The following is a 125,783-nucleotide window of genomic DNA, read 5'->3' as shown; positions in this document are numbered from 1 at the left end:
ATCGGGGCGGACGGAACACACCTGGACTTGGCATGACCCTGCCCCACCCAGCCTTTGGGAAGGTAGTTTCTGGAAGTGAGGACAGGTAGTAGGATCTTCCCGCTAAGTTCGCATTAAGACCTTCTGGGGAAGGAAGAATCGCCCACTTCAGTCTGTTTCACTTTTGCGGGCCAGTGGGGCGTGTACAGGGGAATACAGTAGAATTGCCTCACTTGTGTGGATTCCCCTGGAGCCAGTGTTCTAAAGGCATTGACTTCAATGCAGCGTAGTGTTGGATGTTAGAGAGAAGCTGGAGGGAAGAGGACATGACAGGATACCAAAGGAGAAAAGTGTGAGCAGATGTAGGCAAGCTACAAATATTGGGCTGACAAGAACCCTTTCCCGCAGGCAAGTACCCCACTGTTCTCTACTTTATCCCTTTCCTTTTGTATCTTCCTTCAAATACCCGTGCTTTCTCCCATTAGCTCTCTGCTCTTTCCCCTTAAAGCACACAGTTGGGAAGCCAGGCTCCGGAGTCAGATTACTGAAATTCAAACCCCAAATTCCTGGCTCCATCAATCTTACTAGCTTGTGAACTTGGCCATCTAAACTTTTCTATGCCTCAGTTTCCTCAGTGGGAACAATTTATAAACCTGTGTCATGGGTTGTTGTGAGATGCAGGTCTCACACTTATAAAGCACCCATATAAATAACCCACACTTAAATCACCCACATAAATCCCTTAAAGGTCTGAAGCAGTTTGAGTCCCCCCCCCCCAAATTAGCGTATTAGCACCATTCTGGTGACTCAGATCTCCGTTGATCCAGCGAAAGAAATTCTGCTCAGGCCTGTGGAAGCTATCTGCTTGTGCTGCTGGAAACTAGCACAAGGCCCTGGGCAGGTGACGACCACCAAAAGACCACATAGCTACAAGTCCAGTAGCTCCTCAGGGTATGGAGTCACTTGGGAGAGGTCACCAAGCGAGAGAAAGGAGGACTTATCCCTTTATTGTGATCTGGGCTCTGGGCTCCTGATCCAGGGGCCACTATCAACCTACCTGGGAAACTTAGATAATTTTGAGGAAGACATTCCAGTGGGGTGTGGTGGGGGGGGAGGCTGAGATGTGCCTGGAAAGAAATAATGGCTGAAAATGTTTAAATTTGATGAAAACTATGAACGACAATTTTTTAAGACGTTTAATTGGAATGGAAGAAATAAAACTATTTGCAAATGACAACATTATATAATTAGAAAAGCCTAAGGAATCCATTAAAAAGCTACTGGAACTAGTTGCAGGCTACAAAGTCAGCGTAACAAAAATTGTTTTCTACAGAAAAGAAAACTGGAAATTGAAATTTAAAATAAAACCATATAATGCTCATCAGCATCCAAAACCGTGAAATATATAAGGATAAATTTGTGAAGTGTAAGACCTGTACACTGAAAGCTATAAATCACTGCCAAGAGAAATTAAGGACTTAAATAAATGGCTATCCATTGGAAGCCATTGGAATTGGAAGATGAATTAGATGATATGGTTAAAATGTCAGTTCTCCCCAAATGCCAGCAGAATATATATTGTTTTAATTTGACATGGTAGCTCTAAAATTTATACAGAAATGCTTAAGAACAAAGTTGAGGCACATACATACTTGTTTTCAAGACAGTATAAAACTACAGTTTACAAGACAGTGTGGTAAGCATAAGGATAGACAAATCAATGACACAGAATAGAGTCCAGGCCCATATATATGGTCAGCTGATTTTCAACAAAGATGCCTAGGTATGTCTTTTCAACAAATAGTGCTGAAATAACTGGATATCCACATGAAAAAATAAACCTTGACCCTTACCTCACACCATACACCATAGACCTAAACATAAAAGCTAAAACTATAAAACTTACAGAAGAAAACAGAATCATTGTGACCTTGGGGAAGGCAAAGATTTATTAGATCCAATAACAAAAAAGCATTAGTCATAAAGGAAAAGACAGAACTTCATTGAAACATAAAACTTCTGTAGTTCCAAAGACAACATTTAAAAGGTGATTTTCTCTATACATGTATCTGGCAAGGAACATGTATCCAGAATATATAAAGAATCTTTACAACTCAATGATACAACAACCTGATTTTTTTTTTAAATGAGCAAAAGATTTGAATAGACTCATTGCAAAGAAGATATATAAATAACAATGGCACATGCAAAGACACCCAATCTTATTAGTCTTTAGGGAAATGCAAATCAAACCCACTGAGATATCACTACATCTAATACTTTAAATGTTGGCAAGGATGTGGGGCAATTGGCATTCTCATATATGGCTAAAGAGAATAACACTTTGGAAAACAGTTTGGCAATTTCTTTAAAAGATCAACATTCGCTTGCTTACCATATGACCCAACAATTTCATTGCTAGTTATTTAACCAAGAGAACAAAAAACAGGTCCACACAGATTTGGACACAAACGTTCATGGCAGCTTTATTCATAGTAACTTCTGACTGAAAATAATCCATGTGTCCATCAACATGCGGAGTAAAATAAATTTGAAAAGTGGATCACAAAGTGCTATGGGAGTTAAAGAGCTGTCAAAAATGTAACTTGTTTGGGAGATCAGAAAAGGCTTTGTGCAAGAAATCACCATTGAATACTTGATTCGAACAGACAGATTGCAAGAGGCAGGCTGAGGGCTCACCATGAACATGGAGGCAGGACAAACCAACAAGCTTGAGGAAAAGTGAATTGTGCAGTTTGACTAAATCTTAAAATGATCAGGAGAAGGATAGAATAGAAACGTCGAGAACCACTCTATTTTAAAAGGCAGCAGTGAACTTCTGAAGACTTGGTGGAGGAAAGTCAGGTTAAAGAAACCTCTTTTCAGAGATGAATTAGGCAGCCGAAAACAACATCAATTGTCTTCTAGGAGAGAAGTAAGAAAGGCCAGAATTAGGTTGATGGTCAGCATGAACAAGGGAATGAATGATATCTCTCAAGACACAACAGAATCAAAGAAAGTGTTCTGTTTATTTGCTGAAGTGCAGGTGCCATAAAATAGGGAGAGATTGATTGTCCATATGAAATAGGTTATTTACGAAGCAAAATCCCTCTGACTGTGGGAAGGTAAGAGATTAAGAAGACAGATGGAGGAATTAGTTTTCAACAAGAGAAAAGACACTTCTTTCTCAGATAAGGATGAAGGAAATGGAGGTAGAGATATTTTGAGATAGGGAACTTAATTCAAAGTGAGGTGTCCTGACAGCAAAGGAAGTTTGGAATAGCATTTTACATATAACCTTGTTTGATTTCTTGAAACATCTTTTATTTTATCAGTCCATGGAGAGTAGTCCTTGCATTTAGGATAAAAACTGATTACTTAGCCTGCATTCAGAATTTTCTACTATAACTTGAGCCCAAGGGAGCTGATCAAACATCATCTCTTAGCGGTATCTGTCACCAAAATACTGTGATCCAACCAGGCAGGTCTATTCATTGTCCATAAACTGATCTGGATAACCTTTAATCCAAATCCAGCATTCTTTTCATCCTACCAAACTGCTATTTTCCCTTCTTTCTTGTTTGTATAAATCTCATTCACTCTCCAAGGTTGCATTTAATACCAGCTCTTTCAAGTGGCTTTCCCTGCCACTTCAACTTATAGTGGACCCTTATTGTTCCCCAGATAAAATAGTTTGTACTAATAATGTGTCATTCATTTTAGTGGTTAATTATACATTGTCTTTTTTTTTTTAAAGATTTTATTTATTTGACAGAGAAAGACACAGCGAGGGAGGGAACACAAGCAGGGGGAGTGGGAGAGGGAGAAGCAGGCTTCCCCCCGTGCAGCAGGGAGTCCGATGCAGGGCTCAATCTCAGGACCATGGGATCATGACCTGAGCCAAAGGCAGACACCCAACGACTGAGCCACCCAGGTGCCCCTATACATTGTCTTCTTTTTTCACTTATGCTTGTATATGTTTTGTCTTGGGGAAGAACTACATATCAAAGATCATTAACTATATTTTATTTTAATTATTTTTTTAAGATTTTATGTATTAAAATATTTGACAGAGAGATTGCGAGAGCAGGAACACAAGCAGGGGGAGTGGGAGAGGAAGAAGCAGACTCCCCGCTGAGCAGGGAGCCCGATGTGGGACTCAATCCCAGGACCCCCGGATCATGACTTGAGCCGAAGGCAGATGCTTAACGACTGAGCCACCCAGGCACCCCTCATTAACTATATTTTAAAAAATCCTTCTCAAAGGCCAATTAATGTTTTGCAATTTTTAGTAGCTTTATTGAGGTATAACTGACATACAATATAGTGCATGTATTTAAAGTGTACAACTTAATAGGCTTTGACATATGTATCATCTGTGAAACCATCACAATCAAGACAGTGAACATATCCATCATCTCAAAGAGTTTCCCTGTGCTCCTTTTTCAATGCCCTCCTTCTCCACCTCACATTGTTACCAGGTAACCATTGAGCAGCTTTCCTTCACTACAGATTACTTTGCAATTTCACTGATTTTCTGTAAATGAAATCATACATTATATGCTCTTTTCTGTCTGGCTTATTTCACTCAGGATAATTATTTTGAGCAGGTCCAGCTTCATGTCTATGTAGCTTCTAGGGTCCCACAGGATCCTGGGCTCAAAAGGGCCTGCCACTTGATTTAATGCTCTGTTTTAATTTGATGCTCTTCTTTATGTTTTGAAATTTTTAATCATTTATGAATAAGGGGGTCTATATTTCCCTTTGCACTGTGTCCCACAAATTATGTAGCTGGGCCCGGATTTGAGATTCAGGTGGTAGGTATCAGTAATTCATGCTCTTTTATGTCTGGGCAGTATTCCGTATGGATATATCACAATTTGTTTATCCATTTACCATGTAATTTGTCTATCCATTCCTGTTTAGACATTTGGGTTTTTTCCCAGTTACAAATAAAGATTTATGAACATTTGTTGACAAGACTTTTATGGAGATATGCTTTCATCTTTCTTATGTAAATACTTAGTAGTGGAGTGACTAGGTCATACATAGTTCTAACTTTTTAAGAAACTGCTAAATGTTTTCAAAAAGTGGTTGTACCATTTTACATTCCTAACAGCTATATATGAGAGTTTCAGTTGCTCCATATCCTGGCCAATATTTGGTATGGTCCATCTTAGATTTTACATATATTAATAGATGCATTGTGCTATCTTATTATGGTTTTAATTTTTCATTTCCTTAATGACTAATGATGCTAAGCTGCTTTTCATGTGCTTTTTTGTCAATTGTATATTTTCTTTGCATTAGCGACTTTTCAGATCTATTCCTCATTTTCTTCGTGGTGCAACTGTGTTTTCAGTTAAGTTTTGAGAGTACTTTATGGATTCTGGATCTAAGTCTTTTATCAAATATGTGATTGTCAAATATTTCTTCCCAGTTTGTGGGTTGCTTTTCATTCTCTTAACAGTGTCAAACAGCAGGTCTTAATTTTGATAAAGTTCTATTTATCAATTTTGTCTTTGATAGACTGTGTTTTTGGTGTCACATCTAAGAATCTTTGCCTAAGCCAAGCTCACAAAAGATTCTGTGCAGTTTTCTTGTGGAAGATGAGTAGTTTGAAGTTCTACAGTCAAGCTTATAATCCACTTTGAGTTAATTTTTTTATATAGTGTGAGATATAGATTGAAGTTCATATTTTTGCTTATAAGTATCCAAGTGTTCAGCACCATTTGTTGAGAACCTATCCTTTCTCTGTTGAGTTGCCTTTGTACCTTTGTCAAAAATCAGTTATCTGGGGGCGCCTGTGTGGCTGAGTCGGTTAAGCGCCTGCCTTCAGCTCCGGCCATGATCCATGACCCTGGGATGGAGCCCCATGTCAGGCTTCCTGCTCTACAGGGAGTTTGCTTCTCCCTCTCCCTCCCCTGGTTCGTGTTCTCGCTCTCACTCACTCTCTCTTTCAAATAAATAAATAAGATCTTTTTAAAAAATCAGTTATCTATGTATGTATAGGTGTATTTCTGAAATGTCTATTCTGTTCCATTGATCTTTCTATCTTTACACAAGTACCATACTATCTTGATTATTATAGCTTTAATAACAAATCTTGAAAGCAGGGTTAATGAGAGTGTTAGTGATCTGTCATGCATGTTTTTAGCATATTGTGATAAAATTTGACTGGGCTTGGTGTGGTTATTTCAACAGGATAAGAGCAATGATATCATTAATGGGATGAATGGGAATTTTAACAATTTATTTATAAGTATCACAGTAGGAATGACTATGAGAGGAAAGAAAGTGGGTAGACTCAGGAGGAGAGTATTTGTGAAGTGCAACACAAGTGAGTAATGGAAGTACAGTTAAAAGCAAATACAAAGAAAAAGAATGAGAACTGAAATGTGAAGAATGAGAAACCTCTTAAATACAGAGGTATTAATGTAGAAAATGATAAATTGACACTGTAGTTTGGAAGGACTATTGGAGTTAACTTGGTTTTTTATTGATGTGAAAACTGAGGCACAGTGATGTCTTTATCTAGAGCTTATCTGGAATCTCCTCTAAAACAGAACCAATCATACAAATTTGGTTCTAGGCCATCAGCTGAAAGTCAAATCTTAAAATCCTTTAGTTCTATAGGTGTATTATTATAAATGAGAACTTCATTCCTGAAGAACTAGTTCATACCTTACAAAAGTGATCATGAAAATGAAACTAAATACATATGCTATCATAAACATTAATTATGTTAGATTAAACATAATATAAAAAATAGTATTTTAATTGCTCCTTTTGGGAACATTTTCTATATGGACACAGATATAGTACAGGGAACTTAGAATGAAGATGCCTTTTTTTCTTCCTATCAATGTCTCTACAACAAGCATATACAGTTTTCATTTTTCCAAGAAATGAACTGCTTTCAAAACTGGAGTCACCTGTTTTAAAAATCTGTGGCTTATTTTAATACGCATGAAAGCCTCTGAAAAGTCTTTGAATGTGTAAATACTGGGGTGGAGCAGATTCCTTGGTGAGGATGTTTTCGAAGATCCTTTGGTATATACCACCTGCAAACTGAGTCAGCGGAATCGTTATAAACCCAGACCAGCTGGTGAGTGTTGCTAATCTAGTTACCCAGTGTTTGGCAGTTATTAAGTTAAAGAAAATATATGATCTTTATGATAGGAAAGGGGACAAAAGTGGAATTGACAAGCTGAGGTATAATAAATAAAGGGAGTTTATATTTATTATAGAACTATGGTTGTTGTGAAAAGGCTATTTATAAATACACGGCATTAGATTGGTCCAATCTGCTCAAAAAAGATGTTAAACCATGAAGCAGCTGTTCCAGAATTATCTATCAGGAGAGGCTGGGGCAATCTGGTTGTTGGGGAATGGGCTGAGGCCTTGGTTTTCAAACATTTTTACCTTCACTTGTATTTGAAATGATCATCTAAAATTTTTCATCAAAACTATAAAGTGTTGTGAAGGATAAATTTCTGGCAATTTTAATTTCTTTATTGAGGTCTAATTAACATACAATAATCTGTTCATATTTAAAATGCACAATTTGGGGGGGCCTGGGTGCCTCAGTTGTTAAGCATCTGCCCTCTGCTCAGGTCGTGATCCCAGGGTCCTGGGATTGAGCCCCACATTGGGCTCCCTGCTCAGCGGGAAGCCTGCTTCTCCCTCTCGCACTCCCCACTGCTTGTGTTCCCTCTTTTGCTGTGTCTCTGTCAAAATTAAAAAATAAATAAATAAAATCTTAAAAAAAATAAAATGTACAATTTGATAAGTATTGACATATATGTACATCAATGTAACTATCACTACTCTCAAAATAATGAAAATAGCCTATCAATCCCCATCTCCCAACTTTCTCATTCTCCTTTGTGATCCCCAGTGAATTCATCTAGGCCTGGAATTAATTTTGTTGAAGGTTTTTTTTTTTTTTTTTTACAGATTTTATTTATTTATTTGAGAGAGAGAATGAGAGAGAGAGAGCATGAGATGGGGGGAGGGTCAAAGGGAGAAGCAGACTCCCTGCTGTGCAGGGAGCCCAATGTGGGACTCAATTCTGGGACTCCAGGATCATGACCTGAGCCGAAGGTAGTTGCTTGACTGAGCCACCCAGGCACCCTTGTTGAAGGTTCTTAATAAGCAATTACATTTTTTTAGTAGAAATAGGTCTATTGAAGTTAACTATTTCTTTTTGAGCTTTATTAATTTGTGCCTTCAAAAGAATTTGCCATTTCCTCTAAGTTATTCAATTCATAAGTATTAAGTTGGTCATAATATTCCCTTATTATGCTTTTAATATCTGTAGCATCTGTAATGGTCACTTCCCTTATTCCTGAAATTGGTAATTTGTAGCTTTTCTATTTTCCTCATCAATATGACTATAGTTTTATCAATTTTACTTATCTCCTCAAAAACCTTTTAGCTTTATTTTCCCTATTGTTTTCCTGGTTTCATTGCTTTTTCTCTTTGATGTTTATCATTTCTTCTGCTTACTTTAGGTTCATTTACTATTTTTTTCTAGATTCTTAAAATGAAAGCTGAGATAACTGATGAGACCTTTCTTCTTTTCTAGTATATATGCTATATTATAAATATATTAAAGCTTTGTATTATAAATACTGCTTTAACTGCTTTCCACAAATTTTGATATGTTTTCATTTTCATTACATTCAAAATACTTTCTAATTTCCATTTTTATTTCTTCTTTGACCAATGGTTATTTAGAAGCGTGTTATTTAGTTTTCAAATATTTGGTGACTTTTAAGTATTCTTCTATTATTTATTTTTAATTTAATTCCATTGTAGTCAGAGAACATATTTTGTATGACTTGAATCCTTTTAAATTGACTGATACTTGTTTTTTATATGTTATGAGCACTTGAAAAGAATACGTATTCAGGTCTCATTTGTTGTGTTCTATCAATTTCAATTAAGTCAAGTTGGTTGATAGTACTGTTCAAGTCTACAGCCTTACTGATTTTCTGTCTGCTTGTTCTATCACTATTGAAACAAGGGAGTTGAAATTTTGAACTATAATTGTGGAATTGTCTATTTTTCCTTGAAGTTCCATCAGTATTAATTAATTAATTAATTAATTAATTATTATTCTTATGTTAATCCCCATACATTACATCATTAGTTTTAGATGAAGTGATCCATGATTCATTGTTTGTGCATAACACCCAGTGCTCCATGCAGAATGTGCCCCCCTCAATACCCACCACCAGGCTAACCCATCCTCCCACCCCCCTCCCCTCTAGAACCCTGTTTGTTTTTCAGAGTCCATCGTCTCTCATGGTTCGTCTACCCCTCCGATTTCCCCATCAGTATTTATTTTATGTTCTCTGAAATTCTGTTATTATATGCAAAACCATATAGGTCATGATCTCTTAATTAACCCCTTTTTCATTATAAAGTGACATTCTGTGTCTCTGGTAATATTCCCTGAACTGAAACCTACTTTGTCTGATATTAATGTGGTATTTTAGCTTTCTTTTGATTAGTGTTAGCATGGCATATCTTTATATACCATGATACAGTCTTATGTTTACAGTAGGTTTCTTAGAGATAGCTTGCTAATTTTTTTATTGGATGTCAGACATTGTATATTTTATCTTCTCAAATGATTAATATTTTTGTGTTCCAGCATGTCTTCGGTATTCTTTCTTGCAAACTTTTTCAGCCTTGGCCCCTCTGGACTCCCAGCCTTTTCCTCATCTCAAGGAGACTGATACCATATGTGATGGCCTGAAAAATCTACCCAGGCAGTAAGCTAGGGCAATCATAAGACTAATGTCATTTGTGTCCCATCTCTCAGCAATCATTGTTCTTTGTTGTAAGATGTCCAGTATCATGAGAACTGTTGTTGATATTATTTTGTCCAGTTGTTCAGTTGTTTCAGGCAGGAGGATAAATCTAGCCTGTGTTACTCCATCTAGACCAAAAGTGAAGTCTGAAACCAATATTCTTTTTATGTTTTTCTTGTCTGTAATACTATATATTAATGTTTAACTGTAGTGTGAAATGGGCATTCTTGTATTGCTGTTTATCATAGAGAGAAACACCATTTTCCTTCACTGTTGGGTAAGATGTTAGCTCCAAGTTTTTTGAAGATGCCCTTTGTCAGGTTGAGAAAAGTTTCTTCTATTCTTAGTTTGCTCAGGTTTTCTCACAAAGGCTTTTAAATTTTCTGAAATATTTTTCTCCATCTTCTGAGATTATCATATGGTTTTTCTCTTACATTCTGTTAAAATGGTGAACTGTGCTGATTTTCAAATGCTAAAGTAACGTTGTATTCCTAGGATACACTCTACTTGGTCATGATGCATTTTTGTTTTTATATATTGCTGTAAATCTCTATTTTTAAAGGATTATATTTATGTTAATGAAGGATATTGTTTGAAGTTTTCTTATGTTGTTTGATTTTGCTATCAGGGTAACGTTGGTCTCATAAAATATAAGTAGGAAATTGTTCCTTCATGGTGTATTTTCTAAAAGATTTTGTATAGGTTTGATATTATTTCTTCCTTACAAGATTGATGAATTAGAAATAACTTGAATTCATGGGCCTGGAGACTTCTGTGGAGTGTTTTCAAGGAAGAATTTAATTTCTGTTATTGACATGTATCTTTTCAGGTTTTGTGTTTCTTATTGACCCAGTTGTGGCCATTTTTATCTTTTCTACTTATTTTGAATTCTTTTTTTTTTTTTTAAAGATTTTATTTATTTGAGAGAGAGTGTGAGAGAGCACAAGCAGGGGGAGCTGCAGAGGGAGATGGAGGGAGACGCTGAGCTCCCTGATGAAGGGCTTGATCCCAGGACCCTGAGATCATGACCTAAGCTGAAGGCAAACGTTTAACCAACTGAGTCACCCAGGTGCCCTTGAATTCTTTTTTTATCTTAAGGGATTTACGTTAGATTTTTTTTCCCCTAGTATCTAATGCTTGAAGTATTCCTCTAAGCAACATAACTGCATCCCACAAATTTTGATAGGTTATGTTTTCACTTTCATCCAGTTCAAAATATGTTCTGATTTTTCTTTGACACATAAGTTATTTATAACTGCATGGGTCAATCCTTACATAAGCTGCAATTTTCCAGATAACCTTCTCTTATATTCCTAAGTTAATTTTGTCTTAGTCAAGGAACAAAATCTGTATGATTTTATCCTCTAAATTATATGGATTTAAGGCCCAGCATATTGTCTATTTTTGTTAATGTTCTGTGTCCACTTGACAAAAATGGTGATTTTATAAATGTCAGTTAAGTTAACCGATAGAGTTGACTCTTCTAAGTAATTACTGATTTTCTATTTGTTCTATCTTTACCTGAGAAAAGAATGTTGAAATAGCCAACATAGGGACCCCTGGGTGGTACACTGTGTTAAGCATCTGACTCTTGGTTTTGGCTCATGTTATAATCTCAGGGTCATGAGATCAAGCCCGAGTTAGCTCAGAGCTCAGTGAGGAGTCTGCTAAAGTTTCTCTTTCCCTCTCTTTCTCCCCTCTCTGCACTCACGCTCTCTCTAAAATAAATCAATAAATCTTTAAAAAATATAGCCAACACAAACTAGGGATGAATCAAGTTTTCCTTTAAATTTTGTTTCTTTTTTTAAAGTTCTGTTTTTAGGTTGATACATATTTAATGTGTCTTCTTGGTTAGTTGATCCCTTCATCACTATGAAATGTCATTCATTATCCTTGGAGAGTTTCCTTTTTTCAATTTATTTGGTTTGATATTAATATAACCAGTCTTCTTTAGTATTTTCAAAATATATCTTTTCCCATCCATTTACTTTTAACCTACTTTTGTCTTTATTTTTAAAACAAGTTTCTTATATAATACATCATCCAGTTGGATCTTGCTTTTTTAAAATCCAGTCTGACAATCTCTACCTTTTAATTGGAATGTGTAGATCTTTTGTATTTAACGTGGTTATTAACATGGTTGGATTTAAATCTACTCTTTGTCCCATTTGTTCTTTTTTTTGTCTTCTTTTACTGCTTTTTAAAAAATTGAATTTTTTAAAAAATTTATTTCCACCACTGTTCTATCTATACCCCTTTGCTTGATTTTCTTTGGGGGTGCTATGGCTCTAGGGCTTATGGTATGCATTTTGAACTTATCAATATCTCTTTTCAAATCATATTTGTAATACTTTATATAAAGACTCCTCCAGCCCTACATTTCTATTTTGCTTCTGCCATCCTTTGTGCTATTTTCCTTTTATTTCTACCTATGTTATCAACTCTAATATATACAGTTGATTTTTAAATTTAAAAATAATTAGAAATGTCTTTTATATTTATTCTCACATGACCATTCTGATGTTCTTCATGCCTATGTGAATATTTATATCATAGATACCATAATCCTTTGCCTAAAATTATTTTCATTTGTATGTTTTAACATTTTTCATTGTATAGATCTGCTGGTGATGAGGTTTTTAAATGTAAGTATTTATTTCACCTTCACTTTTGAAAAATATTTTTGCTGATAGAGAATTCCAGGTTGGCATTTTTAAAATTCAGGACTTTAAAGGTACTGTCCCACTGTTTTTTTGTTTGTTTTTGTTTATCTTGCATAGTTTGATTAGAAGTCTATTTTAATTCTTTATTCCTGTTTGTCTTTTTGTTTTCAAAATGCCTTTAAGATTTTGTCTTTATCACTGATTTTCAGCAGTTTGGTCATGCTGTGCCTTGGTATCATGTTTTATTGTTGTTAGTTATGATTGGGATTCACTTATATTCTCAGATCTGTGGAAATATAGTTTTCATTAAATTTAGGGAAAATTTGTTATTTAAAATTTTTTTCTTTTTTTTTTTTTTTTAAAGATTTTATGTATTCACTTGAGAGAGAGAAACAGGGAGAGCACAAGCAGGGAGAGAGGCAGAGGGAGAGGGAGAAGCAGACTCCCTGCTGAGCTGGGAGCCTGACATGGGGCTGGATCCCAGGACCTGGAGATCATGACCCAAGCCGAAGGTAGACGCCCAGCCATCTGAACCACCCAGGCACTCCTTAAATTCTTTTTTCTTTCCCCTTTTTCTTGCTACGAAACTCTACACATTATATTGTTTCATATTTTCTTATAGGTCATTGAGGTTCTGTTAACTTTTTTGTTTTCTTTCTGGGTTTCAGTTTGTATACTGTCTGTTGCTGTTATCTTCCAGTTGCGATATTTTTTCTTCTGCAGTGTCCAATCTGTTAATCCTATTTAGTGAGTTTCATTTTAGGTATTCGATTACCTGCAGAATTTCCATTTTATTCTTTTTTGATTTTATTTTCTCTCCTCATTATGTTCAACTGTAAATCCTTAACTTTATTGACCATAGTTATAATAGTTCTTTAAACATTTCTCTGTTAGTTCAATCATCTACTTAATTTCTGGATGTTTCTATGGACTGCTTGCCCTAATAGTTACTGGTCATATTTTCCTGGGCCTTCATGTGTCCAGTAACTTTTTATTGGTGTCTAGCCATTTTATATTTTTGAGTGTTGTTTTGGGGGGTCAAGTATTCCTTTTAAGTTTCATACTTTGTTTTACCATTCATTTAAGCTATGTCTTGACTTTTTTCAAGAGGCACTTTTTAAGCTTTTTTGGAGCAGATCTAGAGTAGCCTTCTCTTTCAGGCTACTCCTGACTACTAAGACATTACCTTTGGGGGTTATTTATTAAACCCCCAATATGTTCAATTAGGTCTCTTCCCTCTGACTTTGAGAACTCAAATGATTCCTGGACTTGTATGAACTCTTGGGATTTTTCAGATTTTGATTCCCTGGAGATAGCTCTTTCCCTGAAAGTTCTTTACATAGACTTGTAGAGCTCTACTTGACCCATGACTAAATTGGCATTCAGCCATAGTCTCAAGGGAACTCCAACACAGATTTCTGGAGCTCTTTCTCTACATAGCACCCTCCTAGTATTCTGTCTTCCAAATTCTAGCCCTTTAGCCTATCCAAACTCTGATTTTTCTCTCTTTAATACAATAAGACCATTTGGTTCCTTTTGAGTTTCCCCTCTCTATAGCGTAGTCCAGAAACTGACTCTAGGCAGAAAGCTGTGGTAATCACAGAGCTCATGCATGTTTCCTTTCTCCTTGGGATTACAGTCTGTTGTCCCATGTTTGAAATCAATTGTTTCATATATTTTGTTCAGTGTTCTATTTGGTTATGGTATAAAGATAAGTCCAGATCCTGTTACTGCCTCATAGCTGATAAGTATGTCACTGGAAATATACTACTTTAATAATGACATCTTTTGGGGCGCCTGGGTGGCTCAGTTGGTTAAGCGACTGCCTTCGGCTCAGGTCATGATCCTGGAGTCCCGGGATCGAGTCCCGCATCGGGCTCCCTGCTCGGCGGGAAGTCTGCTTCTCCCTCTCATGCTCTCTGTCTCAAATAAATAAATAAAATCTTTAAAAAAAAATAATAATGACATCTTTTATTTCTTTACTACATTTAATAAATATTTATGGGACACCTACTGTGGAAATCTAGAGGTAAGTGAGTCATAAACTTATAATGCTATACAAACAAGTAAAAAGTTACAGTATTGTGGTTGCTTTCAAATATAGTCCCCAAATTCTTTAATACTCCTTTAATCAAGAATTGGGTTTTATTTCCTCTCCCCTTGAGTGTAGGCACTGTGACTGCTTGTCCAATAGAATATGACTCAAATGATGCTGTGCCCATTTCCTATCACATAGGAAACTAGCAGTTTCCTTTTCCTGTTTTAGGAAAACTAGCAGTTTCCTTTTCCTGTCTCTTGGAATGCTCAGTCCAATATGCTGAGAAACCAAGCAGACACACAGGAGGTCCCATACAGTTGTTCTAGCTGACAGCTCCAGTGACCTAGCCAACTGCCAGCATCAATTCCTAGACAGTGCGAGAGTGCGAAAGCTTTCAAACAATTGCCAACCCCTAGGTGTAGAGTCATTCCAGCCTTTGAGGCACCCCTGCTGAGACCGTGTGAAGAAAAGCAATCTGTGCCTGCAAAGCTCTGACTAAATTTCTGATTTGCAATCAAAAGGAATGATTATTGTTGTCTTAAGACAAGTTTGGAGGGGTTTCTATATAGTAAAAGACACCTGGAACAAATATAATACCATAAAGTGCTGTAACAGAGGTGGCCAATAATCAACTAATTAACACATATTTATTATATATCTATTACTGGTCAGGTACTGAGTCAGGAAAGCTTTTGGGAAGTGAAATCTGAGCAGAGGTTTAGAGAAGGTATAGAACCAGAGAAGGAAAAGCAGAAAAAGTTGCTTGTTTGAAGATATGGAAACCATGGAGCATCAGAAATGTTAGAGACTATGTTAAAATAAGACTGAAGAGATGAGGTGCTAGGGGCCAGTTCAGTAAGGATATAATTATTAAGAATCAGGATTTAATCCTGAAGACAGGAGATTACTCTGCACACTTGTAATCATGCAATTACTTTAATTATTTACTTAATGACTGTATTCCCCATAGGATATACTCCAAAAAAGGTTATCTCATATAAAGCATTTATCCTTATGTTATTCCAGCATACAGAATGGTACCTGGCACACATAAGGAATTAATAAATATGTACTGAATGACTGAGTTATTGAAGAACCATGTGAGAATTTTATAGGAATGATACAGTCAGATCTGTGTGTTAGAAAAATCATTCCAGCAGGGGTTTGGAGAATGGTTTGGAGATAGGTAGGTGTATTAGTCAACTCTGCTGTTCTAAGAAATGATCATAGATTGGGAAGCTTAAAAAAACAGAAATTTATTTTTGGAAGCTTGAAGTCTGAGATCAGGGTGTTAGCAAGATCTGGTGAGGACTCTATTCCTGGCTTCCCTTCTGGGTCCTCACAAGGCAAAGAGAGGAAGTTCCCTGGTGTCTATTCTTAAGAGGGCACTAATCCCATCATGAGGGCTCCACTCTCATGACCTCATCTAAATGTAATTATTGAATTATTTACCAAAGTCTCCATCTCCAAATACCATCAGATCTCGGGGTAGGGCTTTAATGTGAATTTGGGTGGGATGCAAATCAGTCCATAGCAGTAAGAAAGGAGAAAAACAGTAGGAGGTGGATGTAATAATTCATCTAAGAGATGATGAGGGTGTGAACTAGTGTGAATAATCTTCCTGGGGTATTTCTTTTCCTAAACTTTAAAATTATAGACTTTTCCTGGAATAACTCCATTGCACATTTTTAAACGTAGAATTTTCAAAATCAAACAAAAAAAGGGATTTAACATTTTAAAATCAACTATAGAATTTAGTAAACACATATTATAGAAATGTTTTACTGTGAATTTGACATATAGTCTCTATATTTTAAAAACTTAGGTAATCTTAGGGGTGTCTTGGTGGCTTAATCTAAGCGTCTGCCTTTGGTTCAGGTCATGATCCTGGAGTCCCAGGATCTAGCCCACATTGGGCTCCCTGCTCAGTGGGGAGTGTGCTTCTCCCTCTGTCCCTCACCTGGCTATCATGCTCTCTCTTACTCTCTCTCTCTCAAATAAACAAATAAAGTCTTAAAAAAAAACAAACAACTTTGGTAATCTTAAAAGTGAAACTCCTGCAGTTTGTGTTTTAAGGGATTAAAACAGAAAGCTAACCTCAAAATACAAACCCATTTCACTTTTTGTATTTGGCTTTTATGTTAAACATAACAATAATATTAAAGTTCTGCATTTAAAAATATTTATTATTTATAGTATATTAATCATAAAGGCCCCAAATAGCTAAAGTAATTCTTTTAGGTTAGAAGACATGTATAATGCTATCAAGACTAATTCCTTCACTATTCCCATTGCTTTTACATATTGATGATCAAGGCTTGAACAATTTGATCACTAGCTTACTGCCGGCAACAGAATAATTCAGTTTCCTTACTGAAGCACAAGGCACATCCAAATGCACTTTCATAAATATTTGGCTTTGATCCAGGGTGATTATGATAATGTGCCCCAGACACTGCTCAAGAACTTAAGATGGACAAGTTGTCACTTGATTCTGTCAGCCCAGTCATCAAGAATCAGTTTTTGAGAATGTTCTGCTTCTCATGTCAATAGTGATGTTTTAGAAGAATTTTTACTTGCCATAATGAAACACAAACAAGCTTCTGGCATTGGCTCCTTAAAATGTTAAGAACGGGTGTTACTAAATACATGTTTTACACTGTTGTGTTTTAACTGTGCTTCCGAAAGAAGTATAGGCCCATTATTAAAATATCTGGAAGATATAAAATGCGTAAAGAACAAAAAATCATCCCAAATTTTACCACTCAGAGATAAACATGTCATAATATTCTCATGTATTTCCTTTCAGACTTTCAAAATTGGGGTATTTTGTAATTTTACATGTTTTTGTAACCTGCTTTTAAAAACTTATATATTTAGACATCTTTCTATGAAAATATAGATCTATATAATCACCTATAACAGCTGTGGAGTTTTTACATTGTGTGTACTATAATTTACTTGACCAATATTAATTATAATGATTTCTTACACTTATTTGGTGCTTACTATATGCTAGGCACTTAAGGGCTTGGTTTGTATTCATCCATTTGATCCTCACAACCCTATTATTATTCGTTTCTCACAGATGAAAAATTGAGGTACCAAGAGGTGAAGTAATTTATACAACCTCTTAATATTGGACATTTTAGTGGCTAACAGTGCTTTGATATTATAAACAACGTTGCCATCAATATCATTGTTCATGTTCTTAAACAATGTCTTTATGATAAATTCCAAAAAGTAGAACTGCTGGGTCCAAAACTGTTCACATATCTAAAAGCTTCTGTAACAGACTTTCAGATATTTTCTTTAGGAAGACTACATAATTTAAACTTCGTTCAACAACGTGAGTGTACAATTCTCCACATCCCGTTTTAATCCCTGACAAAAAGGTATCTGAATGTTACTTTAATTTGCATTTTCCACTTTTAGAAATGAGCTTTCATTTTACAAAATGGATTTTTGTAAACACTCTTTGTATAGTAATCCTGTCGTTGACAAGTTGTAAATATTTGTTTACATGTTGTATTTGTAAGTGCTCTAATTTAGGTATAATTTACATAATTCCAACTGATGTGCAAGATGCTTTTACTTTGCTCCAAGTGGGACACAAAACCTCTAGGTGCTCCTTAAAATTTCTACATGACGTAGGCATAACTTGTTACTTATAAATAAAATCACTAAATAAACATTTTAAGTTGTTAGGAATCCCTCATCCGTTTCTAGCTCCATTTGCAGTTTTGTTTGATTTTTTTTTGCTCGGTCTTGGGGTGGGGAGGGGCTCTCGTAGACATTCTTGGGGTATGAAACTTATTTTCCAATCATCACAACTGCTTAGTGACTGCAGTCAGTAGTGCCAACGCCCAGCCACAAGTGCTTTCGACAGAGATTCAGAAGCCAGGCGTCAGGAACTCTCGGGAAGGTGCCAGCGTTACCTCAGCCTCTCCGAGGGAGCCGCGCGCCCTGACACTCCCCTCTTGAAGGATTCGGGCCAATCCGTTCAGCTCACATGACTTCATCCAAACAAGTTTCTTGTCACCTCAGGCAGCAACTGAACCCACAGCTTTTTAACTTAGGTGGCCCCCAACGAAGGAGTTTCCATCCCCCTCAAAAGGGACTATAAAATTATGACAACCGAAGGAGTGAGAGGCGAGCACAGGGTCGCACTCAACCCTCACGCGACCCTTTTTCTTGCTCAGTCTCTGATTCACTCCTGGGCTCGGTAGTCGGCTTCGGCGCGCCTGGAGGACCCCTTCCTCCGGAGACTCCTGGCCAAAGCAAAAGCAGAAAACGCAGGCATTACTCCCACCCTCCGGTATGACCGATCACAAGGGGAGTCAGGCAGAGGGGGCGCTATGTTGGGGTCTGTTCTGGTGGGGCAGGTGCCGGGCAGGTTCTGAGCAGGCAGCGCCGAGGTCGCCCAGGTTCCCGACAGGCTCCACGCGGGGGGCCTTGTCTGCGCCTTCGCTGTTGCCGCCGCCGCCGCCGCCGCTGCCGCGGTAGCTGGGGGTCGGTGAGAGGTGGAGCTGTCGCGCACCCTGTGGAGTCCGTCTGTGTTGCTGTTTTTGCCTGACGAGTCTTCTTTTCTGCGTCGCTCCCTGACTCCCGTGGTGTCGAGGGGGAGCCCCTGCGGACACCTGGGCGCGCAGCGGAGATGCCTCTCTTTGCCACCAATCCCTTCGATCAGGATGTTGGTAAGTGCTTTTGCCGCTCCCTGTCCGCCGCGCGCCGGAGTGCAAGCCCACCCTGCCCGCTCTCTGCGTGCGTTCCTGAGCCCCTGGCCGGGGCTGAGTGCTTCCCCTTTCCTGAGGCTCCTTTCTGAAGAGTTTGGAGGAGGTTGGGGGCTTGGCTCATCCTTTTTGAAAGAAATGGGACTCAGAGAGCCTGCGAAGTGGGCCTTGGGCGAGGGCTGTGGGTTTCGAAAGAACTGCTTTGGAGGGTTGATGTGGAGGGCCTCGGAGGAACAGCTCGTGTAGCATCTGGTGCTGGGACAGTGCTTCTGGAAGAAGGGAGTTGAGAGCTGAGCAGTACGTTACCTAGGGTAGGATTATACGCCCTCCAATAAAGTGTTTCCCTGGATAAACGTTAAACGTTTGGAACTAGGAGAATGTTTTAGATGAGCTTCCTTAGGGCATTTTAAAATCCTTTTTTTTTTTTTTTTTTGTAATTGTAACGGGAGGCGAGAGCTTCTGGCTAAGGGTAGACTCTCAAAAACGTTGGGAGAGATGAAAATGGAATACTTGGCAGCAACTGAAACCGAATTCAGGACCCGAGCCATTGTGCTGCATTCTTTAGGCTGTCTCTCAGTACTTTAAGAAGTGTGGAAGAGGACCTTAAATCTGAAAATGCTCATTTGTTTTGATTTTGAAATGCCTTTTTTGTTTGGTTTTTCTGTTTTCTGAGTCATTGGTTTTGGGTACTGAGCATACCAATTCAACAGGTTAGCTTCCACCCTCCTACCCCCCACCCCCCCACCCCTCCGGTCTGAGGGTAATAATTACAAGACTTTGAGCTTCCTGGAGTAGAATTTTGGGGTGATTTGAATGCACTTAGGAACTACTTTGACACACAAGTATGGAATGAAAGCAAGCCAAATACCATGACTAATTACTGTGGTAAAGAAATATAAGGACACCCTTATGAAATTGCTTTTTGTTACTTTGTATAATTTAATTATGAGTGGCAGGTGTTGATTTTTGCTTTTTAACTCTTCCTTAGAGCATGTCACTGAGACTTGGAGGTTTGGGTTAAGATTAGAAAAGGGTTCATTCCCATCTTGGCCATTGCCAAGCTCATAGTGAAATCATGGGCAAGTAATGGAAGCTCTTTTGAGTCCCAGAGTGCTCATCTTTAAAGAGTGGAAAAATACATTGTTTGTGATTCAGTGAAATAATATGTGTAAAGGGCCTACTATAGTGCCCTTATATAGTAGTCACCTACTAAATGATTGCTATTTTTGGTTCCAGTGTAAATGCATGGCCTGAATCAGCAGTGGAGGGAACTTTAGAGATAGCCAATAATATTTAATAAACAATTGGAAAATTGCGTTTAATTCAATAAGCTCTTGGCACACAGTACAGATGGTCCCCGACTCACAGTAGTTCGACTTAACGATTTTTCAACTTTAGTATGGTGCGAAAGGGATATACATTCAGTAGAAACTGTACTTTGCATTTTGAATTGGATCTTTTCCCGGGAAAGCCATATGCGGTTGGTATGATCCTCTCGTGATGCTAGGCAGAGAACGACACCCCCCTGCAGCTCGCAGTCAGCCACGCAACTGTGAAGGTATATTACCAATATATTTAGACCATTCTGCACCCATACTACCATTCTGTTTTTCTTTTTCAGTACAGTATGCAATAAATTATATGAGATTTTCAACATTTTGTTATAAAATAGGCTTTATGTTAGATGATTTAGAGGCTAAAGTAAGTTTTCTGAGCACTCTGCTGGCTAAGCTGCGATGTTTGGTAGGTTAGGTGAATTAAATGCATTTTTGGCTTAGGATAATTTCAACTTACTATGGGTTTATTGAGACTTGACCTCATCATAAGTCTAGAAAGATCTTTTACAGGACACTGTCTCAGTGACATAAGAGATTGATGAATAAGGCGTGGTTGCTGCTCTCAAGCAGTTTCATAACATTACAATAATTTCTAGGGCAAATGCTCAAAATAAAACAATTTCTTAATACCTCCTTCTGTTTCCAGAACTTTTATCTAGTTTTCATGGCCGTATATAATCTAGTTTCCAACTACGTTCACTTTTATATCCTACTGACTTTTAAACACACATTTCCACTGGGTTTAAATAAATTTCTTAATGTCAAACTCTTTCCCAGTACCTACACCAGTCAGTTCAAACATAGGCTCCTTCAGCTTTTATACTTTCACTTCTAATTTATTTCTTCTACATTTCTACATGTGACTACATGTGCTCATGATTAAACACCAACTCAATCTAGCTTGTTATTGAATCATTTCCTGATTACTCTAGCCTAGGATTTCTCAGTAGTGACACTATTGACAGTTTGGACAAGATAAATATCTTTGTTGTGGAGATCTATCCTTTGCAATGTAGGGTGTTTAGCAGCCTGCCTGACCTCACCAGTGCTGCCCCCCATGATTTTAAAAGTTTTCACACATTACTAAATGTCCCCTGGGGGCACAAAATAGCTCCCAGCTGAGAACTACTCTTTTAGCCCACTGTAATCTTTGCCCTTTTCCAAACTCCTGCAACACTTTGTCTTTACCAAATTATTTAGTATTAAAGATAGTTATATCCTGTATTATGCTCCTTATGTTATTAGTTGCCACATAGTAGGTGCCTAATAAATGTTTGTTTAATTGAGACTGTCTCACTTGAGCCTGCTAGACAGGAAGCTTCTTGAATGTAAGGACATTCTTTTGCTCTAGGAAAGCTTACCTATTAAAGTTAGTCAGGTTCTCGTATTTGGATCAATTCTCTCCTTATGATCCATATATGAAAATATGAGAGGTCATCCTGAGGAGACCTGTCAGAGACTCCCAGTAAATGATACTTGGAAAAAGTCCAATAGACTCCCATATTAATTTTTTTTACTAGTAAAGTATATAGAATATGGTGTGTAGAATAAATTTAACAACACTCCTTGTCACTTTGTCCAATGAGTGTGTGACCTTAAGGTAGTCATACTAAGTCACTTGATTTAATTATCTCTTAACATTGTATACATTTGTATTTCTTCAAAATTAACTGTCTTTAGCTTTATTCATAAACTGAATTGGTGAATCAGAAATTCACTGATTTGTATAATGTAACATTTTATACAAAGAGGCAAAATACTGTCCATAGCTTTTCCCTGTAAGAAATGCTGAAATATGTTGTTAGAATGTGAGCTCCGTGAGGACAGGGATTTGGTTTGCTCAATACTATATCCCAAGCACGTAGACCACTAATAAAACATTCAGCAAACATTTTTTGAATACATGAATCTCATTTTGGATGTTGTATTTCTTACTCAGTTCAACTTGAATTATAACTAATGCCATGAAGTTTTTATTTCAAAGTCCCTAGTGACTTCAGTCTTGCCAAATCTAATGGTCAATCCCTAGTCTATTTCTTTGTTGATCTCTTAGCTTTCCTCTTTGATCTACTTTATTCACTTGTTTTCCAGGACACCAAACTTTTTCTGATTTTCTGCTTAGCTTCTTTTTAGTCTTTTTGGCCTCTCCTTTTTGTGACTTCCAAATGTCGAACCAAGACTCAGGCTCAGTTCTAGAAATTCTTTGACATTTTTCCCCTTGCAGTCTTACTAGGCAATTTAGCTTAGTGTTAAAAATTCAGACTCTGGAGCTATACTACTTCAATTCATTTCCCAACTTTGCTGCTTATCAGCAAAGACACCGTGCCTCAGTTTCCTTATCTTTAATATGGGATATAGTGATAAATGGTTCTTAGTTTTCTTACCTAAACGTCCTCCTTTCTTCATCCTTGCCTGTTTCTTTTAGATGGCACCATCGCTATTTCTTGTCACTCATCTCTAATGTCTAGGAGTCATCATGGTTTTTTTCTTTTTTCACATTGCACATCCATTCTATCAGTAAGATCTTTTGGCTCTACTTTAAAAAAATATGTCCAGAATTTCATCACTTCTTTACCACTATTATCTTGCTCCAGTCATTGATATCTCTTTCTTAGAGTGTGGCAAGAGGTTTTATAGTTGGGCTACACAATTGCCCCCTATAGTCAGTTCTTATATACAAAGGTCAGTGATCTTCTAAAAATCTTAGATTATGTCACTTACCTGCTCAGAAACCTCCAGGAGCTTCCCATCCCACTTACAGGGAAATACAGATTCCTTATAATGGCTTAGTTAGGCCCCTTCCTGTGTCTCTGATACAGTTTTGACCTCCAAACTCTCTCATTCTAAGCTTCTTGGGTCTGAACACTCCAAGGTCATTCCTGCCTTTATCTCTATATTGTGCTGTCTTCTTTGCTTGCAATGTATTTCCCCTGGGTATTTGAAGATCTTGATGTCCATTACATCATTCAAGACTGTTCAAATGAGTTTCTAAGAGAGGCTTTCCCTAATTACCTACTGTTAAAAAAAAAAATCCATTTTTACTTCCTCACTCTTTTTCCTTGTTCTATTTCATTTTTCTTTATGGTACTCAATTACCTGACATTAATTGATGGATTGTCTCCTATGTGGAGTATAAACTCCACACGATGAGAGCTTTTCATTTCTATCCCTAATACCTAGGGACAGTATCTGATACACAGTAAGTACTCAGTAAGTATTTATCAAATAATAAAGTACTGATTTTTTTTTTTTTTTTTTTTTTTTTTTGCATCTCCAGTCTTGTATTTCTATTTGGTGTTATCACCTAGAAATCAATCTATCAGAAAACTGAACTTATTTTCCAGTCCGGTTCTATTTTCATTATATGGTAATTTTACAGTGTTCTAGTTATCCTGATTTGAAACCCTAGAGGCATCTTTGAATCATTACTCTGCCTCTGCTAAATCATCATGTCTTTGTTTTTGTAATAGTACTTTTTTGCATTCCTAATCAGAGTACTTTGGACCAGTTCGTCTCTTACAGACTTGGCCATGTCTTTAGTCTATTTTTCTGGTCTCTTCAGTATTATAAGCCACAGCCAGTTTAATTTTCATAAATGTTAATGGTACATTTATTCTCCTGCAGTATGGTGTGATGGAAAGACTTTGGGCTTTGGGTTTAAGTTGCAGGTGTGGCATTTGCTGTTAGTAAATGGGCACAATATGGGCAAGTACATAAGCCCTCTAAGTTCACTTTCCACTTTTGTAAATAGGGATTAAAATATCTACCCCATGGAGTTGCTATGAGGAATAGTTATAAAAACACATGACATTCTAATTCTTTACTAGAGATGAATATGCTTCAACAGCATGTTCAAAATCATACTCAAACTTTTCTTCTCAAGTATGCTTTTCCTCTGTTCTGATTACTGGTACTTCAGTTTAGTCACACATGTCAAGAATCTGGGAGTCATTCTTGACTTCTGTAGTTGTAATTTTCTACATTCCAGACAACAAACACATACTGTCATCTGTGTGCCAAGTACACTGAACGTGCCCTCAAGGATGCGGTGTTGCTATAGTCTCTGTTCTTTATCTTCCTCATAAGCTCTTGAATCCACATTTATTTTCCCTCAATTCATTGCCTCCCATTCTTTCTATTCTCACTGCTGCTGCTAGATCACTGAACTCTCTGATTAGTACAGTAGCCTCTGTTATCCCTGCCTCCAGTCTGTCCCCAGTCATTTTCTAGGTGGCTGATAATATTTCTGAAATGTAGAATAATCATATATCTCCTCTGATTAAAGCATTTCAGTGAATCTACAACTTTCACAGGAATTTGAACTTTTCGGCATGGCATGTAGGGCATTTAGCTCCTTTTTTACCTCTTCAGCCTCACCTTCCACTATGTTTCTCAAGGCATATTTCCTTGTTGGTTTTATACTACTTTTTTAGGTGTGGCTCCTCTGGCCTGACATAGCCTTCTCTTCATTAGTCTTGATTAGGGTTGTTTTAAGGATATGATGCATATAAAGGACTTAACACAGTACTTGCCGTGCAGTAAGCAATGGATACATTTTAGCTTCTCTTATAATAAAGTTAGAAATAGCTGTGGAGCCTCTAGAGGCTACTCAGATTCTAAGGGGTGGAATCAGTTACTGTGAAAACATGCTCAGGGGAGAAATATGAAAATTTTAGAACACAGGTCTGTTAAAAGTCTGATAACCATTGGTTAAGAAATTGTACTCATTGTTTCTTCTGTTTTGATTTTACTTCTCCTGTAAGGTATTCCTTGTATAGCTTTTTAGGTTTTCATTTCTATTTTGTGCTTTTTTCTGAGATGCTTCCATGCTGTTCCTTTGACGCCTACTTCCTATCTGGTTAGTAGAGCTTCAGATTGCTTTTCTTTGTAAACAGTTTCTGGTGGTCAGGGGATAGGAACATTAGATGAAACATTTTGGAAAAATTGATAACCATAATTTCAAAAAAGACAATAATTTCTTTAAGACTTGCTTTCTCTGTTAGCCATTTTTGATGAACTGTTAGAGCTCTAAGCTGACTGACCTTTTTTTTTTCCCTATAGCCAGAACATGATGGGCAGTCATCCTGTCAGCATTTCTCACCTCCCCAAATCTTTGATAGTTATAAATTTTGAGAAAATCAAAAGTAGCTGCTTATCAGAAAAAGTTCTCCAATCCATTGAGAAGACTGTTGAAATCCAAATGAGGCTCTGCATAGTTTTTCTGGGCATTGCTAGGCAGATTTCTCAATCTCCTCTTTTTGAGTATAGGCATACCTGGGAGATCTTGCTGGTTCTGTTTCAGATCACCGCAGTAAAGCAAATATTGCAGTAAAGAGAGTCAAATGAACTTTGTTTTCCAGTGCATATAAAAGTTATGTTTACATTATAGAGTAGTTTATTAAGTATGCAATAGCATTTTGTCTAGAAAAAGTATATACCTTAATTAAAAAATACTTCATTGCTGGGGCGCCTGGGTGGCTCAGTCATTAATCATCTGCCTTCAGCTCGGGTCATGATCCCAGGGTCCTGCGATTGAGCCCCATATCGGGCTCCCTGCTCAGCGGGAAGCCTGCTTCTCCCTCTCCCATTCCCCCTGCTTGTGTTGCCTGTCTCGCTGGGTCTCTGTCAAATAAATAAATAAAATCTTAAAAAATAAATAAATAAAAAATACTTTATTGCTAAAAAAAAATGCTAACCATCATCTGAGCTTTCATTAAGTGATAATCTTTTTGCTGGTGGAGGGTCTTACCTTGATGTTGATGGCTACTGACTGATAAGCGTGATGGTTGCTGAAGATTGGGGTGGCTGTGGTAGTTTCTTAAAACAGCAGCGAAGTTTGCCACATTGATTGGCTCTTCCTTTCATTGAAGTATTTATTTCTTTGTAGCATGCAGTGCTGTTTGACAGCATTTTACCCATAGTAGAACTTATTTCAAAATTGGAATCAATCCTCTCAAACCCTGCTGCTGCTTTATCAATTAAGTTTATATAATAGTCTAAACCCTTTGTCACATTTCAACAGTTTTCACAGCATTTTCTAGTAGATTCCACCTCAAGAAACCACTTTCTTTGCTTATCCATAAGAAGCAACTTCTCATCTGTTCGTATTTTATCATAAGATTGCAACAATTCAGTCACATCTTCAGGCTCCACTTCTAATTCTAGTTCTCTTGCTCTTTCCACCTCATCTGCAGTTACTTCCTCCACTGAAGTTTTGATCCCCTCAAAGTCATCCACGACGGCTGGAATCACTATCTTCCAAATTCCTGTTCATCTTGATCTTTTGACCTTCCCATGAATTGTGAATGTTCTTACTGGCATTTAGAATGGTGAATCCTTTCCAGGTTTTCAATTTACTTTGCCAAGATCCATCAGAGGAGTTCGTATCTATGGCAGCTGTAGCCTTAGGAAATATATATATATGTATATATAAATATATATATATATTTCTTAGATTTTATTTATTTATTTGAGAGATAGAGAGAGCATGAGAGTGGGGAGGGGCAGAGGGAGAGAGACAAGCAGATTCCCTGCTGAGCACGGAGCCCGACTCAGGGCTCAATCCCAGGACCCTGAAATCAGCTGAAGTCAGACACACAACCCGACTGAACCACCCAGCGCCCCAGGAAATGTATTTCTTAAATAATAAGATTTGAAAGTCAAAATGACTCCTTGATCCACATGCTGCAGAATGGATGTGGTATTAACAGACATGAAAACAATATTAATCTCATTGTACATGTCTGTCAGAGCTTTTGGGTGGTCAGGTGCGTTGTCAATGAGCAATCATATTTTGAAGGAATATATTTTTTTTTCTGAGCAGTAGGTCTCAACAGTGGGCTAAAATATTTAGTAAACCATGTTGTAAACAGATGTGCTGTCTTCCAGGCTTTATTCCATATATAGAGCACAGGCAGAGTATATTTAGCATAATTCAGAGTAGATTTAGCATAATTCTAGGATTTTTGTAATGGTAAATGAGCATTGGCTTCAACTTAAATTCACCAGCTGCATTAGCCCTGAACAAGAGGGTAATCCCTATCTTTCAAAGCTTTGAAGTCAAGCATTGACTTCCCTCTAGCTATGAAAGTCCTAGTTGGCATCTTTTGCCACTATAAGCATCCTTTGCCACTGTTTTGTCGACGTTGAAATCTGTTGTTTGATGTAGCCACCCTCAGTAATGATCTTAGCTAGATCTGGAGAACTTGCTGTCGCTTCTACGTTAGCACTTGCTGCTTCACCTTGCACTTTTGTCTTATGGACATGGCTTCTTTTCTTAAACCTCTTGAATTAACCTCTGCTAGCTTCAAACTTTTCTTCTGTAGTTTCCTTACCTTTTTCAGCCTTCATAGAATTGAAGAGAGTTAGGACCTTGCTCTGGGTGAGGCTTTGGTTTAAGGGAATGTCGTGGCTGATTTGATCTTCTCTCCAGACCACTCAGACTTTTTTCCATATTGGCAATAAAGCTGCTTCATTTTCTTATCATTTGTGTGTTCACTGGAGTATTCCCTTTTAATTTCCTTCAAAAACTTTTCCTTTGCATTCACAACTTGGTTAACTGGTACAACAGACCTAGCTTTTGGCCTATCTCAGCTTTTGACATACCTTCCTCACTAAGCTTCATCATTTCTAGCTTTTGATTTAAAGACACATGTGGCCTTCTTTTCACTCGAACACTTAGAGGCCATTGTAGAGTTGCTCGTTGGCCTAATTTCAATATTGTTTTATCCCAGAGAATGTAGGGAGGCCAAAGGAGAGGGAGAGAGATGGGGGAATGGCCAGTGGACAGTCAGAACACACACACTTTAGGGGCACCTGGGTGGCTCAGTCGTTAAGCGTCTGCCTTCGGCTCAGGTCATGTTCCCGGGGTCCTGGGATCGAGCCCCACATCGGGCTCCCTGCTCAGCGGGAAGCCTGTTTCTCCCTCTCTCACTCCCCCTGCTTGTGTTCCTTCTCTCGCTGTGTCTCTGTCAGATAAATAAATAGACTCTTAAAAAAAAAAAGAACATACACTTTATCTATTAAGTTCATTGTCTTAATATGGGTGCAATTTTTGATGCTCCAAAACAGTTACAATTGCAACATCAAAGATCTTTGTATACACGCATACCTTGAAGATATTGTGGCCTGGGTTACAGACCACTGTAATAAAGTGAACATCTCAATAAAGTGAGTCAAATGAATTTTGTTGTTTCCTGGTGTATTATAAAAGTTAAGTTTATATCATACTGTAGTCTGTTAAGTGTGCAATAGCATCATGTCTAACAAACAATGCACACATCTTAATTAAAAATTACTTCATTGCTAAAAAATGCTCACCATCATCTGAGCTTTTAGCAAATCATAATCACTGATTACAGATCACCATAACAAATATAATAGTAATGAAAAATTTGAAATATTAAGAATTATCAAAATGGGACACATGGGAAAATGGTGCCAATAGAGTTGCTCAAAGCAAGGTTGCCACAAACCTTCAATTTGTAAAAAAACAAAAAAACAAAAAAACACAGTATCTGCAAAGTGCAATAAAGTGAAGTGCAATAAAATGAGCTTTGTATTAAAGTAAGGATAATCTGAGGATAAAATGAGATCATTATGAAGCTTTGAATTCTTTAGAAGCAAGTCTCTTTCCTTGTTTCACTTTTACTTTCCCTCCAACCCCTGTTTTTGTCTTAGAAAACAGTTTTGACTTTGCTACTCAAAAAACCATGTTGAATTGTTACTAACAGTTTTTATTCTTTCAGTTTAAAAGATACCTGTTTTGTAACTGAGAAGAACCTTGCTGCTGCTCTTAATGATCTTGAGGCAGCATCAGTAAATAATCTGAATAGTTTTAGAGTTTGGATCTACATAAGTTTGAGTCAGGTACTGATCCTGTTTATGTATCAGAGAGTAAAGAAGGTAGTTCATGAGTGTTCAGTGTACCTGCTGATGACTGAACCATACACTCCTGGGTACACCTTAATTCAGAACTGTGTGATCATACTTAGCTACCTTCATAGGCAGTTTATATTTGATCAGACGTAAGCATATCATTTCTAGTAAACTATTGATTTTTAGTTTTAATAAGCTTAGCTATTATATTTTTTAAGAAGGTGACAGATTCCAAGATCTAAGTGTTTTCTTTTACAAAAATGCACTATGTTTTTAAAAGGCCTGCTTGTCTACCAGTCAGTGAGGATGATGAATTAATTATTTAAGTACACTATCAGATCAAAGTAATGACTTGCTTTCCTTTTCTAAGATGAAGTAAATGTTAGACCAGAGGATATTGATCAGGATGATTCACTCAATTTTCTTTGGCTTCCTAAGGGTTGGGGGTCTATGAGGTAGAGCTCTGAGATTCCTCAGTTAGAGCAGTTCCACTTGGATTTGGTTTACATGTTGAGTTTCTTTGAAGGTAAAATTTTCTTATAAAAGAGAGTATTGAAAAATAAAGTGTGTGACTGGTCTTTGTCCCTGTTTCCTGAGAGGGAGCCTCTAAATCTTTGGAATTTCTTGAGTGGTAGGAGCATCTTATTCAAGAAGGGCTCCTTGGACAATATTTTAGTTTATGCTAATGAGATGACTCAGCATGGAAGCCGATCACTCCAGAAAGACTTAGATGGTTGGGACTCTGAGTCATATGATATTAGCCAGACCTTCAGGGAGGGGTAGGAGGCCTGGAGATTGAGTTCCAGGAGATAGCCGATCATACTTTCATAATGAAATGCCAATAAAAACTCGAGACGCCAAACCTTGGTTGAGCTTCCTGGTTGGTGATACACATTGATGTGCCAGGGGGATGATCCATCCGGAGGGCACAGAAGCTTTGGGTTTGGGATTGTCACAGACCTTAGTCCTATGCATCTCTTCATTTGCTGGTTCAGATTTGTATATTTGTAATAAAAATGTAATCATAATGCTTTTCTGAGTTCTGTGAGTTGTTATAGTGAATTAATGAACCTGAAGGGATAATGGGAACCCCTGATTTTGAGCCAGCTGGGCAGAAGTGCATAGGACTTGGGAACCCCAGAGCTTGTTGCTTGTGTCTGAAGTGGGGAAACTTGTGGAGTTCTGTGCCCTCAACCTGTGAACAGCACCAACTCCAGATAGGTAGCATCACAGTTGCATTGTAGAGGGTTTCCCACACTGAAAAGTAAAATTTGAAAATCATTGAAGTAGATGCTATTAAAGGTATATGTGTTTCTTTGAGTTTTATGGATTCATACTGTAATTACATGAGTGGGTTTAGTATTTATTGAGTCCTTAGGCTGAGAACATGAATATTGAAAGATTACCCAAAGTAGAAATTGTTATTATTTTCAAGGGATTTATAGTCTATTATGGAAGCTTGAACAGTGACAGGTAAATTTGACTCACTTATCCTTTTGGTATACCCTGCAGCCTGAATGAAATTAAACAGTGTTTCAACATTTGCTTTCTAAGTAATCTGTTTAGTTTCAAGAGTAGTGTTAGTTTCTCATTATGTTTTCTTCTTTTCCCTCATGCAAACCATCTTCACATATGGGGAATAGATTCTTTTTTTTTTCCCCCTGAAAGTCCAGTTCTGATTAGATTATTTCCTTGCTAGAAATTCTCTTGGCTTTGTTTCTTGATTTAATACAAACACCTCATCTTGTATTTTAGGCTTTTGAGTGGTTCCAAGCTTTCACAAAGTAGTCTCTATGGTAGCCAGCCTAGATTCTTTGTTATACTTCTGTTTTCATAACTTTATTCTTTATTATACTCCACTGTATATTTACTACTTAAATAGAAACAAAAGAGTTTATTATTAATCCTGTTCTCTTAGTTTTTAGGTATATCAAGAAGCCTTTCCTGATTCTCCTTTTCTCTCCCTCCAGGTCTCTACCTTTTTTTTCCAGCTTGCTTCAGGGTTTCCATTTTTTTCTGTAACACTTTTTCTGTCATCTATTTAGGTCTCTCTCTGCTGGTTTCATCTCTTTTTTTTATAGTCTAAGCTACTTCAGTTGGGGCCTGGCATAGATTAGAAACTTATTCCATTTTGTTGAATATCTGTCCAAATTTTATTATTTCCTGCAAATAAGTCACCTTTCCAAGATCTCAGCTGTCGTGGATATTTGTATTCGTATACCAGGAATTTGTGTGAATAACCTGCTTTTGTTATCTCCCCTACTAGAAGATGGTAGGGTGACTAGGCATAGGTACCCACTACTCATTGGTTATCACCCACTGCCACCTTATTGGATACGTAATCGAATTCTCTAGTGGCAATGACTAATTGGTAGGTGTTGCTCTATCCCTTGGGGCTGTGCTATGGATCAGGAATTATTAGCCTGCATAGAGTTTGGATGGAATTGGCTGCTTGCTATTTTCTGCTTTAAATCTCCAGCTCTTAGTGGTAGATCAAAATGGGGAAATGAGTAGTATTGTCTGTTGAACCAGGCAACAGGGCTTTGAAGGGAAGTAGGAGTAGGAATTTCACTGTCTTCACCAAGACCAACCCTTACAGGTAAGAATCTTGGTATGGATTAGGCCTCCTACCCCCAACCCACCTCAGGTTAAAAAAAACGAAAATGTTAGTGGGGGTCATAGTGATGCTGTCTTTCAACCTATCTATTCTTGGAGTTACAGTGTTCCAGTCAAGATAGGTTAACTTCTACTTCTGTATAGCTTTTGTTTCAGAAGATAATGATTTCTTCTGAAGTTTTTCCCTCCTACATAGGCTCTTATTTTTTCTAACTTGCCTTATTCTGTTTTCTTTTGTCTGTTTTGTCTTTTCCTTTATCTTCCATGTTAGAAGATTTTCTCAGATAGCTGATAATCCTTGGTTGTCTGCCCATGGTTAATACTAGAGAAATAGAAAGCACTTTGGAACCTGTGATCATGTGGTTAGGCCTTAATTGACTGAACTTCGTAAGTTGATGTGGTATGCATTTTGCTGTGGAACTTCTCTCTATCCCTCCATGTCATTCTCTGATCTTTAGGTGTTTCCTTTTGGACTGACCTGGAATCCCCAGAGAAGAGTCCTGTAATCTCTCTGAGGGTGAAGGTATGAATGAAGGTGAGGGGTGAAATAGAATAATTTCTGAGAGGGCAGGTATTTGATGGAGGTGTGTGGGACCTCAAGACCACCCTCCCACCTTCCCAGTTCTAGGATTCAGCAAGGACTCACAGGACTCAGTTTTAGTTACAGCTATGATTTATTTCAGTGAAAGGACCCAAAGTGCAATCAGCAAAGTGAAAGGGCACATGGGTGGAGTCTGGGAATACCAGGCATAAGCTTCCTTGGCTCCTCTTCCAATGAAGACATGCTTAATTCCCCCAGCAGTGAGTTGTGGCAACTTGTGTGGAGTGTTGCATCCAGGGACCTTCATTAGACTCAGTGCTTGGGGTTTTTCTTGGGAGCTGATCTTGTAGGCGTATTCTGCTTGGTACATACCCTAACTCCAGACTCCCAGAAGGAAAGCAGGTATTCAGTATAAACTATATTGTCTGTACAACCAGTTTAGACATTGGGAGCCAGTCTTCTCAGTTCTGAAAATGGTGAGAACTTTCCCTAAATCCAAGTTCCTATACACCAGGCAATGCGTAAACAGGCCTTTTAAAGGATACCACTCCATGTTAACTCTTTTCACACGGCAGGTATCAGCATTTACACAGTTGCTTAATTCCTTTATTAATTTTTTAAAAATGGGCTTTACTTTTTAGAGTAGTTTTAGATTCACAGAAAAATTAAGCAGAAGGTACAGAGATTTCCTATATCCCTCCTGTCCCCACGTATGCACAGCCTCCCCAACTATCAGCATCCTGCACCAGAGTGGTATATTTGTTGCAATCTATTAACCCACAAGTACCCATCATCATCACCTAAAGTCCATAGCTTACATTAGCATTCACTCTTGGTGTTGTATCTTCTAGGGGTTTGACATATACATAATAACATGTGCCTACCATTGTATACAGAGTAGTTTCACTGCCTGGCAAATCCTCTGTGCTCCACCTGTTCATCTTGTCCTCCCTCCAACCCCGGGCAACCACTAATTTTTTTTTTTTTTTTTGACTGTCTCCATAATTTTGCCTTTTCTAGAATGTTACATGGTTAGAAACATGCATTATCTAGCTTTTCAGATCGGCTTCTTTCACTTAGTAGTGTGTCTTTTCCATGTCTTCTTGTGGCTTGTTCATTTTTTGTTTTTAGCACTCGATAATATTTCATTGTTCTGATGTACCTCAGTTTATCCCTTCACCTACTGAAGTACCTCATGTTTGCTTCCAAGTTTTGGTGATTCTGAATAAAGCTGCTGTAGACATCCATGACATGGAATATCTTTCCATTTATTTAATTCTTTGATTTCTTTCATCAGAGTTTTGTAGTTTTAGTCATATAGATTTTATATGTATTTTGTAGATTTATACTTGAGTATTTTATTTGAGTGCTAATATAAATGGTATTATGTTTTTAATTTAAAATTACAGTTGTTGCTAATATATAGGAAAGTTGCTGACTTTTGTACAGTCAACCTTGTACAATTTTGCCAAAATCATTTTTTTAAAAGATTATTTACTTGAGAGAGAGAGTGCAGGAGCCTGGGAGGGGAGGAGCAGAGGGAGAGAGAGAGAGACAGGAAACAGACTCCCTGCTGAGCAGGGAACCTAGTGGGGTGGGGGGGTGGGGGGCTGATCTCCAGCCCCTGAGATCATGACCTGAGCCGAAACCAAGAGTCCAAGGCTTAACTGACTGAGCCACCCAGGCGCCCGTCATTTTTTAGTTCCAGTTTTTTGTTGCTGTTGATATTTTTGGATTTTCTACATAGATGAACGAACATGTTGTCTGTAAGGAAAAACAAGTTTATTTCTTCCTTCCTAATCATTGTACCTTTTATATCTTATCTTGTCCAGTATGCTGGTGAAAAGGTATGATGAGAGAAGACATCCTTGCCTTGTTTCTGATCTTGGTAAAGCTTCTACTAGTCTCTCACCATTAAGTGTATTAGCTATAGATATTTTGTAGATGTTCTTTATCAAGTTGAGGAAGTTCCCTGTTATCCCTAGTTTGCTGAGAATTTTTATCATGAGTTGTTGGACTTTGTCAGCTGCTTTTTCTGAGTTTATTGATAAGATCATGTGATTTTTCTTCTTTAGCTGTTGATGAGATGGATTACATTTATTGATTTTTGAATACTGAGGCAGCATTGCTTACCTGGAATAAATCCCATTTGGTTATGATGTAGAATTCTTTTTTTATATTGTTGGATTTGATTTGCCTAATATTTTGTTAAGGATTTTTGCATCTATGCTCATCTGTAGTTTTTTTTTCCTAATAATATCTTTGGTTTTGGTACTAGGGTAATACTGCTCTCCCGGAATGAAGTATTTTCTGCTTCTGTCTTCTAGATGAGATTGGAGAGAATTGGTATAATTTCTTCCTTAAATGTTTGGTAGAAATTACCATTAGCCTCTCTGTGCCTGATGCTGTCTGTTTTGGAGGGTTATTAATTATTGGTTCAATTTCTTTTATAGATATAGGCCTCTTTAGATTGTCTATTTTTGTGTGTATTTTGACAGATGTGTCTTTCAAGGAATTGATCCCTTTTATCTAGGTTATCAGATTTGTAGGCATAGAGTTCATAATTCTAATGTGTGTTTTTCCAACACCACTGAGCAGTTCTCTAATTCTCAGCGGACACTGACTAGTGTCCCACAAATTTAACTCAATTCTGACACTATCTATCTAACTAGAAATAGTGTCAGATCCCACAGGTGTAGGGTTCAGTCCCACAAGACTGCCCTCACTCTCCACTTCCAATGCCAGTCAAAGTCCGGGATATGTCCTGTGCTTCTTACTGATTGGCTGTAAATTGGAGGTTCCCATGATCCTCTCAATAGTATTGAGCCATTGTAAAAGCCAATTTTGTCCATGAGATCTGTAGTGATATCCCCGCTTTCATTTCTGATATTAGTAGTTTGTTATCTTTTTCTTTCTTTTTTCCTTCTCAACTGTCAATTTTATTGATATTTTCAAAGAACCAACTTTTGGTTGTATTGATTTTTCTTTTAATTGATGTTGGCATGGTTATCTTTCTCCATCTCTTTACTTTTAATGTATATGTGTCTTTATATTTAAAGTGGGCTTCCTGTAGACAACATATAATTGCATTTTGTGTTTTTTTTTCATTGTGGCAATATTTGTATTTAGACCACTAAAATTTAAAGTGATTATTGATATTGTTGGATTAATAGCTACCATATCTGTTACAGTTTTCTTCCTATTTTTTCTTCCACTTTTTTTTTCCTTTCGTGATTTTAATTGAGCGTGGTTTTTTTTTTTTTTAATTTTATTCATTTATTTGTCAGGGGTTACAAGCAGGGGGAGCAGCAGGCTCTCTGCTGAGCAGGGAGCCCGATGCAGACTCGATCCCAGGACACTGGGATCATAACCTGAGCTGAAGGCAGATGCTTAACCGACTGAGCCACTCAGGCATCCCATGGAGCATTTCATATGATTCAGTCTTTTTTCTTTTGTAGCTTATCAATTATACTTCTGTTTTTGTTATTTTTAGTGGTTCCCCTTGAGTTCGCAATGAACATTTAAAAGTAGTCCAAATCCACTCTCAAATAACATTATACCACTTCACTGGTAGTGCGGGCAAGTGAAATGAATAACAAAATATTCCCAGTTCTTTTCTCCCGTTCCTGATACCCTTGCTGTCATTTGTTTCACTTATATGGAAATACACACACCCCTCCTATATCATATTTTTCTTCTCTCTGAAGAGCTTTTTAACATTTTTTTGCAAGGTCAGTTTTTTGGCATTTATTTGGCAACAAATTTCCTTAATGGTTTTTTGTTGAGAAAGGCTTTATTTCTTCTTTCCTTTTGAAGAATAATTTCACAGGGTACATAATAGGTCCGTGCTTATTTTCTCTCAACACTATTTTACTCCATTTCTTCTTTTGTTGCATGCTTTCTGAAATGTCAGATGTAATTCTTATGTTTAGTCCTGTATAGGTAAGGTATTTTTCTTCTGCTGGCTTTTTTTCTTTCTTTTTTTTCTTTATCATTGATTTTTTGCAGTTTGAAAATGGTATACCTAGGTGTAGTTTTTTTTGATACTTATGCTTGGTGTTCTTGGAGTTTCCCGGACCTGTGGTTTGATGTCTTACATCAAGTTAGGGAAATGTTGAGTTGTTTTTGCTTTAAGTATTGTGTTTCTTCTGTGCTATTTCAATTATGTCTATGTTTTACTTTTTGTAGTTTCCCACAGTTCTTGGATAATCTGTTGCAGGATTTTTTTTTTTTTCCCCTTTGCTTTTCAGTTTTGGAAGTTCCTATTGACATATGCTCAAGGCCAGAGATTCTTTAGCCACGTTCTGTCTGCTGATGAGTGCACCACAGGCATTCATTTTTGTTATACTGTTTTTGATTTCTAGTATTTCTTTTTGATTCTTTTTCAGAGTTTCCATTTCTGTGCTTATTTTCTTTATCTGTTCTTGCATGTTGTCTCCTATTTCCATTAAAGCTCTTAGCATATTAATTATAGCTTTTAAAATTCCTGGTATGATAACTCCAACATTCCTGTCATGTGTGAATCTGTTTCTCATGCTTATTCTTCAAACTGTGTTTTTTTGCCTTATAGTGTGGCTTGCTGAAAGCTAGACATGATATAGTAGATAAAAGAAACACCATCCTTAAAAAAAAAAAAAAGGAACACCGTCCTTTAATGAATGACATAATAGTAAGGCCGTTAGGTAAGAAGTGTTCTATAGTCTGGTGATTAGGTCTCAGTCTTTTAAAGTGAGCCTCTGCCCCTAGGGTGTGAATTTCTCACCTGCTTCTCAGTTTTTCCCCCTCTTAGGTGGGAAAAGATGGCTAGATGGGCTGAATTTGGGTATTCCCCTTCTTCCACATGGGAGGCTGGAGCAGGCTGGAGTTGGGAGTTTCCCTTACGCGAGGTGGGTTAATCTCTGGTAACACCCTAGGTGGTTAAAAGAATTAACAAGTGGCCTTGTTAAGAAGAGAATGCGGGCGCCTGGGTGGCTCAGTCGTTGGGCGTCTGCCTTCGGCTCAGGTCATGATCCCAGGGTCTTGGGATCGAGTCCCACATCGGGCTCCTTGCTCAGCGGGAAGCCTGCTTCTCCCTCTCCCACTCCCCCTGCTTGTGTTCCTGCTCTCGCTATCGCTCTCTCTTTCAAATAAATAAATAAAAATCTTTAAAAAAAAAAAAAAAGAAGAGAATGCTCTGATGTATCTCACAATAGTTATTGTCCTCTTCCCCTTGCTGAAAAATAGAAAATTTTCTCGGATATTTACCTTGATATCCTGGGAAAGCTCATGAAAATAAAATTTACAAAAATGTGGGAAATCCCCTATGTCTGGGCCCTTTTGGATTTTAGCTCTCAGAATTGTGTACACTTAGCCTCCAGCAGTTTGTCTGTTACAGGTTAGATCTGTGGTACTGGTTCTTGGTGATATTTTTGCTTATGGGTTTCTGCTCTGTTAAATTGTATTCTGTGTATCCATCTGTCTGTGTCTCTAAATTTGGGGACAGCATTTGGCCTGTGACCTCACTTTTGAGAAAGGATCTCAGAAGAGTTGTTTATTTTTCACTTTACTCAGCTTTTTACTTGTTGGATGGGGTGGTAACTTCCAAGTTCCTTAAATGCTGTACTGGAAACTGGAAGTAATTCCTTATTTTTGGTGCTTCTGTCTCAACTATGCTTTGTGTCTTTCCTCGTCTAGAAAAACTTTGCTTTATCTCCAGAAAGCAAATCTTCACACATTTGCTCAGGTGGGTTGGGGAGAGGTGGTTGCTCTTTGAGTAAGATAGGCAAAGTAGGTACCTACCTACACACTTCGAGCTGCATTAATCCATTCTAAGTCCTCTTTCTTCTCTGCTGTCAGCTGCAGGCATTTCCTTCTGCTACCAGTACTTGACTTTTCTGAGAATTCAGTGGTGTAAAACAGGCTGGTTCTTAAGCCTTTTTGTTACTGCCGGTATATGATGCATCTTTTTTGGGTCTTCTAAGTAGGTACCATATATCTATATTGTTACATAGTTTTTGAGATATTGTTGCTGTTACTGCTTCTCATGTTTTCCTTATCCTGTGTTTGCCTTAAAAAATCTTTTAATTAAGGGAGGGAGCTTAATGAGATGATTGGGCTCCATCTGTGATACCTCTGTTGATGTTCTTAATTTGTTAAGTTTTCATTTAAAGGAAAGTACTCAGAGCTTGGTTTCTTTTGTTCATTTTCTTTCTTCCCCATGTCAGACATGAAAATCAACAAAATCATATAATTAGTTTAATTGCCTGAAACTTCCTGTTAGAGATTTGTGCCTTGTCATGTTTCTTCATTGGCAAGTAAACCTAAGAATTATTTGATAATGAAAGTATTTCTTTATTTTAGTCTTTCCTCATGGGGAAGGGAATAGACCTGTATGTAGGGTTTTGTTTTTTTTTTTTTTTTTAAATAAGTAAGTATCAATGGCCTACTTCTCTTTTTTAAGATTTTATTTATTTATTTATTTGAGAGAGAATGCACGCGGGGGCAGGGGGAGGAGCAGAGGGAGAGGGACAAGCAGACTCTGCACTGAGTGCAGAGTCAGACATGGGGCTCAATCTTAGGACCCTGAGATCAAGACCTGAGCTGAAATCAAGAGTCAGATGCTTAACCAACTGAGCCACCCAGGTGTCCCATCAATGGCTTATTATTTTTTTTCTTTTTAAAATATTTTTTTGTTTTTTATTTTTAAAAATGTTTTTATTTAAATTCAATTTAGTTAACATATAGTGTACTATTAGTTTCAGGGATAGGATTTAGTGATTCATCAGTTGCATATAACACCCAGTGCTCATTACATCATTGCAGATGTACTTGACTATCTCATTAAACAGGCTGCTGGCAGCTATTTTGATTTCTTATCACAATGTGGTCATTTGAATGTGCTTTTTAAAAATAATGTTTCTGCAATTTCTTTTCATAATACACAGAGAAAGCAACGAGTGAGATGAATACTGCTGAGGATTGGGGCCTCATTTTGGATATTTGTGATAAAGTCGGTCAATCTCGAACTGGGTAAGTGTTAAAAGTTTCAGAGGAGCTTTATTTATTCTCTTTATTAACATGAATAAAATGAGAGTTAGAAGGTAAAACATATTACAATTACAATTTAGTTTAAAAAGGGAATTTTTTGCTAGCAAGATTTGAAGAATCATCCCCTTTAAGTTACTCTCTATAACCAATTAGGATAACATGACTGGTAACAATGTTGATATTTTAATTAAAACCTTGTCCATAGTTGCTTCCTGAAGTCTAGCTTTTTCCACTGACTTTTAAAACCATTAGTGATTTCTCAGTTGGTTTCTCAAGTTTCACGGTTATTTTTCAGTTCTTTTCTTCATTGTCGTATCTGCAGTATTCCACCTAACTAATCAGTGACTATAGAAAGAGAGTTTAGGACAGTATAATCTTAAACTTTTTGGCATAAAGCCTTTTTGTTAGTACAGAGCTTTCAGTACAGCAAGTAGATTAACTGGTATACAGATTAATAATTTCCTTAATTCCTAGGCTAATAACATCTGGTTATTAGCCTCATTTACCCCTTTATGCCACAAAAATATTGTCTTATTAATGTACTTTTCCTGTGAAAAATGTTAGAGAACACTGCTGTTTTATATTTGATTCTTTTTTTTTTTTTTTTTTAAGATTTTATTTTTAAGCAACTTCTACATCCAACATGGGGCTCCCAACATGGGGCTTAAACTCATAATCAAGAGTTGCATGCATCACCAGCCAAGTCAGTCAGGCACCCCTATACTTGATTCTTGTGGTGCTAATCTTAACCCTCTGATGATGCTTTCTTTGGCTCTCCTTCCTCTCCTCCTAAATATAGGCAGTTCCTTAAACTTTCTTTGGTCTATTTTTTTCCCCTAATACTTTTTTCTTTTCTAGTACATTTTTTTTTTTTTTTAAATCTTACAACTTCTACATATATGGGTGACATCTGTATTTTCAACTCTGATTTTTCTCACCGTATCATTAGACTTGTGGACACATCATTATTTCTGGACACCATACTGTATAAGCTTTGATCTCACCATGTAGAAACCCGAAGTCATGTCTCTTTTTGCTTTAAACCTGCTTTCCCTCTTTTGTTTCCTGTCTCTGTTAATGACAAGATTATTTCATTTGCACTTAAAACCTCAGTCACCACCACATTAATACTGTTGCTAAATTCTGTCAATTTGCCTCCAAAATATCTCACAGAGTGTTGATATTATAAAGTTTTCTCAGTTAACTTCTTGAACCTGGCCAAACCAGGTGAGGGCAGTTTGTCTTCAAGGTCTTTCTACCCCTTCAATCAAGCCCTTTTCGGCCTGTTACATGCGGCCCTTGTCAGGTTCCCCAAAATATGGCCTCCACATGTGGCCTCACCCATCCCCTTTGCTGTCGTTATATTTTAGTGTACTGAGTCTTTTTCTTTCAGACCCTGTTAGTTCCTTAATTTAATTGGAATTTGAGTAGCTTCTCTGTGCTGTATCTCTATTCCTTTTTCTCTATTTCTGTTGGTCCCACTTTACTTGAGACATTCCTTACCATGCCTGGACTAGTGAATTAACCTTCGGACATTTCTTTCCATTTCTTTTCTGTCCACTTCTTATATCTAGTTTCCCTATAACAACTCTGACCATGTTACTCCCCTACTTTCTGCAGTGAGTTGTCTGACCTCCCTTTAGACATCTGACTCATTTATTTTCCATTTACTCTTAAGTACCATTTTTTTCAACTCAAGCTTTTCAGTTGCCAGTGCTTTTCTACCTTAGTTTAATGCTTTTGGTCCTTGTATTCCTTTAGTGTGAAATATTTTATTCTCCCATTTTCTGTTTCTGTGTCTCATATCTTTCCAGGCCCAATATACATATCATTTTTTCCACAAAGCTTTCTTTATCCCCTTTACAGCAAATCATATTATGGTCCTGTGAATCCTCAAAGCACTCTATCAAAATCATTTTTGTTTGTGTTTTGTTTTGTGTTATGGTAGTTTATGTCTATCTGATAGACTTAGATTTATAGAATGAAAAGGTCCATTAATATTTGTTGTGCAGAGGAAAGAAGCAGATAGCTTAGTGGTTGAGAGTATGGACTTTGGGGTGAGACTGCCTGGGTTCACATCCTAGCTCTGACCACTTTGCTGTGTCACACTGGGTAAGTATCATATCTTCCTCATTTGCTATGTAGGAATAAAAATAGTGTCTTCTTCACAGGGGACTTATTGTCAGTGTGAGATTAATTAACATATATAAAGTGTTTATAGTAGTATCAGGCACATGGTTAAATGCGTGCAACTTAACCTCTTTTTGATTGAAGTTCAATTTTGTGACAATTTGTCTGTTAAGGATTAGGTATCAACCTAATTCCATCCTAGTATATTTTGGAGATAAAACTTTTATCTAGCATTCCAGTTACAAAGTCCTGCCTCTCTTCACCCTGTCAGTTTTCTTTTCATCTTTACATTGGTAAAGATAAATTTGGTATTCATTTTGTAGATACTTTTTATAATAATTTGGTTTGTGATTTCTCTTTAAGAATAATGTTTTATATACATATCCAGTTGTGTTTTCACTTTCTTGTTGTATCTTGATAATTTCATAATAGGAAATGGAAACCTTAGGGCTGTGTTCACTTTCATGGGCCTTCGGCACTTTTACGTTCATGGGTCCTTTTCTCCGTGAAAATTAATAAAACTATTTTACGACTGCATTGTTACAAAGACAACTATATTATTATACATCCAAACATTTTCTTTGCCCCAAAAGTTCATTTTTTCTCTCTTTTCTTTTAAAATAAGTTAAAACGGGCAACCCTCTCGGTTCCCCTTCCTCTTTGGGAGCTTTGTACTATCACTTTACTATCGCTCAATAAACTTTGCTTTGGAAAAAAATAAAATAAAATAAATTAAACATTTTTGTGGGCCCCTAAAACTATTGTGGGCCTTAGGTGTTGTACCTACATGCTTACGGATAAGTGTTACACAATTGTTAGATATTCTCAGATCAGCTTAGTAGTAGAAAATTATGAAGGTGCTTTTCAGGTGAGCAGTAAACTGTGGGATACTTATGGTAGTGTTCATAATATTTCTTTTGTTGGCTTAGTTTTTATTGTGGTAAAATATGTATAACATAAAATTTATGACTTTAAACATTTTGTGGCATGTTTGTGACATTCAGTACATTCACATTGTTGTGGGATTATCACCACTATCCATTTCCAGTACTTTTCATCATCCCTAACTAAAACTCTGCTTACTAGATAACAACTCACCCCCACCCACTCCCCCCCGCCAGCACCTGGTAACCACTTACCATTTGTTTTTAATTTTTAAAATCATTTTGTAATTAGTATATATGGAGAACTTGTGGAGATTTGGTTTATGTTATCTAGGAACCTACATACATATGTTTAGTTATGGGTTGCTGATGGTAGCATAAGAATATTGAACATTACTGTAGGTTGTCTGCGAGGTAGTCTAGGTATCTGGTGTGCTTTAGAGAAGACTGAGAAATGTCATTGGTGTAATAGGGGTGTTCCTGAAGCCATACCCATGTGATGTGTATTTTCCTAAAACAGATTTAAGTAGGGTAGGTTGAAGTAGAGGGAAGTTATGGATTGGAATGTATTTCATACAGTTATTCGTGTACTAGGCAACAGTCTAGATTTTTTAAAAAAGCATTGCCGTTTGGTTTTAATTTAATTTTATAAAATGTACAGATCTATTTAAGAAGGTGGATTTGGGGATTGTGGAGGGAACTTTAGGAAAAGCTTTTCTTTTTCTATAAGTTTTGGTATTTTTATCAAAATGATTTGTCACCATCAGTATATTGTGGAATTATTTAGTGCATAAATAAAATAATTTATATCAAGTCTTTTCCCCCCTGCCCCCCTGGATCCTTTTGGCTTTTTCTTCTTTTTTTTTTTTTTTGTAAGTATCATCTATTTTAGAGTTGTTGTAGTCTGGAAAATATTCTCAAGTTTTGAAGGGAAGAAAAAGAGCCATTATTGTGAAATTTTATTTACTCAGAACTGTGACCCATAAACATGTTTTATTTATTTAGTTGACAGAGAGAGAGACAGCGAGAGAGGGAACACAAGCAGAGGGAGTGGGAGAGGGAAAAGCAGGCTTTCCATGGAGCAGGGAGCCGGATGCAGGGCTCGATCCCAGGACCCCAGGATCATGACCTGAGCCAAAGGCAGACGCCTAACTACTGAGCCACCCAGGCGCCCCTAATTCTTTGTCTTTTAAAAGTTTTATTGTTCTGTTCTTTAAACCATACATACATATTTGTGAGTGTATTTATATTTGTTGATTTCAAGAAATATGCTTATATAAAATACGTACTTTTTTGATTTAAAAATAAATTTATATTTACATGGCTCAAAAATGAAAACAGCTTGAAAAGATGAACGTGGACAAGTCTAACTCCTATCCCTGTTTTTCTCCCCCCGTCCTCTATAGATAACTGCTTTTGTTCCTTTTGTATCTTTCCATTGTTTCTTTATAGAAATACGAATATATTTTCCATTCATATATAATAAGCATATTATATACACGATTCCACATTTGTAATTAGTTAATTCATTAATATATCCTGATAGCCTTAGGAATATGTTTCTTTTGATGTCTGTTAGCCGTGCATTGGTTGTTAAATTGACAAACTTAGAAATCATTTTGTAGTTTAACATGAGTTTTTGATTAGTGGCATGTAGAATATTACCACACTTAAATAATAATTATTAACTAAAATCGTTTAATTAATAATTACAAATAATTATATCAGTCTCAGGAAACCTAGTAGATGTGGTTACTGTTTACTTCCTGTAGGTTAGAGGTTTTTTTTTTTTTAAGCCTGAAATGTTTGAATATGCTGGACTTGAAACTTTAAAGAACATTTTGAAAATTTCTTCTGACTTCCTAGGATATTCACATGACTTTTATTTTATTTTTTTTTATTCACATGACTTTTAGTGTGCAATTCCAGTGTATGAGTAAGTACTGAAAAATGCCTAGCCAATGAGGTCATATGATGGACTGAAAGGTCTGTTTGTTTAGAATCAAGAGAACTTTGAGAATGATGGTAGCATTTTTCTTTAACATGTCTTCACATAATGAATAGCTTTTGTTTGTTAGTTTTAATTGATTTGTTTATATTCTCATGTGAAAAATAAATGTGAGGGTAGGTGTTGATTATCCACAATACCAAGTTAAAATTTTTCTCTAATTGACATCTGGATTAATTTGTGCTATTATTTTATATCTGAACTGTCTTTGCTTAGCTTTGGTCAGAGATATAGTTGACTGAATGTGGAAAACATGATATAACTTTTTCCTTTACGTGGTTAAGGGATCTATTTAGGCGGTAAATCTTTGATTTATTCCTGTAGAACTAGAAGGATAATGACAATTATTACTGACATTTTGTGAAAAATACAAATATAAACCTTTGGAAAAGAGTTTGCTAAAATTGCTTTTCATTTTGTCTGTCTTGTCTTGGACCTGGGCTGTGACTATTTCTGTTTTTCAACTGGAGTTTGATAGAATATTTCCAGATTTTTTTTTAAAGGAAAAAGTAGTCTCTGACCCAGCCATCTTCAATCAGGTAGAGAAACACATCTCTTCCTATATATATTATATTCTATTATAATTGTAGCTTCAGCTTATAGGCCTTAATTTTCAAAATCAAGTGCTCTTTTAAAAATAATAGCCAACATTTATTGATGGCTTATTATTTGCCAGGTCTTGTTTAAGTTCCTTAGAAACATTATATATATAATTATCACAGCAGCTCTAGGTACTGAAGGTTTTTCCAGTTTACAAATGGAATCTAATTCATATTTACGATTAAGTATAATTTAAATTAGGGGAAATCCCAACAGGAGTAAAATTAAAGGGTTTTTTTGTAAAGTGTGGTCTTGATTTCCATGTCTCTTTTACTTTACATTGTGGAGTTATTTTTAGTTTCATTTTCTCTACATCAGTCATTTTTTCTTTTATTTGACAAAACAATGAGTACTGCCTGGGTATCATGCTTTGTGTATGCAGTGGTAAATAAAACAACAAAGCCTTTGTGATCAGCGGTGGTGACAGTTAGTAGAAAGTAGAAATAAACAGGTAGATAACAAGCTAAGAAGATAGTGATCAGAGTGCTTTAGTGGAGAATAAAAGGAGAAGACCTACTTAGATTTTTCAGGGAAGGACTAGTTTGAAGGGATAACATTTACGATTTTAAAGTTGAGAAGAATCTAAGAGCTGAAAGCAGGTCCCAGGCAGGGGAAATAACATTTACATGAATCCTGCAAGAGAGAAAATGCTTGGTGCTAGGAACTTCAAAGATACAGAGTAGCTGGAACAGAGGTGAGTTGCCTTAAATGAGCACAGAGTTGGATATAAGAGAGTGAGTGAGTTAGAAAAATAGAAGTGATAGTTGGAATGCTTGAAATTGATATTATAGAGGGTTTTCACTTATTGGTAATGGCATGGTCTAGGATGTGATCATGGCAGTTAATAAAGTGGGATAGAAGTTGAAAAGTCAAGATGTTGGGAATATCACTTACGTAGATGAATTAACATCTCTGAGAATTAAGACAGGAATAATGTTGGAGAGAGTGGCAGTGAGCCGGGAGTTAAAATCACTGAGCGATGAAGCAGTAATTGAGGTGTTTCTTTTTGTTGTTGTTGTTGTTTTGTTTTGTTTTGTTTTTTAGAGAGAGAGGGAGGGGCAGAGGGAGAGGGAGAGAGATAATCTGAAGTAGGCTCCATACCTAGCACAGAGCCCAACATGGTGCTTGATTCCACAACCTGGGGATCATGACCTGAGCCAAAATCAAGAGTTGGACACTTAACCGACTGAGCTACCCAGGCGCCCCACTTGAAAACAAAAAAAAATTTTTTTTTTTTTATGTTAGTCACCATACAGTACATCATTAGTTTAATGTAGTGTTCCATGATTCATTGTTTGCATATAACACCCAGTGCTCCATGCAGTATGTGCCTTAATACCTGTCACTGGGCTAACCCATCCCCCAACCCCCCTCCCCTCTAAAACCCTCAGTTTGTTTCTTGGAGTCCATAGTCTTTCATGGTTTGTCTCCCCCTCTGATTTCCCCCCCTTAATTTTTCCCTTCCTTCTCCACTTGAGGTTCTTTAAATAAATGCAGTAAGAAGATAGTCTGGCCTGATGAGAATTGGACTGTTTTAGGAAAGAGGGAGGAAGAATGATTTGGAAGTAGTAAAGGGGGCAAAGAAGACCCATGTCTTGTACCTCCCTATATAGTGGGAGTAGTATCTTCCCTGGAGAGCCAGATTTCTGTAGAGCCAGAGGACTGAGGATTGGGGCTTTTGTTGATGGTGGACTGTAAATTCCAGAGGACACAGTGGAGAGGTTTCAGAAGGTGGAAAGTACTGCATATGTAGAGCTATTTAATGATGGGTAGTCTGCAGCTTCTCATAGGGACTGGTATAAACAGGCATGTGTTCTCAAATTCTCAATTATTGGATAGTAGAGAAAGTTGGGTGCCTAAGACTTCCTCCTGACCTTTGCAGATGGAACCTTGCAGGCCTAGGAAGGAGTGGTTGGGGCTCTCTTTTGACTCCTGTCCGTATAGGTTCTTATTGCTTTCATATTTTATATTAGAGTTCTCTTACAGTTCGTGTAATGCTTTTATGCTTTTGAAAGGCATCCTTGACACTAGACTCTTCTCAGTATTCAAGGAAGGTTTTTATTATCTATTAATTTAAAAATAAATTACTTCAGCAAAGATTTGAATTCCCGTATCTTTCAGTGTGTGCCTGCTAGGTACTACCCCCGTACTAAGACTGTGTACATTTAGCCTTCCACTGCACCACATAAATCCCTGAATGGTAAGTTGTAGTAAAGCACTTTTTATAGCATGCAAAATGACAATTTAAAAATCACTTTAAGATTATTTGAAAGTTAAAGTTGTAAAAGTAATTTGATAGAAGAACAAACTAGAACTAATGTTGTTGAAGTTTTCTGTATCCCTGGCACAATTCTTAAAGGAAGTATTGGAATAACATACTGATTAGGAAGCTTTAGAATCCCCTTTCAAGATGAGGTCTGTATGTCAAGCTTCAAATCTTTTCTACTTTTTCTGCTATATTATAGTGCTGCTTTTGTCTAGTAGTGGTTCTCAGCCTGGGTGATATTGATATATTAGGGATGGCTTTGGTTGTCAAAATATGGGTGTAAGTACTGACACTGGTTAGGTGGGGCCCAGGAATGTGATACTCCAGATAGTCTTACACTACAAATAATTTTTCTATTCTGAACACGTAATAGTGCTTCTACTTAGAAGCCTACTGCTAGTGTCTTTGTCCTTTTTCATTCTTATTTCATAGGTGATTAGAGGTTAACTATGCAAGCACATTCATTAACTGTGTTTTACCTTATTATTACTATTTTTTTTCTGTTTTTCTTTTATATTTGCAATATTTTGAAGAAAATGTCCTATTATTTTTTTTGTCAGATTCCATGAGGGGATGATGAAGAAGGTGGTATCCTCATTTTGAAAAGTTAATTGATCTAAGATCATTGATTGATTAATAGATGCAGTAGTTAGAATTCAAATTTACTGTCTTTTTAGTGGTAGTAATTTCCTTAAGGATATAAAACCTTATCACAGTTTAACTTAATATTTTTATGATACAAAAATACTTTTCAAATGAGAAGTAGAGGAGTGGGACATATTTGAAATGAGGGTTTTTAACAAAATTTTATAAAGCACAAGTTGTCACAAATCTTGACTCCTTTATCCAACAGAATCATTACATGTTTTTGGCTTTTTCCATATGTATTAATGGAAGGACCTTTTCAGGGAGTCCCACTAGCTGGTGACTAGAGACTAACGTTGTGCTATTTATCTGTCATAACTGTACAGCAACATACTCGTAAGTAGGTAGACACTTACGAATAATGTAACAGTTTTGGAGATTTACTTGAGGCTATTTAAAGAGATTTGAAATTTCATTGTTCTTTGAAAAGAGAGTTGCAGGAATACAAAATTAGCTTTGCTTTTCCATGATCTTCTGACTACAGATTTGAGCTGCATCATATGCATGTTTATCTTAACTGAATTTAACTGTGTTCTTTGTAGCCCCCTCAAATTGTATTTTTCCTATAGACTTGTCCCTATTGTCCATTTAGTGAGCTCATACGTGCCATCTCACCATTACAGTTTTCATTTCTCTTAGAGTATGAATATCTCACTGCATCGAGTGTGATTCTTGCTCAGTATATGCATTTTTTTTTAAACAACATGACCCTGCATGAAAGCCACTTTATTCAATGGGTGCTGAAAGTAACATTTTTGCTCTAATAATTGAGGAAAAGTTGCCTATGTTGAGCATATTTGAGAGATGGCAGAGTGTGTTTTCTCATAGGTAACTCCCTAATCAAGAGAAATTAACTGCAATTTTTGCCTATGCCCTGACTTTGGAAACACACCCCAGGAAATGGTACTATTCCCTTACATTTTACAATGGTGAGATTTGTGCTCTGCTCATTTCTCACATGGTAAGTTAAGAGCAACAAAGTTATTCTGGGGTTGGAAAACTGGGAAAGATGAAAAATAATTTCCCTTTCCCTGTTCTTATCCCTATCCTTGACCCCAATCTTTTTGTTTTCCCATCTCAAGATAAAGAAAAGAGAAGGTATGTCTTACAAAAATTTTTAAAATACCAAAATGGAATTTTGAGAAGGTTTTTAGAGAGACTACCCTTTACAGAGGTGGGTGATGAGAATCATTGGTGGACTTCTAATGCACATGCAGATTTTATCTTTAGCATGTATTTTTACAAAATACTTCATTTATGTTTATTACCATCAATCTCTAACCTCACATCCCATGCTCCTCCCAGCATTACTTAATCTGCATTTTCCCTTATTGTGATCCTATTATAATTCTAAGACAAGATTTTATGAAAGCATGTGCATTTTTCTCATAGAAAACTAACTCAGTGGAAGACATACCGGAGTCAGTAATAGAGCTTTGTAAGGAGGATTATTCAATTATTCTAAATACTAAGTATTGTACAGCAGTGAAAAGTAGTGTTTTCCGTATTTAGCTTAGTGACTTTTTACTGAGCATCAACCATGTTGAAGGCATTATTGTAGGCAACATTCAGAATGAAAATGTTTTATCTTCAGTCACTGGTGAGCAGCAGTAGGAGCTAAATAATTCCTATCTTTGTTTCCTCAAATATCACTTAAGAACATAATTATGTGCCGTGGCTAGGGAGTAGGGAGCCAAGGATGAGCAGTGTAGCCCTGGATCCTATCTTCAGGAACCCTCAAGATGGGGAGATAAACAGTTAAGGCAATTTTATTAAAATTTTATTTTAAAAAAATGAGAAGAAAACCCAAACAATTCTAAATAATACAAGTTAATAGTATTTAAAGCTAACAACTGTCAGCATACTTTGTTAGAGGTGATTCTAGTTATCTATTGCTACATAACAAACCACCCTAAGACTTAGTGGCTTAAAAGAGCATTTTTTATTATCTTCACTGTTCTGTGGATTAACAGCTGGGCACTTCTTGCTTTAGGTCTCTCATGAACTTGCAGTCACCTAATGACTGGGACTGGAATATCTGAAGGCCTGATTGGGATGGGTGCTCAATATGGCTGGCAGTTGATATCTGGCAGTCAACTAGGATCTCAGCTGGAGCTATCAATTGAAACATTTGCCAAGGCCTATACCTGTGGCTTGAGTTTCTTACAGAATGGTGGCTGGGATCCGAGAGGAAGCATCCTAAGAGCACATGTTCTAAGAGATATAGGTGTATTCTATATAGCTTTTTATGAACTATACATCTCAGAATATCACTTGTACTACATTCTGTGGGTCAAGCAAGTTACTGGGGTCAGCCCACATTTAAGAGGAGAGTTATTAAACTTCACCTCTTGATGGGAAGTGGCAAGGTCACTTCATAGAAGAGCATGTGGAAAGGGAGTTAGGGGCGCCTGGGTGGCTCAGTCGGTTAAGCGTCTGCCTTTGGCTTGGGTCATGATCCCGGCGTCCTGGGATCGAGCCCTGCATCGGGCTCTGTGCTTGGTGGGGAGCCTGCTTCTCCTTCTCCCTCTACCTGCCTGTCTGTCTACTTGTGATCTCTCTCTCTCTGTCAAATAAAATCTTTAGGAAAAAAAAAGGGAGTTATTATTGTGGTTATCTTTGGAATATATAATTTGCCACAGAGGCCTGCTCTGTAAGTATTGAATGAGAACTTTGACCTAGATAACAAAACAATGAATATATCATGAGAACAAAACTGTGAATTTTAGTAAACAAAATAGTAAATTCCATTTTTGATACTTGAGATACACAGTCATTAAGAACTTGAATGGCAAAATGTGATGTAAGGGTCCTTTACTACTTTCATCTGACATTTATTTATGACTTTTTGCATAGAAAATTGTTATTCTGTGTTGAGAGAGTTCTACCCATTTGTAGATATTTGTAAATAAGAACAGCTAACATGTAAAAACTGTTGGGTAGTTATAAAGACTTAGTTTCATCGTGACCTTTCATGGTTTTGTTTTATATACATGATGTGGTAAAACGTAGCTTATGAAAATTCATAAAAGCCAAAGTGAAAATGACGGCATAACATTAGTTAATGAAAGCGTTATCAGCAGAGTTACTTGCTACTTCGTGAATATTTTTTTCACAGTGCCATTGTAATTTACATGGAGATGGTGATTCAGTGTGACAGTTTTGGTAGCCAAACTGGATTAATCATAAGGGTCGGTATCCTTTAGCACTGATAATAAACATATGGCCCTCTATGTAGAGGGTTCTTGCTTTCTGGGTACTTTTCCAATAAGATGAATGAGCAAGAATGAAAAGTTTTATTAAATCATTGTTCGAACAAAGGAGTGATTGTTGATGAAATTCATTTAAAGAATATATCCTTTCCAGAATTGCCTTAAGAGCTTCACGTTCTGCATTCTGTTTTCTGTGGGAACCTGGAAAAGTCTGAATTGCAAAAGAAAGCACAGTAGCATGACTCTGTGATAATTGTGTCTGAAGATTAAGGAGGGTTCACGCCTTAATTTTCATTTACTTTTGAGCATGAGGTAGCTTAATTTTAGTAGTTGTAACTTCACATGGAAACCAAATGACTGAGAGTGATATGATGGGAGACAGAGTAGAGAGGATTCGATAGAAAAGAGGCCCCTCTTAAAGCTCTGCTGAAGCCCACAGTAGTTTTTTGAGGTGGATTGGAATAATACTTGTGAATAATGAAATTGACTTTGATGCTTTAGTTCATCAGAACTGATATATGCCAAGGCAGCTGTGTACGTTCCTGAAAAGTCTTTTTTCTGGTTGGTCTGTGATTTGAGAAAAAGTCTTTAGAAGCCACAGCCACATGAAAGTACAGGTATCCTCTGCTTCTGGAAGGTTTGTGTTACGCTACTTCACTCTTACTGAAGGACCTACACTAGTACCTGTTTACCCTAACTAAAAGAAATTTGAAGGGAATCTTCACTTTTACAAAAAAAGGCCAGAAGTGAAAATGGTTTCAGTTTTTCTTTGAGCTGTTTTAGAGGTAGCCCACACCTGGGGCAGCAAGAGTAGCGTCGCCCAGCTCCCCGTGGGGAACTACACTCGGCATCTCTGCATCAAGTCACCATAGCTTTGAACTGTGTCTGTGAGCATCTGCTTTATCTTGACTTACTTTGTGCATCCATTAGCAAGATGTGTCCTAAGGTATCAGAAAAGCCTAAGAGAGGTTATGTTTGGGGTCTGGGAATGCTAAAAACATTTTCCTTATAAATTGTAATTGCTTCTTCCCTTTAGGCTGTTTAGGCTTATACAAGTCTTTACAGGAATGCTCTACTTTTAGATGGAAAATTCTGTGCTGCCTCTTTTTTTCTCACCTTTTTTCTGAACTACATGTCTCAGATGTGACTATACATGTAGTTTGTCTTGGATAATCTCACTTTATGCCTACTGTTCCTGAACTTTGCCCAGTTAGCATCCCTTTCACTCTCAAAAAGGTACTTGTATAGTTGATAAATTATACAGTCTCTATAGTCCACTTGTGTTTTTTCATTGAGAGGATAATAGCCATAGTATACTTATTTTAAATTCACTTATAAAAAAAAAAGGAAGCCAAGGTATGGGTACCAGGTGAGCTCACTAGTACCAAAGCTAGTAAACATAGTACATGCATATACATATATGAATATATTCTATTTACATGAATATTTTTGTGTTTACTTTTATTTGAAAGCCATAGGTTTATATTAAAAAATAACTCTTAAGCCTTTTTAAAAACAGTATTTTAGCCATAATCTTTCATTAAATTGTAAGATTTAATAATCAAATGTGTATGTATTATTTCACTTTCACTTTTGTGTTTTACTCACTATATTCCTCAGTACTTATAAGCATTCTAATTGGCTTTTTATGACATTATCCTTTTTATGGTGCAATAGCCAAGATTGTTTTGGTGCCAGAGATACTTTTGCTTTGGTTTTTGAAATTGACTGTGGTAAAACATTCAAACAATATACAAATATATAAAATAAAAAGTAAAGGTTGAATTTCAAAGCCCTTTCCTACTTCCCTTTCCAAAAGTCATCAGAATTTAGAGTGCTTTCTTTAAAAAAATGAAAGTGGTTTATAAACAATATATCAGAAATTTAATTTAAGCAAGTATAGAGGATTATTTTCTAATAAGTTCATTTTCTGAGCTGAATCATCTTTGGATCATTATTTTTTAATGGTTTTAATTTTAGCATTCAGATAATCCCTTTTATATTTCGCCTTTACTGGTGCTTGAAATTATAATTTTGTGTTTTTATATGTCGGCATGATTTTCACAACTGCAGAAATTAGCATGGGGTCACAGATTCTGGCTCCTAAAACAAGTCCTACTATGAAAAAGGCAAAATTTAGGGGCACCTGGGTGGCTCAGTCAGTTTAGCGTCTGCCTTCGGCTCAGGTCATGTGATCTCAGGGTCCTGGGATCGAGCCCCACATCGGGCTCCCTGCTCAGCAGAAAGCCTGCTTCTCTCTCTGCCTCTGCCTCTCTGCCTGCTTGTGCTCTCTCTCTCGCTCTCTCTCAAATAAATAAATAAAATCTTAAAAAAAAAGAAAAGAAAAAGGCAAAATTTAAATAATAGTGCTACAGTATATTAATTCTTCAGATTAATAATGTTGCTGTCAGATAACTTTTTTTTCTTTTAAGTAGGCTCCATACCCAGTGTGGAGCCCAGTGTGGGGCTTGAACTCATGACGTGGAGATCAAGACCTGGGCTGAGATCAAGAGTCGGATACTTAACCGACTGAGCTATCCAGGTGCCCCTCACGTAGTATTAAGGTCATAGAAAATCAATAGAAAAAGAGCTTCAGAATCATAAGAGATGAATGTTTGACATATTACAATAGGTATTCAATAAATATAATTAAAATTTTTTTCTCTTATCTCCATGCTTTTTAGGAGGAAAGCTTCCAGCAGTCAGTGAAACATTCTTAGAAACAGAAATCCTTTCTTATTTTAATTTTTCCCTATTAAAAATGACTTTTAAAAATTTATCACAGTGGGCTTTTAAATTTTTTTTTATTTTTAAAGATTTTATTTAGTTGACAGAGACACAGCAAGAGAGGGAACACAAGCAGGGGGAGTGGGAGAGGGAGAAGCAAGCTTCCCGCAGAGCAGGGATCCCGACATGGGGCTTGATCCCAGGACCCTGGTATCATGACCTGAGCCGAAGGCAGACGTTTAACGACTGAGCCACCCAGGTGCCCCTATCACAGTGTTTAGTAATTGTATTCCAGTTCTTAAAGACATTATTTATTTATTTATTTTTAAAAGATTTTATTTATTTATTTGACAGAGAGGGACACAGTGAGAGAGGGAATACAAGCAGGGGGAGCGAGAGAGGGAGAAGCAGGCTTCCCGCTGAGCAGGAACCCCGATGTGGGGCTCGATATCATGACCTTAGCCGAAGGCAGATGCTTAACGACTGAGCCACCCAGGCACCCCAGCATTTTTTAGGGTAATTATTCTTACTGGCCAGTTTCTTCAGGGCCCATTGTCGTTAAATCCCTTGATAAGGGTTTTTCTTTCGTGTATGTTTTCACTATCTATTTCCAAAACTCGCTCATCATCCCAAACAGAAACTCTGTGTGCATTAAATAATAACTTTTCATTTCCCCCTCTTCCTTGCCACTGGTGAGTTTTACTTGTCAAGGCCAAATTCCATGAATTTGCCTGTTTTAGGGACCTCATATAAATGGAATCATACAATATTTATCCTTCTGATAATGTTTTATAATATTAAGTAAAACAAACGCCATTTCAATCTAATGAATTAATATTTTGAGGCCATCATCCTTTGAGTTCTATGAATAGCTCCCACCTTCCATCATCGAAGTTCATTGCAAGACAGTTCTGTGGTCAGAAGATAGAGTATTTAGACTCAGCCACACCTGGGTTGGAATCTTGTTTGTACCACTTACTATCTGCTTAGGTATCATGGGCAAGGAATTGAACAACTATAAGACTCCAGTTTACTGTGAATGTTTTGAAAATTGAATGAGTTCCTTATGTAAAATTTTGAGATCCTGAACACACAGATGTTCCATAGGTTGTAGTTACTTGCTATTACTATTACTGCTAATTATATAGCATCCCCATGAAATACAGGTTTACCACATATATGGCCTGGTATTAAAAAATGTTTTACTAATAAATGACTTACTCACAATAAAATGCATTCCTTGTAAGTATACAGTTTGATGATTTGATGTGATTGACATATATACTATAAGCATTACTTCAGTCACGATAGAGAGCATTTAATCACTTCCTAAAGTTCCTGCTGTCCTAAGCAATTACTGATCTGCTTTATGTCATTATAGATTAAACTTTCCTTTCCTAAAATTTCATAAAATGAATTTGTATAGTATGTAATCTTGTATCTAGTGTAGAATATGTTTTGGAGCTAAGTCCAAGTTTTTATGTATATCACTACTTCTATTTATTTCCAAGGGACAGTCCATTGTATGAATATATTACAATTTTTTTATCCATTGATCTGTTGAGGAACATTTGCATTACTTAATATTATAAAACACTATCAAAAGGATAAATATTGTAGGATTCCATTTAGCTATTATGAAGAGAACCACTATGAACGTTCTTATACAGAATACTTGATAGTGTGCTTTCATTTAGTTAGGTGAAATTATGTTTCTTTGATTTCATTTGATGTAAGAATTATTTAGATTTGTGTGTAATCTCTAAACATTTGGGAATTTTCCTGTAATCATTTTGTTACTAATTTGTAGTTTAGTTCTCTTGTGGTCAAAGAACATATTTTGTATGGTTTTAAGTTTGTTATCATTTGTTTTATAGTCTAGAATGTGATCTATCTTGGTGAATTTTCTATAGACTTGAAAATTGTGTTATCTGCCATGTGTGAGTAGAATGTTCAGTAGGTCCAGATAGGTGGTAGTGTTTAGTTATTCCATATCCATAATTTTTGTTTGTTTTACTTATACTGTCAAATTATTGAGAGGGGAGTATGTTGAAGTTCTAGATGATTTGTCAGTTTTTCCTTTCATTTCTATCCAAGTTTCTTTTATATATTTTGAAATTCTCTTATGCACTTAGAACTGTTAATGTTTTCCTTAGAGAAGTAACCCTTTCATTATTATGAAATGTCCCTTTTTATCTTGTTTGAAATTGTTGAAGCCACTTGTCTTTCTTTTGATTAATGTTGATATGTCTTTTCCTGTCTGTTTCTTTTAATCTATTAGATTATCTATCTATAAGATAAACTATCTATAACTATAGAAAATAGATTTTCTTTTTTTTTTTTTTTAAAGATTCTATTTCTTTATTTGAGAGAGAGACACAGCGAGAGAGGGAACACAAGCAGGGGGAGTGGGAGAGGGAGAAGAGGCTTCCCGCGGAGCAGGGAGCCCGATGCGGGGCTCGATCCCAGGACCCTGAGATCATGACCTGAGCCGAAGGCAGTTGCTTAACGACTGAGCCACCCAGGCGCCCCTAGAAAATAGATTTTCTTATAGATAGTTTATAGTTGGCATATACTTGTTTCTTGTTTTTTTATCCAATTTGACAGTCTCTGCCTAGCAATTGGAGTGTTGAGACTACATTTAATGTAATTATTGATATGGTTGGATTTAAAGCTTCCATTTTGCTAGTAGTTTTCAATTATGTTTTATTTCTGTTCCTTTTTTTCCTCCAGTTTTCTTTCTTTTCAATTACTTTTTTATGATTACGTTTTATCTCCATTTTGGGCTAATAACCTATGGGTCAAAGAGGAAATCACAACAGCAGTTGGAAAGTATTTTCAGTGAAATGAAAGTGAAAATGAAATATATCAACACTTGTAGGATGTAGCTACAGCAATCCATAGAGGTAAATTTATATCATTAAATGCTTATATTAGAAGAAGAAATCTCTCAAGTCGGTGATCTAAGTTTTTATCTTAAGAAACAAGAAGAACAAACTTAAAGGAAGCAAAAGAAAAGAAAGGAAAATAAGAGCAGAGATTAATGAAATTGAAAAGAGAAAAACAGTAGAGAAAGTTCAAAAGTAGAGCTGGTTCTTTAAAGAAAAGTCAAGTGGAATTTATCCCAGGCATGACAAGCTTGGTTCACCACTTGAAAATAAATCAGTGTAGGGGCACCTGGGTGGCTCAGTCGGTTAAGCCGCTGCCTTCGGCTCAGGTCATGATCCCAGGGTCCTGGGATCGAGCCCTGCATCGGGCTCCCTGCTCAGCGGGGAGTCTGCTTCTCCCTCTCCCTCGCCCCCTGCTTGTGTTCCCTCTCTCACTGTGTCTCTCTCTGTCAAATAAATAAATAAAAAAAAAAATCTTAAAAAAAAAATCAGTGTAATTCACCATCTCATCAGACTAAAGAAAAAACCCCATAGAATCATCTCAATAAATGTGGAAAGTTCCTTTGAAAAAATTCAGTATACATTTGTAACAAAATCTTTCATTAATTTAAGAACTAAAGGTAATTTCCTCAACCTGTTAAAGGACATCTACAAAAAATTTGTATATTTAGCATAATGGTACTTGTTTGGTACAATTCACTAGTGAAGCCATCTGGGCTCAGAATTTTCTTTGTTGGAACTCACTTTATGAGGCCTGCAATAGGTCAATAACAAAAATAAAGAATGGAAAACCATAGACTGGTTACGTACAAAGGTACAGAAATCCTTAATTATACTGTAATCAAGCCAAATAATCTTTAAAAAGGATAATGTATTATGACCAACTGTGGTTATTTAGAACTTGGAGACTTTCCAGTTTTCTTCATATTACTCATTTATAGTATAATTTTATCATGGTCTAACAACATAGCATGTATCATTTCAGTTTTTTAAAAAATTAAGTTTTTTTAATGGTTCAACATATGGTCTTGGTAAATAATCTGTATGTACTGGAAATGATATATATTCTGCTATGGTAGAGTAGAGTGTTCCCAAACCTATTTTTCTGTTTAATTGTTTTATCAATTTCTAACAAAGGAATGAAGTCTCCAACTAAATTGTGGATTTGTCTCTCTTCAGTTTTACTAGTTTTTGCTTCATGTATTTTGAAGCTTTGTTTTTAGATAAGACTTATACATCTTGGTCTATTATGTCTCCTTGGAGAATTGATCCCTTTATCATTTTGTAATTTTATTCTATATCCCTGGTAATGTGGCTTGTTTTGAAGTGCAGTTTGCCTGATACTAATATAGCTACCCCAGCTTTCTTGTGGTTTATGTTTGCTTAGTATCTCTTTCTTTCCTCCATTCTTTCACTTTTAAGTTACATATGTCTTTATATTTAAACAGTTTCTTGTAGGGAGCATTTAGGTAGGTTCTGCTTTTTTTATTTTTAATAAAGATTTTATTTGAGAGAGAGAGCTAGAGAGAGAGAGCGCGCACACACAGAGGGATAGAGAGAAGCTGACTCCCCGCTGAGCAAGAAGCGCCCAGGATCCCGGGATCGTGACCTGAGCCAAAGGCAGACTTTTAAATGACTGAGCCACCCAGGCACCCCCAGTCCTGTTTTTTTAACCCAGTCTAGCAATCTTTCTTACTTGATGTGTTTGGACCATTTTCATTTAATATAACTGTTGATATGGTTGGATTAAAATGTTAAAACTTGCCATTTTTCTAGATGATATGTTTCTTCTGTTGAACTTTTGTTTATTGTCTTATATATCAATTGAATATTTTTTGTGATTTTTTAAAATTTCCATTTCTCTTTTAAAAATGTATTTAGTGGTGGTTCTATATTAAAATTTTTTTGGTCTTTTTTTCCTCTGTACTTAAATTCATGTACTTCAAGCATGTCTTCAAGTTTACTGATCTTTTATTCTTATCTGATTAATTCTTTTTAAAAACATTTTTCATTTCCAGAAGTATTTTCTTTTTTTAAGCTTTATCCTTTTTACACCATTTCTTTCCTCATTATGTTGATGATTTGTTGTACATCCTTGAGTATACTTAGATTAGCTTATACAGAGTCTTTGAATGCTAATTCCATTATCTCTCATTTCTTCATTTTCAGTTGACTGAATTTTCTCCTAGTTGTGTGTTGTATCATATCTAATAATTTTTGACTGAATGTTTAGTGTCATGAATTTTATATCAAGTACCAGGTTTTGTTGTTGTTAAAGAGTATTAGACTTTATTCTCTCTGAACATATGTTACATTTGGATCAACTTTATCCTTCTGTGGCTTGTTTTTAGGTAGTTATAGGATGGATTTAGAGTAGTCTTTTCGATAGTTCAGTCCCAATACCAAGTCCTAAACTCTTGTGTATCCACAGGATGCTCTATATATTTAACAAGGACTTTCCATTTTGATACAAACTCTGACAACTCTGTGAGCTTTGGGAACTCTTTAGCATACAGCTCGCAGTCACTTTTTGCTCAGCTTTAGGAGGTTTTAATCTATGCATGTGTGGTTCTTTCCACAGTAGACCTAAGTGGACTCCTTTGCAAGTATCCAGGACTATTTCTTCATATAGCTCCTTCTACTCTGTCTTGCAAATTCTAGCTTCCTCAGCCTCCCTGCATTCTGATTTCTTTCCCTTCAACTCAGTGAGATTACTATTCTCTTCTTGGGATCACCATCTCTGCACCAGGATCCAGAAACTGCCTTTAGGCAGAAAGTCTGTACCGGTAGTCTGGAAAGTGCCTCTGAGTGGAAAGTTGAGGCAAATGTCTGGCTTATCTAATTATATTCCTTCTTAGAGATTATTCAGCACTGCCTGTGGCCTAATGTCCCAAACAGTGACCTGAGTGTATACTTCAAATATATTTTTCCAGTTTTCTCATTGTTTATAGCAAGAGTATAAGTCTAGTTCCAATTATTCCATCATGACTGGAAGTGGAAATTTTGGTCTGTCATTTCATTTTCAGAACTTTTTTTCATCCAGGATTAGTGTGAAATGCCTAATCTATGATTGCTAAGGAAGAGAGCCTGTTAATTTTATTTGAAAAATTTAAAGGAACTTGTTAGTGTACTGTTCATTTGTGTCATTAATAAAAATTAAACTACCGTAGTCTACCTTTTGTATAGTAGTCTATTGCCTATTATAGTTAAGGGGGGAAAAGCCTGGATATACTATTAATTGATTGTTACATTTCTCATTTTTTAGACCTAAAGATTGTCTTCGGTCTATTATGAGGAGGGTGAACCATAAAGATCCTCATGTTGCTATGCAAGCTCTGACTGTAAGTGATTTCATTTTAAGTTTTACCACAAAACTATCTGCTAAAATTGAGCCCTTATTTTAACTTGTGATTTTATACTTTTAGCTTCTAGGAGCATGTGTATCAAACTGTGGCAAAATTTTTCATTTAGAAGTATGTTCAAGAGATTTTGCTAGTGAGGTGAGCAACGTACTAAACAAGGTAAGGAACGTTATTTCCAGAAATGAATTAACACAGTCTTCTTTGTGTATTTTAATGTTCAGTTTTTCACATTTTAAATCACAAAGGACTGGTTTGTGCTTTGCTTTTTTTTATAATCCTTCCTAGGCTCTGTCTATCCAGTATGTAAGTAAAGTAAATGTTTTGCTGAAGAGACTATAAATTTATATACTTGGAGAATTTTTTTTTTTTTTTAAGCCAGGTTAGAGTATATTTAACCTGTTTTCTTGATCATTCCTTTCATCTAATAAGAAAATACATGTATTTCTCCATCTGGTTAATTAATACCAGTCTGTTATAGGCACAGTTTTTGTAACCGTTTGTGTAGCCACTGAGGTATTTTCCCAATGTAGAACAGAAATACTGCCAAAATATGACCCTGTTTTCATTGTGACATGAGTAAGGCCACTACCTGACCATGGCAGGATTTTAATGCTATGCTTTTTATTTAACTGAATGTAGAATAAAGAATACAATTTATGCAATTCAAGGAATTAAAAAAAAATGAAGTTACTAAGTAATGTATGAGTTTTCCCAGTAAAAATTTGTGCATTCTACAGGTAATTATTTCTGACTCTTGGGAGGATTATATCTTCATATAATCAAGAAAAATTTTAAGATGTTAAAAGGGAAAATGCCTCATGTTTTTTGGGAAAATGATTATTTCCAGGTTTTAGTAGGAAACAGTACAGAAATGAGATAATTTACATAATTTACAGAATTTCTGTATTTCCTTGTCAAGCATGATTATGGTTCTTTTCCTGTTTTGCGCTATTCAGTTACATTTAGGTATTTTCTACTAGTTAATAATCATTCTTTTAATGTCCTGAATGTCCATCAAATGTATGACTGTTTATGAAGAGATTTTAGTATAATGTTTTCTATAATTTAGTTGAAAATGAGATATTCAAACTTGTATTTAGTAGCACAAACAACTGTTTTGAAAAGCAAACAGCTACACATAAGAGAAAGGACTTCTTCATTTTCCAAATGTTTTACAGTGAACAGAGTGATTTTTATACTTGAGGGGGGGATGTTATTTTGAAGAAATGAAGTTTTTAGAAATATTGACATACAGTGGGCCTCAAACCAGGCCTCGGATAATTAAACAACTTGGAAAAAATACACAGTCAAGCATATTTTTAAAAGTCAGAGATTAGGAATAAAGGAATTGTATCATTTATTTTCTCTTTTCCAACTTATTTTTTATTGGTCTGCAAATAACCAACACAAAACAGAGTACTTTTCTGTGTCTTCCTGATGTAGAAAGCTCACTTAGTTGCAAAGTACTCTGAAAATTTCCATCTCTCTGACCTCCAAAATAAGTTATTACATACTTAATCTGTTTTAATTGGTATGAGGTATGTATGTTGGTATCATCTATTGTTTTTTCATAGTGTGAAAAAAATTTGATTATTTCTAGTAACCAACTCTGTTTTCTTATGTATCATCTATAGCTAGGGGTTATTTGTGATTCAAAAAAATGTCTATAGCACTTTATAATTTCTATATTAAACATATCTGTGTTATATCATTAGCCAGGAAATTAGTACTTTTTTATTAAAATTTTCTCTATTTTCAGGGTCATCCTAAAGTCTGTGAAAAATTAAAGGCTCTTATGGTTGAATGGACAGATGAATTTAAGAATGATCCACAGCTTAGTCTAATATCAGCAATGATTAAGAACCTTAAGGAACAAGGAGTTACATTTCCAGCTGTTGGCTCTCAGGTATTTTGTAAAGTTGCATTGTGTGCTACAGTTTGTTTCTCTAAAGTAGCCACATTTATATGAATTTTTCTTTTTTCCTCCAAACCCAGGTAGTTTTTACTTCTCCAAAGGAATTTTTGTTAATAATCTTGCATTCAGTGGTGCCAGAAAAATACAGGGGAATATTAATGTGTTCCAACTTCCACTTTCTCACTGTTTCTCCTTCCTTGTAAATAAATTAGATTAGCATTTTGCAATTTAAAAATTTTTTATGGAGTTTTTAATAATATAGTCAGAATTGCTTTATGATATCAGGTAGTACTGACAGTCTTCTTAAATACTCTTAGTGCTTTAATTTTATCTACAGAGAATGACAGCTTAAAAATCAGGATATCCTTGAAATTTAAGGATGAGTTTAGAGGTTCTTTTGATTATGAAATTTATGACTACTTGTATTAAAAATGAGACAGAGATAAGGGAGTCAATAAGGAGAGAAGCACACAAAGCATCTTTTCTCTTAATAAGAGCCGACCAGTACATAAATACGATTGAGTGAAAGGCTTAAATTTCCTTTCTGCCCCTCCCTCTCCCAATTTATGTATTGGGATCAATCTCTATGTCATCAAGAAAAAATTGAAGGGTATCTCTTTTATTTTATTTTATTTTCCCTATTCTGGGTAACCATCCTTTGGGATCACCAGCTAATCTAGGACGCTTAAAATGTGTGGTAATTTATTATACTGCCTTTCCCTACTGCATGGATTGGGGTAGAATGGAACAAGTGGTGTGAAAGCATGCACAGAAAACTCTCAAGCTATGGAGGGCTCAAGTTCGGGGTTTTGACCATTTCAGAGAATCATGAAGTGATTCATGCAGACTTACCTAGATTTCTACCCAAAGCACTCTTTTAGTTTATCTGAATATTCTTGAGATGTCAAGATCCAGAAATATGTTTGGGAAATGAAGGAAGGAAAGGATATTTTTCTTCTTACTTGAAAAAATTTGGCTTATGAATGGTTTTACAATGATAAAATATGTCTTTAAGAAGTATTTATTCATAATTCATAGCTGGCTTTTACTACTCAGAATATTTTCTAAAATCTGTATAATTAAGGAATAATTTTATGCAGAAAAATCCAAGATATCTTGTAAGTTCCTTGACAAGAGAGACAATGTTTACTTATAAAAGGGTAGTCTCACTATAGAAAACCAAAAAGTATAGATGATTAGTGAGATTGCAGTTTCTATGCCCTGAGAAGCTATTCTAGAGCTTGTTACTTAAAATGTATTTTGTTGACCATCATCATCATCACATGGAAGCTTGTTAGAAATGCAGCATCTCAGGTGCCACTCAGACCTATGGATTCATTATCTCTATTTCAGCAAGATTCCCAGATGATTCCATGTGCACATTAAAGTTTGGGAAGCACTGCTCTTGAGTACAGCTTTACTGCTTTTCAGTCCACAAAGGGACTTGTTCCAATTAGAGAAGGAAGAAGAACTAATGATCTGTGTGATAATGTAGCTTTGTTTGGTTAACCTAGAATCTTAGATAGTTTGCGTGAACAACTTTAGGGATTCTCTAATCTAATCCCCTCATTTTACAGATGAGGAAACTGAGACCCAGAATGGTTAAGTGACTTCCCCAGGTCCACAGCTCATAGTTGACAGAGTTGGAACTAGAACGCAGGCCTCCTGACTCTCAGTCCAGTGTTCTTTCCACTACACGATCCTGCCTTCCGTTTGATATAGAGGTTAGTGGATATGTGTATGTTCAGACTAGGCTTCAAAGGACAAGAAGTGGAGTGAACACTGGCAAGAGCATTTATTTATTGACTGGTACAGAAAGAAGTTAGGTTACTCTCCTGTTCAAGAGGTTCAGGACATACATCAGCAATAGTAAAGATAAGAGTTACTTTTCTTTTTTTTTGGCCGGATGTTATAAAATATATGAAAGCTAATTTTGTTGTAGTTACTATCTTCAGCCACAAGAAATACATAAAATGCATATAAAGTATGATGAGGTAGAATGGTGATTTTTTTTTTAAATAATGGTGTCTGATAGCTTATTGAAAACCATGTTTGTGAAGAACTTTGTATTTAATGAAAAATGTATCATGTAGGATCATCTACACAAGTCCCTCTAGATTTTAAGCTCAGTCGCTTAATCATTATTACATTTTAATCGGACCAGATCTTTGTCATCATACTTAACAAAAGCCTCTGAAAATATAAGGAATTTTTAAAGTATAATTTTTCATCCCAAGTACAGAACAAAGTAATAGAAAAATATTAAGAAAAGTCATACTTCAGTCAACTAACTCATTCTGCTGCAGTTCTTGTAGCACTAACTTTTGACATAGAGATAAAAGTAATGCTAGCACTGTGGCTATATTTGATTGATTAATAACATAGGTATCTTTGCTACAATTAGAACCTGATGATAGGAAGGAATTTTGAAAAGTGTGCATTTCAGGAATATAGGACTTAATGTAGGTTATTTCTGTACTTCCTTCTCTCTTTTTTTTATTGAAGAATATTTGACAAAATATTTTGTTAGTTTTAGGTGTACAACATAATGATTCAAATCAGTGTTTATATACATTATGAAATGGTCACTTTAATAAGTCTAGTTACCATCTTTACAGAGTTGTTAAAATATTATTGATTCTCTGTGCTGTATATTATATCCCCCTCCCTCATCTTACTTATTTTATAACTGGAAGATTGTATCTCTTAGTCCCCCTCACCTGTTTTGTCCATCCCCTTCACCTCCCTACTGTTTGGCAGTCATAGGTTTCTTTTCCGTATCTGAGTCTGTTTCTGTTTTGTTTTTTAGATTCCACGTAAAAGTGAAATCATACCATGTGTTTTTCTCTGTTTGACTTATTTCACTTAGCATTATACCCTCCAAGTTCATCCATGTTGCCGCAAGTGGCAAGATTTTATTCTTCTATTATGGCTGAGTAATTGTGTGTGTCTGTGCGTGCGAACATGTATACCACATCTTCTTTATCCATTCATCTATTGATGGACATTTAGGTTGTTTCTAGTCTTGGCTCTTGTACTGCAGTGAACACAGGGGTGCAGATGTCTTTTTGGGATTAGTGTTTTTTTTGTCCTTTGGTTAAAAACCTATTTTTCAGATAAAAACCAGAATTGGCTGAATTTTATGATAGTTCTATTTTTAATTTATTGAGGAGGAACCTGCAATAGTGTCTGTACCGGTTTACACTCCCACCAACAATGCAAGAGTTCCTTTTCCTCCACATCCTTGCCAACACTTGTAATTTTTTTTTTTGATACTAGCCATTCTGTCACATGTGAAGTAAATATCTCATTATGGTCCTGATTTGCATTTCCCTGATTGTTAGTGAATATCTTTTCATGTACCTGTTGGTCACCTGAATATCGTCTTTGGGGAAATGTCTATTTAGGTCCTCTTTCTATTTTTAGATTATATTACTTATTTTTATAATACTGAGTTATATGAGCTTTTTAGTATGTTTTGGATGTTAACCTGTTATCGGATATATCATTTATGAATATTTTTTCCCATTCAGTAGGTTGCCATTTTGTTTTGTTGATGTTTCCCTTTGCTGTGCAAAAGCTTCTTAGTTTGATGTAGTCCCATTTGTCTATTTTTGCTTTTGTTGTCCTTGCCTGAGGAGATAGATCCAAAAAAATATTGATAAGACTGATGTCAGAGAGCTTACTGCCTATGTTTTCTTCTAGGAGTTGTATGGTTTCGGGCTTACATTTAAGTCTTTATTTTATTGTATTTTTGAAGATTTTATTTATTTGACAGAAAGAGACACAGCGAGAGAGGGAACACAAGCAGGGGGAGTGGGAGAGGGAAAAGCAGGCTTCCCGCTGAGCAGGGAGCCCGATGTGGGGCTTGATTCCAGGACCCTGGGATCATGACCTGAGCCAAAGGCAGACGCTTAACCGACTGAGCCACCCACGCGCCCCACATTTAATCCAGTTTATTTTTGGTATATGGTTTAAGAAAGTAGTCCAGTTTCATTCTTTTGCATGTAGCTGTCCAGTTTTCTCAACACTATTTATTGAAGAAACTCATTTTCCTATTGTATATTCTTGCCTTCATTTGTCATAGATTAATTGACCACATAAGTGTTATTTCTGGGTTGTCTTTTATGTTCTACTGATCTGTGTTTCTCTTTTTGTGCCAGTACCATACTGTTTTGATTATATTATAACTTTATAGTATATTTTGAAATCCAGGAGTGTGATATTCGAGCTTTATTTTTCTTACTCAAGACTGCTTTGTCTATTCGGCATCTTTTGTGGTTCCTTATAAATTTTAGAACTGTTTTTTCTAGTTCTGTGAAAAATACCATTATGATTTTGATATGGATTGCATTGAATCTGTAGGTGCTTTGGGTAGTATGGACATCTTAGCAATATTAATTCTTCCAGTTCATGAGATTGGCATATCTTTACATTTATTTGTATCATCTTCAATTGTTTTCATCACTATCTTATAGTTTTCAGGGTACAGGTCTTTCTTCACCTTCTTGGTGAAATTTATTCCTAGGCATTTTATGCATTTTGTTGGGATTGGAAATGGGATTGTGTTCTTAATTTCTCTTTCCGATAGTTTGTCATTAGTGTATAGAAATGCAACAGATTTCTGTATATTGATTTTGTGTTCTGCAATTTTACTGGATTAATGTATTAGTTCTGATAGATTTTCAGATGAGTCTTTAGGGTTTTCTATATATATACTACCATGTCATCTGCAAATAGTGACAGTTTTACTTCCTTTATGATTTGGATGTCCTTTTCTTGTCTTTCTTTCTTTTTTGCCTTGCTACAGTGTATGTTATTGATGGTACATGACAAGATAGGGCTCCCTAAGCCCCTTCTCTTCTTCATGGTGTCTGGGATGAAAACCTTGTTGAGGTTGGGAGATTCTCAATGTGTTGGGAGATGAGCTGGGGCAAGGACTCCATAGCATCTGAGGGCTTCTTCATCTTGTGCTCTGCCTGTGGCCAGTTGTCCAGGGGGTTCTTACTCCTTGAAGGTCATGTGGACCATAAGGTTGACCACCCAGTTTCTGTGGCTAAACTCATTGTCATAACAGGAAATGAGCTTGATAAAGTGGTCATTGATGGCAGTGCGGGCCCATCATTGAAGGTGGAAGAGTGGGTGTCACTGTTAAAGTGGCAGGAGACAACTGGTCCTCAATGCAGCCCAGCATGCCCTTGAGGGGGCCCTCTGATTCCTGCTTCACCACCATCTTGATGTCATCGTATCTGGTAGCTTTCTCCAGGTGGCAGGTGTGATCCACGACCAATACACTGGGAATGGGGACACAGAAGGCCATGCCAGTGAGCTTCCCATTCAGTTCAGGGATGATGTTGCCCACAGCCTTGGCAGCACCAGTAGAAGCAGGGATGGTCTTCTCAGAAGGGCCATCCATGTTCTTCTGGGTGGCACTGATGGCATGGACTGTGATCATGAGTCCCTTTGTGATGCCAGAGTTGTTATAGATGACCTTGGCCAGAGGGGCCAGCAGTTGGTGTGGTACAGGAGGTATTGTTGATAATCTTGAGTGAGTTGTCATCTTTCTCATCGTTCATGCCCATCACAAACATGGGGGCATCAGCTGAAGAGACAGAGATGATGACCCTCTTGGCTCCACCCTTCAATTGAGCCCTCAGCCTTCTCCACAGTAGTGAAGGCCCCAGTGGACTCCACAACATATTCGGTACCAGCATCACCCCAATTGATGTTGGTGGGATCTCACTCCTAGAATATGGAGATGGGCTTTTGATTAATGACAAGTTTCCTGTTCTCAGCCATAACTGTGCCATTGAATTTGCCATGGGTGGAATCATATTGCAACATGTATACCATGTAATTGATTTCAACGAAGGGGTCAGTGATGGCAACACTATCCACTTTGCCAGAGTTAGAAGCAGCTCTGGTGACTAGGTGCCTAATACAGCCAAATTTATTTACTCCAACCTTCACCAGCCTGACTCAGGGACGCAGTTGGCACTGCACAAGAAGATGCAAATTTTGGTCAAATTGGGAGGTGCAGAGAGCCAATTTTTTTGTTTTTCTTGCCTAGTTGCTGTGGCGAGGACTTCCAACAATATGTTGAGCAATAGTTCTTAATCTTAGAGGAAAAGTTTTCAGCTTTTCACCACTGAGTATGACGTTAGCTGTAGGTTTATCATATATGACCTTTATTATGTTAAGGTATGTTCCCTCTCTACCCACTTTGTTGAAAGTTTTTATCTTCAAACAGTGTTGAATTTTGTCAGATGCTTTCTCTGCTTCTCTTGAGATGATCATATGGTTATTATCCTACATTATTTTAATATGGTGTATCATGTTGATTGAGTTGCAGATACTGAACTATCGTTGCATCCCTGGAATAAATCCTACTTGATCATGGTGTATGATACTTTTAATGTACTGTTCAATTTGGTTTGCTAATATGTTGTTGAGGATTTTTGCATGTTCATCAGGGATATTGGTCTATACATTTTTTTCTTTTTCTTTTTTCCGTTTTTTTTGGGGGGCGGTGTCTTTGGTTTTAGTATCAGGATACTGTTGGCCTTGTAAAATGAGTTTGGAAGCATTCCTTCCTCTTCAGTTTTTTGGAATGGCTTCTGAAGGAAGGTGTTAATTCTTTTTTAATTTATTTTTTCATTGTTATGTTAATCACCATACATTACATCATTAGGTTTTATGTAGTGTTCCATGATTCATTGTTTGTGTGTAACACCCAGTGCTCCATGCAGAATGTGCCCTCTTTAATACCCATCACCAGACTAACCCATCCTCCCACCCCCCTCCCCTCTAGAACCCTCAGTTTGTTTTTCAGAGTCCATCCTCTCTCATGGTTCGTCTTCCCCTCTGATTTCCCTCCCTTCGTTATTCCCCTCCTGCTATCTTCTTTTTTTTTCTTAACATGTATTGCATTATTTGTTTCAGAAGTACAGATCTGTGATTCAGCAGTCTTGCAGAATTCACAGTGCTCACCATAGCACATACCCTCCCCAGTATCTATCACACAGCCACCCCATCCCTCCCACCCCACCCCCCACTCAGCAACCCTCAGTTTGTTTCCTGAGATTAAGAATTCCTCATATCAGTGAGGTCATGATACATGTCTTTCTCTGATTGACTTATTTCACTCAGCATAACACCCTCCAGTTCCATCCACGTCGTTGCAAATGGCAAGATCTCATTCCTTCTGATGGCTGCATAATATTCCATTGTATATATTTATCCACAACTTCTTTATCCATTCATGTGTCGATGGACATCTTGGCTCTTTCCACAGTTTGGCTATTGTGGACATTGCTGCTATAAACATCGGGGTGCACGAACCACTTCTGGTCCCTACGTTTGTATCTTTGGGGTAAATACCCAGTAGTGCAATTGCTGGGTCATATGGTAGCTCTATTTTCAACTTTTTGAGGAACCTCCATACTATTTTCCAGAGCGGCTGCACCAGCTTGCATTCCCACCAACAGTGTAGGAGGGTTCCCCTTTCTCCGCATCCCCGCTAACATCTGTCGTTTCCTGACTTGTTAATTTTAGCCATTCTGCCTGGTCTGAGGTGGTATCTCATTGAGGTTTTGATTTGGATTTCCCTGATGCCGAGTGATGTGGAGCACTTTTTCATGTGTCTGTTGGCCATTTGGATGTCTTCTTTGGAAAAATGTCTGTTCATGTCTTCTGCCCATTTCTTGATTGGATTCTTTGTTCTTTGGGTGTTGAGTTTGATAAGTTCTTCGTAGATTTTGGATACTAGCCCTTTATCTGATATGTCATTTGCAAATATCTTGCGCCATTCTGTCGGTTGTCTTTTGGTTTTGTTGACTGTTTCTTTTGCTGTGCAAAAGCTTTCTATCTTGATGAAGTCCCAATAGTTCATTTTTGCCCTTGTTTCCCTTGCCTTTGGCAAGGTTTCTAGGAAGAAGTTGCTGCGGCTGAGGTTGAAGAGGTTGCTGCCTGTGTTCTCCTTTAGGATTTGGATGGACTCCTGTCTCACATTGAGGTCTTTCAACTATTTTGAGTCTATTTTTGTGTGTGGTGTAAGGAAATGGTCCAGGATCATTCTTCTGCATGTGGCTGTCCAATTTTCCCAACACCATTTGTTGAAGAGACTGTCTTTTTTACCATTGGACATTCTTTCCTGCTTTGTCGAAGATTAGTTGACCATAGAGTTGAGGGTCCATTTCTGGGCTCTCTATTCTGTTCCATTGATCTATGCGTCTATTTTTGTGCCAGTACCATACTGTCTTGATGATGACAGCTTTGTATAAGAGCTGGAAGTCCAGAATTGTGATGCCGCCACCTTTTGCTTTTCTTTTTCAACATTCGTCTGGCTATTCGGGGTCTTTTCTGGTTCCATACAAATTTTAGGATGATTTGTTCCATTTATTTGAAAAAAGTGGATGGTATTTTGGTGGGGATTGCATTGAATGTGTAGATTGCTCTAGGTAGCACTGACATCTTCACATTATTTGTTCTTCCAATCCATGAGCATGGAATGTTTTTCCATTTCTTTGTGTCTTCCTCAATTTCTTTCATGACTATTTTCTAGTTTTCTGAGTACAGATCCTTTGCCTCTTTGGTTAGATTTATTCCTAGGTATCTTATGGTTTGGGTGCAATTGTAAATGGGATCGACTCCTTAATTTCTCTTTGTTCTGTCTTGTTGTTGGTGTATAGGAATGCCACTGATTTCTGTGCATTGATTTTATATCCTGCCACTTTACTGAATTCCTGTATGAGTTCTAGCAGTTTTGGGGTGGAGTCTCTTGGGTTTCCCACGTAAAGTATCATACCATCTGCAAAGAGTGAGAGTTTGATTTCTTCTTTGCCGATTTGAATGCCTTTTATTTCTTTTTGTTGTCTGATTGCTGCGGCTAGGACTTCTAATACTATGTTGAATAGCAGTGGTGATAGTGGACATCCTTGCCGTGTTCCTGACCTTAGGGGGAAAGCTCTCAGTTTTTCCCCATTGAGAGTGATATTTGCTGTAGATTTTTCATAGATGGCTTTTATGATATTGATGTATATACCCTCTATCCCTATACTCTGAAGAGTTTAGATCAAGAAAGGATGCTGTACTTTGTCAAATGCTTTTTCTGCATTATTGAGAGGATCCTATGGTTCTTGTTCTTTCTTTTGTTAATGTATTGTATCACGTTGATTGATTTGCAGATATTGAACCAACCTTGCAGCCCAAGGATAAATTCCACTTGGTTGTGGTGAATAATCCTTTTAATGTACTGTTGGATCCTATTGGCTAGTATTTCGGTGAGAATTTTTGCATCCATGTTCATCAGGGATATTGGTCTGTAATTCTCCTTTTTGATGGGGTCTTTGTCTGGTTTTGGGATCAAGGTAATGGTGGCTTCATAAAACGAGTTTGGAAGTTTTCCCTCCATTTCTGTTTTTTGGAACAGTTTCAGAAGAATAGGTATTAATTTTTCTTAAAATGTATGGTAGAATTCCCCTGGGAAGCCATCTGGCCCTGGGCTCTTGTTTGTTGGGAGATTTTTGATGACTGCTTCAATTTCCTTAGTGGCTATAGGTCTGTTCAGGTTTTCTGTTTCTTCCTGGTTCAGTTTTTGTAGTTCATACATCTCTAGGAATGCATCCATTTCTTCCAGGTTATGTAATTTGCTGGCATAGAGTTGCTCATAATATGTTCTTATAATTGTTTGTATTTCTTTGGTGTTGTGATCTCTCTTCTTTCATTCATGATTTTATTTATTTGGGTCATTTTTCTTTTTGTTAAGTCTGGCCAGGGGTTTATCAATCTTGTTAATTCTTTCAAAGAACCAGCTCCTAGTTTCGTGGATCTGTTCTACTGTTCTTTTAGTTTCTATTTCATTGATTTCTGCTCTGATCTTTATGATTTCTCTTCTCCTGCTGGGTTTAGGCTTTATTTGCTGTTCTTTCTCCAGCTCCTTTAGGTGTAGGGTTAGGTTGTGTATTTGAGACCTTTCTTGGTTCTTGAGAAAGGCTTGTATTGCTATATACTTTCCTCTTAGGACTGCCTTTGTTGCATCCCAAAGATTTTGAACAGTTGTGTTTTCATTTTCATTTGTTACCATGAATTTTTTAAACTCTTCTTTCATTTCCTGGTTGACCCATTCATTCTTTAGTAGGATGCTCCATGTCTTTGAGTTGTTTCCGACTTTCCTCTTGTGATTGAGTTGTTTTTGAGTTGTTTCCGACTTTCCTCTTGTGATTGAGTTCTAGTTTCAAAGCATTGTGGTCTGAATAGGCAGGGAATGATCCCAATCTTTTGGTACTGGTTGAGACCTGATTTATAACCTAGGATGTGATTGATTCTGGAGAATGTTCCATGGGCACTAGAGAAGAATGTGTATTCCGTTGCTTTGGAATGGAATGTTCTGAATATATCTGTGAAGTCCATTTGGTCCAGTGTGTCATTTAAAGTCTTTATTTCCTTGTTGATCTTTTTCTTAGATGATCTGTCTGTCCATTTCAGTGAGGGGGGTGTTAAAGTCCCCCACTATTATTGTATTGTTGTCAATGTGTTTCTTTGCTTTTGTTATTAATTGCCTTATATAATTGGCTGCTCCCATGTTAGGGGCATAGATATTTACAATTGTTAGATCATCTTGTTGGATACACCCTCTAAGTAGGATATAGTGTCTTTCCTCATCTCTTATTACAGTCTTTGGTTTAAAATCTAATTTGTCTGATCTAAGGATTGCCACCCTAGCTTTCTTTTGGTGTCCATTAGCATGGTAAATGGTTTTCCACCCCCTCACTTTCAATCTGGGGATGTCTTTGGGTCTAAAATGAGTCTCTTGCAGACAGCATATCGATGGGTCTTGTTTTTTAATCCAAACTGATAGCCTGTGTCTTTTGATTGGGGCATTTAGCCCATTTATATTCAAGGTAGCTATTGAAAGATAGGAATTTAGTGCCATTGTATTGCCTGTAAGGCGACTGTTACTGTATATTGTCTGTGTTCCTTTCTGGTCTATGTTGCTTTTAGGCTCTCTCTTTGCTTAGAGGACCCCTTTCAAGATTTCCTGTAGGGCTGGTTTTGTGTTTGCGAATTCCTTTAGTTTTTGTTTGTCCTGGAAGCTTTTTACCTCTCCTTCAATTTTCAATGACAGCCTAGCTGGATATAGTATTCTTGGCTGCATATTTTTCTCGTTTATTGCTCTGAATATATCATGCCAGTCCTTTCTGGCCTGTCAGGTCTCTGTGGATAGGTCTGTTGCCAGTCTAATGTTTCTACCATTGTAGGTTACATATCTCTTCTCCCAAGCTGCTTTCAGGATTTTCTCTTTGTCTCTGAGACTTGTAAGTTTTACTATTAGATGTCGGGGTTGTTGACCTATTTTTATTGATTTTGAGAGGGGTTCTCTGTGCTTCCTGGATTTTCATGCCTGTTTCTTTCCCCAAATTAGGGAAGTTCTCTGCTATAATTTGCTCCAATATACCTTCTGCCCCTCTCTTTCTTCTTCTTCTCGGATCCCAATTATTCTAATGTTGTTTTGTCTTATGTTATCGCTTATCTCTCGAATTCTGCCCTCGTGATCCAGTAGTTGTTTCTCTCTTTCTCTGCTTCTTTATTTTCCATCATTTGGTCTTCTATATCAGTGATTCTCTCTTCTGCCTCATTTATCCTAGCATTTAGCGTCCCTATTTTTGATTGCGACACTCGGTGTGCAGTCTCCAAACCCAGCAGATCCTTGCAGTGCGCTCCTGCGCCGCTCCTCCCGGGGGAGGAAGGGGAGTCTCCCCGGATCTGCCGCTTGTTGGGTCCCTGCTGGAGGAGCAGTGGCCCAACTGTGCCACGGATCACGGTTTATGGCAACCCGGAGCTGAGAGCCCGCGCCTCGGCTCCGTCTTTTCAGCCGGTTTCCCCGCTCCTATACCTGGGAATTCTGCTGCACTCAGGCACCCCCGGTCTTTCTGTGACCCCAAGGGTCCTGAGACCACACTGTCCCACAAGGGTTCCACCCCCCGACTTAGCCACTGGAACGACGTCCCTCAGTGGAGCTGACTTCTAAAAGTTCCCTTTTTGTACTCCCCGGCTCTATCACTTGCCAGAAGTGGCCCTCGGAGGCCCCCTCCCCCACAGTCTATCCTCCCGAATATCGCCTCGGATTCACTTCTCCACACGTCCTACCTTCCAGAAAGTGGTCGCTTTTCTGTTCAGAGAGTTGTTGGTGTTCTTTTCTTCGATCTCCTGTTGAGTTCGTAGGTGTTCAGAATGGTTTGATCCTTAACCAGCTGAATTCCTGAGACCAGATGAAATCCAGGTCTCCTACTCCTCCACCACCGTCTTGCTCCGCCCCCAGAAGGTGTTAATTCTTTAAGTGTTTGATATACAATCACCTAGTCTTGGACTTTTGTGTGTTGGGAAGTTTTTGATTACTGATTCAATTTCATTACTGGTAATCATTTTTCGAGATTTTCTGTTTCTTCCTGATTTAGTTTTGGAAGAATGTAGGAATTTAACCATTTCTTCTAGGTTGTCCAGTTTGTTGGCATATAATTATAGCAGTCTCTTATGATACTTTGTCTTCTCTTCTTTCATTTGTGATTTTATTTGAGTCCTCTTTTTTTCTTTATGAGTCTGTATAATTATCAATTTTGTTAATCTTTTCAAAGTACCAGCTCTTAGTTTCATTGATCATTTTTATTGTTGTTTTAGTGTCTACTTCATTGATTTCTGCTCTCCTCTTTATTATTTCCTTCCTTCTACTGCTTCAGGTGTTGTTCTTCTTTTTGTAGTTCCTTGAGGTGTAAAGTTGAATTGTTTTTTGGGGGATTTTTCTTGTTTCTTGAGGTAGGCCTGTATTACTACAAACTTTCCTCTTGCTTTTGCTTTTGCTGAGTCCCATAGATTTTGGAACATTGTATTTTCATTTTCATTTTGATATCTTTGTTGACCCATTGGTTGTTCAGTAACATGTCAAGTCTTTCATGTATTTGTTTCTTATAGTTTTTTTCTAGTAACTGATTTCTAGTTTCAAACCATATGGTTGGAAAAGATGTTTGATATATTTCATTCTTTTTAAATTTACTGTGTCTTGTTTTGTGGCCTAACATGTGATCTCTCCTGGAGAATGTTTCATGTGTACTTGGGAAGATGTGTGTTCTGCTGTTTTGGGATGGAATGTTCTGTGTATATCTATTACATCCATCTAGTCTAAGTGTCATTTAAAGCTGATGTTTCCTTATTAATTTTCTATCTGGATGATCTATCAATTAATGTAAATTGGTATTTTAAAGCCCCCTATTATTATGGTGTTGCTGTCATTTTTCCCCCTAATTTGTCTGTTAATAGTCATTATATATATATATAGGTGCTCCTGTGTTGGGTGTATGGATATTTACAAGTGTTTTATCTTCTTGTTGAATTGATCCCATCATTATGTAATGTTCTTTTTTGTCTCTTGTTGTAGTCTTTGTTTTAAAGCCTATTTGTGTGATATTATTAATGCTACCCAAGGTTTCTTTTCATTTTCATTTGCATGGAAAATTTTTTCTATCCCTTCATTTTCAGTGAATCTGCTTTCAGATTTCAAGTGAGTTGATTGATGGGTCTTGTTTTTTTATTCATCTACCCTATGTGTTATGGTTGGAGAGTTTAGTCCATTTATATTTACAGTAATTGTTGATAGGTACGTATTTATTGCCATTTTGCTCATTGTTTCCTCATTGTTTTTGTGATTCTTCTCTATTTCTTTTTCTTCTCTTGGTCTCTTCCCTTGTGATTTGATGACTTTCTTTAGTGTTTTGTTTGGATTGCTTTATTTTTTGTGTATCTGTTACAGGATTTTGGTTTGTGGTTACCCTGAGGTTCATCTGTAACAACCTGTGTATATATAGCAGATTATTTTAAGGTGGTAGTTGCTTAAGTTCAAACACATTCTAAAAGCACTACATTTTTATTCCCTTCACCCACATTTTATGTTTCTGATGTCATGTTTTATGTCTTTTTATTTGTGTATCCATTAACTAGTTATTGTAAATGTAGTTGACTTTATTACTCTTGCTTTATAACCTTCCTACTAGCTTTATTAGTGGTTGATCAGCAACCCTTACTATATGTTTTCTTTTATCAGTTAAATTTTTTTCTATCACATATTTTCTTATTTCTAATTATGTTCTTTTCCCCATGAAGTAGTCCCTCTAACATTTCTTGTGAAAACCTTTTAGTAGTGATGAACTCCTATAGCTTTTGTTGATTTGGGAGTTCTTTATCAGTTCTTCAGTTCTGAATGGTAATCTTGTCTGGTAGAGTATCCTTGGTTTAAGTTTCTTCCTTTTCACACTTTGAATATATTGTCTGCACTTTCTTCTTGACTGATAGAAATTCCTTCACAGACCACAAAAGATCAATATGTCTATTTTGTGAAATCCACTGAACTGAAAAAAAAATTCATATGTGATTGATTGCAAAGGTTGTTCTGAGGAAGCATACCTTTAATTTTCAGAGATGTGTGATGTTATATGCAACTGAAGAATCGTTGAACACTGCATCAAAAACTAATGATGTACTATATGTTGGGTAATTGAACATAATAAATAAATAAAAAACCCAAAACGCGCACACGCACACACAAAATTCGTATCTAAAGAAGATTCCACCTAGAGATGGATCAGAATTGAGAGTGCTTAAAGTTTCATTTAGTGAACTACAAAAAGCTTTTTAGTATCCACTTTTCTAAAAAATAAATGCTTTGTGCATTTGTTTGACAATATAAAATACTAATGTATATGTGGAACTGTATATGTAGAACTACATATGTATCTAGAACTGTATTTTACTATAACATTGAATATTTTGCGTTTCATTTATTCAACAATTATTTCTTGATTGTTATAGTCCATCCATATTAAGCACATATACTCTCAGGGAACATGTAACAGTTATGGAGACAGATATAAGCAGATAATTTTAATAGAAGCTGAGATTTATTGACTGTTACTATGTGTAAGGCACTGTTCCATGTGCTGTACATGTGTTAATTTGAATACTATTTATAATTCCATTTATGTTGTTCTTGGTTGCTTTGGGTATTCTAATATACATTTGTAACTGTTCACAGTCTATTTTGAGTTAATATTGTATTACTTCATGTAAAATGTAGAAACTGTGCAACTGTTTAGGGTTTATTTACTTTTCATCGTCCTTTATGCAATAATTATCATATGTATGACCTACATTACCTCTATGTACATTATAAATCCCAGGAGACAATGTTAAGTTTTTTGTTTTAAACCCTCAATGGTGGGCGCCTGAGTGGCTCAGTTGGTTAAGCGACTGCCTTCGGCTCAGGTCATGATCCTGAGTCTCTGGATTGAGTTCCGCTTCGGGCTCCTTACTCGGCAGGGAGTCTTCTTCTCCCTCTGACCCTCCCCCCTCTCATGTGCTCTCTCTCATTCTGTGTCTCTCAAATAAATAAAATCTTTAAAAAAATAATAAACCCTCAGTGGTGACCCCCATCCTATCTGAGTTTGGAAGCTACATGTTAATTTAATCCTCTCAAAAGCCTACCATATGTAGGTGCTATTATTACCTTCATTTTGTAGATGAGGGACTTAAGGCACAAGGAGGTTAATGTACTCCAGGTCATACATTAGAACCTGGTAGATTTAGGATTTTAACCCATGTTTGCCTGGCTCCACAATTTACATTCTTTTTTTTTTTTTATTCTGCTAGATTTTGATGAATTTATTTCCATAGGGGTTTATCATTCTGCATTCCACCAACAATATATTGTACCTTGTCATCTTACAACATCATCAAAAAAGTGTGTTGCCAAGCTTTTTACTTTTTGACAATAGGATAATTGTGAAATTTTATCTCATTGTCATTTTTTAAATTACTTTATGTTAATCACAATTTACATTCTTAACTACCCACAGCATAGTACCTTGTTAAAAGTCCTGTCAGAGGAGCACAGGAGGGAATGCTTAATTTAGGGATTTAGGAATGTTTCATTGAGAAAGTGATTATTTTAGCTGTTGACTGACTGGTGAGTTAAAACTTAATAGGGAAAAATGTGGACAGAGTAAAAGGAACCAGAGGGGAAGACATTATAAGTAGAAACAAATTTGTGTCAGAGGCATAAAAGTGTGTGTGTGTGTGTATTTGTGTGTATGCTAGCAGTTACTGGTAACTGGAATATATTGTCAGAATTAACTATTTGTATTTTAGTTTACAAAATAGTATAATTTTAGGAGTATTATATCATTATATATAAATCGCAGTTCCTAAAGATAACATCCTGCCTTTTAATCTGGAAGGAAGCAGTAAAATATAACTTGAACAGATACTTTAAAATTAAAAAAAATCTTTGTTTTTAAAGATTTTATTTATTATTTATTTATTTATTTGAGAGAGAGGGAGAGAGCACACAGAGAAAGAGGGAGAGGGAGAAGCAGACTCCCTGCTGAGCAGCGAGCCCAATGTGGGGCTTGATCCCAGGACTCTGAGATCATGACCTGAGCTGAAGGCAGACGCTTAATCGAATAAGCCACCCAAGCTCCCCAAAAAACTATTTGTTTTTTTAGATATCTCCTTCCCTTTCTCAACCCCTTTAGGGTTTCAGGAGGTTTTTTTTTTTAATTTTTTATTATTATGTTAATCCCCATACATTACATCATTAGTTTTAGATGTAGTGTTCTATGATTCATTGTTTGTGCATAACACCCAGTGCTCCATGTAGAGCGTGCCCTCTTTAATACCCATCACCAGGCTAACCCATCCTCCCACCCCCCTCCCCTCTAGAACCCTCAGTTTGTTTTTCAGAGTCCATTGTCTCTCATGGTTCGTCTACCCCTCCGATTTTCCCCCCTTCATTCTTCCCCTCCTGCTATCTTCTTCTTTTTTTTTTTTTCTTAACATATATTGCATTATTTGTTTGAGAGGTACAGATCCGTGATTCAACAGTCTTGCACAATTCACAGCGCTTACCAGAGCACATACCCTCCCCAGTGTCTATCACCCAGTCACCCCATCCCTCCCACTCCACCCCCCACTCCAGCAACCTTCAGTTTGTTTCCTGAGATTAAGAATTCCTCATATCAGTGAGGTCATATGATACATGTCTTTCTGTTAGACTTATTATTTTATTTTTGAAGATTTTATTTATTTATTTGAGAGAGAGAGAATGAGAAAGAGAGCACATGAGAGGGGGGAGGATCCGAGGGAGAAGCAGACTCCCTGCCGAGCAGGGAGCCCGATGCGGGACTCGATCCCGGGACTCCAGGATCATGACCTGAGCCGAAGGCAGTCACTTAACCAACTGAGCCACCCAGGCGCCCCTGTTTGACTTATTTTGCTCAGCATAATACCCTCCAGTTCCATCCACGTCGTTGCAAATGGCAAGATCTCATTCCTTTTGATGGCTGCATAATATTCCATTGTGTATATATACCACATCTTCTTTATCCATTCATCTGTCGATGGACATCTTGGCTCTTTCCACAGTTTGGCTATTGTGGACATTGCTGCTATGGGTTTCAGGAGTTTTCTAACAATTTTTAAATCTCTTCTAGTCTTTCTTCTCTTGTTTGCATGCTATCTTCTTTTAGCTTACTGCCTTTACACAAATGTAGGACAGTGTGATTAGATTGTCAGCCCTCAATATCCAGTTGCTTTCAGTCTTTTTTCTCCAATTCCAACTCTTCTCCTTTCAAAGTGAAGATTGCTCTAGTTTGGATTATTTTCTGCCTCAGAGGTCTGTGGTAGATTGATAAGAAGGGCCTTGCAAGTTCTTAGATTAAGTTGAGGTAGGAAAATCTGAGGACAATCCTCAAATATTGTGTTCCCTTTTTTTGTGTTAGGCTGCTGAACAAGCGAAAGCGAGCCCAGCATTGGTTGCCAAAGATCCTGGTACTGTGGCTAACAAAAAAGAAGAAGAAGATTTAGCAAAAGGTATGTTTTTAAGTTCCATGTATTGGAAAGGTGGGAAGAAAATGGGTCCCTTACTTAATATTATTTTCCTGAGATATTTAAAAGTAAAAGACATAGGGCTTTACCCTTAAGGGTGAAATCTACTTTGTGCCCTTCTACAGTATCAATAATACTCTTCTGTGATAACTACTATTCATATATGTCTTTTCAGTCTATGTTGTAATACTATTTTTATTATACTGTATATCCATAAACAATACCAAATACTTTCATGTGTCCAACAAATTCTTTTTTCATAAATAATTATATATACCATTTAGTTTTTTTCATGTGACAGTATGTCTAAGATCTAATCATAATAAAACATATAAATCAAGTTCACTTGTTTTAACTATTGTGCAATATTCCAGTGTGCTAATAAATATATACTGTAGTTCATCTGTCCTGCTGCTGATGGATATTTGAGTTTTCTGGGGTTTTTTGTTTGTCTTTTTTTTTTTTTTTTTTTTTTAACTATAATTAGGCTGCATTGAGTATTCTTGTAAATATTTTCGTATGTGTGTTGTGTGACTGCAACTGGTATTTTTGGCTCATGGGGGAGGTACATCTTCAACTTTGCTAAATAGTTTTATTATTTCCTTTGCCATTAGCAGTATATGAAAGTTATTATTAATATTTTTAATCTCCTGAAAACATTTAGTATTGTCAGAGTTTAATTTTTGTGATTCTGATATGTTGGAAATAATGCCCAATTATCTTGACTTTTATTTCCTTGATTACTAGTGAGGCTGGGTCCTTTTTTGTGTGTTTATTAGCTGTTCTGATTATCTCTCTCTTTATTGAGTTTTTGTTTTTTTTTAAGATAATGATATATAGAAAGTCTTTAATTTTGGATGTTAAACTTTTTGCCTGTTTTTTTTTTTTTTTAAGTATTTATTTATTTATTTGAGAGAGTGAGAGAGAGAGCCCGAGATGGGGGACGGTCAGAGGGAGAAGCAGATTCCCCATGGAGCTGGGAGCCTGATGTGGGCTTGATGCTGAGACTCCGGGATCATGACCTGAGCTGAAGAGAGTTGCTTAACTGACTGAGCCACCCAGGCACCCTTGCCTGTTATTTCTATTATAGATATCTACTCTTGATTTTTGGCTTTTACTTTAACTTTGATAATGGTGTATTTTATCAAACAGAAGTTTTAAATTTTGATGTCAAAATTTTTGCTTTTTTGTTATGATTTTTGCTTTTTTATATCTTATTTTTCCCTACCACAAATCCTAAAAGGTACTTTCCTGTATTTTCTTATGATCATTTTAAAGTTTTTTTTTTCCTATTAGGTATTTTATCAACGTAGAACAGAGGTGGAAGGGATGGAAGGGGGTTATGGTTTGAGTTGAAAGCAGGGTAATCAGTCTGTTCAGATTACATTGCAAAGCCTGAGTGACACATGGTGATGGTCTGCATTGGGGGAGGAGTGGAATCGATAGAAGGAACACATTTGAGGGGTGCCTGGGTGAGTGACTCAGTTGGTTAAGTGTCCGACTCTTGATTTTGGCTCAGGTCGTGATCCCAGGGTTGTGAGATCTAGCCCTGCCTTGGGCTCCATGCTGGGCATGGAGCCTGCTTAAGATTCTCTCTCCCTCTCCATCTGCCCCCGACACCCAAAGAGAGAGACACATTTGAAATCTCTTTGGAGGAATTTGTTAGGTGAAACTTCATTGTAGTTATTTCCAAGTTCCACTTCTTAGACTGATCACATAAGAATTAACTTTGGAGCCATAAAATGCAGGTTCTTGGATACTACCTCTGACACTCTGATTTAGTAAGTCTTCATTGAGATTTGGGATTCTTGACTTCCCAAGTGATTTTGATTATCATTTGGGGAACAGAAGCTATAGAAATATATTGAAAAGATGAAAGAAAGTATCTGCAGCTAAATAAAAAAAGTGTATCTAAGAGATTATAACTTTTTAGTCCCCAGAATAATTTAAGTTTTATCCATTCAGTAAAAATAGTCATTGTGCAGGGCACCTGGCTGGCTCAGTTGGTAGATCATGTGACTCTTGTATGAGTTCAAGCCTCATGTTGGGTTTAGAGATTACAGAAAAAAATAAACTCTTAAAAAATAGTCATTATTCTGTTCAATTTTTTTGTAGTTTATTTTTTAAACTTTCAGTTGTGAATGAATGAATAAAACTGATGAAATTATTTTTATTCAGTATGTCAAGATATGTCCTAGTTCCCATCTCCACATTTAAAAGAATACATTTTACCTTCAGATACCTTTTTGTACTTCTTTGGATTGTTGGATATATTAACATTTTGGGTCTTTTTAACTCATTCTTTTCCAGCTATTGAGCTGTCCTTGAAGGAACAAAGGCAGCAGTCAACCGCCCTTTCTACTTTGTACCCAAGCACATCCAATCTCTTAACTAACCACCAGCATGAAGGCCGAAAAGTTCGTGCTATATATGACTTTGAAGCTGCTGAAGATAATGAACTTACTTTTAAAGCTGGAGAAATAATTACAGTTCTTGATGACAGGTGATGGATAATATCAAATTGATATTAAGTTGACATTCATATGAAAATATATAACATATTACTTCTGTGTTTCATATTAATCCTGTTGAATGCCATTACCAAAGGTAATAAGAAAAAATTTTGATGTAGATATTTCCTGTGTGTGACAGTTTGATTGCTTTGCTTGTATTATACTGTCTGGATTCTTATTTTATGGTTTAATTTTTTTTCTTATCTCCAAGATTTTGTTTTGGAGGCCTAGTTTATTCATTTTTTGTTCCATCTAATAAAATAAATTATTAAATTAGTAAGGCTAAGATTTTAGAAAATACGCCAAATACGTCTATGTATTTATGGAATTTGTTAGAAATGCGTAATATATTGAACTTATTTATTCACAAAGAATAGCCTATCCATGGGTCAAATTCATTTTACTTGGAATTATATACATTTACATTATTATGGGAGGTGATTCAGTACCTCTGTTTTTTTTTTGTCTTGTTTTTATTTTAAATTCAATTAATTAACATATAGCGTATTACTAGTTTCAGAGGTAGAGTTCAGTGATTCATCTGTCTTATATCATACCCAGTGCTGATTACATCATGTGCCCTCTTTAATGTCCATCACCCAATTATCCTATCCCCCCACGCTCCCCCACCCTCCAGCAACCCTCAGTTTGTTTCCTCTAAGTACATCTGGGTTTTGTGTTTACTCAAAATTTGTTACTGATGATTGTTGCTGATAATTAAGTACTAAAATTTGCAAGTGGTTTTAAAAAATAAATTCAAAAAAAATTTAGGTTATTCCTATAGTAGCACACTTACATTGTTTTCTTGAGTGAAAGAAAATGAAGTAAAGTTTGAGCTGTTTAGCTGGAAATTGCACAAAACCTTGATCATTGATTGATTCATTCAAAAAATGTGCATTGAGAGCTTGCTAGCTTTCCTATACTTATACCAAAGATACAGTGGTGAACCATGGGATGTATCTGAGTGTGTGTTCATTGTGAACATTTTGTGCTATAAACAGTGTCATCTGTTATGTTATTTCTTGTGGGGGAAAAAGGTGCTAGTTGAACAAGAGAGCACACTAATTTAGGAGTGGATCTGAATTAAGAGCCTACCATTACCTTACTACAAAGGAGTCTTACAGGGAACCCATGAACTACCTGAAGTTGAAGAGATCTCTGTTTTTGGGAGTGAATTCAGAACCTTGTATTAAATCCTCAAAGCATTCACCAGCCCTCCAAAAGATAAAGAGCTGTGTATTTAACACCTCTTTATCTTCTCTGAGGCTTCATTTTCTATTTGTAATAATGGTACATTCATTTCTTCCCTCATTGGATTGTTGGGGGATTCAAATCTGGTAATAATTCAAGTTAAACATTGTAAAAGGTAGAGATATATAGAGATGAAAATCTTTATTATAATCAAGCATTCTTTTTTGCTCCTCATTAGTGATCCCAACTGGTGGAAAGGTGAAACCCATCAAGGCATGGGGTTATTTCCCTCTAATTTTGTGACTGCTGATCTTACTGCTGAACCAGAAATGAGTAAGTATTTTCCAGTCTGTAAGTGGATGGTAATCCACAACTGTCTTCTTAATAAAAGAGTAAATTCAACTTCATGGAAAGTTATAACCTGAGCTGGGACTCTCAGATGTTAGTGCCTCCAGAGTGTTTATTAAGAATGCAGCTTGCGTGCTCGCTTTGGCAGCACATATACTAAAATTGGAGTGATAGAAGATTACCATGGTCCCTGTGCAAAGGTGACACGCACATTCATGAAGTGTTCCATGTTTTTGTATTGTATGTAGTGATGAATCACTAAATTCTACTGCTGAAACCAATATCGCACTGTATGTTAACTAACTGGAATTTAAATAAAAATTTAAAAAGAAAAAAATGCAGCTTCCTAGTCAGTAGATTATTTACCAGAAATCACCTAATTATCTACAGATTGAAATTATCTACCAAGATTATCCCTAAGATAATTGGGCAGACTGTGGACTTTTCTTTAAAAATACTAGATATATAGCATTATAAAACTGAAGATTAAGAAGTGTTAGGAAATTTATGCACTATGTATTTTCATTATCAGTTGATCAAGTATGACAAATACAGTGTACTCTCATAGAGAATTCTTTCTGTTCTAAGATTGAGGCCCTTTCTTTAGCGTCTGGCCCCAAACTTGGAAGCAGTGGCCTGTAAGCAATATAATGGCTTTCCTAAGCCCCCATGTCAGAGAGTCAGAAGGAACCATAACTGATCATGTGAATACCTTTTTGTTTGGTTTCCAAGTGTGTGCTACTAGGGGAAATAAACTAGAAAGTAGGGCCCAGGAGGAAAAGTGATGTTACTGGCAGGCATAATAGTTGCAGGAGATGTAACTACTTGTAACCTACCAAAATGTTGGTAGGCAGTTCACTATATTTCTACATAATTCTATACTTCACTGTTCTTCATAATGATGAGTTTGGGTCGTCAAGATTAAGTCATAATCTCCCTTTGTTTAAGGAAACAGAAATATGTTTTGGTGTAGAAAGATTTCCATTAGTGGTTGAAAGGTTTAGAATTTTAAGAGTTTGTGTATATAAGCTGGTAAGCTATAGTTATCTGGCAAAATATCTCACCTCATCTCATCTTTCTATAATGCCAGTAGAAGGTATCAAAGAGAGTTATAAGCTACAGGATGCTTAGGTCTTTTTTAGTTTATAAGAATTTTAAGAAAGGATCTTTGTCTTAGTCATCTTTTCATTTTTCGTTTCCAACAGCACATAGTACTGAATCTTACCCAGAATACAGACTATCTAAATATTTATACGATAAATGGTGCATAAGTATGTGTATGTTTACATATATATATGTAAAAGATATACTTTTCCTTGAATAAGAACACTTCTCTTTCAAGAGAAGGCTTTAACAACAAATCAGACATTACTTTTATCTTTGATGAAACAAAGCTGTCTCCCAATTATTGCCAAGTTGTCTCATGTCATTTTATGACCGATTTATGACAGACAGATTCCTGATACCCATTCTAGTAATGGAGTTCTTTTTTGTTAGAACTCAAAAAATATGTTGTAGAACCCTTTTTAAATGGCAGTGTATTAGGTGCCAACTTTTTAACCTGGGCTTATGGTGGTGATTTTTTTCTTTGTTTTTTTTTGAGGTTTGGGTTTTTTGTTTTTGTTTTGTCCTCAATAAGCTGTTGGAAAAGATGGAATTGTCTTGGACTTCTGTTCAAGATGAAATCCAAGATCTCATATGGATCATGTAGCCAACTCCTCTTTTTCCCCATCATATAGCAGTGCAGCTTTAAAATGAGTATTCTAGCTCTTCTTCCTGTGTTTCACTCTGGACTACTGAAAAGAAGAGCAGGAATAGGAGAGCTTCTATAATGGAATTTTAGTTCTTGAGCTTGGGAAATGAGTGTTAGCATGATCTTCTTAGCATTCTTCTTCTTCTTTTTTTTTTTTTTTTTTTTAAGATTCTATTTCTTTATTTGAGAGAGAGAACATGAGAGAGGGGAGGGTTGGAGGGAAAACCAGACTCCCCACTGAGCAAGGAGCCTGATGTGGGGCTCCATCCTGGGACTCGGGGATCATGATCTGAACCGAAGGCAGATGCTTAACCAACTGAGCCACCCAGGCACCTCTTCATAGCAGAAGCCCACTTTACTTAATGTCCTGTACAAGTACCTGCCCTGCTTGGCTTGTTTTTCTTTTGGAAGTGTAGGAAGATATTGTGAAAACAGTTTATTTTGTGTACATGCATACACACACGCACACACGCATGCATGCACGCACGCATGTTTGGTAATAGTATTAGTGCCTTTGAGAAAAAGCACTGAAAACTTGTGCATGGTCAGCTGTTAGGATGTGTTCTCTTATGGGTAGCAGCCAATGCGGTGCTTTCCCAGCTCTCTACTTGTTAACAGCTCAAGACATAAAAAGCAGAAATATCTCTAGCACGTGTCTCTTTTACCCCCATGAGAAAATAAAATCAGCTGACACTTTTGTGTGTGTATAGAATTTTGCTTTATGGTGATTTGAATGGGGTGAATGGAAATTAAATTACGTACATTTTTATACAGAAGCTTACAGCACCGAATATATAAGTGGTATGAGTTCCTGTTCTCAGAGTAAAAAATCATCGGCCAGATTTCAGTATGTGGGCTAGTAGCACCAGATAGATTCATGTTTAAATCCAGGCAGTGTCGTACGTTAGCTTTTTCCTGCGCAAGCGTTTTTAAAATTACTGTGCTGCTGTTAACCTCATTGTTAAAATGGTAGAAGAGATTCATTTGGGAGGAAATGGAATATTCTGTTACTCACCTTTAACAGTTTAATTAATATATTTCTTTTCCATAATTCTCCGTTCCCAAAGCCCTTTTCATCTTGATTCTTAATATTTTTATGAATACTGATTAACCGCATTGGTACAAGGATGGGAAATGCAGAAACGAAGTTCATCCCTTTAAAGTCATGTGAGCCTCTCAGTATATTGGGGGAGAAGATTAATTGCTCTATTAATCATAATCTTATATTTACTAGTTAATGATACATTGAATAGTTTTTAAAGATTGCTTTATTAAGCAAGAGAAATTTGTGCTTCTGGCCAGTGGTTTGCAGATCCCTTCATAACCACATTTTTATTTCAAAGCATAATGGAACTAAAAAATGCAGGCTGATTTAGTGGAAAATTCAGATCATTGCCCATGCCACTTGTAAAGTTCTCCATTGACCTGGATGTCATTCTCCTAGTAACGTCTGAGTAGCTTGCCAGAGAACGTATAGCTGACTTTCCATTTCACTACACTGAAATAGCATGGTCTTTCAAATGAGATTTTTCTTTGAAGGGACTGGTAATTTAAAAGAGGACTTATTTTAATTTGTAGAGTTCATTTATGTCCTTGTAAAACTTGACTTTTTGTCCACCAATTTACTAAACTCTCATATGTAGTAGGTAATTAATCTTTGTTTCAGAAATATACCTCCTATTTTTAGTTAAGTATCTTTTATGGAAAATGTAAATTCTTAAGAGAAAATTAAGAAATCGTCACAGAATTCCATAAAATAATGTTCTCTCATTATTGCCTAAGTCTGTAGTTTATTCCTTAAATTTAGTCTCTCAGATTGAAGGGAATAAAAGAAAAATCCAAATTCTCTCATGCAGTTTAAAGTGCTTTAGAATAGAATTTTAAGTTTATTATAAGGAAAAGATAAATATTACATGTTTTACAGTTAAAACGGAGAAGAAGACGGTACAATTTAGTGATGATGTTCAAGTAGAAACAATAGAGCCAGAACCGGAGCAAGCCTATATTGATGAAGTAAGTGATTTCCTCTGTGAGAGTTGTTCATACTTGGTATTAAAGTTGAAGTGCTCTTACTGTTTTCTTTTAAAAAAATTGATTACTTGATTAGTGCATGTATTTTAGGTTATAAAATTCGAGCAACATAGACAAAGCAAAGACTGTCCTTGAAACTGTCTCTCTAGTCCCATTCTGTACCTCATTATTTAAAATTCCTGCTTAATAGTCCATAGAATGGGCTTATATGATTTAATTATTTTGCTATTGGAACTAAGGTTTTTTGCAGTTTTTTTGTTTTGTTTTTTTAAATTATTGCAAACACAATTTTGTGAAATTTTTTTGGATGGAATATATTTAATAGAATATGTGACTTTTATTTGTGAAGGTCAGTATTTAATGCTCTGGAAGTTACATTCTTTGTAACATCTTAAACTTATGATGGAAAATGATATGTCATCTTTAAAATATTTGAAGGGATTTTACAGGTTTTTAGCCGCCTTTGGGAGGAGCCATAAAGTTTGAAGTTTCTCTTTTAGAGAAACAGACTGTTGAAGACTGTGCTGAGAGCCAGGGAATCTGGATCAGGGAAAGTTATGTTTGGCCAGTTGCATTGCATAAGAAAATGTGTGTAGAGTCAGCCTAGTGGTCTGTATAGAAATCTCATTTCTCTGATATTAACTAATTTCAAATAGGTGTAATATTCTGTAAACAAATAAAAATTATCCAGGTGTTAGTTGGCTCTCATCATATTACCCCCTACTTCCCCCACTTTTTTTTTTCTTTGCTGTAGGCAAACTTTTCTGACACATACCTTCTTTTCTAGGCTACTTAAAATGAAAATTATGAATCTTTTACATTGAAAAATAGTATCCATTTCAACATATAAAATTCTTTTGACTTTAGAAGAGTTTTTTATGTACTTGTGTCCCTTTCACTGTCCAGTGCTTAGTTTATATCTCAAGCTGTTCTTTGCAGAAACAGAGTTTTTGTTTTGGCTTAAATGACTGGATAAAACTGGTAGTCTTTTACATTGTTTACCTAATGTACCTGTGGTTAGTAACATAACCGTGTAAAAACCATGCATGGAGAAAACTTTGTCATTATTATAGTAGTATTCTTTGGTACCTGAGATCAGTATTTTGATTCTTAAAAACTTACATATAAGCACATGTATACTTGTGTAATAGTATAGATGTATTAATATAATGATGGCTTCATTAGTTCCATTGGTTTTTATAAGGGAAGATTCTGAAATAGATCTGAGTCCTTGCTTTGAGATACCTTTCAGCCTTCTCACATAGGAAAATAGAGAAACCACAGATCTTCTTTCCTTTTATGACAGACTGAAATACTGGTGGAAAGAAAATGTAGAATAAAATCGTATGGCCCTACTTAGAAGGAGAAGAGCTGTAATATAGCTGAGCTATGCCTTGCTAAAACAGCTGCTGTATTCACCATGGTGGAGAAGTGATAACGAGTTGTTAGTCATAAGTAATGCCATCTTGAGAGAGAAGTTACACCTGTCAGTATGGCAAGGCTACAGCCGCTCCAGAACAAAATGACACAGAAATCCACAAGCATGACATAACAGATTGAAGAACTCACACATTTTAAGTTTAAATATGGTTCTGTTTCTTCTCATTTAAGAAAGTCCCTGTTAGCAGTTTCAAAAGTAAGTAGGAAAAGCTTTCAGGCCTCTGACTTCACATGGTACTAAAGAGAACACAAATACTAAATACGTCAAAGCAAAATTGGAGTCTCCATATGAATCACAAAAATTCTCCATCCATTATCTAATTAATGAAGTGAGACCATATTGTTGCATAATGATTTATTGCTTTTTTATTAACTATTTAATTCCTGTAGGACAAAATGGACCAATTGCTACAAATGTTGCAAAGTACAGATCCCAGTGATGATCAGCCAGATCTTCCAGAGTTACTTCATCTTGAAGGTAAACTTTGTTTTCCATTAACCTTACACATAAAGAATAATTAGAGGTTATATCTAGTGTTTTACAGAACAGTTTTATATTTAAAATCATTTGGGAATGATATAAAAAATGTTAACATTTCCACTCCTTCATGACCCAGTCTCACTATATGAATATCCATGAGAGATATGCTTTCTTTTGCTGTGTTTTCTTATATTTCTTTAAATCTTGTTATCTTAGCAATGTGTCACCAGATGGGACCTCTCATTGACGAAAAGCTGGAAGATATTGATAGGTAAAAGAACATGTGCTATATCTATGTTGTATATCTTCTTCCCTGAAGTTCTCTTTAAGTGCATATTGGGATAGAGCTGCCTTTTTATTATTTTTTTATTTTAAAGATACGCCAGAAGAACCAGTTCTCATTCAGTTGTTTTCCACTATAGATATGGGAATTAGAATTAGATACATCTGCCTATTATTTTTTTAAGGTGAGCATTTATTTGACCTTAATTATATTAGTCTTTTTAAAAAATAATGGTTACCTATTGTAATCATTGTAATGCTGTAAGTGGCATTACCAGAGCTCACAAATGTCCCACCCCATCTGTTATTTACTAGGGACACCTCGTTATTTCCAGGTAAAGTCAAGTACAATAGTAAGCTGGCGTTCTCCCAGCATAGTACCTTAAGCAGTTTTGGTTATCTTGGAGCTAAAATACAGGATATTTTCTGCCATAAGGTTAAATTTTTAGTAATGTCTGCTTATATTACTTTTTGCTATTTTATGTGCCTTCTTATTTAGAACATCGTATCATTTAAATAGCAATTGTGTTTGAAATTACTGTGTAATATTTCAGAAAACATTCAGAACTCTCAGAACTTAATGTTAAAGTGATGGAAGCACTTTCACTGTATACCAAGTTAATGAATGAAGATCCAATGTATTCCATGTATGCAAAATTACAGAATCAGCAGTATTATATGCAGTCATCTGGTGTTTCTGGTTCTCAGGTAAACTTTTAAAAATTCAAGTATATCAGTTTATTTTTTATTTTATTTTTTTAAAAGATTTTGTTTATTTTAGAGAGCGAGCACGTGAACGGAGGGCAGGGCAGAGGGAAAGGGAGAGAGACAGTCTCAGGCAGACTCCCCGCTGAGCGAGGAGCCTGACTCAGAGCTCGTTCTCAGACCCTGAGATCATGACCTGAGCCAAAATCAAGAGTTGAGTGCTTACCGACTGAGCCACCCAGGTAGCCCCCCTCAAGTATATCATTTTAAATTCTCAATATATTTGAGATTATTTGGAATGGCTGTGTTTTTGTAAAATGTGTAACTTTCTGAAAGTAATCTTAGAATAAAGTTTAAAATAATTTTTTACTTGATAAGTACAGTGTATAATACACTAATTATTCCAGTAATTCTTTTTAAAAAGTTGTTTTTCTTCAAGGGTGTGCATCAGAATCACTAATCAAACTTAAAAAAACAAAAATACAGGTTCCTTGGCCCCACCCGAAACCTATTAAAGTGTTCAAGAGTAAGGCCCAAACATCTATATATTCCTAAAACTTCATATGTAATTATCTGGTTAAGAACCACATTTTTTTGTCTGATTACTAAGTTATTACTAAATTTTTCTGGGTATCTGCAGTTTTTGGTTTTATATAAAGTTGCTTTAATCTGAGTTTTTCCCTCTTCCTTTACATGAAAAGATGTAGAATGTATTATAGAGCCCTTTTCCCCCTTATTCACCCTAAGCAACTGTTTCAAGAGCCCTATTTCCACAAACTCAGCAAGTTTACTGTATAGGGAATAATTAGCCAGGCACTCCATTTTACTTATGCAGAGTGGCAAAGGCTTTGTGCAGTTAATTTTTTTCTTAAAATAATGGCCCACTTCCCCAGAAATGAGGGGCCAGATGCCTGGGGCTGAGCAGTCAGATTTGAGCAGCATGGGGCTAGGTGACACCTATTCATGGCTCTTGATACCAGTTTGAGAAAAAAACAAAAACTCTTCATGTTTCATTTGCAAAGTATAAAAAACAATGCGTTTAAGAAGACTGGAATAGCTCTGTTTATAATTAAGACCTTCTGTATTCTGATGTATGGTGAGTCTCTTATGGCTTAAAAGAAGTGCTAAGATGATTGTCTTATCTCCTGATAACTGTGTTACTACTATTTTAACAGCTGGTAAAAGTCTCACTACATAGACAGTGGAGTTCTCTTTTCAGATATATGAAATGGAAGGATCTAGTGAATACTATAGAAAATTAGAATATTATGTGTGCTTAAGATTTTGGGCATTTAAGAAGTCAGTCTCTTTAGATTAAAATAAGTACAGTTTTTAGATGCGTGAGTGGTCAGACAATAGCCCAAAGGCCAAATCCAGCCTCCCACCTCTTTTTTTTTTAAATAAACTTTTGCTGTAACATAGCCATTCTCACTTGTTTATACACTGTTTCTGGCTGCTTTCTATATGGGCAGAGTTCCGAGAGGCCCACAAAGCCTAAAATATTTATTATCTGGACTTTTGTAAAAATGTTTGCTGACCCCTGCTTTTGAAAGTTAGCTTGCTTTGTGTTCACTGAACTGTAATATAGGAAATACAAATTGTATCTATAAGTAAATGCAGTCTATTGACATGAAACAGTGAATTCAAAGACACTTCTTAAACATTTTTTGGGATTCCTTTTAGGAGAGTACTTAAAATATCGGTATGGAAAGAGAGATGATATTAGTATAAAGTTTCAAGGTAAGTTCCTTTACTGCTTCTGTATGAGATAAACACGAGTTTAGCTCATGTTTACCTAAGAACAAAAATCATCAGAAGCTCACTTGACTGAAAAGTATTTTTTTAAATGCCTATCAGAAGAAGTAACTTTCAAAAAGATTTCAGAGATTACATTGTTCGCTTTGTAATTGAATGCCTTTACAAAGAAATTTTGGCATACCTTTTAAAATCTTAGAAAATGTATTATTTATTTATTTTTTTTTAATCATGAACTGTTCTAGGTCTATCCAGGGCCTCCCCAAAGTGGTGCTTACCTGGTTGCAGGGAGTGCACAGATGAGCCATCTCCAGAGCTACAGTCTTCCCCCAGAGCAGCTGTCTTCTCTCAGCCAAGGAGCAGTTCCACCATCTGTAAACCCAGCCCTTCCCAGTCAGCAGACTCAGGCTTCTTACCCTAAGTAATTTGAGTTTTGACTATTGTTTTACTGTTGTTTGGAGTTAGTGCTGTTGTAACTCTTAAATGCCTCCAATCACCTGTAACCATAAGAGCTACATAAGAAAAACCTAGGATAGATGCCATCACTAATACCAGATGGTCAGCCCTGTGTGTGGTGATGAGTGGATTCTACATGAACCCCTGCATTATTGCATTACTAGCCAGCAAGCTAGTCTTCTGTCTTACTGACTCATTGAACTGCTCTATTCAAGTCTTGGTTCTGTATTTTTAAAATTTCCTATCATTTTTCTTTTTATCAAGGTGAAATTATGTAAGTTTCACATGTACATTTTAATTCTTTATCTGTATACACTATAAAGTCTAGTTACATCTATTACTATTCAGTTGACCTCCTTCAGCCATTCCACCCACCCCCACACCCTCTTCCCTTCTGGTAACTTCCAATCTGTTCTCTGTAGGAGTTTGGTGTGGTGGTGGTTGGGTTTTTTTTTTTTTTTAGATTCCACATATGAGTGAAATCCTGTATTTGTCTTTCTCTGTCTGACTTATTTCACTTGCAATGACAATACTTTTAAGTTCCATGCATGCTGTCTCAGATGGTAAGATTTCATTTTTTTTATGCCTGAGTAGTATATATACACTACATATACTACTATACACACACGCACACACACACACCCCCCATCTTCTTTATCGATTAATACATCAGTGGACATTTTGGTTATTTCCATTTCTTGGCTATTGTAAATAATCCTGCATTGAACATAAGGGTGGATATATCTTTTCAAATCAATATTTTTGTATTCTTCAGATAAATACCCAGAAGATGAACAGCTGGCTCATATAGTTGTTCTATTCTTAATTTTTTGAGGAATCTGCATACTGTTGGCTGCACCACTTTACATTCCCACCAACAGTATATGATGATTCCTTTTTTTGTACTGCCTCATCAACACTTGTTATTTCTTGTCTTTTTGATAATACCCATTCTAATTGGTGTAAGGTGATATCTCATTGTGATTTTGATTTGCATTTCCATGATAATTACTGATGTTGAACATCTTTCCTGTGCCTCTTGGCCATCTTTAGGTCTTCTTTGGAAAAATGTTTATTCATATTATCTTCCCACTTTTAAATTGGATTGTTTGGTTTCTTATTGTTGAGTTACATGAATTCTTTATATATTTTGCATATTAATCCCCTCTCAGATATATGAGTTGCAAAAACCTTCTCCCTTTCAGTACGTTGCCTTTTCATTTTGATGATGGTTTCTTCCGCTGTGCAGAAGAAGCTTATTTTGATGTAATCCCATTCATTCATTCATTTTTTTGTTTCTCTTGCCTTTGGAGTCAGATCCACAGAGATATTGCTAAGACTGAGGCCAAAGAGCTTATTACCACCTGTGTTTTCTTCTAGGAAATTTATGGTATCAGGTTTTTATATTCAAGTCTTTAATCCATTTTGAATTAATTTTTGTGTATGGTGTAAGCTAGTAGTCCAGTTTCATTCTTTTGCATTTGGCTGTCCAGTATTGCCAACACCATTTACTGAAGATGCTGTCCTTTCTACATTGTATGTTCTTGGCTTCTTTGTTGTAAGTTAATTGTCCATATGTGTGTAGGTGTAATTCTGAGCTCTCAGTGACGTCCCACTGATCTGTGTGTCTCTTTTTATACTGATACTGTACTGTTTTGATTACTGTAGCTTTGTAGTATAGTTTTAAATCAGGGAGCATGATACCTCCAGCTTTGTTGTTCTTTCTCAAAACTGCTTTGGCTATACAGGATCTTTTTTGGTTCCATACAAATTTTAGAACTATTTGCTCTAGTTCTGTAAAAAATGCCCTTGGAATTTCAGTAGAGATTATAATGAATCTATAGATTGCTTTGGGTAGTATGGAGACTTAACATTAATTCTTCTAATCCATGAGCACAGAATATCCTTCCATTTATTTGTGTCTTCTTCAGTTTCTTTCATCAGTGTCTTATAGTTTTTAATGTACAAGTCTTTCACCTCCTTGGTGAAGTTTATTTCTAGGTGTTTTATTTTTTTTGATGCAGCTGTAAGTGGGATTATTTTCTTAGTTTCTCTTCCTAGTAAGTCATTATTAGTATATAAGAATGCCACAATTCTGTATTTTGATTTTGTGTGTTTATAATATCTTTGTCAAGTATCCTTTGACTACTGGATTCATGTATTCTAACAAATTTTTGGTGGTGTCTTTTGGCTTATCTGCATATAGTATCCTGTCATCTACAAATAGTGACAGTTTTACTTCCTTTTCAGTTTGGATGCATTCTCCTTTTCTCTTCTCTTCTCCTCCCCTCTCCTCTCTACTCTTCTCCCTTCCTCTTCCCGCTTTCTTTTTATTTTTTGGCCTAATTGCTGTGGCTAGGACGTCCAATAGTATCTGAATAAAAGTGGCCAGAGTGGGCATCATTGTCTTGTTCATGATCTTAAAAGAAAAGCTTTCTTTTTTTTTTTTTTTTTAAAGATTTTATTTATTTGAGAGAGAGAGAATGAGAGACAGAGAGCACGAGCGGGAAGAGGGTCAGAGGGAGAAGCAGACCCCCTGCCGAGCAGGGAGCCCGATGCGGGACTCGATCCCGGGACTCCAGGATCATGACCTGAGCTGAAGACAGTGGCTTAACCAACTGAGCCACCCAGGCGCCCCAGAAAAGCTTTCTTTTACCATTGAGTATAATGTTAGCTGTGGCTGTGTCATTATGTGTTTTCTTATGTCCAGTAATGGTCCCTCTGTACCTATTTATTGAGTTTTCATCATAAGTGAATGTTGTATTTCATCAAATGCTTTTTCTGCATCTGTTGAAATGATGGGATTTTTAAATTTTTATTTATTTATTTGTTTGTTTATTTGTGAAGGAGTGGAGGATGATGGGAGGGGCAGAGGGAGCAACAGAATCTTAAGCAAGCTCCATACCCAGCATTGAGCCTGACACGGGGTTGAATCCCAGGATCCTGAGATCATGACCTGAGCCGAAATCAGGAGTCAGACCCTTAACTGACTGAACCACCCAGGCGCCCCTGAAATGATCATGATTTTTATTAGTTTTGTTAATGTGGTATATCATGTTGTTTGATTTGTGGATATTGAGGCATTCTTGCATCCCTGGAATAAATCCCACTTAATGTCATAGTGTATGATCCTTTTAATGTATTGTTGAATTTGGTTTGCTAATATTTTGTTGAGGAATTTTGCATCAATGTTCATCAATGATAGGCTTGTAATTACCTGTGTGTGTGGGGGGGGTGGGTTCCTTATCTGGTTTTGATATCAGGATAAGGCTGGCTTCAAAAAATCGTTTTGGAAGTATTCCCTCCTCTTCAGTTTTTTGGAAGAGTTTGAGAAGGATAGGTATTAAATCTTCTTTGAATGGTAGAATTCACCAGTGTGAGGGTGTTTGGTCCTGGACTTTTGTTTGTTGAGAGGTTTTTGATGGCTGACTCAATCATACTACTAGTAATCTGTCTATTCAGATTTTCTATTTCTCTGTGATTCAGTCATAGAAGATTGTTTCTAGTAACTCTTCCATTTTTTTCTAGGTTTCCCAGTTTGTTGGCATATGTTTGTAGTCGTTGCTCTTCATCCTTTGTATTTTTGTGGTGTCAGTTAAAACTTTTTTCAGGGCGCCTGGGTGGCTCAGTTGGTTGAGCGGCTGCCTTCGGCTCAGGTCATGATCCCGGAGTCCCGGGATCGAGTCCCACATCGGGCTCCCTGCTCGGCAGGGAGTCTGCTTCTCCCTCTGACCCTCCCCCCTCTCATCTGCTCTCTCTCTCATTCTCTCTCTCTCAAATAAATAAATAAAATCTTTAAAAAAAAAAAAAACTTTTTTCATTTCTGATTTTATTAGAGCTTTCTCTTTCTCTCTTGGTTTGTCTAGCTAAGGTTTGAGTTTCTTTATCTTTTCAAAGAACCAGCTCTTAGTTTCATTGACTTTTTTTTTAATGTGCCTATTTCATTTATTTCTGCTCTGATCTTTATTATTTCCTTCCTTTTCTTGACTTTGTGTTTCATTTGCTCTTCTTTTTCCAACTCCTTTATATGGAAGATTAGATTGTTTGAGATTTTCTTGTATCTTGAGGTAGGCCTGTATTGCTTTGATCTTCTGTCTTTAAACCACATTTGCAGCATCCCATAGATATTTCTGTTCATTTGTCTCTAGGTATTTTTTGATTCTTTTTTGATTTCTTTATTGATTTAGTGATGTTTAGTAGCATATTGTTTAATCTCATCTATTTGTAGTTTTTCCAGTTTTCTTCTCAGAGAAGATGCTTGATGTGATTTCAGTTTTCTTGAATTTATTGAGACTTGTTTTGTAGTCTAACATGTGATCTGTCCTAGAATATGTTCCATATGCATTTGAGAAGAATGTGTATTCTGTTCCTTTTGGATGGTGTGTTCTGTAATTATCTATTAAGTACATCTGGTCTAATGTGTTGGTTAAGGCTGATGTTTTTTTATTGACTTTCTGTTGGGATGATCTACCCATTGATATAAGTAGGATGTTAAAGTCCCCTACTGTTACTGTATTACTGTCCATTCCTCTCTTTAGGTCTGTTAATATTTACTTTATATATATTATTGCTCCTATGTTGGATGCATGTATATTTATAAATGTTGTGTTTTCTTTTGGATCGACCTTTATATCATTATGTAAAGCCCTGTGTCTATTATTATAGTCTTTTTTTAAAAAAAGGTTTTATTTATTTATTTGAGAGAGTACAAGTGTGGGGGATGCAGAGGGAGAGGGAGAAGCAGACTCCCTCCTGAGCAGAGAGCCTGACATGGGGCTCAATCCCTGAGATCATGACCTGTGATGAAGACAGATGCTTAATGGACGGAGCCACCCAGGCTCAGTTTAGTTATAGTCTTCTAATGCGTATTTTGTCTAATGTGAGTATAGCTATTTCAGCTTTCTTTTTGTTTCCATTTGCATGGAATATCTTTCTCTAGCCCTTCCCTTTCAGTCTGTTTCTGTCCTTACTTTGAAGTAAGTCTTTTGTAGGCTGCATATAGATGGGTCATGTTTTTTATCTACTCCATCTTTTTTGATTAGAGAGTTTAGTCCATTTACATTTAAAGTAATTATTGATATATTACCTGCCATTTTGTTAGTTGTTTTCTGGCTATTTTCATAGTTCCTCTCCGTTCCTTTTCTTTCTCTCCTCTCTTGTGGCTTGATGGCTTTCTTTAGTGTATGTTTAGATTTTTCTTCTCATTTTCTTTTGTATATTTACTATAAGTTTTTGCTTTGTGGTTACCATGAGGTTCACATATAACTTGCTGTGCATATAACTTTGTTTTGACTTGATAGCAACTTAAATTTGAACACATTTCAAAACTTTACATTTTTCCCTCTACTCCCGTTTTTTATATTTTTGGTGCATCATTTTGCATTTTTTATTTTATATGTCCCTTAACTAATTATTGCAGTTTTAGTTAATTTTACTGTTTTTGTGTTTTAATCTTCATACTTGATTGATATACCTTTACTATATATTTACCTTTTCCAATGAGATTTTTATTTTTGTATGTTTTCTTGTTATTAATTAGTGCCATTTCTTTTTAGGTTAAAGTCATCCCTTTAACATTTCTTGTAAAACCAGGTTTAGTGGTGATGAATTCCTTTAGCTTTTGCTTATCTGAAAAACTTTTATTCTCCTTCAATTCTGAATGATAATCTTGCTTGGTCAAGAATTCTTGGTTGGAGTTTTTTTTCTATTAGCACTATGAATACTGTCTTCTGTCTGTAGTTTCTGCTGAAAAATCTGCTGATAGCCTCATGGGGTTTCTCTTGTATGATGAATAAGTTGTTTTTCTTTTTTTGCTTTAGGATTTTCTCTTTATCTTTAACTTTCACCATTTTAATTATAACATGTCCTGGTGTGTATCTTTTGGGTTCATCTTCTTGGGAACTCTCAGAGCTTCCTGGACCTGCGTGTTCATTTCATTCTTCAAATTAGGGAAGTTTTCAACTATTGTTTCTTCAGATAAGTTTTTTGGTGTTTTCTGTCTGTCTTCTCCTTCTGGGATCCTATAATGGGAATGCTATTCTGCTTGATATTTTACTCAAGGTATTCATTTGGTTTTATTCTTTTTTCTCTTCCTTCTGGATGAGTTCTCATTGCTTTGTATTACAACTTTGGATTCATCCAGGCTGCTGTTGTACCTGCCCAGTATATTTTTCAGTTCAGTTATTGTATTTTTCAGTTCTGTAACTTTTGTTGGGTACTTTCTTATATTTTCTGTTTGTTGAAGATATCACTGTGTTCATCCATTCTTCTCCTGAGTGTGATGAGCTTCTTTATGACCATTACTTTGAACTCTGTCAGTTTGCTTATTGCTGTTTCATTAATGTCTTTTTCTCATATTTTTTCTTGTTCTTTCATTGGAACATAATTCCTCTGTTTCTTCGTTTTGCCTGACTCCCGTGTTTTTTTCTTTGTATTAGGTAAATTAACTACTTCTCTCTGTCTTGAAGGAGTGGCCTTGTGTAGGAAAATTTCATGTAGAGCACAGAAGCACAATCCCGTCTGAGCAGAGCTAGGTGCTTACAGGGTGTCCCCTATGTGGATTGTGTATGCGTGTCTGCTGTGTCAGGGCCCAGTCTATGGTGTGGGAGTGGGTGGGGCTAGTGCCTGATTGGGCTGTGTCTCGCAGATGTGCTGTGTCAGGATAGTAGGCAGGGCTTTTGCCCTCACCTGATTGTTCCTCATGGTCGTGCTGTGGGTGTGGGCAGAGTTCTCCACTGGACTTGACTACTGGCTCTAGCAGGTTAAAAGGATAGTTCCAGAATGGCACACATTAGCAAGGTAGGGTGAGGTCACTAATATGGCTCCTACCAGTGTTTCTGTCCCTGAAGAAAGTCCCAATAGTTTCCTGCCTTTCTGGTAGGTACTTCAAGATTATTAAGTGGTTCTTGTTTACATATGGTGTAGGCCCTTCTCAAATTGGTGTTGTAGTGCTGGATTTTGAGTGAGTCTGCATGGCTAGCTCTTTAAGAACGAGTTTCTTTGTTCCCTACAGTCTGTGGTTTTCCTGGATATAATTGCCATTAGTTTTCAAAGCCCAACATTTTGGGGGCTCCCTTCATGTGGAATCTAAAGGTTAGATCTCTCCTCAGGGAAAATGTATGTATATTTGAGATCTCTCCCAATTGTGGATCACAGTGCCTGGGATGGGGTTTTTTGTCCAGATGGTGTCTCTGCCTCTCCTGTCTGTCTCAGTGGTTTTTGTCCTTTGTTGCAGAGCTTCTGTTTGTCCAGTTTTCTGGTCTTTTTAAGAATAAATTATTTCATATGTAGTTGTGTATTTGTTACATTCATGGATTGGAGTGACTGTAGGGTCTTCCTGTACTGCCATCTTGAACCCAACCCATAATTTGGTTTTGTTTTTATTTGAGTATATGATGATATTTGAAGGACTTTAATGAAACTTAAATTTGGTAACTATAATTTATCCTCCACAAATTTCATATAAAATCTAAATGTTTTTATCATTATTGTTCTAGAATTTACAGTTCTGGGATGTCTCCTAAGACAGATATTTCCTTCTTTTTGCCCTGTGTCAGAATTTAGTATATTACAGCAAGATAAACCGTTTGAAAGGAAAGATACGAGAAGTCATATGCTTCTGTAGTTCATGCGTCCGGCAGCTGAATATGAAATGACAGACCAGTGTTTTGGCTATTTACTTATAATGCCTCCAGTCATAGTTAGGTGATTATGTATGATAAATGTATAATTATGTAAGTGTTTCTTCTGCTTCAGTGAGAATTTAAACTGAAGTCTTTTCTTTTGAAGTGAATAAATATAGGCATTAAGAATTCAGCAGTGTGTCATTCTGAAAGTCATGATATTCTGACTCATAACAGAAGTTTCTTGGTGGCACAGGCACAGTTTGTAGAAACCTTTGCATCAGTGTTGAAGTTGCCCAGGAATGCCGCTCTCCTACCATCACTGTTGTATTGTCCATCCTCAAAAGAGTCACACTGGGGTGCTTGGGGATTTTTACACATCATTTTGTGATCACATTTAGTATTCCTAAGTGACCTTAAGAGGAAGGGTAATGGGGAGGCCTATTAAGACATCAAAAGACAGGCATTTCCTACTGGGTTATATAGCATGGGGAAAAAAAAAAATGTTAGTTATAGCTCTTTCTCTTCTAGGACTTTTGTTTTTTTTAAGTTGAAATTGGATGAAAATGAATACCCTTACATGGAAAATAAGCAAATTGGTAAGGAATAACATGCTTTTTAGAAAACTAGATACAAAGTAGGTGGGTATTGTTGAGAATGTGCATGAGTTAATGTAGATACTTTACTATTAGCCAGAAATGCTGTCTGTCTCCCAGCTAGTCTGTTGTTACTGTGTCACATACTGCTCTAACACCCTTGTTAATAGAGCTTGCTTCTGAACCATTTTTTGGTCAGGGTCTTGAGAAATTGTCCTTGGAGATAATCCGTTGGTAGGTGCTTAAACTGTGTAATGCTATAGCACTGTAGCATCGTGTTGCTTTGTTGCTGTGGGTTGCTCTGTCTGCTTCAGCAGTGAGCATGTGAAATCCCAGATGCAGGTCCTGCTCTGTATTCCGGGGCCTGATTCCACTGATAGACTGTAGCTATCAGTGTCCGCTCTCAAGAAACACAGGCACATTTCAATAGGTGCCTTTTAGAGGTGCCTAGTAGAACATTTCCTGGAAATATTTAGCCCTCTGTACCTGGCAAATTCCTCTTTATTCTGTAGTTCTTATTCTTGGCTGGCCTTCATCTTTCCCAGAGTGCCTCTTTTGCCTTCCCGCCTCTCCCAACACTGTTCCTCTTCTGTTGCTGTCACAGGACCCCAGTACAGCGTGTACTGTCTTGTTGCTTTTTTAATTGTTTATATTCCCACTGAACTATTATATATTGAGAGCTGGAGCTAAGTCTCTTTCACCTTTGTGTGCACACTATGTAGCATAGAGTTTTACACCTGCTGGAAACTCAGTAAATATTTGATAAATAAATGTTTAAGTATTGGTGGGAATTTCAAGTGCTATATTAGGCCAATGAGATATATTTTTTAATTCCTTGCAAAGCCTTCACAAAGGCTTTGAGGAAGTTTTTAAAAAGAATATACACACATACATACACACACGTATGTATAGCATATTTATAAATATATAAAAAATGTGTTTTGTGTGTTTAAATGAGGAAATTGATGACAAAGTAAATGTAGGAAAACGAAATTGGGAGGAGCAAGAATTGGGGTTGGAAGTACACTTGATAGAGGTGTACTGCAGATTCGACTTGAGCTTTGTAATTACAAATTCTAGTCAATGAGGAATTATTTTTTCTTCTATTTTTGGTAGGCAGGTTTTTAAGTGTCCCTTAGTTCATACCTAGAAGGCAATTTCTTATTCTTTTATATGTAATTTTGGTTCTAGGGTCATCACTTGTCCAGACTTCTGTCACCCTAGGACGATCTTACTGATAATTTGGTAACATGGTACTAATGCAGTTTCCTAAACCTTCCTGTAGCGATGATGGCAGTGATAGTACTAAGGTGACCAAAGCTATGTACTTTTCTCTTATTTCAGTTTACTTCTATTAAACAGATGTTTACTGAACATTTCGTCTCTGCCAGAGTATGATTTAGAATTTTTTCAGCTTTATTAAGATATGATTGACATAAAACATTGTGTAAGTTTAAGGTGTACATCTTGTTGATTTGATACATCTATATGTTATAAAATGATTACCACTCCATAGTATTAACTACCACCTCCATCCCCTCATTTAGTTACCATTTCTTTTTTTGTGGTGAGAACATTTAAGATTTACTCTTAGCAGCATTCATGTGTATGATACAATATTATTAGTTAGAACCACCATGCAATATATTAGGTCCCCAGACTTGTTCATCTTATAACTGAAAGTGTGTACCCTTTGTTCAGTATTTCCCCATCTTCAGCAACTCCCAAGCCCTGCTAACTACCCCTCTCCTCTGTCTGAGTTTGACTTTTTTGGATTCCACATATAAGTGAGATCATATGGTATTTGTCTTTCTGTATCTTACTTATTTTACTTAGCACAATGTCCTTATGTCTCATCCAAGTTGTCACAAATGACAAGATTTCCTTCTTTCTGTGGTTGATATTTCCATTGTGTGTGTGTGTGTGTGTGTGTGTACCCCACATCTTTATCCATTCATCCAATGACAAACACTTAGGTTGTTTCCATATCTTGGCTATTGTGAGTAATGCTGCAGTGAAAATGAGAGTGCAGATAATCTGCGAGGTCCTGATTTCAGTTCCTTTGAATATATATCCAGAATTAGGACTGCTGGATCATATGGTAGTTCAATTTTTAATTTTGGGGGGGGGACGTTCATACTGTTTTCCATAGCGACTACACCAGTTTACATTCCCAGCAACACTGCCCAAGGATTCTCTTTTCCCACAGCCACTTTAACAGGTGTGAGGTGATATCTCATTATGCTCTTCATTTCCATTTCCCTGATGATTAGTAATATTGAGCACTTTTGAGTGCCTATTGATAATTTTATGTCTTCTTTGGAAACCTGTATATTCAATTCCCCTGTCCATTTTTTAACTGGGTTGTTAGTTTTTTTGCTGTTGAGTTATATGAGCTCTTTATATATTTTGAATATTAATCTTTTAGTAGATATATGATTTAAAAACATTTTCTCCCATTCTGTAGATTGACTTTTCATTTTGTTGACTGTGTCTTTTGCTATGCATCTTAGTTTGATGTACTCCCACTGTTGATTTTTATTTTTGTTGCTTGTGCTTTTGTTGTCATAGCCAGGAAATTGCTGCCAACACCAATGTCAAAGAGCTCTTCATGTTTTCTTCTAGGAGTTTCAGGTCTTAAATAATGTCTTTAATCCATTTCAGGTTTGTTTTTGTGAATGATATAAGATAGACGTCCAATTTCATTTTTCTGCATGTGGTTATCTAGTTCTCCCAACACCATTTATGGAAGAGGCTATCTTTTTTTTTTTTTCATTGAATATTCTTGGTTCTCTGGTCAAACGTTAGTTGACCATTTAGAGTTTCTTAGCCTCAAGGTGCTTACTGGTTAGTAGAGACAGACACAAAAAAATATGTAATTATAACAAATTACAAATAGAGGTACTTGCAAGGTGCTTTAGGAGCCTTGTGATTCAGGGAAGATTTACAAGAAAATATGCTCAAGCTTTGTTATTCTTAGCCTGGAGGAAAAAAAAAAAGATTTTCTATCATAAGCAAAGACTTGGTAGTATGAAATGGCTTGGTACCCATGGAATTGAGTAAACTGAGGAGTTGTGACAGTACATGGCACATTTTGGGGTGTCACTAAAGGATTAAAGTCTTCAGTGGGATGGGGGGAGATACACTTGGAGTTACTGGCAAGGATAATGAATGGTCCTAGATATGTTGAGGAGGTTGGGTCTTACCTGGGAAAGCTTGTTAAAGGGCTTTAAATGGCAGTAGTATAGATGAATTTTTAGGTCCTAGGTAAGAAGCCGGGAGATTGTATATATTAGGCAAGAAATGATTGTCCAACTGCAGGACAAAATGATAAGAGATGGGGAAAGAGTTATTCAGGAGATGAACGAATAATTACATGTGGGTGAAAGGTGGGGAGCTAGGGCAGAGCAGTCATATGAAAGAGAAGTATTGGGTGAATTGCTGGGTTTTGCCCTCAGGTAGATGGCAGAACTATAAATGAGATAGGAAATACAGTACAAAATGGGAATGACTGCAGTAATAGCTAACACTTAGGGGGTGTTTCAATAAGCACCAGACACTGTGCTGTATGCTTTACATGTATTATAACTCTTTTATTCTAATAACCTGTGAAGTACATACACTGTCACCCATTTTATAGAGAGGAAACTGAGACATGGAGGGGAGGACTAAAGTCCTACTTAGGTAAGATAACAAAACCAGGCATTTTGGCTCCAGAGCTAAACACTTGGTCTCAACATTGTATTTATTATACTAGTATTGTGACTCTTACTGATATAAGTAATGGCATCAAATCCAACTTCTTGTTATACTTTATATCTCACAACACAACACATAGAATGATGATGGGTAATGCTTTTAAACCGTTACTTAAGTGGTTACATTAGTAGGTGGAATGTAGCAGTAAATGACTTATAATAATGAATTGGGTTTTGTTTTTTTTTTTTTTTGCAAAGTAGAAGAGCATTGAATTTACAAATGATTGATTTATAAACAGTGTAGCAATTGGAGAAAAGTTTAGAAATAGGCAGTATTTTGAAAATTGGGGGCAATTGCCCATTGTATAGATTGTTTTACATTTTTAATAAAAAGTATGGGGGGAATCTCAATATTAAAGCTCTTAATATTTTTCTTTGTTTAGTTAACCTAGTGTCTTACACAGAGTAGAAACTCAAATAGCAGGTTGGGAACAGGAAGAGAGGAAGCAGAGAGCAACAACTCTGAAGGAATGTTTTTGGTGGAATAGGAGCCATGCGCAGTGGAAGGTGGTGCCTTGGATGGGAGCACTGACCTTGATCAGTTTCAGCAGGAGAATGCAGAGTCTTATCAGTGGGTGTGGTACAGATAGTAAATGTGGTGGGAGTAGATAGAAGGCCCCTTTTATTTTATTATTATTATTTTTTTAGTTTTGGTGGGGGGGCAGAGGGAGAGAGATAGAGTCTTAAGCAGGCTCCTTGCCCAGTTGCAGAGACCGACTCTGGGCTCACTCTCACAACCCTGAGATCATGACCTGAGTCGAAATCAAAATGATTAACCGACTAAGCCACCCAGGCACCCCAAGAGGCCTCTTAAAATGCTGCTTTATTTTCAGGGAAATAAGAGAAACAAGGTTATTAAGCTTTCATCTCCCCTAGTCACTAGAACTGCTCTTGTCAAGGACTAGTGATTTCCGTACTGTTAGATCCAATGGTCACTTCCTTTTCAAAATACTGTCTTCACTTGACCATGACCATTCTCTCTTAGTTTTTCTTCCACCTTATTGCCACTCCTCAATCTTCTTTGCCTAGTGCCTCTTTATCTTCCTCTTTTCTAGGTCTAGGGTTTAAATAAGAACTACTTATTTCTCTGTTCGTAGTCGCTCCCTAGGGGATCTCATTCAGGCCCATGACTCTGAACACTGTTGGACCTCTCATTTGGACTCCAGACCTGTCCATTGTCTTTTTGTGAATCTCCTAGGTCTCTCGCTTTATGTGTCTACAACTGTACTTTGATTCTCCCTCCCAAATCTACTGTAGTCCTTATCTGTAGTCTTCCTTTTCAGTGAATGGCCACTCTGCCAGGTACTCAGTTCTAAAACTTCAGGCAATCTTGACCACTTTCCACTAGCAAATTTTGATGGCACTGCCTTCAAAATCTGACCCTTTCCTCTCCTCTTTACCATGTCTACCATGGCTCTAGCTACCTGTCATCTCTCATCTGGACAATTGTAGTAGCCTCTGTTCAGGTATCCTTGTATCTATCATTGGCCCAAAGTGAGTCTGTTAAAACCTGAATCAAATGCCATCAGTCGTCTGTCCAAAACGAACCAGTCAGTTATCTTCATCTCACTCAAATATAAGCCAGAATCCTTGTTACGATCTACAAGGCACCACATGTTCTAAGGCTCTCCTCCCGCTTCATTCTGCCACCTTATGTTATGCTGTTCTCCCCTTTGCTCATTCTTGTCTCCATCATGGCTCCTTTTCTGCTCCTTGAACATGCCTGGCATTTTCTCTCCGCAAAAGCTTCTGTATTTGCTGTCCTCTTTGCCTGATGTACTCCCCCCACCCCACCCCAGATAATCAATATGACTCCCTCTCTCATGTTTTTCAGCTGTCTTTTAAATGTTGTCCTATCTGAGAGGTCTTGCCCTACCACTGTTCATAAACTGGAATCTCTTGTCCCAGGTGCTGTTGGTCCTCCTACTGTGCTTTATTTTTCTTGATACCAGTTATTACCACTTGGCCCATTATAGATTTAATATCTTTATTCTCCTACTAGAGTTTAAGCTCCCTGACGATAAGGACTCTTTTTCCTTCCTTCTTTATAATATCCCAGTACCTAAATTAGCAAATGTTTGGCTCTTATATGTATTTAATAAATATTTATGGGATGGATTGAATGAACGAATGTTTAATGAATAGCTTTCCTGTTTATCTCTAAATGGCTATGTAAGTCAGTATTGATCTAATTGAGTGTTTTTTGCCCCCTCCACAGCACAATGGTCAGTTCTGTTCAAGGAAATACATACCCCAACCAGGCTTCAGTATATAGTCCTCCTCCTGCTGCTGCTGCTGCTGATGTCACTATATACCAGAATGCAGGAACTAATATGTCCCAGGTGCCGAACTATAATTTGACATCATCAACGCTGCCTCAGCCAGGAGGCAGTCAACAGCCACCTCAGCCACAGCAACCGTATTCTCAGAAGGCTCTGCTATAGGACTTGGGATGCCTCTTTGTGGCAAATACCTGCTAGATGCCGCTGACAATGTTATGAGGTTCTTTAATATCATAAGGTTTGTTTATCCTCAGCTTATAGGAATCTATCTTGGTCTACAGGTTCAAATATTCAAGAAGGTAGAACTCTCTTCAATTTGCACTGACTTTTTAGAGGTTCTCCCTTCCCCTCCCCTAGAGGATTGAAACTACTTACAACATTTAATTCCTTTCATAATATGAAAGAATTGATACAAGATTATTTGTCTCATGAAATTACCTGGTCTGCAAAAGTCAAACTTACAAAAAACCGTTGTGGCAAATGTTATGTACATATATTGCTGTGTAACTTCATTGGTGGCCATTTTGAATCACAGTGGTGATCATGTGAATATATTTAACACTGTTAAATTAATTTACATTGCTATTTTATTTTAATCATGAACAACTACCATGTCTCATAATGTTTTGTGTAAATTCAAGATAATTACACTGTCCCTTTAAACTGCAAGAGAACGACGCTGTAGCATATTTACGTGAAGGCATTATGTTGTCCATGTTTCAGTTTCACATTAAACTGAACCTTCCCTTGACTAATTGTGAGCTAAACTTACGTATTTTATATCTTTCTGTAGCCTCTGCATACTACTCGCTGTCATCATACCAGCGTACAGTAGCTAAATTTTTGGTTCACGTACAGCAAATGATGATGTTCCCTTTTGAACTTTTACATTTCGGCATGATATTTCAGAATATTGTGGGACCATGAGACAAAATTAAGTAGGATCACATTCTTTATATCTTATTTTTAAAGGAATAATGTTGATTTACTTTTTCCTAGTTGAAGATAGTAATTAGATTTCTAAGCTGTATACTGTGTTTATTGGTGGCAGTGACACCAAAGATAGAGGCAATGGATAGAAATTTTTAAACTGGAAAGAAAACATGAATTACACTACATTTTCAAAGTCTCTTGTAATTATTTAGGATATAAACAAAATTTGATTCATCTGTCTTTTCCCACTATTAGTCTTTTAAATATGTCTTTAACAATTGTATCCTTTAATTGTTCATTAAAATGGATATAAGTAGATGTTTCAAAGTATTCTATATTCTGGTTTTGCTTAAGAGTTTGTATATTTATTCTTATCTTTCAAACTGGACTTTTGGGGCTCCTCTCAAAGTTCTAATGGAATTATTTTGACTTCCTGTTCAGGAGTGTTTTTGAATGAAGGCTTTCCTTTTGATCTACATGAAATATGTTTTCCACTGACATTTTAATCTTCTTAAATATTTATCATTTCCCTAGTTGTGCTATACTGCTATTTCATACTATTTAAACAAATGAAAAATTGAGTTCAGCATTATATTAAATGAATTGACTTAATATGTTTCACACCATAAATGAAAATTTAATTTGTATTTTCTAAGACTACTGTAATCAGGTAACTCGTTCCTTTCCTTTTTGACAAACGATTCCATCTGTGGCAAGTAATCTTAATGGTGACTAATGTTATAGGTTCAAATTTACAGCATTGTCTTCAACTTCATTATGTCACCCTAGTGTTGTGTTATCCTGAGTTTAGAGTATGTTTCCCTCAAAACAGTAATTTTAAAACTTGAATTCACACTTTACACTAAAAACATTTTTAATATGTTGTTTCTTGATAAACATTGTCAAACAGATTATAATCTTTTTCACTCCAATTTGAATATTCTAGTTTAACTGATAGACTTTTGCCAAGTCATGTTGTATTTTTCTCTTTGTCTTTTGATAAATTTCTGTTTACCAATGGCAAATGTATCATTTTCCCAGTTTATCTTGATATCCTTCATGCTGTAACATCAATTATACAGTCTCTAGAATGCTTTTTGACCTATAAAAGTCAATGAATGGTGAGATTTAAAAAAGCTGCCCTTATTACAATGCATATACCTTTTTCTTACCTATTACTAGCCTTATAAAGGTTTAAATGATGAGCACTTAAAATTGATACTGTATTAGTTTGTGCTTTGCATTTATTTGGTATAAAAGTACCACATAGAAAAATTCCACTGGAAAGGAACCCCTGGATTTTCCATCATTCAGATGACATGTCAAGGATAGAAATAAGAAAGGACCATTTAGGAGCACAGATGATTCTGTTCTGTAACCAGTGTATGTGTCATACTTTCAAAAAGTCTTTTAAAAATATAGCCGCCCCCTCCCTTTTTTAAGGTGTAGAATTACTTATAATTCTTAATTTATAATTTATTTATAATTAATTTATAATTCTTAAATATAAATTTTATATTATTTATATTATTTATAATTCTTAATTTATTATTTAAGGTATAGAGTTACTTATAATTCTTAATTATTTAGAATTATAATTCTTAAATATAAATTTTATATTATTTATAAAATGAATTAACTATAATGTAGATTTCTGTGAAGAAAATTTTACTTCTCAGTTTATTTCCTTTATAGAATTTGAGTGTGTATACATAAACATGAATTTTTCCATGAGTGTATATACACTCATGGAAATATTCAGCCAGTTACGGTCTAGCATAAGTAACTGACATACCCATGGCCAGTTGGATGTTATAATCTTACCCGTGCCATAAACCTCCTAGGACTAATGTGTAGTATGTACTTACTGTGATTTTACAGTCTTCCCAACTCTAGGATCATCCTTTTCTGTACCTCTCTCTCCTTCTCAGTGAGGTACCATTTTAGGGGCCTAGAGATTCCAGTCTTTATGTTACAAACTTCTGGAACTTTGTTTCTATACCTTTTAATTTTTGTATTTAAAATGCTCAATAGACCACTAACTTTTTTTTTTTTTGTACAATTTTCATGTATATATGACATGTATAATTCAGCTCTGAAATATCTTTAGTCCAAAGCTTCAAGTTTATATAAGACATATTAGTGTCCTATATGATAAACTATGCAGCTTTATAAAAACTGTTATTTTCTGAAATGAGGTCCATTGGTATTACTGCTCAAATGCTCTTTTTAATACTTTAAAATCACTGTTTTCTTTTCTCATCTATTTCCTTGGTTTATTATTTTATTAGCAATTGTACTAATAATTATAGCTTTCTGTTATATCACTTTTTAAATATTTAATAAGAAAAATGTAAAGTTTTCATTCTTGTATCATTTTCTTTTCCTTTTTTTTTAATCAGCTAACTGCCTTCACCCTTCAAAATATATAGAAGAAACTTAGCTAAATATTTTCTGAAGGCCTTATGTTCAGTTATCTTTTATTTTAGAATCATGGTTTGAGTAAGTATTCTTGTCAAGTATTAGATTATTTTCCATACTATTTATGATGATATGCTCCCTCCAGTTTTTAATCAAAGCTGAGTTTTATGTATTCTTTTTTAGTATGACCTTTCTTTGAAATTATAAAACTTAAGTAATTTTTTCTGAAGTTTTCCTAGATTCAACACTTTTTTCCTTATGTTCTAGAGCATTTTAAATTTTAGTATTTAAAATCATAGATTTCCTTGCTGAACAAAATTTTGCATTTTATTTGTGATAACTTGTGGTCATTCTTTGCTGATTTTCTGACTCTTTTTCTTATGCTATTACTTCCCACTACCACTGTTGTTTCTTTGCTGCTTCTTGTAGTTTCTTAGAATTTCAGATAAGGATTACATATTAAATTATTGAGTCAGCATTCCCTGATAAAAGCAAAAAGGACTGGTTTTAATGGTCTTCCGGTGGTCAGAAACTTAAAAATAGATATGTCTATTTTAGAGAAGAATTGTATCCCGATTTTTTTATCAGATACCCTCATCAGTAACAAATATTTTTAAGTATACAGCTTCAAAATATATATGTATATGTACTTACAAATTGTACAGGTTCTACTGTGGCAATATATATTGTACGTTATGCAACACTCTGAAAAATAGACATCTTAGAAGAGTCAGAGAAAAAGAATATTAATAGAAATTCTAATATTTTCCTTCCATATCTCTGGTTCATTTTTTCTGTGTCCTAGGATGTGTCTATCTGATTTGGAGACCACTGCTTTAGAGGTTAAGATTAGACAGAGAGAGGGAGTGGGAGATTATTACTAAATTGGCCTGTTGAAGTAAGTATCTGATACTAAGTATCTGGTGCTTTTCCCAGCAACTTTTTATGCTGAGAATTTTCAGACCTATAGAAAGATTGAAAGAATTAATACATTGAACACCCAAATACTCTGTCTAGATTCACTAATCAATAACATTTTGTCCCATTTGCTTTATTTCTTTATGTATGTTTAGATGCACACGTGTATATATATATATATGTGTCTCTATGTGTACATACACACTGTCTTGTGTGAATAGAGAAGTTACAAACATTGTGAACCATACTCCTAAGTATTTAATCATGTATCTTGTAAGGATAAGTACATTCTTCTATGTAACCTAAACCTTTATCACATCTAAGAAAATTAACCGTAATTCTATGATATTATTGTTATCAAATGTCCCCAAACTGTTATATATAGTTAATTTTTTGAATATCCAGTAATATGCACCACATTTCTTCTTTATTCTTTATTAATCTGTATTAATCTTCTTGCCTTTTTTCCTCCCTGCTACTGATTTTTTAAAGATGTATACTGGTTGTCGCACAGAATTCCACATGCTGGATTTATCTCTTTATGGTGTTATTAGACTTAATGCTCCATTTTGATTATAGTACTTTATTACTTAATCCTAAGGGAATTAGAGTTAGAACCATATGATTTATGGTTAAAATTATTAAAATTTTCAGGCTCATTATCAGAAAACCGTACATAGAAATGAACATTATTAACCTTGAAGTGTATTACCTTAAAGTATATAACAGGCTGTATGCTCAGCTCATTGATATAACGTTATATCATAGCTCAGTAGTTTTGTGGCTTTTTTTTTTTTTTATCTTATTTATTCATTTGAGAGAGAGAGAGAAAGCGCGAGCATGGTGGAGGGGCAGAGGGAGAGGGATAAGCAGACCATTCCCTGCTGAGCAGGGAGCCCCAAGGCAGGGCTTGATCCCAGGATCCTGGAATCACAACCTGAGCTTAAGGGAGACGCTTAACTGACTGAGCCACCCAGATGCCCTTGTGTTCTTCATTTTGAATTGCATTTAGAATCTGAAGGAGATTTGTGCCTTTAAAAAAAAATAGCCTCCTTTTTCCTCCATTCAAACCAAAGTCAGCTTTTCTCAAGTTCATCTACTGATTGATTCACTGTGATGGCTTTTTAAGTAGTTTTTAGAAATGTAACCAACAATTATAGGACTTTATGTTGTTTGTTTTGTTTTGTTTTTAAGTAGGCTCCATGCCAGTGTGGAGCCCAATGCAGGGCTTGAACTCATGACCCTGAGATGCAGACCTGAGCTGAGATCAAGGTTTGGATGCTTAACCAACTGAGCTACCCAGGTGTCCCAGGACTTTGTTTTTTAGATGCATGCATTTTGGCATGTTTATTTTAAAGGACTTCTCATTACCTTATAGTCATATCTTGTGTTAAGATACTGAAATCACTGAAGAGGGAGGAAAATCCTTTCTTCTTAAAAGTTTTCATTGTTACTTCTTTTCCTCAAGTTGGTTACCAAACTGGAATCAGACCAAGTAAAATTTATAACCACAGTCAAGTTAGAAACAAGTGCAAGTTACAGTAATGTACCCTATCAGGTTATTAAATAGCTGGGGTTAGGACCTTAGATTATTTCGGTTGGTTAATGGCTTTTTAAAAAAAAAGGGGAATATTTGTAATCCCTTGTTTCTGTGGCAGGATATAGGAAGGTTTGTTTTGTTTTTAGGAAGTTTAAGGAATGTTTTCCCTTAATTATATGTAATATAATCTGTTAGCCAGTTTAGATGCCAAATATTATGAAACATCCATGTGATATGCTTTTTTCCTCAGAACCAAACACACACACAAGAGTACCCCTATGCTACTTTGGAACTTGTACCTCCTCCCTCAGAGAAAAGAAGGTTTCAGTATAAATATTCTTGATGTTCTGTAATTTAAAAATAGATAACACACTCTAAATGAGTTGCTTAAAGTGACTGAAGAAGTTGTAATCAAGGATACAGGTAAATTCACTTAATACTTTTCAAAGAGGTGGGCAGCCTGGGTGGTGCAGTCGGTTAAGCATCTGACTCTTGGTTTCTGCTCAGGTCCTGATCTCCGGGTTGTGAGTTCAAGCGTCATGTTGGGCTCTGTGCTCACTGCAGAGTCTGCTTAGGACTCTCTCTGCCTCTCGTCCACCCCCCTCCTCCCACCCCTTCTTTATCTCGTTCTCTTAAAAAAAAAAAAAAAAAAAAAAACTTCCCAAAGAGGCTTCACAATAGCCAAGTCCATTTCTATAAATGGTGGATGGCACATGATAAAATGGTTTCATTAATTTGCATTGTAAAATCTATCAGTTTGTGACCACATGGGTTTCTTGTAAAGGAAGTGGTGGTACTTTTCGGTTGAGGAGAAGAGTAAGAATAAGAACTAAATTAGATTGTTTACTGGAGTTCTATTCTGCTATGAAGTGGAAATTTCAATTCATTGCCCTAAGGAAATCAGAAGATTAGATTTTAACACAGATATATATCTTTTTTTTTTAAATTTTATTATGTTAGTCACCATACAGTACACCATTAGTTTTTGATGTGGTGATCCACGATCCATTGTTTTCGTATAACACCCAGTGCTCCATGCAGTACGTGCCCTCCTTAATACCCATCACCGGGCTAACCAATCCCCCCTCCCCGCTCCCCTTTAAAACCCTGTTTGTTTCTCAGAGTCCATAGTCTCTCATGGTTCATCTCTCCCTCCGATTCCCTCCCTTCATTTTTCCCTTCCTTCTCCTAATGTCCTCCATGCTATTCCTTATGTTCCACAAATAAGTGAAACCATATGATAATTGACTTCCTCTGCTTGACTTATTTCACTTAGCATAATCTCCTCCAGTCCCATCCATGTTGATACAAAAGTTGGGTATTCATCCTTTCTGATGGCTGAGTAATATTCCATTGTATATATGGACCACATCTTCTTTATCCATTCATCTGTTGAAGGGCATCTCGGCTCTTTCCACAATTTGGCTATTGCGGACATTGCTGCTATGAACAATGGGGTGCATATGGCCCTTCTTTTCACTACATCTGTGTCTTTGGGGTAAATACCCAGGAGTGCAATTGCTGGGTCATAGGGTAGCTCTATTTTTAATTTTTTGAGGAACCTCCACACTGTTTTCCAAAGTGGCTGTACCAACTTGCATTCCCACCAACGGTGTAAGAGGGTTCCCCTTTCTCCACAACCTCTCCAACATTTGTTGTTTCTTTCCCTGTCCATTTTTGCCATTCTAACTGGTGTAAGGTGGTATCTCAATGTGGTTTTGATTTGGATTTCCCTGATGGCTAATGATGATGAACATTTTTTCATGTGTCTGTTAGCCATTTGTATGTCTTCTTCAGAGAAGTGTCTTTTCATGTCTTCTGCCCATTTTTTGACTTGATTATTTGTTTTTTGGGTGTTGAGTTTGAGAAGTTGTTTATAGATCTTGGATACCAGCCCATTATCTGTAGTGTCATTTGCAAATATATTCTCCCATTCTTTGGGTTGCCTCTTTATTTTGTTGACTGTTTCCTTTGCTGTGCAGAAGCGTTTTATCTTGATGAAGTCCCAAAAGTTCATTTTTGCTTTTGTTTCACTAGCTTTTGGAGATGTATCTTGAAAGAAATTCCTGTGGCCGATGTCAAAGAGGTTACTGCCTATGTTCTCCTCTAGGATTTTGATGGATTCCTGTCTCACATTGAGGTCTTCCATCCATTTTGAGTTTATCTTTGTGAATGGTGTTAGAGAATGGTCGAGTTTCATTCTTCTGCATGTGGCTGTCCAATTTTCCCAGCACCATTTATTGAAGAGACTGTCTTTTTTCCATTGCATATTTTTTCCTGCTTTGTCGAAGATTATTTGACCATAGAGTTGAGGGTCCATATCTGGGCTTTCTATTCTGTTCCATTGGTCTGTATGTCAACACAGATATATCTTTTGTCAAAAGAATATCTTGCTAGATAGTGATCTTGGGCAGATTCATGAGAATCTCTCTGGGCTGCCTTCTCTTTTATAAATTGTAGTGTAGGTATAACTACAAAATTCTTTGTTTTTTTTTGTTTTTTTAAAGATTTTATTTATTTATTTGACAGAGACACAGCGAGAGAGGGAACACAAGCAGGGGGAGTGGGAGAGGGAGAAGCAGGCTTCCCGCAGAGTGGGGAGCCCGATGTGGGGCTCAATCACAGGACCCTGGGATCATAACCTGAGCCAAAGGCAGATGCTTAATGACTAAGCCACCCAGGCGCCCCACTACAAAATTCTTTGAAGCTTGCCGAACATCTGTGCTTTAGATCCTCTACCTCTGTCCACCTTAAATATCCCTGACATTCCACCTGAATAATTCACGTCTGGCACTGCAATTACCCTCTTGTAGCTTAAAGGAGGAGGATGGGATGGGGTGGAGTACTGTAGTACTGAAACTTAGGGATATGATTTCTGACATTCATAATATACTTTCTGAAAGTAATTGTGATGTTTTATTAGCAAACGCTTGAGCCTTTTGTTTATGTTTGAGCAACCTCACCAGGGACATCTACATTCCAGGTAGAAGTGCTTTCATTTAATAGTACTTTCATTTTCACTGGTGCTGATTTGGGGTGGTCGTGGTAGGGAATTATTAATCACAGCTCTGAAGCATATACTGCTTTTGTTTTTAAGACATATATATATATGTCATTTATTTTATAAGCATTTATTTTAAACATTCTGTACAGAATTTATATTTCTCATATACATTTATATACAACAGCTCCTGGAAAAAGTATCTAGAAAACAATGAGTTATAAACAGCATTTGATTAATAAGCCATGTATATAAATATAAGCACAAATATAAATGCTTATATTTATCTTATATATTTATTTATAACATATATATATGTTGAGAGAGAGAACGAGCGGGGTTGGGGCAGAGGGAGAGGGAGAAGCAGGCTCCCCGCAGAGCAGAGAGCCCGATCCAGGGCTCAATCCCAGGACTAGAGATCATGACCTGAGCCAAAGGCAGCCGCTTAACAGAATGAGCCACCCAGGCGCCCCGCATATAGTTTTTGTATATTGCTTCAAACTAAAGGAGATATGTAGCATCAGACTATGTAAAATGTTACTGTTCTTGATGTCCTCGTAGACAAAGTAGGTGATGCTGGAGTCCATGTGCTACTCTGGCCTTCCTTCAGCTGTTTAGTAAGCAGATTGAGACATTAAAGTGCTGGCTGAGCGTTTATTTCTAATATTCCAAATAAGATGTAGAATCAGCAGTTGCATTTTTTTACCTCACAAATATTTGGTCTGGAAAAATGCCATTATACATTGTTTGGTTACAAGTTATTACTTGAAAAAAACATTAGCTAGCTGTTAAAGGTGTTTTTTTTTTTTTTTTCCTAATCAACCTTTTCCTTGTGTGTTAGTCAGTTACATGGATCTTTTATTTTATATATATAGTTATATAAAACAATTCTAAGAATAAATTTTAGTTTTCTTGTACTTTAGAAGATATCTTGCTGACATTAAAAAAGTTTCTTTACTAGATTTATGTTAAAGGAATCTGATAAAGAAGACATATCAAATATTTAATAAAGTAGAAAAGAAGTAGATAAGCTTTTTATAGCTCTTTTTTGTAGAGGGGGAAATACAAACTGTTCCAGTTGTTTATCACTGCTTGTGTCAAAGGGAATAGTCACTGCCTTGTTTAGAGTCTTTGCTGCCTCATGCTAATTTTTTCAGTCATTGTCCCAGAAATGAATACTTTTTGGGTTTTACTAGAAAAAGTTCTTTATCTTACATCATAGTAAAGACTAATTTTAATTTTGTCTTTGTACAGTTAATATGTTTTTCTTCTTTTTAAAAGATTACTTAGAGGGCGCCTGGGTGGCTCAGTCGGTTAAGCATATGCCTTCGACTCAGGTCATGATCCCGGGGTCCTGGGATGGAGTCCCACATTGGGCTCCCTGCTCAGCGGGGAGTCTGCTTCTCCCTCTTCCTCTGCCTGCCACTCTCCCTGCTTGGGCTCTCTCTGTGTGTCAAATAAATGAATAAAATCTTTAAAAAAAGATTCCTTAGATTTTGATTGGTCTTAATGAAATGTTGTAGTATCAAAATATCAGGATAATTTAATTTTATTCATGTGGTTGCAAAATATTAATTTACATGGGGGGCGCCAGGTAGGCAAATGGATTTTCTTTAGGTGAAATTAAATGTGGGTTTGAAATAGGAAGACTTCCAGTAGATGGAATGGAATTACATCACGCTGCAAGTTCAGTTACTGTGCTTTTGCTTACTCCATTAAACTTTCTTCCCTGCATGCCTTTCATGCATTTGAAAAATGATAATTTCCCCAAGGTTTTTAGCATGGTCGGACAAAATTCTGTTTTTATTTTCACTTTCATCCAGCATTTATATGTATTTAACTCTTCTGACTGATATATTTGAAAGGCCGAAAATACCCCCCATTTTTTATTTGCTGAAGAATACTTACTGTAACATGGTCTGTCGATGCCTTCAGTAGGGAAAGGTTAAAATTGAGTAAGTGTCCGGTTTATACTTGTTTGTTTTTATAATAATTCAAAATGGTCAGGGAAATTGTTTTCAAAAATTAAGCCAAAGGGGGAAATGCTAAAGGAGCTGAGTTTAGGTAGTACGTTTTAGCAGTTTTGTCAAAAGTACACATTTTGAGATTAAAAACTTTGAAGTGCTCTTCTCCATATTTGACCAAGAGATAAGCATCACTAAATTAAAATTGAGTAGCATGATCTAGATACTATGTTTAGTATCTTTCGGAAGTGATATTTCTAAATATTCTTTTTCTCTATTAATTCATGGCTTATTAATCAAATACTGTTTATAACTCATTGTTTTCTAGATACTTTTTCCAGGAGCTGTTGTATATAAATGTATACGAGAAATATAAATTCTGTACAGAATACTTAAAATCACCTGAAGAGACACCTGAATGTGGGCAGTTGTTTCCAGCCATTGACTCTTGTATATTGGACTTTGTTATAACTCATTTGAACTAGAGGTCATCATAGTACACATTGGATTCGGCTGTAATGCCAATATGTGTTCTGAAAATCATCTTACGCACACTTGTGCAATAAAAAAGCCTTACTAAGACTTTATGGGAGAAACAGGGTTAGAGCCACAGCACTCCAAAATTTTAGCAATGACAACACTTAAGAATAAAAATAGGAATCTAATAAAAACAGTAGCACAGTTTTAACACCTTTATTAAATGGTTAGTAAATATTACCATAAGGATGGCACTTTGCTCTGAAAAAGACCTGAAGTGTGCCTGTGGAAGTGAGTGTCGGAAGGGTTGTAGTTTGTGGGTTTGGGGAAGGTGGAAGGCGGGGCTGCAAGAATCTGAGGGCAAGTTGTGACGCCAGGTGTGGGGGGAGTGTGACAGCCCCAGCAGTGAGTGGAGGGCGCTGCTGCTGGTAGGAGGGGGGAGTGTGTGGATATTGAGTATTCCTGCGTGGCTCAGGTCAGCCATGCGCCGTTTTCTACCTTTAGCCTCATGTTTCTCCTGTACAAGCCAACTGAAATTTGCATTTTGCTCCTGCTGTTTCCTAGTGTATCAATCTCCTGCAACAAATTTGTGGTTTCCAAATAATCATTATATCAAAACTGACTCCGAGAGTGATTTAGAGAATGAGTGGCTAGTCATCATTTATTTCTAACGTTAGAAAAATTCCTTTTAAACTTTTAAGTGATTGATAAGAATTATGGACATGTAGGACAGAACGCTTTCTTCCTCCTTAGCAGATTAGAAAGTATCCCAATTGAACATGTGAACACATTTAGATTCAAAGAATTATATATATTTTAAATACAGTCTGTGAGAAATTATTGCTCTTGGGGCACCTGGGTGGCTCAGTCGGTTAAGTGGCTGCCTTCATCTTGGGTCATGATCTCAGGGTCCTGGGATTGAGCCCCGGCATCCGGCTTCTGGCTCAGCGGGGAGTCTGCTTCTCCCTCTCTCTCTGCCCTCCCTCCCTACTCGTACTCTCTCTCTCTCTTAAATAAATAAATAAAATCTTAAAAAAAAAAAAGTCCTGCCGTCTCCCCACCTCAAAGGGAAAGAAAAGAAAATTGCAGATAACCATCATTTTCTGACCTAAGTGGGCATAACCGTTATGTCATTATTTTCATTGATTTTTTTTTTTTAAGATTTATTTATTTATTTGACAGAGACACAGTGAGAGAGGGAACACAAGCAGGGGAGTTTTCATTTCCTTGATGATTTCAACAATTTGAGGGCATGTTATATCTTAATTCAGCTGTAGGAAGCACCAAGGTAAACTAGTTCCCGTTTTGCCCTTTCTTGCTTTTCATTCATACTTGGGGAAAATGGCACATGTACCAAAGAATGAAGTAAAATTAATCAGAAAACCATGCCCCTTTTTTTCCTTGACATTTAAGAGTTACAGGAAGAGAGTAAAGAAGAGGCAATCTTCCCCGCTTCCTTCCTGGACTGTCTTTGAGTGAGACAAAAGGTAGGCATGGGGTCGGGTTGCAAAGGAAAGGCTGGGAGGAGAGATTTTTCCCTGGATGTGGTCAGTTCTTAGGAACTATAGTGATGTAGCTCCCTAAAACTTTGGAAGTAAAGGACATTAAGACTACCCCTTGTGATTCAAACAAAAATTAATACAGAATGAACCACAGTAGAAGGATTGGCACCTTAAAGCAGAGATTAAAAACCAGTGGCTCAACCAAATCCAGCTAATATGTTTTCTTTGGCCTGCATAGGGTTAGAGTTTTTTAAAAATAAATGTTAAGACTAGGTGATTTCCCATGAAAAATACAGATTTTTTTGCTCCTTGAAAAAAAAAAAAATCATGATTTAACAACACGAGGCCTATATTATTCCCACAGCTGGTTTTGCATCTCTGGTTTGCCACTGAGCCCTCCATTTTTTAAAACCTCACCCTTTCCGTTGTCAAAGAGAACTAGAGCCAGATACTAGTTAATATGATACAGATTTTAATCAGAAACTTGCAGTAGAGGAAACGACCTCAGTATAAAACTGGACTCAATCCGGAATAAAATAACTAGGGAATTACAGCTAAGAAGCAGAGTAGAACGGGTGTGGGCGATCCATAGATGGACAGTCTCTAAGAAGAGCCATCAAGGAGGGGGGGTCCTTGCTGAGGGCAGGCCAAGGCAATCCTCTCGAGGGAGAGGGGGATTCTCTCTAAACTGACTTAGCAGAATTCTTGCTAAAGTGAGGTTCTTTAGGCCTGGCAAGGACAGGGACCATGTCAAGGTCTAGTTGAGAAGAGGGCTTAGAGGAGCCTGACTAAAGTTTGGTCAAAGAGCATTTTGTTACCACTTCATTTGTTTTTGCCTGACCCCTGGAGATACCTGAGGCTTTGATTCCTGCTTTAAAGAGTGAGTGAATCTAACGCTGCACCGTCCAATTGAACTCTTGAGCACTTGTAATGGGCTAGTGCAATTAAACTAAATTTTAAATCTTTTTTTTTTTTAAGATTTTATTCATTTATTTGAGAGACTGAGAGAGAATATGAGTGGGGGGAGGGAGAGGGAGAAGCAGACTCCCCTGCTGAGCAGGGAGCCTGCCACGGGGCTTGATCCCAGGACCCTGGGATCATGACCTGAGCTGAAGGCAGACGCTTAACTGGCTGAGCCACCCAGGTACCCCACTAAATTTTAAATCTTAGTTTTAATTAAATTTAAACCTGAAGCAACATAAAAATATTTTCCCCCTTAAACATAACTTTATCATTTCAGTAGGACTGTATTTCACTGTAACCATTGGGTCACAATATGGTATTGTTGTAGTGTTTGTGTACTTTAAACTTTTTTAATGTAGCTACTAGAAAGCTTAACATTAAATACGTGTCTCACATTCTATTCCTATTGGACAGTGCTGATCTAAGGCTTCTAGGACCTGATCATGTAATTCTCAAGAATATGTCTGATGTGATGAGGCTAGTAGCCTCTAGAGTGGATTCCCCCATGATCCCTTCCTGATGATCATGCCTTGTTTAATCCCTTTTAAGTGTGGGTAGGACCTGTAACTTTCTAATAACCAGCAGACTATGGAAAGGTGAGGGGATGTTGCTCCTGTGATTATGTTATATGAGACTCCCATCTTGCTAGCAGACTGAGCTTGGAAGCAGAGCCTTCCTGTCAAGTCTCCAGATGAGAACCTACCTCTGGCCAACATCTTTTGTGCAGCCTTGATGAGGACCCAGATAAGCCAGGCCCAGGATCCTGACCCACAGAAACTGTGAGATAATAAATGTATATTGTCTTAAGCCACTAACTGTAGTAATTTGTTGTTCAGTAACAAAACACATAGCCTGGAAAAGGGGCGTGGGTGGGCAGATAGAAGATAGACTTAGTGTCTTCCTTTGGAACAAAAATGCTGATATTCTGCCTACTGCTAGTGCTGTAAATGATACAGTCCTTTGTCTTAGACCCATGGGTCTTGTGTCTTCATTTTTCAGCATTCATGGAATGGTGCAGACTAGCTTGTTAGCTTGCAAGTAAGGTAAAATCTCAGAGCCTTCAGAGGTCTTGAAACTTGTGTTGGTTAATAATACTCAAGATTTTATTTTTTGGCAGAACAAACGTTAATCTACTTATGACTAAACCTTTTCCAGAATGGATTGGGTGCCCATATGTCTTTCTCCTCCCTGGAAAAAAAAGATTTTTAATTGTTTTGTTGGATAAAATTGCTCCATTTATGTCTTACGCATGTCGTATCAATGAGTGATTCTTCCTAGGAGTGAAGTTATCTGAGACAGTCACATCTTCTACACTAGCTAATTGTATTAACTTTTCCCGGCTTCAGTTATATCACCGACAAATGAGAGAATCATTATCTCTTAAGGTCGTTTCCAACTACAGTACTTCTAGGCAATGTAGAAAATAGCATCCCTTTAATTTTGTTTATTGGACGAGCACTTACATTGTTCTTTCTATGGGATAGGTACCACTTTTTTTTTTTTTTTTAAGATTTTATTTATTTACTTGACAGAGAGACAGTGAGAGAGGGAATACAAGCAGGGGGGAGTGGAAGAGGGAGAAGCAGGCTTCCCGCCAAGCAGGGAGCCTGATGTGGGGCTCGATCCCAGGACTCTGGGATCAATGACTGAACCACCCAGGTGCCCCAGGACAGGTACCACTCTTTTTTTTTTTTTTTTAAAGATTTTATTTATTTTTTTGACAGAGGGAGACACAGCGAGAGAGGGAACACAAGCAGGGGGAGTGGGAGAGGGAGAAGCAGGCTTCCCGCGGAGCAGGGAGCCCGACGTGGGGCTTGATCCCAGGACCCTGGGATCACGACCTGAGCCGAAGGCAGACGCTTAACGACTGCGCCACCCAGGTGCCCCGACAGGTACCACTCTTAAGTGCTTTTCAGAAATCATTTTGGGTGCCTGGGTGGCTCAGTCGTTAAGCATCTGCCTTCGGCTCAGGTCATGATCCTGGAGTCCCGGGATCGAGTCCCACATCGGGCTCCCTGCTCAGCAGGGGGTCTGCTTCTCCCTCTGCCCTCTTCCCTCTCGTGTTCTCTATCTCTCATTCTCTCTCTCTCAAATAAATAAATCTTTAAAAAAAAATCAAAAATCATTTAAACAAAGATGATGTAGGTGAGGAAACTGAGGCAGGGAGTTTAGTAATTTGCTCAAGGTCATCCAGCCAGAAGATGCCATAGCTGGGGTTCAAACCTAGGTAAAATTTGTACTCTTTTCCACCTGCTGTGCTGCTCCCAGCTTTTCACTGAAAAAATGATTCACTCTCTGCCCTGTGAGAACTCTGGAAGCCACAGGAGAGAATAAGGCATGTCCCTGCTCTCCAGAATCTTCACACAAAGTGAGAATTTTGTGCTCTGTGTGTGTGTGTATGTGTGAATGTGTCCCACAGGAGGACTCCAAGGTAAGCATTCATATGTAAGAATACCTCTTTAGAATGTAAAAGTGTACATACATGTTTAGGTTAAGTAATTGGATTCCAGGTTTCTAAATGTCTTTTTTTTTTTTTTTTTTTTAAGATTTTATTTATTTATTTGAGAGAGAGAGAGAACACATGAGAGGGGATAGGGTCAGAGGACAAAGCAGACTCCCTGCCGAGCAGGGAGCCCGATGCGGGACTCGATCCAGGGACTCCAGGATCATGACCCGAGCCGAAGGCAGTCGCCCAACCAACTGAGCCACCCAGGCGCCCCTAAATGTCTTATTTAAAGTTACTGAAATAAACCTTAGGGTTCTAATCTGGTAAGAATAAATTCGGTGAGACTTTTAGGGAACTATGCAGACATAATTGGCCAAAAGGCTTAGCTGTTTGATACCTAAAATAAGATTAATAAAATTACGTATGGAAATTAAAATAGTTAACACTGAATCATTTTCTTTGAAAGTTTTTAGTCAACCCACGTCTCATTTACATATGTCAGTATGAACTTCTTGAGGGTAACAGTGGAATCTTTTTCATCTCTGTGTCTGTATCTGTGTTGCACCAAAGACAGTATTTTTTCGCTGTATTCACCTAAGTGTTGAGTGAATGATCTATTTTATAGGATACAAGGTGACTCTCCGTATTCTTCAGGAAGCAGAATTACACTCAGGAGGTCCATCTGAACAGACTTGCATGAAAGAACTACTTACGACAAAGGGAACAAACAAGGGGTGTTGAGGCAAGGCACTCTCTGCTGTCATGACTCCTAGGTCAAAGAGGGCAACTATTATACAGTAACTGCATAGAGCTCAGTGAGAGCAGAGGTAGGACTTACAGAAGAGGGCTAGATGTGACTGGCACAGCAGGCAGGAAAGAGGGACAAGGGAGATAGATATCCCCATGTCTCCTGCCACCCTCTGATCTCCTGCCAATAATCCTCTTGGTGGCTGAAACCAGCTGGAATATTGAATGATAGGGAGCGTATCAGGGAGGGTAGGAGACAAATGGAAAATAGCCAGCATGCTAGAAACGTACCTGGATTTGTCTCCATGCTTTCAGCCTGCTATAACAATACCATAGACCGGGTAGCTTATAAACAGCAAAGTTTATTCCTCACAGTTTTGGAAACTGGGAAGTCCAAGAACAAGGTTCTGGCAAGATTCAGTGTCTGGTAAGGACTCACTTCCTGATTCATAGAAGGCTGTCCTCTTCCTGCAAGCTCACATGGCAAGAGGAAGAGGGTATGCACTTCTCTCGGGTCTCTTTTGTAAGGGTACTAATCCTATTCACGAGGACTCTGCTCATATGACCTGATCACCTCTCAAAGGCCCCACTGCCTAATACCATCAAGTTATGGCTTAGGATTTCAAGATTAATTTTAGGGGGGCACACGTTCATTAGATAGCAGGATCGAAGCATGCATTGTCATTTAATGCAACTTGATTCCCCGTTTGCAAAAATTATTCAATCTTTCCTCTCTCAGTTATGCATATTTTATGAAAAGTCAAATGCATGCTAGTTAAGTTTTCCAGTTGTTTAATATTCACATTGCTAAGAATTTACAGGAAGTACTGAATTTAAATCATCAGTAGGTGGTGCTGCTGAGATTGAATCCTGAAAAATATAAAACTAGACATTTAACTGAAGATTATCTAGGATTCAGATAGGTTATTTGGGAAGGAAGGTTACAATCCAGTGAGTTTCTGATTCGTTGTTTGAATTTTCTGGAGAAGAGAATTACATGCAAGGAACTTAACAGCTTTGTCTCTGACAGCATCATCTCATGAGACAAATAGGAACAATGAGTTGTTGACCCACTGAGATACCATTTTCCTGTCACCCCTCAGGAATCACAGTAGTGCGGGCCTTTACTAATAGGGGTAGGCCCATAAAAACCATGGAGTTGTAAAATGTACAACCTGGCATGGATTTTAAAGACGCTGAAGTCTATCACTCAAACTAGATACTTGGTAAAATACAGATTTTTAGGCCATTTGCCTGGAGATTCTGATTTAGTTCATCTGAGGTAGGCTGGAAATCTATAATTTAATAAGTGTCCCAAGTGATCCTTTCACACTGGTTTGGAAAATACTGATATATGTGTAGCTTCCCTTTGACCTAAATTTCCTTACATACTTGACCTGAGACTTCACAAACATTTTAGAGTGATAGTCACCTGGGACCCTCACCCAAAAAAATGTTC

The 125,783-nt window shown here is 36.7% G+C and overlaps 1 protein-coding gene and 1 non-coding gene across 2 annotated transcripts; both read left to right on the top strand.

Moving 5' to 3' along the window:
- The first annotated feature begins 18,475 nt into the window (after positions 1 to 18,475).
- Positions 18,476 to 121,713, top strand: STAM (signal transducing adaptor molecule). The gene is made up of 14 exons (XM_045874331.3): positions 18,476 to 19,201; positions 39,532 to 39,616; positions 60,260 to 60,335; positions 60,420 to 60,515; positions 62,116 to 62,262; positions 80,094 to 80,184; positions 82,510 to 82,702; positions 84,142 to 84,236; positions 87,929 to 88,017; positions 89,866 to 89,953; positions 90,173 to 90,227; positions 90,793 to 90,946; positions 92,944 to 93,119; positions 107,349 to 121,713. Exons 1-14 carry the CDS (start codon positions 19,162 to 19,164, stop codon positions 107,572 to 107,574), a joined length of 1,611 nt encoding a protein of 536 aa, XP_045730287.1. The 5' UTR covers positions 18,476 to 19,161; the 3' UTR covers positions 107,575 to 121,713.
- On the top strand, positions 84,384 to 84,486 carry LOC123845094 (U6 spliceosomal RNA). Its single transcript, XR_006790939.1, has one exon. It is a non-coding gene; the product is annotated as a U6 spliceosomal RNA (small nuclear RNA).
- Positions 121,714 to 125,783: the final 4,070 nt, after the last annotated feature.

The sequence above is a fragment of the Mirounga angustirostris genome, unplaced genomic scaffold (assembly GCF_029215605.1).
Source record: "Mirounga angustirostris isolate CCGP_5_RB_7025 unplaced genomic scaffold, mMirAng1.0.hap1 SCAF_5, whole genome shotgun sequence".
Lineage (NCBI taxonomy): Eukaryota > Metazoa > Chordata > Mammalia > Carnivora > Phocidae > Mirounga > Mirounga angustirostris.
This window is presented reverse-complemented; position numbering and strand designations above follow the sequence as displayed.

What these genes read in the sequence shown, in the direction of transcription:
- STAM (XM_045874331.3), top strand. Translation starts at nt 19,162, where the DNA reads ATGCCTCTCTTTGCCACCAATCCCTTCGATCAGGATGTTG. An exon ending in AGAAGAAGATTTAGCAAAAG is followed by an intron (nt 80,185 to 82,509) that starts GTATGTTTTTAA and finishes ATTCTTTTCCAG; the next exon opens with CTATTGAGCTGTCCTTGAAG. An exon ending in TACTGCTGAACCAGAAATGA is followed by an intron (nt 84,237 to 87,928) that starts GTAAGTATTTTC and finishes CATGTTTTACAG; the next exon opens with TTAAAACGGAGAAGAAGACG.